The 140,511-nt window shown below is 39.6% G+C and overlaps 14 protein-coding genes and 3 long non-coding RNA genes across 28 annotated transcripts in view; 11 read left to right on the plus strand and 6 right to left on the minus strand.

Moving 5' to 3' along the window:
• Positions 1–1,899, minus strand: part of LOC133729580 (putative E3 ubiquitin-protein ligase RING1a) — a 5,861-nt gene extending 3,962 nt beyond the window's left edge. Inside the window, exons 1-3 of the mRNA XM_062157129.1 lie at positions 1,592–1,899; positions 1,373–1,433; positions 146–204 (exon numbers count right to left, since the gene is read on the minus strand). Coding sequence (XP_062013113.1) covers positions 146–204; positions 1,373–1,433; positions 1,592–1,688 — 217 coding nt within the window. The 5' untranslated portion in view covers positions 1,689–1,899. The remainder of the gene's footprint in view (positions 1–145; positions 205–1,372; positions 1,434–1,591) is intronic.
• Positions 1,900–3,438: 1,539 nt separating this feature from the next.
• LOC133729581 (glyoxysomal processing protease, glyoxysomal) lies at positions 3,439–8,261 on the plus strand. Its single transcript, XM_062157130.1, has 14 exons — positions 3,439–3,588; positions 3,674–3,720; positions 3,817–3,994; positions 4,093–4,140; positions 4,270–4,329; positions 4,812–4,952; positions 5,222–5,314; positions 5,453–5,556; positions 5,695–5,780; positions 5,862–5,956; positions 6,046–6,754; positions 7,037–7,235; positions 7,583–7,674; positions 7,812–8,261. The coding sequence occupies exons 1-14, from the start codon at positions 3,523–3,525 to the stop codon at positions 8,072–8,074; spliced, it is 2,181 nt and encodes a 726-aa protein (XP_062013114.1). The 5' UTR covers positions 3,439–3,522; the 3' UTR covers positions 8,075–8,261.
• A 597-nt stretch (positions 8,262–8,858) lies between these two features.
• LOC133729582 (mitochondrial arginine transporter BAC1) lies at positions 8,859–11,352 on the plus strand. 2 transcript variants are annotated; one of them, XM_062157131.1, is made up of 8 exons: positions 8,859–9,059; positions 9,418–9,507; positions 9,669–9,770; positions 9,961–10,065; positions 10,141–10,239; positions 10,314–10,502; positions 10,606–10,704; positions 10,813–11,352. In XM_062157131.1, the coding sequence occupies exons 1-8, from the start codon at positions 8,967–8,969 to the stop codon at positions 10,945–10,947; spliced, it is 912 nt and encodes a 303-aa protein (XP_062013115.1). In that variant the 5' UTR covers positions 8,859–8,966; the 3' UTR covers positions 10,948–11,352. The 2 variants fall into 2 exon arrangements, with proteins under 2 accessions (XP_062013115.1, XP_062013116.1); XM_062157132.1 differs by lacking the exon at positions 8,859–9,059 and having other exon boundaries at positions 9,639–9,770.
• Positions 11,353–11,822: 470 nt separating this feature from the next.
• Positions 11,823–13,413, minus strand: LOC133729583 (squamosa promoter-binding-like protein 3). The gene is made up of 2 exons (XM_062157133.1): positions 12,972–13,413; positions 11,823–12,154 (listed from the first exon to the last, which is right to left on the minus strand). The coding sequence occupies exons 1-2, from the start codon at positions 13,334–13,336 to the stop codon at positions 12,049–12,051; spliced, it is 471 nt and encodes a 156-aa protein (XP_062013117.1). The 5' UTR covers positions 13,337–13,413; the 3' UTR covers positions 11,823–12,048.
• Positions 13,414–25,116: 11,703 nt separating this feature from the next.
• Positions 25,117–27,443, plus strand: LOC133729584 (dof zinc finger protein DOF1.4). The gene is made up of 2 exons (XM_062157134.1): positions 25,117–25,582; positions 25,787–27,443. The coding sequence occupies exons 1-2, from the start codon at positions 25,523–25,525 to the stop codon at positions 26,768–26,770; spliced, it is 1,044 nt and encodes a 347-aa protein (XP_062013118.1). The 5' UTR covers positions 25,117–25,522; the 3' UTR covers positions 26,771–27,443.
• Positions 27,444–37,146: 9,703 nt separating this feature from the next.
• Positions 37,147–39,760, minus strand: LOC133733295 (dof zinc finger protein DOF3.1-like). Its single transcript, XM_062160941.1, has one exon. The coding sequence runs from the start codon at positions 38,406–38,408 to the stop codon at positions 37,515–37,517; it is 894 nt and encodes a 297-aa protein (XP_062016925.1). The 5' UTR covers positions 38,409–39,760; the 3' UTR covers positions 37,147–37,514.
• A 3,876-nt stretch (positions 39,761–43,636) lies between these two features.
• LOC133734541 (late embryogenesis abundant protein At3g53040-like) lies at positions 43,637–44,916 on the minus strand. The gene is made up of 2 exons (XM_062162170.1): positions 44,730–44,916; positions 43,637–44,649 (listed from the first exon to the last, which is right to left on the minus strand). The coding sequence occupies exons 1-2, from the start codon at positions 44,865–44,867 to the stop codon at positions 43,816–43,818; spliced, it is 972 nt and encodes a 323-aa protein (XP_062018154.1). The 5' UTR covers positions 44,868–44,916; the 3' UTR covers positions 43,637–43,815.
• Positions 44,917–45,335: 419 nt separating this feature from the next.
• Positions 45,336–50,802, plus strand: LOC133729588 (B3 domain-containing transcription factor LEC2-like). Of its 4 annotated transcripts, XM_062157143.1 has the most exons (8): positions 45,336–45,583; positions 46,791–47,070; positions 47,831–48,863; positions 48,946–49,020; positions 49,138–49,238; positions 49,357–49,411; positions 49,511–49,539; positions 50,148–50,802. In XM_062157143.1, exons 3-7 carry the CDS (start codon positions 48,702–48,704, stop codon positions 49,520–49,522), a joined length of 405 nt encoding a protein of 134 aa, XP_062013127.1. In that variant the 5' UTR covers positions 45,336–45,583; positions 46,791–47,070; positions 47,831–48,701; the 3' UTR covers positions 49,523–49,539; positions 50,148–50,802. The 4 variants fall into 4 exon arrangements, with proteins under 4 accessions (XP_062013127.1, XP_062013124.1, XP_062013125.1 ...); XM_062157140.1 differs by having other exon boundaries at positions 49,511–50,802; XM_062157141.1 differs by having other exon boundaries at positions 45,336–47,070; positions 49,511–50,802.
• Positions 50,803–51,736: 934 nt separating this feature from the next.
• LOC133729586 (late embryogenesis abundant protein At3g53040-like) lies at positions 51,737–52,763 on the minus strand. The gene is made up of 2 exons (XM_062157138.1): positions 52,555–52,763; positions 51,737–52,458 (listed from the first exon to the last, which is right to left on the minus strand). Exons 1-2 carry the CDS (start codon positions 52,681–52,683, stop codon positions 51,979–51,981), a joined length of 609 nt encoding a protein of 202 aa, XP_062013122.1. The 5' UTR covers positions 52,684–52,763; the 3' UTR covers positions 51,737–51,978.
• A 5,557-nt stretch (positions 52,764–58,320) lies between these two features.
• LOC133729587 (uncharacterized) lies at positions 58,321–59,173 on the minus strand. The gene is made up of 2 exons (XM_062157139.1): positions 58,987–59,173; positions 58,321–58,896 (listed from the first exon to the last, which is right to left on the minus strand). The coding sequence occupies exons 1-2, from the start codon at positions 59,113–59,115 to the stop codon at positions 58,510–58,512; spliced, it is 516 nt and encodes a 171-aa protein (XP_062013123.1). The 5' UTR covers positions 59,116–59,173; the 3' UTR covers positions 58,321–58,509.
• An 874-nt stretch (positions 59,174–60,047) lies between these two features.
• Positions 60,048–66,171, plus strand: LOC133729585 (B3 domain-containing transcription factor LEC2-like). Of its 3 annotated transcripts, none has more exons than XM_062157135.1 (8): positions 60,048–60,244; positions 61,829–61,935; positions 62,651–63,833; positions 63,935–64,009; positions 64,189–64,289; positions 64,390–64,436; positions 64,546–64,619; positions 65,342–66,171. In XM_062157135.1, the coding sequence occupies exons 3-8, from the start codon at positions 63,459–63,461 to the stop codon at positions 65,930–65,932; spliced, it is 1,263 nt and encodes a 420-aa protein (XP_062013119.1). In that variant the 5' UTR covers positions 60,048–60,244; positions 61,829–61,935; positions 62,651–63,458; the 3' UTR covers positions 65,933–66,171. The 3 variants fall into 3 exon arrangements, with proteins under 3 accessions (XP_062013119.1, XP_062013121.1, XP_062013120.1); XM_062157137.1 differs by having other exon boundaries at positions 63,962–64,009; XM_062157136.1 differs by lacking the exon at positions 61,829–61,935.
• Positions 66,172–84,629: 18,458 nt separating this feature from the next.
• Positions 84,630–85,934, plus strand: LOC133733754 (uncharacterized). 3 transcript variants are annotated; one of them, XR_009857877.1, is made up of 4 exons: positions 84,630–84,740; positions 84,904–85,007; positions 85,219–85,280; positions 85,704–85,934. It is a non-coding gene; the product is annotated as an uncharacterized LOC133733754 (long non-coding RNA). The 3 variants fall into 3 exon arrangements; XR_009857876.1 differs by having other exon boundaries at positions 84,633–84,740; positions 84,876–85,007; XR_009857875.1 differs by lacking the exon at positions 84,630–84,740 and having other exon boundaries at positions 84,748–85,007.
• Positions 85,935–90,140: 4,206 nt separating this feature from the next.
• LOC133733956 (uncharacterized) lies at positions 90,141–93,113 on the plus strand. 3 transcript variants are annotated; one of them, XR_009857984.1, is made up of 4 exons: positions 90,141–90,244; positions 90,408–90,511; positions 90,723–90,784; positions 91,208–93,113. It is a non-coding gene; the product is annotated as an uncharacterized LOC133733956 (long non-coding RNA). The 3 variants fall into 3 exon arrangements; XR_009857983.1 differs by having other exon boundaries at positions 90,175–90,244; positions 90,380–90,511; XR_009857982.1 differs by lacking the exon at positions 90,141–90,244 and having other exon boundaries at positions 90,252–90,511.
• Positions 93,114–103,203: 10,090 nt separating this feature from the next.
• Positions 103,204–104,598, plus strand: LOC133731361 (putative F-box/FBD/LRR-repeat protein At4g03220). The gene has a single exon (XM_062158751.1). It carries the CDS (start codon positions 103,204–103,206, stop codon positions 104,596–104,598), a length of 1,395 nt encoding a protein of 464 aa, XP_062014735.1.
• Positions 104,599–128,819: 24,221 nt separating this feature from the next.
• On the plus strand, positions 128,820–133,494 carry LOC133729591 (uncharacterized). The gene is made up of 4 exons (XR_009856424.1): positions 128,820–130,220; positions 130,454–132,714; positions 132,831–132,901; positions 133,295–133,494. It is a non-coding gene; the product is annotated as an uncharacterized LOC133729591 (long non-coding RNA).
• A 140-nt stretch (positions 133,495–133,634) lies between these two features.
• Positions 133,635–136,714, plus strand: LOC133729590 (uncharacterized). Of its 2 annotated transcripts, XM_062157145.1 has the most exons (8): positions 133,635–133,691; positions 133,952–134,013; positions 134,105–134,147; positions 134,293–134,461; positions 134,564–134,781; positions 134,888–135,068; positions 135,681–136,062; positions 136,136–136,714. In XM_062157145.1, exons 4-8 carry the CDS (start codon positions 134,322–134,324, stop codon positions 136,352–136,354), a joined length of 1,140 nt encoding a protein of 379 aa, XP_062013129.1. In that variant the 5' UTR covers positions 133,635–133,691; positions 133,952–134,013; positions 134,105–134,147; positions 134,293–134,321; the 3' UTR covers positions 136,355–136,714. The 2 variants fall into 2 exon arrangements, with proteins under 2 accessions (XP_062013129.1, XP_062013128.1); XM_062157144.1 differs by lacking the exon at positions 133,635–133,691 and having other exon boundaries at positions 133,706–134,013.
• Positions 136,715–140,018: 3,304 nt separating this feature from the next.
• The window catches only part of LOC133729593 (small ribosomal subunit protein uS5c), a 3,786-nt gene continuing 3,293 nt past the window's right edge, over positions 140,019–140,511 (plus strand). The window contains exon 1 of the mRNA XM_062157146.1: positions 140,019–140,511. This exon is cut by the window's right edge and continues 284 nt beyond it. Coding sequence (XP_062013130.1) covers positions 140,113–140,511 — 399 coding nt within the window. The 5' untranslated portion in view covers positions 140,019–140,112.

Consider the following 140,511-nt stretch of genomic DNA (forward strand, 5'->3'; position numbering starts at 1 on the left):
GGCAGGATATCAATTTTTTTTTTCTTTTTCTTTTTTTTTTAAGAAGAAAAAAAATAAACTGAAACATAATAGATCAGAATACTTGCGAGCTTGATTTAGCATCCAAAACAGTTCAAATATTTAACCAATATCTTTGGAAGCATACCTAGACAGATAGGGCATTGCACTTCTTTCCGAATTTCTGACAGTCTTACTGCAACGTATCTGTGTATAAAGATCAAGGAAAAAAAAAATTTAGCATACAAAAGATTCAATGTTTGATAGGTTGATCTATGTGCAACTTCTCTCCTTTTTTTTTTTTTTTTTTTTTTTTTGCATGCTTAACAAATTTTTAAAATACTGATAAATTAAAAAAATGAAATAGATTTGATGTTCACATTTTCTGCACTAAGAGGATCTATAAGAACCTCTTTTAAATAGAATCTACCCGACCTTAAGATCAGAAAAAGGAAACAATTAATATCCAGTTCATAACATTGATTTCATTCTCAAGCCTACTTCCATGGAACTTTTCACATCATTGTACCATACTGTACATCCATACCACCCAAACCATAAGCTGTTGCGTTTTGCAAGCATGCATATCAATGCTATCATATCCAGAAAGGACTATAACAACGCATGCTGCTTTAGAAAGGACTATAACAACGCATGCTGCTTTGGTTAAATTAATCTCGCAAATTATACGAAAAGGAGTAAACCAGCAGAAATATATCGTGCAAAACGTGTAGTACTATAATGGTAACCCAGAACAGCTACAAAGCTAACAAGCTAAGTAGAACCAAATTGTAAATTCCATCTTTGTCCCCGATGATTGGCCCTTGTCACCGGACCACCGTCATTCCTCAAATCATCACCAGAATCAATTCTCGAGCTAAGAGCAACACTTCGTCCCACATTCCATGACAACGAAGCAGGTGACAATTTTCGCTGTAAACCACCACTTGCTTCAGCAACAAACGCAAACTCCTATCAATTTCTGGCCTGCTAAGTTTTCCGAAACTGCGAAAATGGGGACGCGTTGCTGAATAACCAGCCAGAGAAGGCAACATGCTTCGAACCTCGAACCAACCATGCACGCATGGCGAAATTGAGCCCCGAATCCAGTGGCCGGAGCAACAATCCCAAAACCCGACTCCACCACTACTCTTCTTCTTCCTCTTCCTAACGCGACAATCCCAGTCCACTGCTTCACTCACACGTCAAGCTCCGGTGAGCCACTGGCTCACACAGCCAAGCCAACCACGCAGATCGCGAAATCAAAACGCAGCGTTTCAAGCATCAAACACTTGATGCGCAACGACGAACGAACCAAAAAAAAGAAAGAAACGAAAGCCAAAACAGAAAGCAGCAAAAGAAATATGAAGCTTACTCGGGTTTCTGGTCGTCCTTCTCGTCCTCACTCGGCTCGGGGCTCCGGCTCCGATCGGACTCTGTAGGAAAAACAAAACGACGTCGCAGTGAGAGAGAATCAGAGAGTGAAGAAAACGAAGAGAGCGTGTGTGTGTGTGTTGAGTTGCTGTATGTGTGCGGCGGTGGTTGAGGGAAATTTGGTTCGGAGCGGGGGGTATTATAGTAAAATAGCACGTACCTTCTCCGTCCTGCGGCTCCTCAAGGCCGTTCTCGCGGTGGTTCTCCACAGGATCACCGTCCTCCGCGGCCTCGAAGCCACGCTTCTGTGCCGGCATTGCTCTCGAAATTCTGCCGCGAATGAGCGCCGCCCGCCGCGTGTACACGAGAGCTAAGGAGAGAGAAAGAGAGAGGAGAGAGAGAGAGTGAGGTGGAGGTGGTTGCGGTTGCGGTGGTGGTGGAGGTGGTCTGAGAGAAGAGGCGGAGGGGTAGAGAGAGGAAGAGAGACTCTCTCTATTTCTGAATGGAATTTTTATTTTTAAAAAGGAGGAAAATAAATATTGACTGGGTAATATTTATATATATATATAGGGGAGACAATTCACACTGTGGGGTCATTTTGGTAAATTCACCTAATAAATATGCTTTGCTTTGTGGTTTTTGGATTTTGCTTTTTATGAGTGTTTAGGATTTTTTGTTTGTTTAGTGATAGGGTTTCACGTTAATTAGAAAGATTAAGGGACTTTAATTCCCCAACTAACCCTGGATAATGTACGTGAGTCTACTTGCTCATTTCTTGAAATAATATCTCATTGACCATGTTGCACTTATCGTGCTTTATTTTTTTTTTACTGTGTGAAAAATTATTGACACGTAAGAATTTACTGTGAGTTGATAATCATTCGAATATTTGATATTTTTGAATGGATTAATATTTAAGTATGCTAGAAAGGAAAGTTGATTACTCGTTGAAAGTTATTGCGGGTCAATAGTCTTTCGTGTAAATGTTAAATGCATGAAACGGTGTTGACGATGTGAAAATGAGAAGAATAGAGTTAGTTGGTGTATTTGATTCGCTTTTTGAAAATTTGAATTCAATTTATGATGCGCAGTTTAACTTTTTATTTTAGATGAGATTTCATTCATAAAACCGAACCAGATGATAGAAATTAAAAGAGAGCATTTTACAGCTTCGTTAAAACCATTCCTATTGGAAGAGATTCAGGCAAAAGAAAGAGTACCGCCCATTAGGTTCTATTACCTTTAAACTTTTCACTAAGCAGACAACATCCCGAATTCAAATCCTTTAAAAAATATCTCATTACCCTTTGGTATTGCGTCTACCTTAATCAAAATATAGAAGAAAATCTAGAAATTTATTGCGTACAACCGCAAACAATGTAATGTGTCAAGTATGCACCAAAAGTGTCTAAAATTAAGGACGATGGATTCGCCAAATAACTTTCTATAAAACAAGGCCAATACAGAGTCTTCCGCTAATAGTTTGGTGTAAACCATAAAAAATATGAATAAATAATTGGCCAATGATGTAATACATGACGTTTATATATGCATTTGTGTCAATTTTGTTTGTATTTCTATAAATTTTATATCTTTAAATATTATTTTTTGAAATTTTAACATATCAATTAAACATGCCAAGTTAAACGTGTCGAGTTAAGTATGTAAATCTCTCAAAAAAAAAAAAAGTTAAGTATGTAAATTTTTTTAATTTTTTTTAAGAAGAAGTTAAGTATGTAAAATTAAACGTGTTATGCATATCATAAAACGCAATTCCTCTAATATAAAATACATGTTACAAATGATGGATGTTCATTTCACTTGGGTTTACCAATGTATTTAGCAAAGGTATAAGAGCATCAAGGGTTAATTCGTCAAATAGTGAAATATGGTAAGGCTTGCATGGGCTTCCAACCCCCCACTTAAATTAAATTAAGCTAAACTAATCCCAATTAGGTAAGAAAATAATCCAAAAAAGTACTACTTTTTTAACCAATGAGTAAAGTAACTTTTTCACTTTCCAGAGTGGTAAAATAGAATCATCTTCTTTGTTTTTTCTCATCTCCCTCAGACCTATATATACCTCTGAGACTGTAAATCGAACCCTGAGCTTCTTGGGAATCGCACCCTCAGAACAAGCACACCGTCGTCATGGGCTTACCGGAAATCGTCGGTTTTGCTCGGAATTTCGCCGTCATGGTCAGAGTCAAAGGCCCTGTAAGTAGTCGTCTTTACCCTTCTCTGAAAGTCTCAATCTTCAGACCTCAGCTGCTTACTGATCACGTAAACCCTTTTCAATTAGGACCCCAAAGGCCTCAAAATGCGAAACCATGCTTTCCACCAGTACAAGTAAGCCCTAATTCTCTGTTACCAATTAACTAACCTAACCCTAATTTTGTATTGACCCATGCTTTCGATGTCCATTTGTGTTTTGGGCTTGTGTAGCTCTGGGACGACGACTATATCAGCTTCCGGAATGTTATTGCCGGAAACCCTTTACGACGGTGAGGTCGCGAAGCAGCTATGCGGCGGCGGAAGTGACTGGTCACCGGCTCTGGTTGTGACTGTTGCTTCAGTTGTTGAGCCGTTTCTGTCTTTGCAACACAGAGAGAGCCTCGCCCAGGTTGAAATTGATGTGATATAGTTTGCTTGATTAGTTGTTTGATTATGGAATGGGGTTGGTTTTAATGAGGTTGGTTATGCTTGATTGGTAACTTGCAGGGCAGGCCTGAGTTGATTCCTGGGGTTGAGATTGATGTTATGGCAGAGGTATAGCTGTATAGTACAATACCCCTGCGGTGTTTAATTTGTTTGAGCTTTGAAATGAAGAGTTTTAGTGAGGTTAGTGTCTCGCGTTGGATGTTAGTGTTTGATTATATGAGGTGGTTTGATTGACAGGATGACATGTCGTTGGAGAAAGGACCTCCATGCTGGTTTGCAGCGCAGCTTTTAACCCTGGTAGGAAATTTGTTACCCAATTGTCGGGTTGGCTATTACTGAACATTAGAAACCATTTGAGTGTAGAGTATATAGAGAATAAGCTTCTATCAATAGCAACTCTAACTAATTGTATTTGTGCCTACTTGACTATAATTCATGTGTCTATCAGCACTTATTAGTCCATTTGCCTTTTGTTTTGTATGTTTTGTGCATATCCATGACCGTTAGTGGTCACCTATTGAGGGTCAATTAAACGATTACCTTATAATGGAAAAGTAGAACTTGTCATAATTATGTTCTTCAATTCACAACCACAACTTTATGACTGATATGAGATGATACTGCAGTCTCGCTGCCAATCCCAATAGTTGGTCATTGATAATATGAATAGCATCATTGATATAAGTCTCTCATCATTACCTGATAGTAGAATACAGTTCTTTGGTACACGATACATTACATATGGTTTCCAATGTTGATCAAACTAGTGCATCGTACAGATTGACGTTCCTGCATCTGCTTTTGCACTCCAATCTCTTATTGATGCTTCTATAAGCTCTCCAGAGCATGGATGGGAGGTCGGTTGGTCTTTAGCCTCACATTATAATCCTCAGCCAGTTATGGATGTTATTCAGACGCAGGTACTAGGTGTTTCTTTTTTGTAAATTCACTTAAAAGTTCACATCATGTGCATGTATATTTTGGAGATGACCTATGACTGGAAAGCAAGCAATTAAAAAGGCTATAAAAAAAGGTCACTAATGGAGCAGCTCTTATTTTTTGTGGTTGGTTTGGGGGAATTATGAAAGTTAACATGATAACTAGATCCTTTCAATATTTTCTTGTTATTTAAAGGAAATAATTGTTGATCTTTGGATTGTGAAAATAATCGTTTGTCTTGCATGACTAGGTAAATTTGGCAGTTAGAGAATTGAGGAACGCAAGTCTTACGGGAAAGTCAACTACAAGAATCGCAATTCTTGGAGTATCCTTGCTTTCTAAGGTAAATTTATGTTCTCACCCTTTGTTTTAGCATACAATCTTGTGATGATTCAGAACTCAAAGGTATTGAATTGTGAATCTTGAGTATCAATTGTTCTCTTAATAATATATCTGAGACTGATTGATAATTTCTTTTCAGGATGTGCCAAATATAACTATATCACCCTCCAATAAAAGGGGAGACTTTCTTGTAGCAGTGGGTTCTCCTTTTGGTATCCTGTCACCTGTACACTTCTTTAACAGGTAACTTATCTTCCTGTCTAAGTACATATTATGGCTACCTGTTTGGTTGATATTATCTATGCTTTCTTTCTGATTATGCCTGAAGTATAACTATAAAATCCTATTGATCCTCCAGCTAATACTGGCTTCCTATTTCAGCATATCAGTGGGGTCCATTGCCAACTGCTATCCTCCTAATTCATCTTATAGTCCATTGCTGATGGCAGACATACGGTGTCTTCCTGGTGCGAGCATTACTTCTAAGAGTTTCCATTGTTCTTTTCATGCCATTGGTCTCTGATTCCTATCAATTCTAATCCTATCAGGAGCGGAAGGTGGTCCAGTTTTGAGCGAGAATGCACAACTTATTGGTATGTTGATTAGACCATTGAGGCAGAAGACTAGCGGTGCTGAAGTTCAGGTAACTTGAGAACATTTCCTATTTGACATGGTATCCTCTTAATTTTTTCCAGTTAACTTGTCATCCAAAACTTTAGTCTTGGGTAACAGCTGGTAATTTCGTGGGAAGCCATTGCAACTGCTTGCAGTGACTTGCTGCAGAAGGAGCCCCATTATGCAGAAAAGGGGATTTATTATGACAAAGGAAACTTAAATGCTGTAGGGAAAGCATTTTTAGCAAACACCAACGGCTCAAATGGACCCATAACGCATATTCAGGAGCATCTTTCTACTAGTTGCTCCCCATCAGCTGTTGAGAAGGCAATAACTTCTGTTTGTCTTATAACCATAGATGATGGAGTATGGGCATCTGGTGTTTTCCTCAACAAGCAAGGCCTGATACTCACAAATGCTCACCTCTTAGAACCATGGAGATTTGGTAAAAGGACTGCAAGTGACGGATCCATTTCTGAGGCTCCTCCCCTCCTATCCGACAGATCTCTATCTCCAGAGCAAAAGATTCAAGGCTTTCTGCCTGGGCTTCACAAGAATGGAGATCCCTCAGTTGGGAATGAACATGGAGCATTGAACTCATCTTACAAAGGCCATAGAAATATACGTGTCCGCCTGGATCATATGGACCCTTGGGTTTGGTGTGACGCCAAAGTAGTCTATGTTTGTAAAGGACCTTTAGATGTTGCCTTGTTACAGCTCCAGTGCATCCCAGATCAGCTTTCCCCAGTTGTCATGGACTTTTCATCGCCATCTTTAGGATCAAAGGCATACGTTATTGGACATGGACTGTTTGGACCCAGATGTGGTAAGCCTCGCTCCTATGACCTTACATATATGTTACTGCAGAAAATTGAGTGATACAAGTGTAAATAGCATTACAGTATTGAAACTGAAAAAGGATTTTATGATGTCAGATGCATTGGCCTGTTAAATCTTTGATTAGATTTGATGCCCTTAAGCTATTTTTCTGACACTGCTGCATTAGCACTACTACAGATGCAATTTATTTCTAGAAGATGCATTGTATTATCTGTTTTTTTGGTAACTTCCTCATGTTTCATACTCTGTTTGGGTTCTATACCATCAGGCTTTTCCCCTTCAATTTGTTCTGGTGTGGTGGCAAAAGTTGTCAAAGCAAAGTTTCTACTCTCATATCAACCCAGTCAACCAGGAAATACTCGAGGGCACTCTCCTGTGATGCTTGAAACAACAGCAGCTGTCCATCCAGGTGGTAGTGGTGGTGCTGTTGTAAATTCAGATGGTCATATGATTGGGCTTGTTACAAGGTATGCCAAATATCTAAGTTTGTGAAGCCTCTTTATGATGGTGAACGGTGTCCATGTATTAAAGAAGTTATAACAAGAAAAGCTGCCATTCAATATTTTGATTTCACACTAGAACTGATATAAGTTTGTCATTGCTGTAGTCTAAAGTTTGTCCTACCCCCATGTTTGGTGTGATTCTGCTAATGTTTGGTGAAATCATGTTGTGCTGTCTAATGATATTGTTGATAAAACTGCTTTTTTGCATCATTTTATCATCAAATCAGATCTATAGTTTCTTCATTAAATTTATATTGCTTGCTCGTTACAGATAGAAGTTCCTTATTTAATGAGGCATGTTCTTGTTGCAGCAACGCTAGACATGGTGGAGGAACAGTTATACCACATCTGAACTTCAGCATTCCATGTGCAGCTCTCCTGCCAATTTTCAAGTTCTCAAAAGGTTATTTAGCTATCAGAGTTTGGTTAGCTTCAGTTAGTTTTTTATCTAAATGATTTTTTTCGTGAAGTCATACAAACAGACATCCTCTTTCCCATTGTATTAGTCCGATCTGACAACTTTGGTTTTTTCTCCAACAGACATGCAAGATCTTTCACATCTTCAGGTTCTCGACCAACCAAACAAACATCTTTCTTCTGTATGGGCGTTGATGCCGCATCTGTCTCCAAAGCCCCCTCCTTTGCCTCATATGCAACAGTCATTACCAAATGATCACAACAAAGAAGAGAAAGGTTCTCGCTTTGCAAAATTTTTAGCTGAAAGACGAGATGTGTTTTCAAAGCCAACGCAGCTTAACAGGGCTGGAAGACTATTGAACGACATTGTTCCTAGCAAGTTATGACTAACGAGCCCACTGCAATTTCCTAGAAATACCGAGATTATAGGTTTCATAGCTCTGCTTCAATGACTTCAGAAATTGGGTGAGAAATCCATAGTTAGCAGTAGAATTTGCTCTTCAGATTGAGTTCTGTAACTTTATATAAAAGCATTGTGCATAGGTGAAATAACTATATATGTTTTTTTTTTTTTTTTTTTTTTTTTTTAAACCCTTGAACATGGATAGCCAAGAATGTAACAAGTAAACATAAGATAGCTAAGACTGTCATTCTCAACCAACGAATCAAAATTACGAAACAAGTGTGTTCTCTTTGTAGAGGTGCGCTCTTCGATTAGCTTGACGTGAAAATCCACAGGCCTTCAACTCTTTCTTTTCTTCCAATAAGCACTTTTTCACAACCTGTGAAGTGTAAACACTAGCTCTTGTCTTGTAACAATGTAGCACACTACCAAAACTCAAAGACGCAGCCGAATGAGGTAAAGCTATGCCAAAATAATACGACATTGAGCAAGGCCTCAATCAAATTTCCGCACTAGACCTATGAGTCATGAGGATCGGCACTGTGTTGTGCATCCTTGTAACAATCCGGAACACTATGAAAACCCAAAGAAGCAGCGAAATGAGGTCAAGCTATGCCAAAATAACATGAGTATATGTCTATATGACATTGAAGTGATTGAACACATGATGGGAAAGTCAGTATATGCCAATAACATAGATGACAATAGAATAATTTAAAAAAAAAAAAAAAAATGGTAACATAACTCAACTTTACAAGGGCACCTTTGGGTTCCAATTTTGATCTGTGGTCTTTTGCTATTTCACCACTAGACTTCAGACTTCAGAGACCACCATGAAATTTGCCCAGTAATAACAGAATACTACTCAAACAAAGATGAGGGATAGCTCCGGCTACAAGGAATACGTGGCCGGCTTGCTCGCCGGCGTTGCCACTGTTGGCACCGGCCATCCCTTCGACACCGTCAAGGTAACAACTTTACTCTTCAATTTATTGAGCTTTCAGTGAGTTTTGAAAGATGGTGAAGTTTGCTTTCATGGGTTTGGTTCTTAATCTCATTTTCTGATGTGTAATTGATAAAGTTTAGTTCTTTCGAATCTGGGTAGTCGTAATTTTGATGTAAGAAGTGCTGGGTTGGTTTATATCAGCATGATTGTAGTAAAAAGTGAGCTTAATTTGCCTAAAGTGAGCATCTTTTTGTCATTTTCACGTTTTGATTGATGATATAAACGCTGATTAGATTGCTTTGTGAACTGAGAATGGTTGAAACTTGAAGAACTTGTACTGTGTGTAACATTGTGTTTTCATGTAATGCTTGCTTAATTAGGTGAAGATGCAAATGCACAACACTGTAGAACATGGGATTACATACCGGAACGGTTTGCATTGTACTGCAAGGATACTAAGGACTGAAGGGGTACGTATGGTCCTGAACTTTCTGTAGGAATCACAGCTTTATATCTCTAACATGACAATGTAGCCCCTCTTTTGGTTTTCGAAAGGGTGCCAATTGTTGGAGAATTTGAAAATCACATACATCTTTTTCAGGAGAGCTGACTAGAATTGAGTTCTTGACAGATTAAAGGACTTTACAGAGGGGCAACTTCATCTTTTATGGGGGTAGCTTTTGAGAGTTCGCTTCTTTTTGGCATGTATTCCCAGATGAAACAGTCGCTGCAGGTACAAATGAAAATGAAGTGCACAAAGCTTTTTTGGTTTTTGTTTGGTAATGATCTCTGTAATGACTTCATTTAGACACATGTTTGGGATGCAGTTACTTCAGTGATTATTCCCAATGTTTGTATAAATATATATTATTTGTTATATGGTTATAATGCAACAGTCTTCTTACTCTTAATGATACTTGAAGGGAAATGTGCAAAGTGCTGTGCCACAACCACAAATCATAATTCCATCTGCAGCTTTTGGTGGAGCAATGATCAGTTTTATACTATGCCCCTCGGAGCTGGTGAAGGTAAAAGGAATTGGATGGTTTCTAGATTGGAAAAGTTGTTTCTCCCTGTATGCTTATTACACCAACCTTTTCCAGTGTAGGATGCAAGTTCAAGGCACAGACTCTTTGATACCGATATCAAGTAGATATGCTGGCCCTCTTGATTGCGCCCTTAAAACTGTAAAAGAGGATGGGGTAAGAAAATACTGCACCTTGTTTTACAAACATAATTTGTGGTGATGCTTTTAGCTGATGTAAGTCCTTTTCAGGTTAGAGGAATTTTTCGCGGAGGTTTTACAACGTTTTTAAGAGAAGCTACTGGAAATGCAGTCTTTTTCACCGTTTATGAGTATGTCCGCTATCATATGCATTTACAACTGCAATCTGCTTCATCGGACCACAAGAACTTGATTGACGTGGGAGTTGGGATTGTTAGTGGTGGCCTTGGTGGTATAGCTGTATGCATCTTCACAATTTGGCAATCTTGTATAATACACATGTTTCACGTTCTTATTTCAGTAGTACTTTCAATTTGTGATTCTTTTGGTACCCTTCTTCCAGTTTTGGTCTGCTGTGTTGCCCTTGGATGTTGCGAAGACTATAATTCAGACATCTGCAGATAAGAACTCTACAAGAAATCCATTTCAAATCTTAAGCTCAGTAAGAACACCCTTTTTTTTTTCTTTTCCCTCTTTGGCTCTCCCCCTCCCCCTCCAATACTCGAGAGAGACTCGATTTACCTTTATTTTTATTTTTTTTGCTCTGCAGATATACAGAATGGCTGGATTGAAAGGATGCTATACAGGTCTGGGTCCTACAATAGTTAGGGCCTTTCCTGCTAATGCGGCGGCAATTGTCAGTTGGGAAATTGCCATAAAACTATTAGGCATCCAACGTGAATAAAGATACTGTTCTCTGCAATTACCACAAGCTTCTAACCTATTTTTCAATTCCTTATGTAATACAATTCAAGGTTCGGCATACAGACATGATCCAGAGAAAATTCTTCACTTGGCCAACGCAAGGAGTATTACCTTGTTTTCTTTAACGAGTGATCCAACATTTTTCTACAAGCAACCTTTGGAGAATAGCAGTGATTGTGAGTTTGCCTAATGTTCAGTTTAATTGTGCTTTATTATGAACCCGATTCCAAGAGTCTGAGATTGGATCTGCTCCTTGTTTGTGACATAATTGATGGTGCAAGATTCTGTACCAATTGGTTCAGACATTATTTCTGTAATTTCTATCCCTTTACCAATCATTGTAGTAGAGGTTTTTATAACAAAGTAGGCAAGTGATTGCTGCTGAGGGCTATGAATCCATTTTCTAATACTGCTGTTCCTCTGCCTCCCTTGGATCCATTACAAACTATGCCTTCTCTGTTTTCCCTTTTTGGTACGAACTAAAACCGCAAAAAGAAAAAATGAAAGAGGCTCCAAGGAGCCTAGCTTATTCCATGATCAACTTCATCCAGGCAAACAGTTTAAACAGTTCTGATACTTGGTGATCCACAACAGTTTAACCAGTCATGTCACCTACATGGTGAATCCACTCGTTAATTAGGTGAAAATTGAACTAGCCCCCTTTACCTCGGAATGCACGCTTTTCCCATGCCAGGTACTTGATATTCATTGACGCATTCATGCTGAACTTGGATGACGTACTACGTAGTTGGACAAAAAACAACTTCGATCACAATTTATTATGAGAAGTGACAGATGATGATTTTATGAAAACTAGCAATGAAGTGAAGGGAACGAGAATAGTCAAGTCATTAATTTCAGTGACAGCTACCAACGAAAGCAAGTTGGATTGGCTATTGCATGATTGTTTGATTACATTGCAGATGCAAATTTCCAGTACATACAATAATCGAGATCGAGGGCTGACAGAAGAGAGAGAGCAACTGGGCATGATGCTAAAACAGCTATGTATATAAATTCTTCCTCTTCAAGAATTATTATGCCTGCAATAATTCAATTCTATTCTTCTTGTCTGTGTTATTCAGTTGGAATAATCGGCGGAGCTTTTCCGGCGCCGTTCGTTGTGCCCAGCTAAACGTCTGCGACAACTCCTTTTGTTTTCATCGAACTCTGACAGGTTATGAAACCTGCATGCAAACATATAAATGCACCATTTCAAAGCCAATCATGAAGACATAAAAAAATATGTTAAACAACTTCTATCTTCATCTTGCAACTTTTTCTCCTTAGCTATCAATTAATCATATACTGGCTCACTGGCTGCGTGCTTATCTATAATTATGAACCTAACTTTGGCGTAATCATGGAAGTATAGATTATCATGAAAATGGGTTTCTTAGTGTGTCCCATCCTCAACGCCATTGAGAAAGTTTTCATACTACCTTTAGCTCACATCATCAACTCTATCTTTTGGCAACCATATGTTATTAATTAGCTAGTACTCGATCGATCAGGCATTGCTCGTGCACACCTTTAGTTGTGAAAAGACTTTAATTTAGGGGTTGGATTTATAGTAGAAATTTTGTGTTTTCAGTGTATATGAGCTTTCGACTGGAATTAACTAGCAAATAAAACGTTAAAGTGTATTTCCGAACTAAGAGTTTTCAAGAGAGGGAAAAACTCAATTAACATGCATTAATTTTTCGATCAAATAGAGTTTTGATTAAAGGGTACATTCAAAATTCGATTAGACAAGCATGAATCACATGAGAACTTAAGGATGATGATTGACAAAGAAAAATAAATGGTTTTTCTGGCTAAAATATACTTAAAATACAGATTTCAATCAAGCATTAATTTGACATAAACTCTTTAACAAGGGAAACCATCTGATAGCTAGATCTAGGACATGAATAGAGAATAGTTAAATCCACAAACCATGATAGAACTGGAAACAGACATGTAGAAACTTAGAGTTGTGAGATTAGGGTTTGCAAATTACACCTGCTACATTGCTGGCAAAACCGCTGTTGGAGACCACCGACGATCACCGCCGGAGCCTTGGAATGAAAATCGCAGACCTTGTGGCGGCGGTAGTATTGCTTTGCATCACTCAGGTCTGCATTACAACTCTGCGCTTGGCAAGACGGCCTTGTCGTCGTAGACCCCCCTGCACCGGATCCTTTCTTGCTTGGACTAGCAGAGCTAGTAGTACTATTCATCACCATCACTCTTTTTCTCCTGTCATCTTCTCCATGCAGTAGTACCGTACTCGCATGCTCTTCGTCCTCATCCTCTTCCTCTTCCTCTTCCTCCTCCTCAGTCTTGAAGTTCAAGCTCCTCTTTCCTTGAGCTTTGTTTGGTTCCATTTTTCAGTGAAAGAGAGGAGGAGGAGCAATAGATATGAGAGAGATGGAGTACAAGTCAAAGAAGAAGTAGACTTAAAGAAGAACCTTGAGATACAACAAGGTGAAAAGGAAGGAGAATTATGTGTGAGGACCACAAGTTCCATATGTTCCCTTGTCTTCATTAGGTTAGTAGTGAATGGTAGCTACAAGCTTAGCCTAGCCAGAACCCAAGAGTATTTGCTCCAACCACGTCATGTGTATGATGCGTACCCTGCTACAACACAATTACACAAATGACGACTACTACACCTTAAAAATTACCTGTCAACTATAAGTCTATAACCCAATATGTTTCTGCAGATGTTTACTAACCTAAAGAACACAATGTTGTTGCACAAGGTGTTACTCGGTTTATCGTTCGTGAGCAACCTCTTTCTTGAGTGACTCATGCATGCGGTCGCTAGTGATGTCTTCTATATATTTCTCAAAAAACATGGCTTGATTGTATCATCTTCTATCAAAAAATTACCAAACCAAGCATATAACAATTATACAACAATACAACACATATACAACAATATATTAGTCGATCTGATGCTAACTCATTAAAAAGCTCATCAAAACAAACAATGAAAAAAAAAATTGAAGGGCATGGAGGGAGAGAGAGAGTCTGAGACGAGTTGAGAGAAAGAGAGAGAGAAATCAGTGAGGAGGAGGGAGAGAGAGAGAGAGAGAGAGAGAGAGAGAGAGAGAGAGAGAGAGAGAGAGAGAGAGAGAGAGAGAGAGAGAGAGAGAGAGAGAGAGAGAGAGAGAGAGAGAGAGAGAGAGAGAGAGAGAGATGAGTGTAATTTATTAATTAAAATAAAGGTAATACTGTCAATGAATGTTAAATTGGATAAATGGAAGTAAAAACTTTTAGTGGAGTAAGTGGGCAATTTTTACTCAAAAATTGTGTAAATGGTCATTATCCCATAAAAAGGGGATAAAAATAGACAATTAACCGCTTAAAGTTAGTTCAAGTGGTGAGCGATGGTAGATAATTGAGTGAGCTAGAATTAGGCAATTAGGTATCAAGGGTTCAAACTTAGCAGTCTTGTATATATAGTACTCTGATATTTACTTTATAATTAACAAGGACTTTTAACATACACATAACCCATGTCCATCAATACATGCATGGTATACTATTGCACCATATGTCTTTTATTGGATTAAATTCTGCTTATTACCTTGTACTTTCAAGGGTTCATCAGTTCAGTCCTTGCACTTCTAATTTAATCAGAAAAACCTTGCACTCTCCAATTTCATCAAATCGATCCAATCCGTCACTATTCCGTCAATTTTCGCTATTAAAATGCTGACGTGGGACCTTCTCACAGGGAAAATTCCCAAACTACCCATCACTAAGCAGCCTGCCAATGCGTCAGTGTTGTGAATGCAGATGGATAGTTTGGAAATTTTTCCTGAAAATTGACGGAGTGGTGACGGATTGGATCGATTTGATGAAATTGGAGAGTGCAAGGACTTTTCTGATTAAATTAGAAGTGCAGGGACTGAACTGATGAACCCTTGAAAATACAGGGTAGTAAGCAGAATTTAGTCTTTTATCTAATTAATAGTCTTAGAGTGGGTTTCTGTCTAATCTAATCATGCAACATGGCAAATTAAATCATGCAGCCAGGCAAATTAATATGATGGATTAACGACCACATTGTACGTTCTACAAGATTTGACTTATCTATCACTTTGCTTGAATTGTAGAGTTTGTCTGGAAAAGAGATTTTTGCGGTATTGACATGTAATTCAATGATTCAAATCATTTATTGTTTCACTGTTTTTTTTAATTTTTTTTTATAAAAATTAGTCAAATCAAAATTCGTTAACCATTTGATCATAACCATATATTTTACATATATATCAACCTATGTAAAATAATTGATGTTTTTCTTCACTATTTAAATGACCATATAATTTTTTACTAAACTTGATTTGTTTGCATAAGAATATAACAATGAACCATTGTGATTATTGAACTACATTCTACAGTGACCCAAAAAAGAGAGTGTCAAAAATTACGTCTTCCCAGATCGGTATATTGACACGCTTGTATGTTGGGCACCATTCACTTGGTCACCTAGAAAACCTTTGGATCTAAAGCAAAAAAATTGAGAATAAAGCAACATAATCTTTAAGAAAAGAGGTGATCGACCAGGTGGAGGGATCTTTAGGGTTAGGGTTAAGTCTTTAACTATAAATAAGTACGTTACCAACTCCCAAGCTAGCAAGGATCAAGGATGGAGTTTGTTTAAGGGAGGCTTTTGATCGATCTTAAAAGAGTCAACCGCGATGATTCATTTTTCTTTCAAATGTATTATTGGAGAGCGAAAGCTTGTAACCTATAGCTATATGGTCCATGCTGAAGTAATAGTAGTAGTACTGATGTAACAAGCTAGAGAGGGCATGCCCTATCATGTTGTGACACACTTGTACTAATTTCTTGTAATGTCCTTTTGATTCGATCTCATATATATAAGCTTTAATTTGGCCCCCTTCCCTACTTTGTTTTCACGTTGCTACACGCTAGGATTATATCATTATATGGGTGTTAGCCAACTGGTTTGCATTTGCAACAAAAAATTGGAGTGACCAACTATAGCTACAGCTTGGACCACATTCACACACATTATCATTTACAAACATTGGTCCCAACTTGTACGAATGATGATATAGCTAGCATGAACTGGGGTGGGTTTCAGCTGAAGATTCAATTGGGAAATTAGTTTTACATTGATATGAAATTGTACGTAGTTCATCATTTTAGTGATACTTTGAAACAGGGCATGTAATCATTAGTACTATGTTCCTTAAACTAAAGAAAGTTAGATGGGAATTCTCTTATGCTGTAATCTTGACAAGGTAGACCTTAAGGATCAGTATTACTATTCGAACTAGTGCATCAAGCCTTTATTGTTTTTGGGTGATCATCTTTGAGGTAGCTAAAGCTAAAATTTGGGTTTAGTTTATCGTGGAAAAGAGGGCATTTTTTTGAGCAAATTGCCTAAAATGTGACATTATTCATTAATTAAAATTGATAAACCGGGAGACTTGGAGGTGCCAAGAAAATATCAAGAATCGACAAGGGAGAATTTGCGGTGGTAAAATCCATCCTTTAGTTGGCCTCTCTTCGATCTCTCAAATATATTGAGATTCTTGTAATCTCGCATGCGATCTCAGAACGAAGCTGGATGTCGAGGTATGACATACTAATCTGAAAGAACTCTTGATTCAACAGACAACAGCTTTTCCAGAAATTGATATGATTTAGGACATGCATACAGGCCCAATTTATCTATAAAAATATCAGGCTCTGATTCGGCCCAGCTAGCCCACTGTTTGTAATGAGTGAAACCAACAGAAATTGCTTATCCTGTGTATTAAAACTCTCTAGAATCTGTGTATCATATATAGTGTATTAGTGTCTGAATACTTTGCAAGTTACCCTGACGATTTGGTTTTCTAACATTGCCTTATATTATATGTTTTGGAAGAGGAAGAAACAAAGAACTCGTCCCTGTTGAGTATTTGAGCCCTTTCGCCGTAGAATGGGAAACAACCTTAGATCTGAGGAAGAATCATGGGCATGTAGCAAGTTGTAGTCAGAAATGGAAGCTGTGGCTTTCCTCAATCCTATAGATTTTGTTGGGCTTGATGGTTGGCTGGCTGGAACAGTCATGGATGCTATATAGGTCCTCTTCACCGCCAAGCTAGGGTTTCGCTTCTGTTCTGGTGAGCGAATCAGATAAAATGACTTTGCTCTAGTTCAAAGAGATTTTGTCTTGTGGCCATGGAGTGTGATATGATGATAACTTCCTACTTGCTTCTTCTTAACAAAACAATATCATGATTTTTTTTCTTTTTCACAAACAATTATTGTACCTAATTGGGTATTTTTGGGACCGCAACATGGGCTAGTCTAGTAGATTTGCAACTAATTACAAGGCTTGATTAATGGCTTTTCCTTAGATTGATTGGAGTTGAGTAAAGATAATGTTGTTTGACCATTACATAACCTAGCATGTCATGACTCGTGTTCGATGAAAAGAAGGTTAATCAATAGATCAATCACACCTAATGCCTTAGTTTTGGCACTTAAGCTTGATCATGATTACTTCTCATAAGTCACAACCATGTAATATATTACACACACACACACAGCCACTTACTTTAACAACGTATTAATCAAGTATCATAGATACGTACCCATCAATTGAGTAAAAGACCGGGGGTTGAGACTCGAGACTATGACACCTTCAAGTGGAATAGCACCACCCTCACTATCTTAATCAAATGTCACTAAAATTTTTGTCCATTTTCCATTTGGAACAAACAAAGTCAAGCCACTTCCCAATATACTACTTGTGGAGAGAGATAGGATATAGCCATGAAAAAGAACTGTGTTCGCAGTCCCAATGGATATTCTGAAATTTAGATATAGGCCAATTACCCAAACGCCATGTCCGTTTCTAATCACCCGCCAACTTATGTCTTTAGTATTGGCGGTTAGACTCCGGACCACTTATCCATCATCAGATGGGGGGTCTGACTCAAAATAATGTTTCCTCTACCGAAAATTGAAAAACATTTTGGCCCAGAGATTCAGAGAATTTGTACATCGGATCTTTAGAGAAGTGGTTGGATCAAATGCCCAAAATGTTGAAGTTACAACATAATTAGATTGTCCACTCATATCTACATTAAATATTCATAATCAAATTCATAAGAAATTCGATTTGTACGTAATCATAGAAAAGTACTGGGGATATTGGAGAAGATCAGAATTGGAGCAACGTAATCCTATCGATATAAGATTACCGTATGTAAATATGAAAGCATAATAGTTTATGATTTGCAGATCCCTTGATGATCATTTATATGCATATGCTCAATTATTTAGCTAGGCTAAAATCCCTCCCTCTCTGCTAGGGTTTCAGAGAACGCCTCCCATGGGTAGGCGATTCTGCACCTTCCTCCATCTCCGATGGAGTAAACTTCTGGCGCCTCCCTTGGTGTCGCAGACTTCGAGTACGGCCCATGCCGCCTCTTCCTTTATTCCTTTTTTCTCCAAGAAGCCGAGGTCCTTGACCCATTTTGAGGCGATGGATTTCTCTTCTACCCAGACTGCTTCACACTGGGGATTGGAATTGCTTTCGGTTCGGCGCACAGGATTGGTGGCTGCTAGTGGCTGGAAGGTTTGGGATCCAGGGACCCCAATGTCTTCGAGGTTAGGAGCGGCTCCAGCAGGTCTGCAGTCGGATCGAGCAGTTTTCCTTCATCATGGATGGCAGCAGGCATGGGGAACTATCTTCTGTCTGATCATCAGACGGGTTGGTGGCGCCGTCTTACTGAGATGGCAACGGGGAGAAATGACACCGGCTTCGTTCTTGCTCGGCCGTTTGTGTGCTCTAAGGTCTGTTACTTGGTCATGCGTCGTCGACATGATGGGTGGAGCAGGCGCAGCTACGGCATAAAGGACAGATTTTCCATCGATGGGTGCGTCAGTGACTGTAAGAGTAGCGACGGCGGGATGGATAAGAGCTCTGTTGGATTGGCTGCTAGGGTTTACTCTATTTGGGCTTGGGCCTTGATCTGTTTTTCAGATTTGGGTTTGGGCCTTTGTTGGTGGATTAGGGCAGTATTACTTGTCAAGTTTGTCTTGACAGACTTGATTTTGGATTTGGGCCAGATTTGGATCCGTATTTGGGACCTGAGTCGCATTCAATTCCGGATCTTGGATCCGAGACAGCTGCTCATATTGATCTGGTATTGGTTCTAGGGTTCTGGTTCTTAGGAGTTTGTTTGCTAATTTTCGAGTTTCTGACACCCTCGGTTACTTTCGAAGTCCTGGTGAGTGAATCACCTCTCCTAGGTGATCGTCTCATCGGTTACGGTTACGGTTACTATTATATTTACACTGCTCTCGTGACATATGCAGTGCAGCGATGTCGTCCGACATCAAGTCACATGGTTACTTTTCATTTTAGATGCGTCTGTGCATCTTGCTGTCTTTTATTGTTTTCCTACTTTATAGATGCATTTGTGCATCTTGTTATGCTTTATTGTTTTTTCTTTCGATGTTTTTGCATCGCTTCATGTACTTCTCAGTTTCATCTAATATAGTTTGTCGTCTTTCCATTCAAAAACAAATATGCATGCTCAATTGTATAAATTAGAATAATATGGGCAAGTATGACCTGTTGACAGCTTTGTAATAGCTAAAAGCCTAAAATGAGTGAATACCCGCCATTATGCTCTTAAACTACAAAGCATAATCATCAACAAATTTTATATTTTTTGTACCAAAAAAAAAAAACTAATTTTATATTTTTACAATATATGTGGAAGAAAACCGCGATCAACATCGCTCCCCTAATCCATGTCTATTATATATATACACGGTTTTGAGTCGACCAACATGTGATTTGTTGTCTGTCTCTAATTCTTTCCCAAATAAACTAGTATATATAATAAATGTGTTTAATTAGCTACGGCACACCCAATTAGATAGTATATTGTCTCTTATTAGTCCTAAACATTCTCAGTGGCCAAAACAAAAATCCCAAACATATATTCTCAAGCCCCCACAGGACCGGCGATACCGGAAACTTCCATGAGCAATAGTCCTCCCGAGTCCTGACCTTAATTAAAAATGAGGTATTGGATTCTCTAATCTCTACTTAAAAACTAATTAAAGACCATACATATAGATTTTCCATGCTACTCTATTTCCCACGTTGAATTCCACTTTTGATATATGTGACAACAACTGAAGCAAAAATAAAATGCGAGTAAAATTGTTTTGTCAAATCAAGTAGGCACTCAACAACGCGAGGGGTAAAAATCAAGCTGAATGAGATACGCATGCATTGCATGTATAAAAGCGACTGGTTATAATTAATTGATGGGTAAATTTGAAAATCAACGTCTTAATCCGAATAATTAGATCCCATAATCACCTACTTTTCTAAGGGGTGAGTAGATTGACTGGACCTTTGTGGCATTACACTATATACAGTCATACAGATCACATGTTCCATGAGTACAACTTATTAATTTGGCAATTCGCAACCAATCGATTAAGTGGAATGGAATTGTACGTGACTAGGTGATTAGGTCATATTCAGAATATATTATAATCCCACAATGTTTATGTTATAATAATCATGCATGTAAACTTTGCCTACCCCACACGAACCATAGGTCATATTTGTGTTCTTGTTTGTTAATGTACGTGGTTTGCTTGTTCCAGATGACCCAATCTAGCTAGCTTTCTGATATTTTTGAGTTGATCGAGCACGTAAAGAAGTCATCGATATATCACATTTTCCATTACATTACACCATTTTTGACATTATTATGAGTACAGCTGCAGGTACTACTACTAGTCCTGCTATGATGGGTAAGTCGAGCTAGGTCACCATATGGAATGTGCATTCCTATAGACTCCATTTGCAAGCTTCCTGCCGCATCGTTATCTATGATCTCTATGAATGATACAGTTCAACAAACAAAAACATATCCTGAAGAAGGTTAGCCAGATCATATTTATTTTTTAGTTTTGAAAATGAGGCAGATCGGGGCAAAACTAATCAAAAGAATAATATCCAAACTTGGTAACTATTGCATTTTGTGATACGTCCATTCAACGGGATAAAGATTACTCACTATAACATTCATCTATATACTTCTTCATATTTAGTGTTTTTGTTGGATCACTAGATTTGAGTTCATCTACATTCATATAAGAGAGACCCAACCTATTTATTCTTGTTTAATTGAGATTTCTCTTTTCTTGTTTAAGTAGAAATAAGGTATGAAGTCCATAAACCACCACATAGGTGATCGAGTTTGTAAGAGTCTCTAACTGTGGTTCCCCCACATCCGAGTTTGAATCCCACCGACGCTAATTGAAGTTAAATCTTAATCTATTCTTGGTGGCTGGCCAAGAGGAGGAAGCGTTCTGACAATATTTTCTGGTACGAATTAATGTATATGCTTAAAAAGCCTTTGAGGATATTGCGTGATCTCGATAAAAAAAAGTTTGGAGTCCATATAAAACAGATGTTGACCTAGTTGTTTATTCTTGTTTCCAATCTCTATTTCATAAAATGTATTTTGAGACTATATTATCGACCATGAAAACCTAGTTTTCTTGTTAAAAGTTTGGGAGGTCATTTCAGAGCAATTAGCGGATCAGTTAAGACGATGACAATCTGATTTACTCTTTTAGCTTAGTATGAGCATCGATCACTAACTATAATTGGAAAGTGTATTCAGCTACCCATGCATGATGCATGTAGGGTAAATACCAAATATATATACATGTTTTTTTTTTCTTTTTCGGAAGGTCTAATTAACTAAATATTAGGTCCTCCATCACTATAGTAGTGGCTTAGCTAAATGAAAATGATCAAGGTTAGGGCAATGTCAAATAGAGATAAAATCCAATTGGTTTGAAGTGGGTGGGAGATCTTTGTCTGCACATTGTATGCATGTATGGGGTGCAATTTCATGAGCTAGCAATATATGGTAATGGTGAGGCAAGGTAGGCTGTGATGGGCATATGAGTTGGCCTGGATCGATTTGGTGCTCTTATGGTCCCCGTTATATATATGCATGTAATCCAGAATGCCTTTCTTTTTCATGATTCATGACTGGTATTACTTACAGAGTTTGGCGCCTTTGCTTTCCAATTTCCTTTGGGGTAGCTTTAATGCGCGCGTTGGGTTTCTTTCATGTTTTGCCAAAATGGAATCTCTCCTTGTCCGATCCATGGAGGTGGTGGTGGTCACTGATCGTGCCTTCTTCATGATCAGTCAGAACTCATCAACGATACTGGTCTGGTCACTCACTAGGGTCTGGGGGTGACCAGTATGACCCACTTAGCCACCTCCACGTCGACTAATCCCTACTCTTTTCTCCTTGGCCAGACGTATTGATTTTGACTAATTTATCAAACCACTCTCTTCTAGTAGGACTCGATCTTCTCCCTTTAACAGTTTAACCCTTCCTCGACTACGTACAGTTTCAAAACCCCCTCCCCTAAAGGAAGAGGCTTGACGATGGATATCAAAATACACAATTTAAGGATAACTTTAATGTTTTTTTTTTCCCTTAGAGCAATAAGGTTCTTGACATACTTTGACAGATTTGAGGTGTTGCGGGAGCTCGTGCCATGCCAAAACACCATTTTTATTGAAATCTCCCACAAATCTTAGTATTTGTAAAACTTATTTTTTAAGAGCTTTTTTAGGTGACAGAGACCTCAAAAGTCTTGACTTGATTATTATTTAATAATTTTTCAATTTCCCGACTTTGGAAAACATTAAAAAAAAAATTGAGTCAAGATTTTTGAGTTTCATCAATTGCAGAATTGCTTCAACATCATGCTTCACTAATAGGAAGATTTTGGAGAGCATAAAAAAACATGAGATTTTGGCCCAAAAAAAATATGATATAATTTTAGGTGAAAATCATGATTTTAGACATTTTTTTTTTCTTTTTCTTTTTTAGCTGAAAGATTCGAAGATAGGGAAAAGATATTGGATAGGTTATGGGGTTGGAAAATCACTTCACATCTTTCTGCAGGCTTAGCTTCACTTACGTACATGAACATGAGCATCAGTAGTCTCACTTGTTTGCTTAGTTAGAGGATGAATGCTTATACATTTTGCTTCTATATAGAACTCTTTGTCATCCACCTCTATGCACAATTTATGTTTAATCTGTACGAGTTAAGACCATATTTTGTTGCGTTGCGGACTTGCAGTATAGGAGTAGGTGCATGATCTACAATTGACCTACATATTTGGGTGCCGACTGCGCAGTGCCCACCACCACTAATTTGGCTCTCCAAGTCCATCATGTACAGCTAACACCATCATAATTCAAACCCTTGTACAAAATTTAACAAACACCAAGATAGGAGATTCATAAGATAATGCCTTGTTCTGGATAAACATATATAATGTCGGGTTAGGTTCAAATTTGGCAAATTAGTCGCACATCATTCCCTCCCTAATCAGGCTTTAGGGTTTGTTATTAAAAAACTTAGCAAGTTGCTTACATATATAGTTCTAGATCTACCCCAACCTAGTAACATGCAATTGAAATCACTATATATTCTGTTAATTTCCCAGATCGATAACTTTATGCACCTGAGCATCTGTGTGAGAATATTTCTCTCAATCTGGCAAAGATGAATGAGCAACATGAGAAGTAATATTTTAATTTTTACCAAAGTATACGAAGGTGTAAGCTGAGGAATAATGATGGGTTGTAGGGAAGGAGGTGAAGATCCCTTGGGAGACTACAAAATCCATTTGTTCCCCCAACCATGCTTGCTTTACTACTACTTGCTTTAAATTTTCAAACCTCTAGCTTTTTCTCTTTAAGGACCTCATCGATGAGCTGCCCACCACATGCTTCTGTTCCAGTTCTACAGTCTCTCTCTCTCTCTAAGACTGTGTAACTGATTAACATAACGGTTTTTTGTTTTTCTTTTGTGTTTGTTTTTCGAAGTCTTAAACAGGTATTACTGGTTCTCTGCAATTTCTGGCTTTCTGCAAGAGAATAGCCCTCGAGAATAAAGCGTGGTGGTTTAGTCTTTGCTTTGCTGCATGCTTCTTTGTATTTTGAGTCTGAGATGTTGACCGCCACATGTTGTTGTTGCCCCGCGTCCCTCTTGCCTTTTTCTCTTCGAATTTTAACCATTCCCTTTCCCCCATTTCAAAATGAATAGTTCCCTCTGATATATGTTGTACCTTGTACAACCTCTCTAATTTGCTATGTCTTCAGTAATCCCTACTATTAATTAGCTGTCTCCACAAGTCATCTTATTACGACTTTATGATGTATTATTGAACAATTAATTACATCTAACCTAAAGTCCTCATCCATAAATAAGTAAATAATAAATTATGGATGTTTATATTTATATTGACTTTAAACTTATAATTAACTTGAATCGGATACGCTCTCACATATTTGCCGTCACAAAAAATGATTCACTAATATCATTAGTTAAATACATATTAAGTTAACCAAACTATTTTTACAATTTTTTTTTTTTTGACTTTGTCAAGGGGAACCCAAAGGTTTCTTAGGTCCAAGATAAACCTCTTCGGCGCATGTGAAATGCTCCAACTGTGCATTGCAGCACGGTGTCTGGCCACTTTGATAGCTTCGAGGTTCGAACCTAGGTTGGGGAGCACACCCAACTAGGCAAGAACCACTAGGCCACTTGCAATGGTTTATTTTCACAACTTTTAGAAGTAGACCAATGAATATATATACATAATAGATAGATTTCAAGAGAACATAGTAAATTGAAGAATTTTAGGTTTCACTCTTAAATATGGCTTTTACATATACACATACATGTATACATATTCCTCTATGTTTCTCTTCTTGACAAGATTATTAATCATTCTTCACACATATCAAATAATTACATGTGTGATTAATGTTGGATTATAATCAGACATTCATAACAAATGCAGAATTTGGATATATGACATGATATATGTGAGGCCGAGGACCACATACATGCCCCCATAGGTAACGTAACAATAATTTAATTTTGGTGGCACAGCCACACAACATGGTCAATAAACAACAAACAAGAGGAAGTGGGATTTGCTATTAAGCTTAGACTGCACCGATTATTGGGACTCTCCCTCTAGGGATTCCCTTCACTTATCTATTCATTCTCTATCTCTATGCAAATTGCAAAGGAATGTTTTATACGTAGAACACTGTGTAGTCTAATCTAATCTCCTAGTCTCGAATATTGTAAATGCTAAATTTGCTTGTTTAATTCTTTTTCTTTCTCGAACCTCCCAAAGATCCATCTCTATTGCCCACATTACCTCCCTGTCCGCTCTTGGATTTCGAATGTCGCCAATATATTCTTTCCCACAATTTTAAATCCAATTCGGTCCAGAACCCATCACGTGAATTTGGATTCAAAGCTATAATTAAGCTAATCACTAACTTATTATTATTAATCCAACCATCTCATATAATCACACCCCCACCTTCATTCACTCAGTTCAGAATTCTCTCATAGTCAAGCAAACAAAGACTCACGTCGCCACCTGCTCTTTGTCCTCTATCTGTTTGTTTCAAACGATATTCCCTTTGGAGAAAATGTTAATGGATCAACAGAAGATGGTACTCATCTCTTCAACTACTAACGATTGGCCACAGGTTCACTACCCTTCTCTCTCTCTCTCTCTCTCTCTCTCTCTGTTTCTCTCTCAAATTATTTGACAAAACATATATCACACATTTCTTTGTCGCTTAGCTTTTGGACGAGAATATTTATTCTGTGTTGTTATTTTTACCCTAGCACACCGCCTTAACTCTCTTTTTCCTTTCTTTCTTTTGCATTCCTTCTTCGATTCCAATTAGATCGACGACGATGATGATCAGAACCACAAGGGCGTGATGGGTTCGACAACGGCGGTAGGAGCTTCTAGATTGATGGAGAAACCGGGCCAAGAGCAACTTCAACAGCAGCAACAAGCCCTTAAATGTCCTCGATGTGATTCTTCCAACACCAAGTTCTGTTACTACAACAATTACAGCTTGTCTCAGCCCAGACACTTCTGCAAGGCCTGCAAGCGCTACTGGACCAGAGGCGGCACGCTTAGAAATGTTCCGGTCGGCGGTGGGTGTAGAAAGAACAAGCGCGTGAAAAGACCTAGCTCAAGCTCAGCCGTGGATAATGGAGCTTCTTCTTCTGCTTCTTCGGCTCCGAACAGTGGTAACTCAAACCCGAATCCCAACACACAACAAAACCATCCTCAGATCGACTTGGCCTCGAACTCGAATCATCATATGAATCCGCTGTTTTACGGGTTAGGTAGTAACCAACCTGATCACATGGGGATTAATCCGTTTACTACATCCGGGTTTGATCAGTTCAGTGCTCTCGGGTTAGGGTTTGGTGATCAAAGGTTTAATCCGGCGGCAACCAGCAAGCAAATCCAAGATCTTGTGGCCGCGAATTCGCTTCATTCTTCCAATCATTCCATTTTTAATTCCACATCTTATAGCACAGCTCCAACTATGGCCTCTGTTCTCGCTTCCAAGTTCATCAACGGTGGGTTTAAGGATGTCAGAGGGAATAATAATCAGTATTTCCAGAACTTGCTGCCGTTTGAGGATCTTCAGATAGCAGCAGCTGGCAACGGCGGCGGCGAGGCGGTGAAGGAAGTGAAAGTAGAAGATGGTGGACAAAGCAGGATGGGGTGGAGTACTAATCACCAGGCTAATACAGAGCAAATGGGACTCTCATCGGATCCTACTCTTTACTGGAGCTCGTCGAATCTCGGAGCGAATAATTGGCATGATCCGGCGAATCTTGGGTCGTCGGTCTCTTCTCTGATCTAATTTTTTTTTTTTTTGCCAGTTTGAATTAGTTTCCCTTCTTTGGTTGAAGTCATTTTGGTTCTCTTAGGATTTTAGGTTTTCTTAGTCGGTGTGGGTTTCAATTCAAAGCTCAAAAAAAGAAAAAAGGAAAAAAACAGAAAAAAGAAAAAGAACAAAGGAAATCAAGGGTGGGTGGATCGGAGTGATCATGTCAGCAGCAATTGAAGAATGGATCATCAGCCTCTTATTTTAGTAATGAAGGTTGATCAGATCGAAACACCGAAATTGCGCTGAGAGGAACCTCGGATCTTCTTCGTTTCTCTCTCATTTGCCTCAAGATCAAGTACTATCAAACTATCATCAGCGTCGTCTTCATGCAATAGTACTCGAGTAAGTTGGTGTTTATTTAAGGTCAATGTGTATATATATGCATGACATTGTTTCCTTCTCATGTATTTGTGATTAGGTTGGGGGGTGGTATAGACTTGGTGGTGGGTTTACTAGTTGTGGCTTGAAGAAACTAATAATTTTTTTATTTGTTTTTTTCTTCTTGGGGAGATGGTTTAGTGAGGAAAATGGGGGTTAATTGGATACAATGGTATAGAAGAGAAGGAGACTTTGTTCTTGCAAAGTGGTTAATATATGTGTGTTGCTTTTGTTCATCTATATTCATGTTGTTTAACTTTCTACTTAATGATCTATAGTTTTGATATCATTGATAATTAAGGAGCGGTGGTTTGGATTTGGGATATATAGAAGAATGCTAAACTTTTCTAACCATTCACATTGAAAGTTGAAAACTAAACATGTGTCTACGTCTAGAGGAATGCTGATATATATACACCGTTGTGATTGTGGCGAAAGTAATGTGAACCTCAAGAAAAGTGAGACATATATATTCTACTTTGTTTGAGTAGTCGCAATAAATAGTTTTCATTCCAATCGAAAAAAACCATAGTTTTCATTTTCCCCAGACAACTATATATACATATCAACCTATGGATTTGAAGGTACGTACGTTAGTTTGTGCTTGGATTATAGTAACTGTTTATATATTCTCTAGACAATGTGAGTGGAGATTCTTGGATAATAGTATTTGCTAGCTAGAAATTTCTGTGCATCTACTCATCTAGCATATCTCTGTCTTTTTGTGAGAGGGAGAGAGAAAAGGAGGAGACTGAGATAAGAGAGATTCTCTTAGACTTCATGCATGTCTTTATTAAGTTAATATTCATTACGGGAAATTACACTTGGTCACTCCGCTTTTCCTCCATGTATGGTATATACTATATATATCATCATATATAGTTCGTCTAGCTCGAGGTGTCATTAGTTGATATACCCTTCTGAATGAATATATGACTTCAAAAGACTGATGAGAACAAGATTAAGATGGAGGGTCATGCAGCTCGAGTAAACTTTAAACTGTGGCTGTGAATTGCCTAGCTAGGGTTTTTGGCTGATATGGTCTAGCCTTGTGTTATCTACTGCTTTCTGCATATATACACAAGTACTTTTAGAGAATTAAATCGATGTTAGAAATTTGCCTTAATCACCTTCATATACACTTCAACTTGTGACGAAGTTATGTATGCGTCTCTTCACTCTTCAGAATTGACAGGTCGGGAACTTTGGCTTTTCTTTGGGCGAGGAATATTATGAGGGCCGTTTACCCTTTTTAGCTCTAGCCAATTAAGCCTAGTATAATAGTATTACTAGTTTACTAATTACTACCCCATTCAGTCCGCTTTAAGTAATGTGGTTGATGAAAAATTGAAAAGTACTCATGCAATTGATTTCACTAGATTTATATAGTTGCGATTGAGAGGTTCATGACAAGTACGTATAAGACTAGTTAGGTATTTGATAAGAAACAATTATCTCTTAATTTGATTTATCACGTCCATCTAGCCCCAAATCATTTTCATTTTCCGACCACACAATTTCCAGCACAGCCGGTTTAGGTTCGTCTGCAGCCATCTTTGCTATTTATGGTGGGTGAATTTTGAATTTGACGACCATGCGGAGCGAATCAAAATCTACAAATCACGGGTTACATAGCGAAAAAGTAAGCAAAAATATGCAAGTAAGATTAGCAAGTGAATATGCACTATGAAACTAAAGAGGACATAAATTAATGAATGTCGGAAAAAGATCAAAGGAGCCTTAAATGATCTTCCAAAGAACGAGCCTAAACCATCCAAAGAAAAAATATACCTTTAGAAATAAAGAGTATGTTTTGCCAAAAGAAAAAAGAAATAAGGACTGTGTAGCTAGGGTTCTTGTTCATGCATGCATGTAGATAAATCATCACATAAAGACTACATTCCAGATATGAAAAGTATACACAGTTTGATTCGGAAGATGTATATCCTTTTCCGAATAGCATCCATACAAGGAAGGATCCAAGGAGGAGGCCTAAGTACCTCAGGAACAATAATGGTGGAGATCATCAGTGGCTTAATTACTGACTTATTTGCTGCAATCTGAACCTGAACCTGAACCTGAACAGATATATATATATATATATATATATATATATATATATATATATATATATATATATATATATATATATATGGAGGTCTAGTTCTGCATGAAGCCGAGCTGTGACTATAATTGGTGTCGGGAAAAGGGCTAGGGTTCTAATTAAGCTAGCAGCTGTGCTAGTAGCTAGAAAGCTAATTCCCAGAATGAGTGAATATATGGTCTACCTCTACGTACAAGAAATTATTGACACTACTACTAGATCTAGACAGGCCCCTTTTTATATATAGCGGAGGGGCTCTTCTGCAAAACAAATCCAGTGGGCTGCCGTGGGCTGCTGTTTATTTTAACTCTCACTTAATGTCCACTGTTCTTTACGTATTTCAATTATACATTATTCTCTTTCGCGGAGTAATAAGAATAAAAATTATACTGTATTTAATGTATTGATATCCTATGTTATGTTTCATGATATGACTCTTGAATAATAGTTTTTAAACACTTTTCGAACTGACAAAACTTAAAAATCACAACGCAAATTGTTTTTATGATTTTTCAAAGTCAGAAATCAGTAAAGTTTATAAAAAATAATTCGTTAGATTTTTGATATACCGTCAATTGGAACACTAATCATGCTCTATAAATGGTGATTTTATGATACATGTGAATTTCAAGAAAAAGTATTATAAAAAAAACTGTAGAGTTTGTTTTCATGATAAATTAGGTTTCTATGCTGAAACAATTAGCGGGTTCTCAGATTTGATCAAGTAAATGATTATTTTATATTTCATTATGATTCCTCATATATGTTGATGTTTCCCCTGTCAAGTAACAAATTGAAATATATGCAACAAATGTAGGAACCATACTCGTTATTTATATTTCTAGTCTTTTTTAGTTGAACAATATATGTTAATGTTTCCTCTGCTAAGTAAGAATTTGTCAAATATGCCACATAAGTGAGAACCATACTTGTTATACATCTCTATTTTCATTTTTAGTTGAATAATCATTAACTTCATATTTACATGTTTATCTATTATTATTTTATTTAAATTATATATCTACACGATACACTCAAATCTGGCTTTGCCTGGCTTTCGCCGCAATGTCGGTGCAGGTGTCCTGACGTTGGGATACCACTGCATGAGTGTGTGAGTTACTAACAGCTAACTACCTGATCAAAAAAAAAAATTGGATATATAAATATACTTGGAGCACTAAAATTATTTTGGTTATAAGAATAGAAGATAAAACCTGTCTATCATGGATTGATTATTAATAAAATCAATCCTATTAAAAAAAACAAAGAAGATAAAACATTTGTCAGCCATAAATGAAAGGAATTTAAAGTATGCTTCCTATGGGGGCAAATGTCAGTAATATGTCAAACCCTAGGGGAAAAATGTCTAATATATAATAACTTTGTTGTATTGCCAAACAAAAAAATTGCAGTGTTAATTTTAGTCCAAACTTGAAAGTATGCTCATTCTTCATTTTTGTTTTGTTTGATTTTTTTTCCTCACAAAGCTGGCTCTTTCATTTTGACCTCTGAATAGTTCCAACTTCAACCAACTTCACCACCATTGTTTTTTCAGCCTTGTGGTCAAACATTATAATAACACAAGATCATTGAAGATGAATTGATGAAATACTATGTCCACTTTATTGAAATAGACATAAAAATGGGATTGAAGTTCATTTAAATAAGCAAACTATTTTGTGAAATTAAGTTATAAAAGGATATATGAAGTTCAAACCAACATATACATGAACTATGAAAGAAACATAGAAGCTTCTTCAAGTAATCTTTAGAAATTAATATCCAGATTGGTTAATGTTCTTAATTCTGTACCAAATACATTATGAATTTGTAAACATTCAGTTAGGAGCCTTACGACAGCTACATGAATAAGCCAACTAGAACATAACGAGTAGACAATACTATAGCATAATAGCAAAATAGGTCCAGACATAATTGGACATGAGCAGTTGTGACTCGTGAGAGCTCTCAATTAATAATTACAATGGTGATGACCCTATCCCTTCAGACCAAAAAAAAAAAAAAAAGACTCTATCCCATGACTCACACAGTTCCCTCACACAAGCTACCACACCCCCTACACCACGCAATCTTCAGAAATAGGTCTTTCCCTTTGATTATGGCGTCAAACCTTCCCTCCAAAGCAAACCCTTTTTTCCTTTCTTTCTTGCGAGTCAACTCCATCTCACATTTGGTCCCCTTCACACTGAACAACAACCATAGTATTTTTCAAGTTTTACTGTACGAGTAAATTACAATGTTATTCTATTAACCTAAAAAGATAATAAAAGAAATAAGAGTCATTTCCATCCTGCGTGAACCCTGCTGGAGATTTATTTCATGTTGTGAAAATAATCCGCTAAATTCTCATTATCTTTCCCAAGTCAATAAACTTTGGGATTATTATGGAGAATATTGCTGTAGAATCAATTTTCATACCAAAATTACTCTTATTATTTTCATCGAATGGAGTGGGAATTGGTTCAACTCTTCATCAACTGGAGATTATAATTATTAATTCCACATTGAAAAAATGAAAAATTTGTCTATAAATTTATAAGAATTTAAGTTAATTTTATTCATTACTAATTAATTTAAGATGTCAAATTTAAATTACTTTATCAATTTAAATAGGTTATTAGGGTTATGACATAATGTACTGATAAATGATAGTTAAAGGCTAAGTGGGCAAGTCCACAAAACTCTGGAACATGCAAGCTGACCAAATGATGGTGCCCTGAGACCCACATCGATGGGATGTTAAATTGATGGGGAAGTCCACTTCGTCTGTGTCTTTTTTTTTTTTTTTGACGAAGTGGGTCTACCACTTCTGCATGCTTCGACATCAAATATAGAAATGATATAGAAGAAACAACCGGCTTCACCCATCAAAATCGTGTAAATGTAGTTGTGCTACTAAAGCTAGACACTGGATTGTTCCCTCATGGATCTGTAATTGTCACCAAAAGCTTTGAGCTTTGAGCTTTGAGCCTTGGAGAATTTGCAAAAGAATGGGGAAGGTTTCCCACAAACGTGCGACGACACAATGACTCATTATAGTTTGTCCTCAGACCTGAATCTGCCTCCAGCCACTTTTGGGGCAAGCTCCAAGCCTCCAACTTGAGCCAGAATCGATCAATACCTAAAGAAGTAAAAGATCGAACTGAATCGGATCTCTTGGGGCTCAAGCAACCAGAAATGTAGACCTCAGACATGGTAGTAATTTAGTATGGTGCTGTATATATATATATATATGTGATTCGAGGGGGATCCCGTTGAGTTCTTATATATATATAGGAGCAGTGGGGACTTGGATTTTTGAACCAATTTTCTAGTGTGTGCATTCGGGGCAGGCCAAGTCTTATGTATTGAGGGTATGACATAGGTAATTGTTTTTTAACGAACTTTTATTAAGCATCGAAAGAGTTCATATTATATGTTGTGCAAGCTTATAAAAATTAATTTTTTTTAAATGCCTAAAACTACAAACAAAAAATAGCAAGAATAATGTGAGGCGCACACGATTATGTGACTATTCAAGAATACACATTTAGTCTCAATCGTATCTTTATAGAAAAATATTCTAGATCTAGATTTGATTTTAATGAAATGTATTTGCATTTTTTTTATACACATCAATGTATCGTACTTTCTTGATATGGTCAAAATGCCTAAAAATACTAGCAAAAACAGAAAGAATAAACCACGGCGCACACAAATATGTGATTATCCAAGAATACGTACATAATAAAAAGATATGCATTTAGTCTCAATCTCGTCTTTATAGAAAAGAAATTCTCGATACAGATTTCGTTTTAATGGAATATCTTTACATAATTTTTTTATATACACCGATGGATCGTAAGCACAATGCACACAGATATGTGACTATCAAAGAATAGGCAGGTGTAGTAATAATAAAAGAATACACATTTAGTTTCGATCTTGCCTTTATAGAAAAAAAAAATCTGAATCCAGATGTGATTTAATTGAAATATCTTTACATATTTTTCAGGGAAAAAAATACAAACAGTACCCAACATATGACCCACTAATAACTTCAGCACCCAAGTTTTCAAAACTATCACTTTGGTACCCAGGTTATCTAGCCCGACCCAACTTTAGTACCTAAAACACTGTTGGCCATTACAGTGTTAGCCACCTGGCAAACTTTGAAGGGTATTATGGTCCCTTCACTGTTCATCTTCTTCTTCCTTACACTCTCTTCGTCTGATCAGGCATCACCCATCTTTCTCTCTTTTTTTTCTTTTCTTTGGGCTGGGTCTCAATTTTTTTTTTTTTTTCCACTCTTTCTCTCTTCTTCCCTTTTCTTTTCTCTCTTCTTCTTCCTTCGCCTGCTGGTAGATGGAGGGTGGGCAGGCGCGGGACGCGGCCCACAGGGCCTGGTGTGCTTAGGGTTTAGGCTGTGGGGCTTCGCAGCAGGGGTTTAGGCGGCGGCGGCGGCGGGGGGGGAGGGGGGGGCTAGGCTGGAGAGGAGGAGGCGCGGGGCTGCCGGGTAGAACGGCTTGATGTGCTGGACGACCCATTGCCGGGCCCCAGCTAGGTTCGTGAGGCCGGGGATCTCACCGTTGGGGATGGTGATGGTTAAGGAGATGCCGGAGTTGGCGAAGGCCTTGATGATCTCAGGGTTGACGTCGAAGATCTTGATGGCGTCTATGATGGTTTGGGTCTTGAGGAAGTTGGCGACCTCGGCAGGAGGAGGGAGGTTGTTGGCAAGGGTGCCGTAGTTGACGCCGATGGAGTACGCGGTGGTGGCGAGCTGAAAGAGGAGAAGGGAGAGGACGAGGTTGGTTGCTGCTGCCATGGTTTTGGTGGGGGGCTGGGCTGGAGAGGAGGAGGCGCGGGGCTGCTGGAAGAAATTTTTTTTTTTGGTCGTTGATAATGGTTAGAGAGAGAGAGAGAGCGAAGAAGAGGTAAAAAAAAAACAATATATATAAATAATGAAATAAATATGAAAAGACGAAATTACCCTTCAATATATGCCACCTGTCAGACGCCGTTACTGAGTTAACGGCTCCAGGTACTAAAGTTGGGTCGGGCTAGATAACCTGGGTACCAAAGTGATAGTTTTGAAAACTTGGGTACTGAAGTTATTAGTGGGCCATAGGTTAGGTACTATTTGTATTTTTTTCCCTATTTTTCATATACGTACATCAATATATCGTACTCTCTTTACCACATCATGATAAGAAAATATAGTTAATTTTTTTTTAATAATTTTATGTAAATAATAATTTTTTTTTTTTTTTAGAATAAGAGATCTTTATTGAACATAACCAAAGATTACATATCGGAATGACCGGTGGTGGACATGAACTCCTCACTCTCCTCCCTAAAAACCGAACCAGTTACGAGTCCGTCATCAAAAATGACTTCCATGAGCCAAAAGAGCCCATCCCCTAACCAACTATTTCGCCCAACCTCACAGGCTACAGATAATCCCGAGAATATCGATAACACCTCATAGACAACCGCCATAAAAACCAACGCCCTCTTCCACACTGCATCCCAATGAAGCCAGACCACGTGCAATGATCCCTTGTCAACATATTGACCATAAGATAAAACCGAAAATAAAACAACTCGTCCCTAGGAAAGACACCACCTCCATGGCACATCAATTTGACCCAACCCTCGCCCAACAGAGGAGGGACCAACTATTGACCAAAAGAAACTAGCCACCAACCTAACTGAAAACAAGACTCTAACCAACCTAACCAAAAACAAGACTCTAAACAAAAATAGAGAAACGCTGCCACAGTACTCCTCTTCCTTATCATCAGGTACCCGGCCGGCAGGCCACCACCTCAATTCCATGTCTTCGAAGTCGATGATACCATGCGGCAAGCCACACCAATTCTATCACCGAGAAATCGGTGAAAAAATTCCCGTACCTTGCCGCGCCCACTAGCTTGAGAGCCCAAATCCACCACAACTGCCGCCTCCGTCTAGCAACACATCGTAGAGTAGAAGTCAGTGCCATACGATCCATGGAGTACTGCTGCCATGATCTGGCCTCTAGCTCCTTCCTCCACGCCGATCGCCCACCATCAGTCTTCCACACCAACACCGCCGCCTGATAGAACTGAAGAGCCAGACTCAACCTGAACCAGCGAAACGACTCGTAGAGCAAGACCCCTGAAATCCCAAGATCCCGTCCGGCAACACCCGCTTCTCGTCGATGAGGCAGAGAGCCACGGTCAACGCAGGGGCGCTGCCGGACAGGCTGAATAATTCCTTTTACTCTCTCCAACCCTAGTTTTCCCCTGTTTTGTCGGATGTAAATAATAATTTCATATCTTCATAGGGTTCAAAAAAATTTAATTTAGAGTTTTATCTAAGTTCATGATGGTTTAATCTAATGGTATGAGTTTCTCATTTGTAAGTATGAGGTCATAAACTCGACTCACTATTTAGCTATTGTGTAATTTCAATTTGTATAACAACAACAACAACAATTGAAACATTTTGGAGAGAAACACTACGTACTTATTGGATTAATAGCCTATTGTGTTTTAGTTAATATACATAATTTGTTGCAAATCCAAACACTAGCTATCTCTAGTCGATATTCCATGTTTTATATAAGAAATGGACAAAATAAAAACCATTAAACAATTTCATTAATTATAACAACTGGTACCACGCTATTATTCATAATTATCTGGCACCACTATAACCTATATCTAACAGTAACAAGAGGTGGCAATTACAATCATAATAATGCACGCACCTAGGATCTTAGTGGTTGAAATTAACCAATTAAATCTTCAGTTCATAAAGTACGTATTCATTCCACATTTCCCCGCCTTACTTTTCTTAAAGAGGAACAACATGACATTGACCTATTAAAATGTAGTCCACAAATTTTGTTCATCAACAGCTTATTAAACAAGAACAAAATGGTTTGAATTAGAAATTGAAAGAAATCTGAGATAAAATGTTTTTTATCGTTTTTTTTTAGGCTTCTTGTTTGCGACAGAGATCTCTCTATGGCAGACCAAAGATTTGCTTAGCTTTACTCGCAAACCACAATCTATATCCACCATCACACACGTCCTCTCCACTATTAGATATAATTAACTGCTAATTAATATTAATTAATAAGTAGCAGATCTTCCTGAGTAGGATTCACCCTGTAAACGTTGTTTCAAATGGGTTCAGTACTTACAGGCATGCAGGCTTTTCTCTTCTTCTACCTTCCATTATCTAAATGTCTGTGTCTACAAGAGACTACCCCAGCAGCTATGCTGCTTTTTCAGCCATACTGGTAATAAAAATAGTAAAAGCCAATCACTGATAAAGCAAATCTGGAACTGTAAGTTTCAAGTGATAATGCATTAAAAGCATTTGAAACCCAGTCACACACCACATGCACAAAAATTACCTAACCCATAGGCTTCATCTACTGTATGTTCTATACAGTTAAGCTTCATCTAATAGGCCTGTGTGATTACTGAAAGAGAAGCTAACAACGGAGCTAGTTAGTACCACTGCGCGCTTTACTATTTGTGAAAAATAGAGTTTATTTATGTGGTTAGAGGAATGAGCTAATTGGCTTGCTCTTAAATTCTAAAAGATTATTGTAGCCTGTCTAATAATTAAGATTTTTTGAATGTCCTCTTATCGCATGATTGTCTCTAATAATTCAATTTTGGGAGTCGTTTCAGTCAATTAAAAAAAAAAAAAAAAATCTGCATGCATACAGTTCTTGATCTTGATCTACTTTAAAGTACAATGGCTCATCATAAACCCCTAGCTAATTAAGTAATTAACCCCAAGCAATTCACTTTGAGTTATTCAAATAATACAGATTAATTAGCTCATCAACGTACTTTTGATCATATATAAAACAAAAGGCTAATAACATATATGATACTTTGTTTTTTGCTTACAACATATGTGATAATTACGACCGCTATAATCTCTTTTCGGTTACAATCATCACTATACCGACATGACCAACTTCTCTATAGTCTATGACTCTATGCTTATTTGACCCAAAAAAATGACTCTATGCTTCATGAAGAAAACAAGACCCTTACTTTTACTTGATTATAACCACCTAGTAAAACCAATTTAGTACATAAACCCGATGAAACTGAACTGAGTTTCATCTCTTGTATACTAATTAAAGCGAACAAAAAAACAGACGACTAGTTGATTTGCGGTACTCTCTGGAGTTCTGAGGGAGCCATTGCATGCCGGAAAGTTTCACTGAGGAGGGCCGGCGGCAAAAGATCCGGCAATATCATCAGGCCACTGAGCTGAGTTCAGAGAAGGGCCTGCACCGCTGGTGGTGCTGGTGTTGTGCCCCATGGTGGTGCTCCACAGAGCGCTTTGACCAGCTGAGGCTGCAGCAGCAGAAGCAGAAACAGAAGCATGAGATTTGTTGAGGAAGCTCTCAGGCCAATCAGTCATAGAACCACTTGGCCTGGCTGGTTGAAGCAACAGGCCTCGATGATCCTCAGATGGGTACAGAGGTGGAGGCTCCATGTTGCCCTTAAAAAGCTGGGCTTGCATCTGACGTTGGCCATAGGAAGAGATGGCATTGAAGCCATGAAGCAGTCCCAAATTTGAAGCACCACCACCTGATCCCAATTGACCAGAACCCCCAAGATGGTTGAGGTTTTGAGCAAAGGGCATAGATGTCAAATACCCAGTACCACCAGGATAGTACTGGGAGCCAGCCAGAGAGTTCAGGGCAGCTGGCCCTGTTGACATCATCAATGGCCTCTGCTGCAACTGGTGGTGGTCTTGTGGCTGCGGCTGCGGCTGAAGCACCGAGCGAGAGGAGGTGGCTGATGATGACGAGGACATGGTCTTGGCACGCTTGCCTTTCCGGCAGCCCCCACCGACGGGGACGTTCCGGAGGGTCCCACCCTGGGTCCAGTACCTCCTGCACGCCTTGCAGAAGTAGCGGGGCTGGGACAGGCTGTAGTTGTTGTAGTAGCAGAACTTGGTGTTGAGGGACTCGCACCTTGGACACTTCTGAGGCTGCTGCTGCTGCTGCGGTTGCTGTTGTCCCTGTTGCTGCTGCTGCTGCTGGTTCACCTTCTGGTCTTGGTTGTTGTGCTGCTGCTGCTGCTGGTCTCGTTCTCCCTGCATACTTGCTTAATCCTCAAGCTCTTATCTAAAATTTGACTACAGAACAAGAGACCGAATTGAAGATGTGATGATGGTGGGTTGGATGCCTTAGCATGCAGGAGGTTATAAGGATGAGGGAACGGGAGCGTTTCTAGCTTATGCTCTACTCAACAGGCTCAACGTGTCTATCACTGGCCCTTGAGAATCTGTACTACAAAAACAACCAAACCCAGTATTGCAAAACCAAGGGCGATTACGATGATATGATCTTATTTCAAGAGTTCAAGACTAATCTTGTTCATATATGAACACTCTTCTCTTTATATGAAGGCTCTTCTCTTTCCCTTCCACCTACCCCACACCACCACAAGAAACCGAGGGGCCGTACGATCCAGTACTCATTAAGCCAGCATTAATAACCAAATAGAAACCAGAAAAGGATCAGTAAGGGTATAATATCTCCCTCAGAGATTAAGCAAAATCCAATTGGAGATACTTTCCAATCTATCCCTGTCAACAATAAGGTGTCAAGAGAGTGAGAGATCAGAATCCAATTGACCTTACTTTTTGACAGAAGGAATTGATCGAGCCGTGCATGGAACCCAGGAAGCAGAGAGATAAAAAGGCCGGTCTTTGTTTATCTGTGGGAGAGAATTTAACAAAACCAGAGATAATTATAGCGAGGTTAATAATTATGGCGTTCGGATATGGCTGTGTTTAATAAGGGTCATTCCCATCTGTCAAAACCCAGCTCATGAAAAACCTCCCAGTCCATTTCATAATTCAGACTTCACCAGATAGACCAAACAGTAGTCGAGGACTTGGCCGTGCTTTTGATTCAGAGCAAATATCAACACATGGGAAATGAGAGAGAGATAGATATAGAGGGGAAGAGATAGCCTAGCTATTGGATTCAGAGGGTGGGCCACGATGAATAAGAGAGGAGAGGCGGCGAGTCAGAGCTGAGCAGGCATGGCTATGTCGGTCGTCGTCTCTGGGGTTTTGTCCGTGTCAGACCTCAACACTATGCCTAGCTCTTTCTCTACAATGTTCAGAACTTCATATTCCTGAGTCTTCTTCTCACCGTCCTTTTTTTTTTTCTTTTCCCTCAGATGTGTGTTTCAGTTGGGTTTCGTTCTCTCGCTGACATCATTTAGTCCATTTCGCCACAGCATTAATTTGCTTAAAAGACAATACTGTCCCCATTCATCACAACATGGAAATGGTCACCTTTTGCAAGGTCTAACCCAATTCTGTTTCTGTATGTTCAAGTATTGTTCAAGTATTCGATGATTCAAAATTTCTTTGGGGGAAGATTTTCACGTGATTTGTTACCTATAATGCTATACATAATGAATATAATGGATAAAAGACGTATTTCTCACCTCTTAGATTCGGCGTATACTACCGTACACACTTGACTTAGTTATTTCACTCACTAACCACTGCAATATGCTTTTAGTAAGAAATCCACGCCATTTACAAAAACAAGTCAAAGTATTGTTGTATAGCGAAAACATTCGTGTATGGAAGAAGGATAAAACGTTACAATCATGATTATGCTATAACGTGTGACATCCTGATAGAATGTAGTGTGTCTGTTTTTATTGTTTTATGAAATTTTAGTAAATATGGTCATTATTGTTAATAAAAGGTATCATTTGTAAGTACAAAAAACTATTATTTACTTTTTTTATTTTATAATATAACTATATTTTTACCTCAATTTGATATCGTCTTTCATCTTTTATTATTTTTTTATTAAATAAACAATTTATATACAATAACTAGTCTATTGTGAGTTGAACTCACGATCTCTCACTTATAAAGGGGAGACTTATGTCACTAAACCAAATGATACTGGGCATATTCTTTTATTGTTGGTATTTTACTTTTATCATTATTATTATTTAGGTTTTTTTTTTTGAAAGGGTTATTATTATTTAGTTTTTAGACGATGGGGAAGTGGATGTGAAGTTTCACTCCTCAACATTTTCTTTTTGAAATAATTTCTTAATATTATATCATATGTTATAAGTTGGCTTGTTATGCCATGCATATGAAAATTATGCCCATATTTGAAAGAAATATCGTACAATATAGTAAAAGACCCATGTTTAGCAGAGAAACCAATTTTTGTCCAATCAGTTAACCAGTGTGAAAGTTATGTTATTCTCAAAAAAAATAAAAAATAATAATAATGTGAAAGTTATGTTGAATGTGGAAAGGTAAAGGGAATATTTAGGGCTAATCTTTATCTAACCAGATAGAGTTGAGAACTTGATCAGATACATGCCACAAATTACTACTTTTTAAGAGTGGCAATCTGGACAATTCAAGCTAGTGAAGTGGGTGATGACTGCTGTTAAGATTCTCACTCTCCATTTGCCAAGTCAAGCTTAACAAGATTGAAGTAGACTGTGTGAAAGGTCTGTACCCTACAAGATAATGTTTGACTAGCACGAGAGAGTCACGTGCTTGTAACCCACGTAAACGAAGAAGCGGAGTTGGCAGAGGTGGTGACGCTACCGTCTGTTTAGAGGTTACAACTGCTCCCTTTACACCTTCCTCTTTGTGGACAAATGCTAGCGTTTCTTGGTTAACCTGATCACTTCACGAGCCTCACACGCTATCTGTGGCATGAGATATCCTCTTAAATTACACCATAACAAGAATTAGATTATATTTTGTTCATCAGTAATTGTAGCTAAAAATACAGATATCATGCATCAGTGAAGAAGTTTTAGAAAACTTAAGCACAACTGTTTGGAAGTAGTTAAGTTGAAAACCCTAAAATTGTAAGATAAGAAGCCAAAACACCCGTAAGTTTACGAGTTCAAGTTGGTGACATACAAAATATATTACCTTATCGTTTTAGGATATCCATCTTAAATAAATGAACAATTAATTGATAGCTAAATTTATAAGCTATTGATTTTCCTTATTCACACTTAAGATTGTCAATTGTAACAATGGTAAACAAGAGTCTTTCCAGCAGAAGACTAAGGTTATGACTACTCAAAACAATGTCACAAAAGTGACAACTGTTCCTAGCAAACAGCAGTCAAAAACCTAATCTACACTACTCAAAAAATTATGAAAATTTACAGAAATGTACTAGACACACAGAATGTTGAGCACACAAAATTTGGGATTATTCGGAATTGATTTGCTATTCTAAACAAATACGAAAATATAAAGAACATAAGCTGAAAATAACAAAAACTGGTCTTGAGATGCGTTTTGAAATCAATGAAAATAAAGCTAGCTAGGGAAGATGCATCCATCCCCGACAATCACACACAATATAATTTATTCAATCTTGATTAAATTAATCTAGATGAAGATGCTCAGGTTGGCTCGGTACGCTTGAATACAACCTATTACACTTTCTTACTTTGTACCTTTGTACGCTAGGCAGGAAGTGCTCTACACCTAGACTATTCCCTAACATGCAATCTAAAGGTACGCTTATTAGATTTAACTAGAAGAGATCATTACGGTCTAAAAGAGTTTGAGACATCACTAGGCATCGCAAATAACTTAGCGCCTTGCTAAACCTAGGACTTTGTTTACTTGATAGTGAAAACTAACAATTGATTCTCTAGATGGTTTGAGGAGTCCAACTATTGACACAGGCATCACACAATCAAAGCGGTACAATCCTAACATGCATACTAAGCGTGCACTCAAAGCATACAAGCAAGCATTCATCAATAGAAAAGTAGTAAACAAAAGTCTCATCTTGAAATAAAAGAAAATAAAATCAAAAGTCAAATCATCTTGTAGTTCATGTCTAGGGGTTCAAGCAGCCCCCTAACTAATAAAAAACCTAGTTAAACATAGAAGAAACAAAACTAACTAAAGAAGGGGAGGAAGAGAGAGAGAGAGAGAGAGCTGCGGCAGATTGATCTCCTTTTTATATGCTTAGAGGTTGCATTCATCAATTTCTTGTTGTGTAGGAAATCCAAAACCTAAAAGCATTAGGGTTAGCATGCTTAGGTGGAGTTTTCCTATTGGTTCTTGAACTTGATGACTTATTCCAACCATTCACATCGTGCCATTTGTCCATATTAAGTTGGAATATGAAGCACAAACTCGTCCTCGGGCTTCTCGGTGTGATTTGGGCCTTGAAACATAAATTCCCGTCCAACCTCAGATTCACCCGCAGGCTGACCTTCTGGTACTAGATCGGCCTTAACTTCTTCTAGAAAAATGATATTGATGAGCCGTAAAAAGAATTAGAAACTGGACATCCGAGACTTTCCATCAATATAAAGATCATTCTCTGAATCATTGTGAGTTGGTCTCAGTGATTTGTCGAAGTTGACTGATCTGCACAGGCAGATTTGCTGATTTTGCCTTTCAATCCCTCTTTTACTTATTTTCTCCTTCTTTGCTCAAAGATACCTATAAAACAAATAAACAACGTAAATAACTAGAAAATACACTAAACTAACAAAGAAAGTATAGAGATTAACGTTATTAATATCGCATAATTATGCTCCTATCATTAATACACAATCTTTTCTTGAAGAGTCTAATTATTCAATTATCTCTAGTCACACAACATAAAGAGTTACTAACTTTATATTCAACCTACCCTACGAAAGATCGTGAAGAATAATTAGACGTACTTCAGTGTTGCAATTCCAACAATCCTCCGACCCCAATTAGTGATGCACCTACGAACAAAAATCCAAGTTTTAAAGGAACCTGAATTTACCTAATACAAATAAAATTCTGTTTCCTAACCCACATTAACAGCTCTACATGGCCATTCTTCACTAATCACATTAATTATTATACGCCCTAAAGTAAGGTCAGTGAATTGAAAGGCAACATAAAACTGCCACTATTCTGTTTGTAGGACTTCTGACCCTAGTCTGCAAGGTATATGGTACCTAGAGCTCAACTCTCCCTTCCCGACTATCCTTATAAGCCTCAACATGACACTATTTTTTTTTTTTTTTGAAATCGCCAGTACGGCCATTCTCAGGTCTTGATTGATGAAATCGATGAATAGAAAGAGGGAACATAAAGCTTAAACCCCATATTACAATACACCTCAAAAAGACCTCCTGAATAATAATAGGAGTCTCTACAACTACCATGTATTCGAAGTTTCGAACATGCATCAATTAGCAACAAAATAATATTGACTCCTATTATTATTTTGTTATATTCGAAGTTTGGATCGCCCAACCATTATATACACGCACAATCTCACACAGTCACAATGGCGCACATAAATATTTTCTTTTCCATAAAACTTGAGCAGTGTCGCAACATACAAATTCAAAAGAACGTAGGAAAGCAAAGCTTCCACCTCATGACGAACATCCTTGATTTATTAATTAATTACAACTATTGAAAACACAAATAGCCACAAAACAGTACGTTGCAAAACATGTTCATCTTGTCATGATCAGGTATCTTTCTTGTCACCGGCCTTCTTATAGGCGGTCCGCCGCCTAAGCTCCGACTCCGCCGACAGGTCCTCATCGGACCTATACCCAGCAGCCCGCCTCCGCTCAATGACATCCGCATCCATCACCTTCCCTCCGGTCACCGCCACATCTTCATCGGACGAAATACTCCCTTCGACAAGATCAACCACCACATCATCATCTGACGTGTCCTCCACAACCACTGCCACCTCCTCATCGGCCCCCACAACTGCCTCCTTGATTGCCTGCCCCGTCTCCTTAGTCGCCTCCCAAGCGCCCTTCACTGTATCCTTCACGGTCTCCGCAGCCTTATGTGTCCCTCCCTTCCCCTTATCCGCCACCGTCTGCGCCACACCCTCCGCCTTCTCAGTCGCCTCATAAACCGTGTCCTTGGCCTTCTCCTTAGCACTCCCCGCAGTCTTCGCCACCTTGTGAGTCCCCTCCTTAGCCTTCTCCGCCACAGTTCCAGCCATGTCTTTCGTCTTCTCCTTAGCATCATAAGCGTAGTCCTTTGCCTTCTCCTTGGCACTCTCCACTGTCTCTGAAGCCTTATACGTTCCCTCTTTGGTCTCCTCCTCCATGGTTTCCGCCGCACTCTTTGTCTTCTCCTTAGCTTCGTAGGCGTAATCCTTCGCTCTCTCTTTCATCTCCTCTGCTTCCCGCTTGGTTTTTTCTAGTCCTTCTTCCATGGTTTCTTTCGCGTGCTTGCTCAAGTCAGCAGAGCCGTACCCTCTTTCCTTGTCCCTCCAGTCCTTATCGGCATACGCCCGGTGAGAATTTGAATCCCTATTCTCCTCCGCCGCATTTCGACCCTGAAAAATCAACACAATGTCAGTATACATAAAATGGGGTTCAGACTTTAAACTTGAAGTAAGAATTTTCAAGTAGTTACCTCGGAGAATTTGGAGGCGGAGATGAAGCAGACCCTGGAGATTTTGAGAGAGGGTCTGAGAGAGAGTGAAACTTGGGATTGAGGAAACGACTTTGAGAGGTTGAAGATGAGATTCTTCGATAATGAAAGGCTCGCCATTGTTCTTGGTTACTGCACTCTGTTTTTTTCTTTCTGTTCTCTGTGTTTGTACTTTGGTTTATCTTCTTCTTCCTCACCGCTTTCTAGGGTTGCATTATAACGAGTCTAAGGATAGTAAGGTGGCAGTGTTAATGGCCGACACGCGTCTAGGTCAATTTGCTGGGCGCTTAGGAGGTTACACATGTTCTTTCACGTTCACGAAGTCAAAAAAGATAATTGAATCGTTTTGATCCGTATGATTCATGGACGGTGACTCAATTTTATGGGCCAGATAAAGCCCATGCAATTTACCAAATTGGAAGGCCATCTATTTGCTTGGACATTTAATCCATGTTGATGTACACCAATTTGCCATTATTAATAGGCCCAAACTCTGGTCAAGGACAGTCATGTCAGGGTCTTAAAGACTTCCCAAGGTTAAAAGACTAATTCCTCGATGCATATGAACGTTGCACAAAAGGATTTCCAACCACGACACTCAACCGTTAAGTGAGCAACTTGGAGTCCAAAGGTATGGATGGTGTGAGCAAGCAACTTGTTGACCCGGTATTTTAAGAAAGAACGTTGAACCGCTTGCTTCTTGCTTAGGAAGGAGCAAAAACTTTGATTCAAAATTGCTTAGAAGGTGAAGCTTTTGTCCAGTTGCACTGCTGCGACCGTTTCAGTTTCAGTCACGCAAAACCTCATATGGAACCATCACTACATTCCAAGTTCAGGTCAGTTACCATAAACCTCTCTCTTTTCCCCTCAGTTTTACTATTACCAGGCTTAATTATGTATCCCTATGTGCAAATGTGTCGATTCACAATTTCAAATTTTAAACCTAGATATTTAAATTGGGGAAAATGATTCCCAGCTCAACTGGGTTTCTTATGACTGCAGTTTCAGTAATACTTGGCTGTGACTACTGACTAGTATTCCAAAAATGAAAAATCTGTAGGCAATGGATTTAGAGAAGGAAGAAGGCAATTTAAACCATTAAAATTGTTTCTTTAACTTGGATTATAACATGATGCTTTGCTTTCTTTAACATTCATGAAAACTCTTGCAGTAACCTACCTATGTATCTATGTATTAGAATCACTACCTTGGTTACAGTAGAGGGAATTTATATCTGTGAAGTATTCCTTGCCATTGTGTTTGAGATGTTTGAGATTTTGGGTTATATATGAACTGAGTTTTCAGTTAAAGATTGATCCACTGTGATTAAAGATTACACTGTCAAATTTCCAAGAAAGATGACCAACAAAAGCAGGAGCAAGATATTTATAGGTGGTGAGTCTTGTACGTAATGAACTACATTGTCACTCATTGCAGGAGGAATACATATATTCTCATGAACTTTATAGCATATTTAGTTTTGCATCATGGACCATTTGTTTGCAACTTACTGCTTTATTATGAAAAAGAATTGCTAGTGAATTACAGAGCTACAGAAGTCTCATATCGATCTTGTTGCTTGTCAATAAGGATGATGTATGCGTTTTATGTTTTATTCTTTCCTGCTGTAGCGAACTACATTATAAGATCTAGCTAATCTCTGAATAATAGTCTAAAACCTAAGGAAATATTCCCTACTTTTAATTGACTGACTTGAATAAAACTCTGAAAACAAACTTGAATTACTTCTTTTACTACTAATTTCTGCTCTGCTATTTGACATAAAGGTCTTTAGTCTTCTCTCATGTTGTTGGCTCTGTTGTGTATTTAGCATAGGTGAAGTTACATGCCCAAATATTTTCCTTTATGAGAAAAATAAACTGAAGTTCATATTATCATCAACAACGATAAATATTTAGACTCAGGAATAAATTATTAGGAACCAAAATAGACAAAAATCATAAACTTAATTATCTACTCGATTACCCTATTTGTTCTTTCCGAGAATGGGTAGGTTTCACGTTTTAGAGGGGTGCGTTTCAGGTTTTAGAGGTCGAGTATAATCCTGCATGGACGACACGCCTGAGGCAGGTGTAATCACCTAGGCCAGCTAGCTGCATGCAGTTTGTCGAGATGCTCTTTACATCCTCTATATGACGCCTGGATTTCTCAAGGCATCTTCACAAATCATATTCAAGTTCTCTTCCTTGTTCTTCTTTTCTTTCTAGAGTTCGTATAAGCAATTGAAGTTTTCTGTTTGGTGATGAATGTAAGAGATTTTCATGCCATGGAGAATTTCTTTACTCATTCTGTGGTGAACTCTGTAAGTACTAAGAACCAGTACTGCATTCTAATCTTATAGCATTGTTTTTCCTTTCAAGTATCATGTGTGTTACTAATAAGAAACTCTGCTTGATTTGCTAACTGATATTATGATTCATGATCGATTTCTTTCTTCAATCAGCATACGTATGTAAATCATATATAAATGCCTCAAGTTATGAAGCCTTCTATTTGGATTTCTCCCACTTGTGTTTTGTGATGTCTTCATTACTTTCTTTGTTTAAATTATTACCTATAGAATCTGTCTGAAGTTGTGTTTTATTAATTTTTGGTAATATATCAGGATCTTGCTAAGAAAGGAAGATTATCAATTTATTAGAGTTTATATAGTTAAAGTTAGCCTTTGCGTCACCCTAATGATAAACTCAGTTTCTGTCATGCAAAACCAAGTCAAATTTTTGTTGAAGTAGCATAATTTCCATTCTATTTTGTCCAAAAGCAAAGATAGTCTTCCTGTAGTAGTCACATCTTAAACTTCGAAGGTTAATCATACATCACCACAATTTACCAGGGATTGACACTATTTTATGTTTTTGGTTTGTACACAATCTTAAGAATCAAGGCCACAGTAACAATAAAATGCAATTCCATCTGTGGTAGTATTCTGTTGGAAAATATGGCATGTTGATTTTGGCACATTAATTATAGATAAAATCCTGCATTTCTTGGTCTGGATTCAGATTTTTGAAACAGAACATGACTAAATTTCTGACCAAAGATCATTTCCCTTTTTTATGCAGGGTGGACTCAAAGGAGTCTTGGGTTCATGCTTTGTGGTTGAACAAATGAGAAGCAAGAAGCAAGACGTGGCTTCAAACCATGGAGTGCTTCAAGAAGGAAATGAAAGCACAGATTTCATTGAGTTCCTCAGGTTATGCTGCCCCTGTTTTTACTCACATTCCAAACATTAAAACAACGTTGTTTACTCACATCCCAAACATTATATAAACCAAAAATATCACCTTGCAACCTATTAAAACGACCACCAATGACGCCACCCCTTATAAAAAAAACTCTGATTATATATATAAAAAAAAAAACTAGAAAGGTCAAGGTTTGGTCATTTGCCATTTCTGGGGGAGGTTTTTGATTTGCAGTCGTGTTGCAAAGACAGGAACCCATCCCTGGAAATAGCAAACCACCCACCTTGACCACAATATATAAAATTTCAAGCCCTAAACGGCCAAACCTATTCTCTCCCTCTTGAATGGTATCTATTGGAACTCCCAGCTACCCCATTGCCTACTTAAACACACCCCATACACAAACCTAGACACCAAACCCAACCAGGCAGTAACAGCCAAACAGTGAGTGCAACTCTGTATCACCAACACCCAAGGCCCGACTTCTCTCCCTTCCTGTGGTTGATAATGGAGAATTCTCGCCCACCTTTCACTCCAACAACAACCACCACCAGCTCTTCTTCATTTTCAACTCTGGATAGTTCATCATCTTTGTCGGTACTATTATCCGGCGGTTCAGAACCCACCACCACACCCTTCCTGGCAGCAGCAGCCCTTTTTGCCATGGCGCATTCCAGTCTATCCCTCTCCAGTCCCAAGTCCGGCTGTCGATGCAAGTGTATCCAGGGCTGCGAGGGAGGAGAGAAGAATGGCACGCCAAAAAAGAAGACTTAATCTGAGCACAAGAAATGATGCTCATGCCGCATCTGCTTCTTCGAGAATGGGAGGAGAGAGGGATGCAACTGGTGCTGGTTCTGATGCGCAGAACAACGAACCAGACCTCTACTTGTTCTGCACGCCGGATAACAGGGTCAGTGGGTTTGTTTTCTCACTTTGTCTCTGAAATCTTATATTCTCTTACATTGTTTATGTTCTGACGTTTTGTTTGACAGAAACTGAGATTTTTGTTCAAAAAGGAGCTCAAGAAGAGTGATATTGGATCTTGGGGAAGGATTGTCCTTCCTAAGGTGATGCGCTTTTTAGTCTTTAGTCTAATTTTCTCTCTTAAAGATTATTCTCTTTATTAATTTTCTCTCTCCATGAAATCACTGATAGATTTCATTGTAACCTGTTCTCATTCACAGAAGGAGGCAGAAAAATACCTTCCCAGCCTCTCTGGCAAGGAAGGAATCGAGTTGATGATCAAGGATGCCCTCTCAAACCAAGAGTGGGGTTTGACAAACAAGTTGGCCACTTTTCTCTGCTTACGGATGATAATGTGATAGTTAACCATGTACTGATATATACATGGTAAAGAGTTTCAGTCAGTTTATTGAAGCCACTTTTCTCTGTTTGTTGAATAGACACAGGTACTGGACCAATAACAACAGCCGAATGTATGTTCTTGAACATATACAGGTAAAATGAAATTTCCTTTTGGGTATCTCTTTTTGCTAACATGGAAAAATGTTCAGTTCTTCACTGACTGGTATATAAATCGATTTTTCAATGTAACAGGAGACTTTGTAAGGCAAACTGGAGTGGAGGTGGGAGATAGCATTTATCTTTATAAAGATGAATGGATTTAGAATTTTGTTATAGATGAACACTTGAATTTGAAAATTGAATCAAGAAAGAAAGATAGAGTTTTGTTTCAGGAATTGCATGCATGCTGACAAAGTTTCTTGTCACCTTTTACATTTATGCTGACGTTCTTTGAATTAGAGTCAAGGGGGATTAATTAGAGTAAATGATGTACTGGTAACTTTGAATGTAAACCAAGTCTGCATGTTCCTTGCACCCCTCTTGGCCTCTTGTATCAGATAAAACATAAATGACAGCCCAAAGCATCTTCGTCTAAAGGCCAAAATGGGTGTTTAGGCATGACTTATGTGTACTGTGTAGAATTAAGTTTAAGTGGGCCACCATTCATATAATTAATAAGACAATAATATGCAGGGCAGTGATTTAATGAGATTTATTATGAGACTTGCATGCATTTACGGTTAAAACACATTAAATATGATAGCCATATATTTATCGAACTGTCAGTATTTGCTTTTGAATGTTCTTCATATCTTGCATAGGTGCTCTTAGTTTGCTGTATTCCTAACTATATTCTTTTTCTCTCTCTTCTTTTTGTGCGAGGAAACAGTACATCTCCATTTGAAAGGTTCCACGACCAGTACATGATGCCAAGCCCTGCTCGTACCAACAAAAAATCTATACCGAAGACAACAGTAGCAAGAGCAGTAGCTGCCTTCAAATGCTTCCACCACCGCCATTAACAACACCACCAAGACCACCAACGAAGACAACAGCATCGACCAAGAGAAGAATCCTAACCCCACGATCGGTAACAACAACAACATAACCCTTACCGAAGCAACAACAACAGTCATATATACCTACAACGAACCTCTAACTGAAGAAGATGAGAGTTCTTCAGCGGTGCTACTACAACAACAACACAAGGAATACATACTAGAAACAAACAACCTGGAGACATTGTTCGCGGATCATGCTTCTTCAAATAGACAAACTGAGGAAGCTAGTAACTCCAACAACGACGTCCCTAAACAACTAGAGACCTCGACTCAACCAGCCATGGCACAGAGCATAGTGACGATGGCGGAGGATAACTTCGACAACTGGTTCCTACGTCTAGAGATGCTCCCCGAAATCGATCATTTCGACTTTAATGAATTAATAAAGGACGACAACATGTAGTTGTACTGGAACTGGCAATGTAATGACATGATAAAGATAAGAACAATTTTTTTGCTTTCTAATTGGTGTTTCTTATAAAGGATCGATGTACATACATACATGCACATACATGTATTTCGGCTTTGTAGCCAGTTGGGCAACTTGGCTAACTGTCTCTTGTTTGTTCAAACTTGTCCCCATTCTTTGCCCAAAAAAAATATAAAAAATAAAATTAAAATGTATATATCTATACTATTATTAAGAGAAGAGGCTTTGTTAGCCAAAACTGAAAATTTTGACAGATTTAACCCTGAAAGATTAAAAAACTTTGACAATAAATTAAATTATAAGGGTAAATAGGACAATTATAAAATAGATTTTATTAAGAAAATTGAAAAGAAATTATCCCACAACCTCCACTTTTCTCTCCCACTATTTTCTCTCTGCAATAACAGATCTATTTTCTTTTGTAGATAACTTTTTTTTTTTTTTTTACAATTAAAATTTTTCTTACACATGCAGAGCATGTGATTGCAGACTAGTTATCTGTATTGTAACCTCAGGAATCAATATATAACACTAGCTTTCTCCATACATGCTCTGCATGCCGGCATATGTTATAGTTTTTTATTTATTTTTTATTTGAGAAAATAAAAAATTAAAAAAATTGAATAAAATAGTTATTGCAGAGAGAGATGGGAGAGAAAAGTGAGTTGTGGGATAATTTTTTTTTTTTTAAAAAGTCCTATTTTGTAATTGTCGTATTTACTCTTGTGATTTAATTTATTCTTAAAGTATTTTAATCTTTTAGGATTAATTCTGTCAAAATTTTGAATTTTGACTAACAAAATCTCTTCTCTTAATAATAGTATAGATAATAATGATATATCGTTAATAGAAAAATAGATGAAAATACCAAATGGTCAAATAGTTAAATAAAAAAGAACCGTTTGACATAATGATAAAACTTTTTAAATGTCAAACGGTTCTCTTTTATTCACTTGGTATCAAATTGTCCAAATAATAATACGTGGATTACCATAAAATTTATCCAAACTTATAATCAGTTAGTAAATAGTGGTAGTACATTTTTGTTTGTTTGTTATTAAGCGGCTGGCAGAGAGCTTGGAAAAATAAAAGTTGAACTAGAAATATCAAGGGAAAGCTTTTCAGACTATTGAGATTATCTTCCTGCCATACAAAATGTTAAGACGATTGCTTCAAGCTACAAATTCTACTACACCGCGCTTATGTATCCATGCATGCAAACATGTCAACTACAACTTCAAATTCTTCACCGCCTCCGCCGTCTTGCTCATCCCCTCGTTCACCTTATCTTTCACCGTCTCCGCCTCACTCTCCGCCGCATCGTAAGCCGTGTCCTTGGTACTCACTGTGGTGTCCACCACCTTGTTACTGTCCCCCTTGGCCTTCGCCGCTATAGTCTCCGCCGCGTCTTTTGTCTTCTCTGTTGCACCATCTGCATACTCCTTTACCTTCTCCTTGGTACTCTCCGCGGACTCCGCCACCTTGTCCGACCCCTCCTTGGCTTTCTCTCCTATAGTCGCCGCCGCACCTTTGACGTTCTCCACCGTGTCTTTGGCGTAATCGGTTGCTGCTCCCTTCAGTTCCTCGAAGCGTTGCTTTCCACTCTCGACATCGTCTTCCAGGGTTTGCTTTGCTTTAGTACTCCAGTCCTTGTGGTCATACGCCCAGCGAGAACTTGATTTCCTACTCTTCTCCGCCGCATTTCCAACCTGAAATTTTAAATAACGTCAATATAAATGAAATGGGGTATGTACATTGAAATTGAAGTGCAGGAAAGTAGTGGGTAATTTTAACCAAGTGATTACCTTGGAGAAGTTGGAGAAGGAGGTGAAGCAGACCCTGGAGGTTTTGAGAGAGCGACTGAGGGACTGTGAAGCCGGGGATTGAGGAAACGAGGACCTTGAGAGGTTGAAGATGACATTGCTGGCTGCCATTGTTGTTAATGCGCTGTGTGCTATCTGCTCTGTTACTGTTACTATCTTTCTTTCTTTGTATTTGTCTCTGAATGAGGAGATGGTTTACCTTCCTCATCACCCTTTGCATGTTATAAAGAGCTTAACGAGGGCAAGGTGGCAGTGGGATAGGGTTGACACGCGTCCTGGTCCAGTCCTGGAGAGTAAGTCTAAAAGAAAATTTGGAACGTTTTGATCCTCACAGCCTATGGTGTCGGCTAGATCATTTCCAATTTGGCATCTATTTGTGTGGGTATTAATCCATGTACAGGTATAGCCAATATCCATGTACAGGTATAACCGATAATCCATGTCGACTATCACGAAATCTACTAGCCTAGGGGAATCAGGAAAGGCCCAATGGGCCTAGCAACCGTACACCAATGGAGGGATTGTACATTGTCTTTTTATTTTTTATTTTTTTAATCTAGAATTACATTAATGAATACGGGTGTAACAAGTGTCAACTTAAGGACATTACTCACATTAGTGATAGGACAACACTATTTCCTTGTATTTTTTTTTTTTAAGAGGAAAACAGAATCAGGTTCCATTACAAATCGACAACGTCTCTCCGTTAAGTTAGAGGGATCCAAGAATCCCTCATATTACATCTCAAAGCCCAAATAAAATTATTCAAAGCAAAAAAACCAAACCAAAGAACCAAAACAAAAAACAAAAGCAAAAAAACCAAACCAAAGAACCAAAACAAAAAACAAAAGCAGAAAAAGAAAGAACGCAGACCCACACCATCCCAAACAGAACAGCTGACATGAAGCATCGATGCCTAAAACCATCTTGGTGTACATCTCTGCAAACTTCATAGCGAAGCTTCCGCCTAAGATAGTGTAGGGCTGCTACTCTAACCCTCTTGGGAGAGGGTGTTCACCTCTTGCTTCTCCATAGACTTGGGTTTATTTCGATGACCATGAGGACGACCTATTTTCTTCAGAACATTCCCAATAGCAATAATGGGGACCTCCACCAAGCCCTCACCGGTACCAAAGGACTCTGACAAATGCACCTCTGCCAAGCAAAGACACTTCCCAGACGCAAGAGAGTCTACTTCACAGGTCCTGCACACACCCAAAATCCATGTTGTCCCCCCATCAGAAAATAGCCTAGACACGACCCATGCAACAGCCCAGGCCCAATCAACTCCCCAGCAATCAACCCAGGCCCAGTCAACATCCGTGCTGTCAAACCAGCCCCGGTTAACCTTCCTTTGATCAACCCTAATTCGAAAGGAAGATTTCCCGTCAAAAAATATGGAGCCTCCAACCTAGTTTTTGCTGTCGCTGTCAACGAGGACCCAGCCCCAGCCCTAGCACCCAGCACAGGCACCGACGAAGCCTGGCATCTCCTCCACAAAATACGGCGCCCCTGACACCGGTGCAACGACGTCTCCACCCAGCTCCGAGCCGATAGTCCCCGACCCTGGAAGTACCAACGCCTTCTCCATTAAACCCCTGTCACACAGACCGCCGTTGTGCCCAAAGAAGCAGCACGCCAGGCAAATCCCGTGGCACTTTTCATAGCGAAGCTCCAACAACACCGTGACCTCCGACGAAAAATCAAAAGTCCACCGAGCCCAAACCCTCAGGCGAACATCATGGACCAACCGAATCCTCTGAATAGGCTCATTCCGACATAACGCCGACTGATCAGCCTGAACAAACTCGCCCAAAGCATTGCCAATTAGGGTTAGGGCGCGCTCATTGGGAATGGCAATCCACAGCCCTTTCACCGCCACCCAAAGCTCCGGAGAATGGAGAGAGACCACGTCCAGCGATCCCACCCTGTCGTAGTCCTCCAGTACCAGCATAGAGCTGCTATAAAACCAAGGCCCTCCCCGAAGGACACGGATCTTCTCATCCAGTTCCTTGAACTGAAAAACGAAAGCACTGCCCTCCTCCTCACGGATCAGAACCCGCTTCTTCAACAAACATACCCCTGAAATTAATAGCTGTCGAGAACGCCGGGATCACCACATGTCTCTTTGGAGCCATAACCCGGCCACACAGGTAAAAGAAGGGATCATGGACTGCATCTCCGCCCTCGATTAGGCTCACAACAACCTTCTCCAACAATGCAAGTGTAGACGCCGCCTCACCTGTCGCCATCTCAAAACAAATCTCGATCAATTTCTCAAGCTAGAGAAAACCCTAGCAGAGAGAAAGAGCCGACTTTTTGTTCAGCATCACTATTTCCTTGTACTTAAAATTATGGCATCGAGATGTATAAGAAAAAATTTCAGCTACTTGTGCCTTTTATTGGGAATGAGATTAAAAGTACAATAAAGAATTATTTGACAACAATAAAATAAAACTTCACTGATTGTCCTATGGTCATGATGAATTTAGGTGATTAAGTTCGATCATTTGTCCTCTTTTTTGAGAATGAGACTGAGAGGATAACAAAGAATCACTTAACTTCAAAGGTTCTTAAGATAAAACTTCCTATTGAAAATGGATCATGTGTTCGTGATGAAATTAGGTGATTAAGTTTAGAACCATACTAGCTAGCTAGTGTTGATAACTTTTTTTTTTTTTAGGGAAATGGAATCAGGTACCAATATATTACGACGTCACAGCGTCAAGCTAGAAGGTTTCAAGAAACCACTCATAGTACATGTACAAGCACAATACAGACTGCGCAAAACAGCCAGAAACTCCTAACCAAACTGCCCAACATAGCTAAATTATTACTAGCCAACAAATCAAAAACCTAAAGGAACTGCAGAAAAGAAAAGCAAATAAATAAAACTTCCCTAACCCTACCCTATCCAAAGATGGGACCACTGTCTTGAGCATCTTGACGCCTAAGACCCAAATGGTGTACGTTGCAACACAACAACACAGAGCACGGTAACATCCAGAAGACAAAAATAGGGCTAGAAGAAAAACTGTCTACCTCCCTAAAAGCCCAATCCAACCCAAACTAAGTGAAAAGGAAAAAGGAGACCTGAGCCAAAACAAGGCCCAGATCACTAGGCTGCAACCACAACCCAGTAAGGCAGAGGCCCAAACCCACTACCAAAATCCAACTTCCTTACACCAGCCGGACTAGACCGGCCTTCCCGGTCGTTCACCGTTCCCGCGGCCTCCATCTCTCCTCCACCATCATTGGGTCCTCCTAGAGTCGGCCGGAACGCCTACTTCAAAAACCGATCAACTGAGCTCGGGAACCACCACCACCCGCTCTCAAAGTTGCTCGAACTCGCACCTGCCGCTGTCACCACCGTGATCGGAGCCTCAACAGACTGAACCGCCGAGCCCTACACCGGAGCACCACCACGATCGACTTCTCAGACCCAGATTGGAACAAATCCGAAACCAATCCGCCGCTGACAAAGTTTGGAACTTCATTGAATATGTTCACAGTGAATTCAATCAAGTGATTAATTTAAAACAATACCATATATGTTTGATAGCATTGTGGTTATAACCTAACATAGCGCTAATACTCATAATAAGGTAATTTGAGCTAGCTTACAAGACTAATTTGATGATATATGGAGAGACCCAAATCCTTGGGCAAAATTATATTCATCCAATGTAGAATATATATAGTTCACATTCTCAACCCTTATTAAGTTACTAGTCTGGTCATTTTGCTCCAGTTAGTGTATTAAATACTTTGTTTAAATATTATTTATATATTTATTCAAGCAAATTATAATTTAATATACTGTAGTCACATATATATTCAAACTCATACCTGTGCTGGCTGTGCATTACAAAATTACCTCATAATTTTTAACTTATTTTTAAGCTCTTCATCGATCCATCACTTCTGCTAGAAAAATTTGCAAGTGAATGTTTTTAGTTCTTTGAAATTGATTTCATGATTGGTCAGCTTTATCAAAATAATTCCTTTTTTGTTAATGTTTTTTATTTTTTACTCGGTCACAATTTATTATTATTATTACTACTACTACTACTATCATCATCATCATCATCATCATCTTAGTTTTATTTTTGTATGATTGTCACTTGGTGTACCATATAACTACTCACCCCAGGAAAAATATGTTCAACCATCCTTGAATATAAATCCAATAGTGAAAAAAATTATTTTTAAGTTAAGTTGTTGTTTTTTTTTCAACCGTTGGATTTACACCAAGAGTGATTGAATATAGTTTCAGAGAGGATCCTCTCTGAAGCTGGAGTTGGCGCTTGTGGTTTCGTTTGGAGGCTCAATGATGGACACTGCGGTGCTGATTGCGACGACTTCAATTGCGTTGATAATAGGGGTTTTGGTGGTTCTGTGGTGGAGATTTGGGGTTGAGTTCTTCATTGCAGTGGTTTGATTCCTCGCCTCCAGTGATCTGGTTACCATTGAATTATTATGCATTGGCTTTGTTGTGGTTTTGGAGTTGGTTTGTTTCAAGATTGCAGGGCCCGTCATGTAGGATACCTGGCAGCACTATTGACAATAATCGATTCCCCAGATTGTAATGGACTCAAATGGGAATAATTTTTAAGCATATCATCGTGAAGGAGATACAGGGGGAGGGAATAATTTGGTGTTCCATATATATACCCATAGAAAGAGGATATGGGATGAACCATATATACATATGGTCTTTCATGGACTGTGTCTCTCTCTCTCTTCCCTCTTCCCTCTGTTCTTCTTTTACTTCACTCAGCACCGATGCATATGACAACTAATCAAGTAGGTATCAATGAAATTTGATATAGAATTAGTTTGATTTTATGAAAACAAAAGAGAAAGACCAAATTAATGGGTGTGGTTGATCCCTCGCAATGCTTGAAGAGAGGAAGAAACCCAGGTATTAGATAATGAAATTTTACAGGGAAGAAACCCCTCAGTGGAACACCCAACCCCATAAATTGAAACCATCAATTGAATCCCAACCAATCTCATTCCATCAATTCAATCACAACCTAGAAGAAAATTTAGCAACCACCAAAACCCATAAGGACGAGTCAAAAACTTAACACAGAGAGAGAGAGAGTATTATCTCCGTAGATATGCTATTACGACGGGCTTAAAGGCGACGACCATCTGGTGGAGCCGGTGGAGGGCGGCGGAGAAGGAGTCGCCGGTTTGGCCCAGGCGAGGTCGAAGTCAATGGAGAAGAACTTTCAGCGGGTGGTGGTGATGAGGACGGAGCCGGGGAGGATTGAAACTTGGCGTCGGCGAGGGCGGAGATGACGGGGAGGCTGAGGCGAAGAAAGAGATTCTCCAAGCACGATGTTGAGGAGAGTCGAGGTTTCTGGAAGAAGAGTATGGTGTATTGGATTTTGATGTCAAACACTACGTGGCAGTATGTAAATCATTAGATGTTTTTACACGTGTCATTACATAATTGAAAGTTTAGGAAGCTCAGGTGATTAGTTTGCTTAAGAAAGGATCCTCTCCCCTTTCTTTGATTAATAACTAATTAGGTGAACAACAGTGTGCAAGATATATATCTGAAAGCAAGATATATATCTGAAAGAGTTAATAACTAATTAGGTGAACACCAGTGTGCAAGATATATATCTGAAAGAGTTAACAACAGTGTTATATCTGAAAGAGTTGGTAGAAATTTGTAGGTAAAAATTTCTTTTCTTGGCATAAGTTTAGCTTAAACTCTCAAAGCTTTACGACTACTGAAATATCTTCTTTATCATTATTTCCACACAAAAAAATAAATAAAATATATGTTCAGAGGATTGCTTTAACTTAATTTGTAATTCTAGTATTAACCAAAAGCTTTAACTTTGCTTATTCAACTGTAAGCGCTAGCAGCTAAGCTTATGTATCCATATGTATAAATATGTCGATCACAAGTTCAAATTATATATTCTCTGCCGTCTCCTTGACCTTCTCACTGTAACTCTCCTTGACATTCTCACTGTCACTCTCCGTCGTCTCCGGCTCCGCCACCTTGTTAGTCCCCTCCTCCGCCTTGGCCGTTATAGTCTCCGCTGCCTCGTTTGTCTTCTCCTTTGCATCATCTGCATACTCCTTGGTCGTCTCTGATATAGTCTCCGATGCGCCTTTTACGTTCTCCATCGTTTCTTCCGCGTACTCCGTCGCTGCCCCCTTAATTTTCTCTAAGAGTGGCTTGTCATCTTCAACATCTTCTTCCCTGGTTGGCTTTGCTTTGGTACTCCAGTCCTTTCCGTCATACGCCCGGCGGGAACTTGAGTAGTCCTTATTCTTTTCCGCTGCATTTCGACCCTGAAATTTTGAGAGCTAGATGTCAATATAAAATGAAATGCATGTGGTACTTTCAACTTCAGCCGGAGTGGCTCTAACTAGAGTAATTACCTTGGAGAATTTGGAGGCGGAGGTGAAGCAAACCCTGGAGGTTTTGAGAGAGGGACTGAGAGAGTGTGAAGCCGGGTATTGAGTTAACGGCGACCTCGAGATGTTGAAGATGACATTGCTGGCTGCCATTGTTGCTACTGCTATGTTACTTCTCTGTAACTTTCTTTTGTTTCTCGAGCAGATATTTTTTCTTGTTCATCACCCTTTGCATGTTATAAAGAGTTTAACGAGGGCAAGGTGGCAGTGTGGTTGGTTGACACGCGTCCTGGTCTATTTCTGGAGAGTAAGTTAAAAAAGAAAATTGAAACGTTTTGATCCCCAGAGCCTATGGACATGTCGGCCACTCGGCCAGATTGTTTCCAATTTGGCATCTATTTGTGTGGGCATTAATCCATGTACAAGGATAACCAATTTGCCATTACTAATAAAGTTCACTTAAATTCTCAAAAAAAAAAAAAAAAAAAAAATACAGTTCACTTGGTCCAATTTCAACTGGCTTAGGCATAGCCCGGGGGTGTGAAAAGTCTCGAGGTCCAAGATGGAATTGGGCAAGCCCAAACTTTATCGATACGTAATTTCCGAACATATTTTAAGAATTAAGACTGAGTAAAAATTTAGGGCCCGTTCGGTATCATTTTGCGATACTGTATGACTCACACAATTTCTAAGAAAAATGAATTTGGATGCAAAAAGTGTGAACATCATCATGTTTTAACATAAATCGAGCCATATTCAAAGATGAGGCAAAAACCTAAATTGTTTGGAACATGAGATTCTCAAGGCTCATGTAAGATATTTACAGCAACTCATTTTGATACAAGGATTGAAATTTTTTTTTATCCTCATTAAATGAGATTTTAATTTGTGACCTCCACGTTATCCGTTATTCTACATAATTAACATGCCACAGCTCATTGACACCAAGAGGTGTGTTTTTTTTTTTTTTTGGGAAAAGTATTGGCACCAAGAGGTTGAGTTTGAAATCAACTCCTATTCAAAAGAGGTTCAGTTTGAAGACTGGACAAACACTCATTTTTATTTATATAAACTTTTATTTCTGGAGTACGTACAACGTATTGATTCTGTGAATGAAAGTTGTAACGCTTGCTTCTTGCCCAGGAAGGAGAGAAAGAAGTGTTTGATTCAAAATTGGTGTCACGTTTAGAAGAGGGTGGAGCTTTGTCCACTTGCACTGTCCCGACGGTTTCCTTCACGCTAAACCTCAAATGGCTGTGCCATCACTATCTTCCAAGTTCAGGTCAGTTTTATATGTTAAACTTCTCTCTTTGCTCCTTACAATTTTACTATTACCACGCTTCTGTATCCCTATGTGGAAAATTTTCAATTAGCATTTTCAACTTCTAATACCTAGATGTTCGATTTGGGGAAATTGAGTCCTAGCTCAACTCGGTTTATTATGGGAAGATCTGAGGAAAGTTGTGCCATGCAAAAGTGAAGCCGCTAAACTCTCTTTCAATTCAATATAGGGCATTGGACATCTATAATGACACACGAGTGTTCTTGTTGTTATTGAGTTAAAGAAGTGTTAGAGCACATGCTACTTCTGGTTTAAGACATATGAAGAGCAATAGTAGTTAGTTTCAAAAACTCTGTTAATTTGGATTTAGAGAAGGAAGAAGCCATTTTAAACCTTTAGAATTGTTTGTTTAACTTGGATTATAACTTGGTTGTTTGCTTTGTTAGCTCCATGAAAACTCTTGCGAGTAATCTACCTGTGTATATACCAGTATCGCTACATTGGTTACAATAAAGGGAACTTATATCAGGAAGTATTGACATTGTGTTATGTAGTCATGAATTATAAATGAACGGAGTTTTCAGTTAAGGGTTGATCGTTCAACTTCTAATGAAAATTTTCAAATGGTCATATAGCTATGAACAAAAATTTGTAGAGTTCTATACCATTCGAACAGTGTCAAATTTCCAAGATAAGATGACCAACAAAAGCTTTACAAAGCTCTGTAGAACACATATTGGTCTCTGCAGGATGAAATTTAATAGATGGTGAGTCTATGAACTACATTGTCATTCATTGTAGAAGGAATACATATCTAGTCATGAACTTTAAAGCATTTTTATTTCTGCAGTGATCATGGACCATTTGTTTGAAACTTACCAGTTCATCATGAAAAGTGAATTCTTATGAATCACATAACTACAGAAGTCTCATATCTCGTAGCTTGTATAATGAAAGATGGTGTCCGTTTTGTTCTGTATTCTTTCCTGCTCTACTGAAGTACATTATATGATCTGATCTCTGAAAAGTAGTATAAAACCTAAGGAAATTCCTACTGTTAATTGACAGACTTTAATACAAATCTAAAGACAAACTGGAGTTACTTCTTTTACTGCTAATTTATGTTCTGCTATTTGTCATAAACGTCTTTAGTCTGTCTCTACCTATGTTGTTAGCTCTGTTGAGTATTTTTAGCATAGGTGAAATTACATGCTCAGATGTTTGTCTTTATGACCGAAATTAAACTAATATTCATATTCATCAGCAGTGATAAATATCTAGAATCAGACATAAATCATGAAATTCATCTAAATTACCCCATTTGTCTTTCCCAAGGATGTGTGTACGTTTCACATTTTAGAGGTTAAGTGCATGGACGACACTCCTGAGGCAGGCGTGCGTTTTCTCGCTTTACAGGTTGAGTGCATGGGCGACACGCCTGAGGCAGGTGTAATCACCTAGGCCGGTAGTTGCATGCATTTTGTTGAGACTCCCTTTAAGCTTCTATATAACACCAGCTTATTCTCAAGGCATCTTCACATTTCACAGTTCAAGTTCTCTTCCTTGTTCTTCTTTTCTTTATAGAGTTCATAGAAGCAGTTGAAGCAGTTTTCTCTGTGGTGATGAATATAAGAGATATTCATTGAATTATTGGCATGGAGGAATTTCCTTTTAATTCTGTGGTGAACTCTGTAAGTGTACTAAGAACCAATACTGCATTATGATCTTATAGCGCTGTGTTTCCTTCACTAAAAGGATATTCTGCTTGATTTGTTAATCTTGACAGTGATATTATGATTTGTGATACATGATTTCTCATGCGCATGTGAATCGTGTATAAATGCACTTATTTGCTGTCTGGATTACCTTATTTGCTTGATTTGTTACCTGTAGATCCTGTCTAAAGTTGTGTTTTGTTACCTTTTGGCAAAATATCAAATTCTTGCTCTGAGAGGAAGATTATCAGTTTTATTAGAGTTTACAAGTTAAAGCCTGTATTCCCTTATTCACGGGAATGATAAAATCAATTTCTGTTATGCAATACTATGACAACGTTTTGTTGGAGATGAAGGCCTGATGAAGGTTTGAAGCTGTTAAGATGCCATGAGATTATGGATTTCTGTAGAATTCACCTTACAAAGTCTTCCCTACCTAAACATAATCATATCGTCTTAAACATATATCCAGTCTTTAGCTTAATTGGTGAAAAAAAGTTCGTAAGAAGTAAGAACGTACAACTAGACTTTTTTCCCCATCTGTATGCAAATTTTTTGTGTTTGGTTTATTCATATCTCAAGATTCAAGGCTACAGTATTAATGTATTTATGATTTTATGGTAGAATTCTCTTAATTAATTGGAACATGTTTTCTGACTGGAAAATGTTTCCATTGTCTTCATTGATGCAGGGTGGACTCAAAGGCGTTGTCTTCGATTCATGGTCTGTGGTTGAAGAAATGAAAAACAAGAATCAAGACATGGCTTCAAACAATGGAGTGCTTCAAATCAAGACGAAAATGAAAGCACAGATCTCATTGATGAGTTCATCAGGTTATGCTGCCCCTTTCTTTACTCACATTCCAAACATTAGACAACCTTGTTTATTCACATCCCAAACATTATATAAACCAAAAAAATGACCTATAAACTTATAAACCATAACTATATCAAGGTTAGACCAGCACTCAACCAGATATAAAAAACATGATTTTATAGAAAAGAAACTTAAGGAGGACTAGGTCTGGCCATTTGCCGTTTCTGGGGAGTCGTTGCACAGAGAGGAAATCATGCCTGGAAATAGCAAATTAACTACCCAACATATAATACCTCAAACCCTAAACCCAATCCCACCCCCTCCCACATTGCTCTTGTAATGCTTGCCTTTCAGAGAGAGAGAGAGAGTTTGAGTGAGAAAAGAGTTTAACCTGAAAAAAACCAGTCTTGTGCCACATTTCACTCCCTCTGCCTCACCGGAACTATTCATTGCTCTCTCTCTTTCCCATTCTATGCCAACAGTTGTTCTCTTCTGAATGGCACCACAGATTCCTAGAAAACGTCCAAAACCAAAACCCATCAGCCCCTCCCTGTACCTACTTAAACACACAGAAACCCAAAACCCAAAACATCACTACCAGAAACTAAGAGCAACTCTGTTATCACCAATACAACTCCCCAAGGACCAACTTCTCTGTCTCTCTTCTTTTCCATTGTTTGATAATGGAGAACTTCCGCCCACCTTTCACACCTTCAACAACTACTGCTAGCTCTTCTTCTCCATCTTCAACTCTGGAAAGTTCATCATCTCAGTTGTATCATGATCCAGTGGTTTGCTACCTACCACCACACCCACATTGGCAGCAACCACCATGTTTTTCATATCCTCCTCCCATGCGTCCCGATCCAGTCCCAAGTTCGGCTGCGTGGGAAACAAGGATGGCACGCCAAAGAAGAGGCAACATTCTGAGAACAAGAAAAGCTGCTCGTGCCGCGGCTGCTTCTTCAAGGTTGGCAGTAGGGAAGGATCCATCTAGTGCTGTTTCTGAAACGCCGAATGAACAATACATCTACTCATTCTGCACGCCGGATAACAAGGTCAGTGTTCTCGATTTATGTATGAATTGTTATATTTTCTTTCTGTTTTGTTTTTCTGTTTTGAAGTTTGTCTTTCTTAGTCATATATCTCTGTTGCACAGAAACTGAGAATGTTGTTCGAAAAACAGCTGAAGAATAGTGACGTTGGATCTTTGGGCCGGATTGTCCTTCCGAAGGTGATGAGCACCTTTTCTCCTTTAGTTTTCTTATTTTTTTTTCCTTTCTCTTTTCTAAGTTAAAGAGCGACCATTATTCTGGTTTCTAGAGCTTTGCACCAAAAAAAAAATTTGCTCTTTCTTAAGTCACTCATGAAGTCACTAATGTCATGTTGATCTGTTGTTTACCTCCTTCACAGAAAGAGGCTGAAAAATACCTTCCAAGCCTCTCCGACAAGGAAGGCATAGAGCTGAGAATCAGGGATGCTCTTTCAACCCAAGAATGGGGTTTGAAATACAAGTAAGTTGATGACAATGCTAAGTGAACCTCATCTATGGCAAACAGTTTTAATCAATTAATTAAACTGTTTCCGCTTGTTGATTTTGAATTTTTGACACAGATACTGGTCAAATAACAAAAGCCGAATGTATGTGCTTGAAAACACAGGTAATGAAATTTCCAATTGACTCTCTCGATCTCTCTCTCTCTGCGCGACGAACATGGAATGTATTCAGTTCTTCACTGACTAGTATATGTCCGTCTTTCGATGTAACAGGAGACTTTGTTAGGCAATCTGGAGTGGAGGTGGGAGATAGCATTCATCTTTACGAAGATGAATGCAAGAATATTGTGAGTTCTACTCTCCTTAGTTTTCTTCTTTGGATAAAGATGAGCATTTTGATTTTTGAAATTTGAATCAAGAAAGATGGATAGAGTTTGTTTAAGGCTGCATGCATGGTGACAAATTTGCATTACACCTTTTTCAATTATGCTGACAGTTAACTTTGTATTAGAGTGAGGCGAAATTAATTAGAGGAAATGATGTATTGGTAACATTGAATATACAGCTAGGACTCACGTTCCCCTTGCATCCTCTGAGAGTTTTAGAAACTGTTTTAATCCTTTCAAAAAAAAAAGAAACTGTTTTAATCATCAATGAGCCAGCAGTTCAGATAAAACCGGCTAAAGAATCTTTCATCCAAATAAGACTAAAACGGGTGTTTTAGCCTTTTAGGCATGACTTGTGTATAGATTTCAGTTTAAGCGGGCCACTCTTTCACAAAATTAACAAGAGAATACATAATACTATACAAATTTGTACTTGGGTGCGTCAATAATTTGAATGAGATTTATTATGAGACTCACATGCACCTACAGTTGAAAGTCACCCGCGTTCACTCAGACAGACTGTTTTAAGCATATCAATATGGAGCCATCTTTTTATGCCTATAATGGATTTTCCATGAATGCTTTGCAGGTTCTTTATATGCATGAATCCTGCATAATCTATTTGCTTCACTTAATCTGTATTCTTAACTAATTAAGCTCTTTCTTGTCATGCGAGGAAGCAGTACGTCTCCATCCACCGGCAGGCTCAAGTAAGACCAGTCCATGTTGTCAAGCCCTCCTCAACCTCATATCATCAACAAAACTATACCCATACCAACACCAACACCGCTAAAAGAGACAACACCAACACCAAAACCAAAACCAACACCACCATCGATCACACCAACAGCAAAACCCATGCCAACACAACAAGCATATACACGCCATACGCCTACAATGAAACCGGAACCGGTGAAGTTGAGACTTCTTCAGCGGTAGTATTACTACAACAACAACGCAATGAACAACTAATAGAAACAAACAACATGGTGACATTGTTTACGGATCCTGCTTCTTCATATAGACAAAGTGAAGAAGCTAGCAACACCAACAACGACGTCACTAGACAACAACAAACCTCTACTCAACCAGCTATGGCAGGGATATTCGGGTCCTCATCATCATCATCGTCCTCACCGAGTATAGTGAAGATGGCTGAGGATAACTTTGGCGACTGCTATGAAGGCCTTGGGACGCTCCCGGAAGTAGTCGATCGTTTTAATCATTCTCTTTTTGATTTTGACGACATAATAAGGGACGACAAGACGTTATAGTGGAGTGATGATAAGTGCCGTCTGTAATTACTAGGTTAATTATTTGTATTCAACTTACAGAAGGAAATAATTTGTTCTTGTAATCTACAATTCTACATTCTTTTCAAACTAGTGGGCAGTAGCAAGTTGGGAACTTGGCTAATCATTGCTGTCTGTAACGAGGGACATATATATGGAAGCTTGAGCTGTAATTAGAAGGATCGATGATAATGGCCAATTAGCCACTGAATGTTTTAATAAATTTTGGGCTTAATGACCGTAATACCCCCAATTTTTCTAAAATTTGTCAATTTACATATTTTCATTAACTTTCGTCAAGTTCCATATTAAGTGTTATCACGTGCCAAACATATGAGGGTAATTTGGCCTTTCTCGTTATTCATTTATTTTTATTTTTTTTAGAAAATTACACACAAGTGATCTTTTGAAACTTTAATTAGTGATAAGGCCACTTAATTGTACGTTTTTGTACACATAGAGCCACTTGCTTCCACAAATTAATTCATTCGTGACAATTTTACCCTCCCACTTTCTTTTCCATTAGTCTACGCCCTTACCCCTCTCTCTCTCTCTCTCTCTCTCCACGACCACAAATTTTCACACCTTTGGTCTCCGCCCCCGATTCCGGCGACCACAGGCACGACGCTCCCCCCTTCTAATTCGGGCGACCACCGCCTCCGATCTGGTGAGATTCCAATTGGTCTAAGCTTGCAAAACCTCGAAACGGCGCCGCCATGCCTGAAGACGACGACGAAGAAGCTCCAATCGGAGCTACCTCACTGAAGTCCAACTCAGATCTCTCCGATTCTCTACTCGCCTGTGGTTTCTCTGTGAACTCGACCTCGTGCTCGTACTTCGGCGTTGAGATTTCTTGCCGGGCCTCTCCCCCAAGCCCTACGAACCGACAAGTTGTTGCCGGCGACCTTCTTTTGCCTCACTGACTTGGCCTACCTGTGCCTGACCTGCGACTCGAAGATCCACGGTGCCAACAAGCTCGCGTCGCTCTACCAGTGCGTGTAGATGTTCAAGGTCTACGAGCAAGCTCCAGTCGTCGTCACTAACAAGGCCGACGTCGCCGTCCTCTAAATTTGGTGTTGGTGTGCTTCTGGATCTCATTCTTGGTGTAGATCCGAGCGCTGTCGGCGTTTCTCGGTGTTCTGCCATCGACGTTCCTAGCGTTCTCGTGCTCCCTTGCCTCGGCTTCGTTGTCTCCAAGTCTCGGATTCGCCTCGGCTCCGTCGTCTCCCAAGTAATTCGCATTTTCCATTTCGTTTGAATTTGAATTTATAGCTGCAAATTGTTTTGAAAACCTCGATTTTAATTGCCTAGTGAAAACTTTGAAGTAATTGTTTGTAGTATATTTGGATCGAACTTTTGTTTATGATCGATGAGTAGTATTCACTGCTATGGGTTCTTACAATCAAATCAAAAATGAAAAATGCATTTTGAGGTCTTGCAGCTTACAATGCATTCCCTGTTAGGCTCAGAGGAAGCAAAAAGATTGACATTCTGGCTATTGCCATTGTTATTGATTGATTGTTGTCTTATCTTATATGCTATTGCATGTATGTTAGTGTAATGCTAGCACTGTATCAGAATTTTGTATGAAACTTAGTTTTCTAGCATTTCTTGGTTGAGATTTGTGTTGCACTATCAACATGGACAATCAACATATGATTTTGTGCAATAAATTTCTTTGTCAGTAGCTTTTTATTACTGGTCAAGTAGCTTTGTACATGTGTCATAGTAGGTTTACGTACCTATATCAGTAGCTTTTTAGATTACTTGTTTTTGATTATCCAGTTAATAAAGAGTACCACATTTACAGTGCAACTGCACGCTGCTGATTTTAGTTTGCATTTCAAATATTAATATTTTGTTGTATCTTTGTTTTTGAATTCTTTCCCTTTGCATTTGCAGTGCTAGATTACGAAAATCATGTCAATTTGGGTAGTGAAGGCTCCATTGACCAAGAGATCATTCGGCCAACCAAGAAATATTGCAATGAAGTCTAGTGCTGAAGGTGGCAAAATAACGCCTAAGGTTAGCGTAGAGTGGTACAGCTTGACAAGAAGAAACATCAATGGTGGCCATTTGAAATATGACACTAGCATTACCACATTGATAGTAGCTTTCTACAACTATTGTAATAGATTTTCACAACTATAGTAGTGGCGTTTTACAACTACAAAAGTATCTTTTTTCCATTGCAATAGCTTTTTTATTTTAGCTGTATCATTTACATTTCCATAGCTTTGTTGGTCTCTGAGAATAGTTTTCTCAATATCTGGGAGTAGTTTTTGTTTTGCTTGTTTATTGCTTTTGGCGTTGTTGAGAGTAACTTTTGATGATGGTTAGAGTAGCTTTTGTTACTGGTGAGAGTAGTTTTCTGGTGTTGGTGACAGTAGTGTTTGTTGCTGGTGAGAGTAGCTTTTGGTGTTGATAACAGTAACTTTTGTTGGTAAGGATAGTAGCTTTTGATTTTGGAGAGCGTAGCTTGTGTTAGTGACAATAGTTTTTGTGACCTCGTTGGAAATCTCACCAGCGTAGCTTTTGTTTGTGATAGTAGCTTTTGTGACTGGTGATCGTAGCTTTTATGACATTGCCGGAAATCTCACCAGTGTAACTTTTGTTGCTAGTGACAGTAACTTTTATTGCTAGTGATAGTAGTTTTTGTGACCTCGCCGGAGGTTGCCGGAAATCTCATCAGAGTAGCTTTTGTTGCTTGCCACAGTAGCTTTTGGTGTTACTGACAGTAGGTTTTGTGGTCGCCGGAGTTCGTGAGAAGTTGTCGGAGACTCGCCGGAGTTGGCCGGAGACTCGCCGGAGTTGGCCGGAGACCTGCCGGAGAGGAGAGAGAGAATGATTGTTGAATTTTTACTCAAGTGGCATTTATGTAAATATATTAGTTTTTTATATCCAAAATATAATAGGCCTGGGCATAGTCAGGCCGGGTCGGTTTCAGGCCCAAACCGAAGTCGAACCGATCCAATCGGAAATCCCATTTATGACACCGAACACCATATTGTTGCAAGCTTGGGCCGAATTCCAGAATCGGGCCGGGTCGGTTTCGGTTTTGTTATGGGCCCAAATTTTCATTTTCAAGCCCAATGTGAACCTTGTTTTCTAGGCCTATTATAGTCAATCTTCAGCCCATAATGACTTTTTCAGTATATTTTCACTCTCAGTCTTTCACAAACGTGAAGAGAAGCATCACAAAATCCAAGCACTTGCAAAATCTAAGCATCACTAAGTCACTAACATTACTGCCATTACAAACATTATTCAAAATCCAAGCACTCAAACTTGCAAAATCTAAGCATGAATCGATGATAACCTAAAATTTCAACCATAACTCATAACATAATAACATCATAACTCAGCACATCTGCAAATGCAACAATCCTCATATTATGTTATCAATTTCCTTGAGTTCCTGGAGTTCCTTGAATTCCTTCCATCATCTGCAAAAAATATAGAACACAATTTTAGCCTCAGATGTTCTAAAAAGGCAGAAGAAACAATTTCTTTAACTATATTCAGTAAGCCAATAACAAATGAAACAAATCATGTTCATAATCTAAGCAAACAAATCAAAAATCAAGTTCATGACCTTAAATCCTTAATCCCAACAAAAACAAATCAAGTCAGAAACAAATCAAAAATCAAGTTCATAATCTGAGCAAACAACAATAAAAAACAAATCAAGTTCGTGACCTTAATTCATAATCTGAGCCCACAACAATCAAAAACAAAACCCACAAACACCAACAATCAACAATCGGTTGCAAAGTAGAAACTAAAGTTGTAAAACCCACAAACAACATCAGAAATCAAAGCAGAAAACTAGAAAACCCTAAATCTAAATTCCCAATTTGACTAATTTCATCACATACCGGAGCCCGGAGAGACGTCGGAGAAGAGGGAGACGTCGGAGATAGCTGAGAGAGACGTCAGAGATGGAGATGGCTGTGTGGGAATCAGAGATGGAGATGGTTGAGAGCCTGAGAGAGACGTCGGAATCGGAGATGGAGATGACTGAGAGAGACGTCGGCGGTCGGTGTTCGTTCGGAGAGTTGAGAGAAACTGAGACTCTGAGAGAGTGACTCGAGAGAAACTGAGAAAGTGAGATCTGAGATGACTGATGAGTGAGATCGGCTGTGTGGGTAAAGGGGGTGGGTATTAGGTTTTCATTTTCATTTAGATTCAGTGAGGTAAGGTGTACTGAAAGAAAAAATAAACCAATCAAATATTGACACATAATATAAATTATATAATTTTAATATATATTTTTCAAATCGGTCGGGTCGGTCTTAATACGGTCGGAAATGAGTTCAAAACCGATTCTGACCCGCATATAGTCGGTTTCGGTTCGGCAAAACTGAGTTTTTTCCTTCCTTAATTCGGTTCGGAAACCGAACCATATTTCTTGGTTCGAAACGGTCGGAAAACCGATTTTCATTCGGTTATGCCCAGGCCTAAAATATAACATCCTTTTTAATCTAGTGGCCTTATGAGAGAAAAAAATTAATTGGTGGCCTTATGACTAAAAAGACATTCAAAAATGCACTCTTATATGTAATTAACCCTTTTTTTTTTTCCTTTATCTTTTGATCTCTTACCTGCTAAAAATAAATTAAGAAAGTTGATAATAATTCAAAGTTAGGATGCAAAGCTTTCTTTTGCTCTTGAAGGAAGAAGTTGATTATCTTATTCTGGAAGTATCTTTTTCTTGAGATATGACAAACAAAATACAAGTTTATTTATTTATTTATTTATTTTTCATTTATAATTGTTCAATATATGCTGAAGTTGATGAGATGATATTGAGATGGCCTGATGACTTGTTTATGTAGTTAATTTCTTGTATGAGAGTTTGTTTGTGTTCCAACTCGGGCAATTGGGTTAATTCCCATCGATCCTGATCACATGGTCAGCAACTGACCATGTGATCAGGACTGTAATTCCCATATTGTATATGTAGTTGATGGAACATATGCAGTTTCTTGTGATTCTTTGTTTAATAATTTGATGTTATATTTGTCTGTTAAATTAATAAAAGGGCGTTATTAAAAATTATACTTTTATCTTTCATTCTTATGACTTTACCAATTAAATACTACAATAGAATGAAAAACTATCAATTCCAAAATTTATTTTTCAATATGTTCCAAATGCCCACATAAAAATATCAAAACCTATTCCATACACCGATATGGAGTGTGTGTGTGTGTGGTCTAGAGAGGAAAATAAATCTTCCGACTTTGACATTCCTGCCAACTTTGTCACACACACAATATATGTTATTAGTGGCATCGCGGGTTCGGAGGTGGGCTGGAGTTGATGGGATCGTGGAGGCATTGCTTGGCTCGGCGCGAACTGACCTAATATGGGTTGGATCCGATTGGAATTTTTCGATCTGCATCTGGGCTTTTGATTCCGGCATAGGGAAGGGAAAGTTTGGAGAGGGTGATGTTTTTCCACGGCGCGGCCCGGATGGAACAAGGTTGACCGCGATCCGGTGAGGGTGGATGTGCGTTGCAGCGGGTGGTCCGTCGGAGGTGGTGGGGTTGGGCCACGCTTACTTAGCAGCTTGTGATCTGTTTGCATTCTGGATTAATTGATGCTTGCGCTGGAGTTTTTATTTCTGTTTTTAATTTTACTTATTATAGTTGGTTAGTATTGTCTCGTCTTTGGCGAGTAATAAGTTCCTGCATGTATCTTGTAGGGCTAGTCGGGCTAAATGCCTGTGTATGCACTCTCAGTGCCTTGTCTGGCCTAGCGAGGCGACGATCCATTGTTAAATGGTCGCAACCTCCTAGTGGCAAAATGAAATAAAGTGTCGTCGGTTTTACTCTCTGGCAGCAACATTGTAGGAAAGCTATGCGTATAATTATGCTATGTTGTAATCAAGTTACATATCGAGTTATCTTTCCGTTATGTCACCGCTATGTCAAAGCAAATAGAGTAGCCAGTAGAGCACTCTTTACTAGTTTGTGCCTGGTTGAATACAGCTATTTAGTAGAGACTCTTGTTATTATTACAGGACGTTCTCTATATGCCTATTTTAATCAGGGGTAGTTTAGGCTCAATGTCCCCCTTTGTATTCGACAGTTTCATTAATCAAGGCGCTTGGTTTGCCGTGACTGGAGGCCCTTTTTACTAACGAGGCGCAATCTTTTATTTGACTCCTCAAACGTTTTCGGAAGCAGACATAACTCCTATTGGGATGACGAGAATGTGTGGATAAATATTTGCAGCTGTATAAAGGAAAAAAGGCCGGTTGACTTTTTCGAACTGGAACACACTGAATGATCACGTTCTTGATGAATGGATTCGTTTCGCAATTACAAAGGGAGTTGAAGAACTTCATCTTCTATATTTATGTTTTCCCTCATTGGTTACTTTCAGAACAAGTAACGTTGCAGGCTCAGCTGGTCCTCTAAGTTTAAACTCTTTGCCATGTATGGAGGCATTCTGCGACCTCCTCTGCGACCTCCTCCCAATTTTAAATGTTCAATCGGCTTACTATTCTTGTTCTTCGTTATGGTAGATCGTTGAAAGTTTTACGGCGCGCAGACCTCTCTTTTGTTTGTGCGTCCCTTGAAAGCTGGACCTTACATGGCTGCAGGGTTGGTTTACATCTGAGTAAAGCGGATGGTGATTCACATCGGAATATTGTTGCCGGTGATCGTCTAAATGATCTCAAAGTGTTGTATTGTGAGGGCATAACCAAAAATATAGATTTTTGCACAAAATCTTGCCTCCGTGGAATACATTTCATATAAAACGAGCACTGTTTCTGTCAAAACTCCACGCTTAATTATTAGCAAGAGTTTATTTGTCAGGCACGGTTTTTGATCCATTATTACCTCCCGGGCTTGAGACTCTTCATCTTCTTATCGACCCGGAAAAGCATACCAGCATCTGGAAATAATCTCAAGAAATTGAAGGTGGATATCTGCTAGAAATCATGGTGAAAGCGGAAGAGCAAAGAAAATGGCTATGGAGTTTGCAGAAACCCTAGAAATCTAGGTACAGAGATGAATGAGGAAGACGAAGTAGGTAGAGAGAAAAGCTACCAAACTTTTGATATTTTCGTTGAAACTGTTTTTACAATTGAGCTAAGCTAACAATTATGAGCTGATTAGTTCCTTTTATACTATTACAAGAATAACAAACTCTCTCTAAAAGATCAATTAGCACCAACTAATTGCTAGCTGTACTAACTAATTACTAACAGCACCATGAGATATCTGACACGTATCCTCCTCCAATCTATCACTACAACTAATTTCTCTCACTTGATCTTTGTCTGGATGAGTACCACGTGTGCATTCTGTTGATGAGGAGGCGTGTTGACTGAGATCAAATCCTGAGCCTTGAATTGGTTGACTGGATATTTGTTCTTGAACTGTGTATTCTGAATTTCTGATCCCTGATTGTGCTGACCTTGATGAGTTACATTCTTCACTTTATCAATATCTACTCCCTAGTTCAGAAATACAATGATGAGGATCTCCTTTGCCTTCTGGATTTTCTCAAGGCTGCACCCATTTTAGAAGAACTTGAAATAGGTCCAAGACTTATTACTTTCTCGACACTGATGAACGAGAGATAAAGAATCTTTCTGCATTCATACATGGCAACTTGAAAATATTTAATATGCGGAATTTTCATGGTACTTGGTCCGAAATAGAGTTTACCATTTGTATCCTAAAGTATACAACGAGGCTTACCATAATGGTTATTGAGCCATTTGCAGAATACTATTCCAATGATGTTGATGCAAAGATCAGCTACTCCGGCAGCAAGAATTATCTAGCAAGACCTAGGGCAGTTATCCAAGACAAAGTCAAGGAAGTAAAGACCAATGCTCGAATTATATTTTTACAATAGTACATTATTCGTGGTTTTAGTTCAAGAATGTATCTTACATCTCTATTATATATGTATGTGTTCTTCATATTTATTTTGTTTCATCAATCTATTATTTATATGTGCTCGGTGTTTTAATGTTTCAAAACTTTGCTGACAAAAATATTGTCAACAAGAGACTCTCTATTAATAATTTCACGATAGAGACTAGGGCTGGGCGTCCGGACCCGAAAAACCGAAGACCCGACCCGAACCGAGCCAAAAAGCCCGATTCGGTTCGGTTTTGATTTAGAAATTCTCGGTTTGGTTTAGGGCCCGACCTGAATATATTTTTTCGGTTCGGTCTCGGGCTTCACATATTTGGAGACCGAAAGCCCGATCCGGCCCGATTTTCCTCCATTTTGACGATCTCAGCCTCTGTCTCTCTCGACAACTTCTCAGCCCCCGTTTGTGGCTTCACCTGCAAATCCAGCATTGCATCCCTTTCTTTAAGCATCTTCTCTGTTCTCTCTTATCCAATCTAATCCTCTCTAGCTTCTTCCTCATCAGTTATCGCACTTAGCTCCTTAGCCAAAGAAGCATCCATCACCGTAGTTTTGAAACCATCTCAGCCAGTCAGCCCTTGTTCTTCCCCAATTTCTGAAAACCCAGCCCCATTATCAATGATTCAACCCAGACTTGTTAGCAATTTTGGCTGAAAGACTGAAACTCCTGACCTGTTAGCAACTCCAACTTTGGGTTCCGGCAGCGGCGGTACCCAATTGGCAGCAGAATAGTTAGATCTAGAGATCTGGGCACCTCTTCACCCAAGTCCTCGGGTCAACCCAGCCCAATCCTCACTCCTCCTAACTGAACCCCTCTTCACTCTCCCCTCCATCCAACGCGCCACCAACGAACTGCATAATGGGGATTGAGGAGGAAGAAAATATATATATATATATATATATATATATATATATATATATATATATATATATATATATATATATATTATATGAATAGAACTGCAGAAGAAGAAGAATAAGAACTTAAGAAGTGTCAAAGAAGACTAGAAAAGAAAGAGGGAGGAAGAAAAAAGAAGAAGAAGAATATATGAATAGAAGTATAGAACTGCAGAAGAAGAAGAAGAAAGTGTCGAGGAAGACCAGAAAGAAAGAGAGAGTAGAAACTAGAAAGTAAAAGGGCAGAGCCTTTTGTTTTGTTTTATTTCTACCGCTTAGGACAAATAAATATAAACGTCGAACATAATGTTCCTAAAGCGTCTCATACGCCAGTGGTTGGGAGCAAGGATTTGGTGCAAGAGGTCGGGGGTTCGAACCTCGCCTCTTATTGAATTTCTATATATTTTGCATATTGGGCCCGAAAAGCCCGAAGACCGAACCGGCCCGTTTGGGATCGGTTTCTGTTGGTTTTCATTTTTGAAAAAGCCCGAACCGATTGTTTCGGGCTTGGTCTCGGTTTTACCAAATTTCGGGCCCGACCCGACTCGAGTCTCTAGCACACTCTTCCTTTTAAAAATTTTGAGACATTATAGACGAATATTTCATTGACTCTTTTTTTTTTTTGGTTTTGAGAACTTTACCGACAAAAGTCCAAAGTTCATATGTACAACTTTTACTTGTTGGCACTTGGCACTAGTGTTTTTTTTTTTTTTTATGTCCAAATGTAGAGAGAAAGGATAAAAAAAATTTAAAAATCTTTTTGGTGTTAGTGTCATTAAAAGCCATTGTGAGTGAAACTAGGAGTCATCATAGCCGGGTTAGGGCAGGCCCTACCCTAAATTTTAGGGTTTAGGGTAGGGCTCGTCAACGGGCCGGGCCGGGCCTTACTATATTTTTAAATAATGGCGGGCCGGGCTTCATTGTAAATCGAAGGATCCAAGCCCGTCCATATAAAGCGGGCCTTGCGGGCTTTATTTATAATATATTTAAAGACACTAATTTTTTTATAAATCTATATTTATATATCATGCATTCCAAAGAGCAACCTCTATCAATTCAAAGAAAATGGGAAAAACGACCGTTGGATGTGATTATTACAATAAATTATGCGTGTGGTTAAAAATTTAGTCAATTTCACCATCATTTCGAACCCGATCAGATTGGTCAACCGTAGTTATTTGTATGTTTTCTTGGTTGACCAATGGCGTAACGACCGCAAAACGTGCTTATTTTTTTACATCACGTTTGTAAATATTTCATCGATGGATGTGCGTGGACATAAGATAAAAATTTCAATTTTAATTACAAATACGTTGGTCTATACCAATTTGCCTCCTAAAGTTGTATAACTTATGCATTGCATTTAAATTGTTGAGGTTCATTCTAAAGCAAACATGAAGTGAAAAATGAATTTGGAGAAACCAACCACTCGATGGAGAGATTGTAATGTTTTATGGTGGTTGTAAAAATTTTAGCCAATTTGGTTCTCGTTTCGAATTCGATCAACTAGGTCAAACTTAGTTATTCTTATAAACCTATATTTATATATCATACACTCTAAAGAGCAACCTCTATCAATTCAAAGAAAATGGAAAAACCAACCGTTGGATATGATTATTACAATAAATTATGAGTGTGGTAAAAAATTTAGCCAATTTCACCATCTTTTCGAATCCGATCGAATTGGTCAACCGTCGTCACTTGTATGTCTTCTTAGTTGACCGATGACATGATTACCGCGAAACGTGCTTATTTTTTCACATCACGTCTGTAAATATTCCATAGATGGATGTGTGTGAACATAAGATAAAAACTTCAATTTTAATTACAAAGACGTTGCCCTATACCAATTTGCCTCCTAAAGTTGTATAACTTATACATTGCATTTAAATTGTTGAGGTTCATTCTAAAGCAAACATGAAGTGGAAAATGAATTTGGAGAAACCAACCGCTCGATAGAGAGATTGTAATGTTTTATGGTGGTTGTAAAAATTTCAGCCAATTTAGTTCTCGTTTCGAATTCGATCAACTGGGTCAAACTTAGTTACTCTTATAAACCTATATTTATATATCATAAACTCTAAAGAGCAACCTCTATCAATTCAAAGAAAATGGAAAAACCAACCGTTGGATATGATTATTACAATAAATTATGAGTGTGGTAAAAAATTTAGCCTATTTCACCATAATTTCAAATCTGATCGAATTGGTCAACCGTCATCACTTGTATGTTTTCTAAGTTGACCGATTGCATGACGACCGCGAAACGTGCTTATTTTTTCACATCACGTCTGTAAATATTCCATAGATGGATGTGCGTGAACATAAGATAAAAAATTCAATTTTAATTACAAAGACGTTGGCCTATACCAATTTGCCTTTTAAAGTTGTATTGACTTATACATTGCATTTAAATTGTTGAGGTTCATTCTAAAACAACCATGAAATGGAAAATGAATTCGGAGAAACCAACCGTTCGATGGAGAGATTGTAATGTTTTATGGTGGTCGTAGAAAATCCAGCCAATTTGGTTCTCGTTTCGAATTTGATCAGGTGGGTCAAACTTAGTTACTCTTATAAACCTATATTTATATATGGATTAAATATTGTTTAGTCCTTGAGATTTTGACCATAAAACACTTCAGTCCCTGACCTTCTAATTTCACACGTTTAGTCCCTCAAAATTTCAAACCAATAGGTTCTTGCCGTCTAAAAGTTGTGGCAAAATGTCTATTATGCCCTCAGTTCTTTTTTTTAAAAAAATAAATCTATTCCTTTCTCTGAGGGCATAATAGACATTTCGCCGCAACTTTTAGACGGCAAGGACCTATTAGTCTGAAATTTTGAAGTACAGGGACTAAACGTGTGAAATTAGAAGGCCAGGGACTGAAGTGTTTTACGGTCAAAAGCTCAAGGACTAAACAGTATTTAGTCCTTTATATATCATACACTCCAAAGGGCAACCTCTATCAATTCAAATAAAATGGAAAAACCGACCGTTGGATGAGATTATTATAATAATTTATCAGTGTGGTAAAAAATTTAGCTAATTTCACCATATTTTCGAATCCGATCGAATTGGTCAACCGTAGTCATGACATATAGTAATATATATGCACATATTCTATATAGAAGTATGAGAACGTCTAATTTCACCATAAGCCAAATTACAACAAATTCACACTCACACAAAGAGACACACGCACACACACATATAATGATGATGTGGCACACTGAAGATTTCCAAATATATGTGCTGGGCCTTCTAGACATAAACTTGTAAAAGATGTTGCAGATTCCAGTCCAAGCTGAACTGCCTTCACTTAAATTGCCATAACTCCTTCTAGAAAAGTTGGATTCACAAACCGTAAAATTCTTCAGAAACTAGACACATGGGGATTTCCGTGCATATAGGGTACAACTCCTAATTCTATCCGAGAAGTTCCTAGTAATTCAGCAAAGTTCGGTTCTAGACATGAACTTGTAAACGATGTTGCAGATTCCCGTCCAAGCAGAATTGCCTTCACTTAAACTGCCATAACTCCTTCTAGAAAAGTCGGAATCGCAAACCGTAAAATTCCTCAGAAACTAGACACATGGGGCTTTCCGTGCATATAGGGTATAGCTCTTAATTCCATCCGAAAAGTTCCCAGTAATTCAGTGTAGTTGGGTGTTCTGCACAACAATTTCTGTGTTGCAGATTCTCGTTCAAGCTGAACTGCCTTCACTTAAATTGCCATAACTCCTTCTAGAAAAGTCTGAATTGCAAACCGTAAACTTCTTCAGAAGCTAGACACATGGGGCTTTCCGTGAATATAGGGTAGAGTTCCTAATTCCATCTGAGCAGTTCCCAGTAATTCAGCGAAGTTAGGTGTTCTGCACAACAGTTTCTGTGTTATTTATATAATATTTTTTGTTTGTGGGCTTTTACGAGCCTGGCCTAACGGGCTTTTACGGGCCGGGCCTAACGAGCTTTTGGCGGGCCTGGCCTATGGGCCGGGCCGGGTTTCAAACCCCTAAACCAAGCCTGGCCCTCTATCCACCGGGCCGGGTAGGGTCAAGCCGGGGTTTAAATATGCTAATCCTTACCTGCCCGAAAAGCCCGATCCGCTAGGGCCTAAAGGGCCGGGTCGGGCCGACCTTCCGAATAGGGCCGAAATGGGCCTTATTTTGTTTAACAAAAAAAGAAAATACATTTTTTTTTCTTCTCAAAATGTGGCTCAATGGTTATATAAGTAATACAAGACTCTTTGTTTTTTATTGATCATATTTAATATATATATATATATATATATATATATATATATTTATAGTAATTAACTTATAACATTTATTAATATTAGTTAAGGTGGGGAGGTCTCCATTTGCTGCAACATATATTGTGCTCGTCCGGCGGCGCCTCGACGTTTGGTTGGCCTCCGGCCTCCCCACCGTCATGGGGTTGCTGCCGGACGGGAGATCAATATCTAACACCCATGGGTTTTTGTCGGAGGGGTCGTGATTCCGGTTTGGTCAGTTTCGATCCGGCTGGGCTCGTGATGGAGGATCAGATCGTGCTGTTACCGGTCGGTAACCGGTGCTTGCGATGGGTCTCTTGGATCGCCGGCGCCGCCTGGAGTTTCAATCGACGGTGGTGTGGGGCTGTGAGAACCCAGAACGAGGACGAGGTTGTTCCATGATGATGCAGATCGACGGCATGGCTCGGGAAGACGATGGTCAGCGGCGTGGATCGCGTCTACTGGGGTCGGCGGTATGGATCGGCTGGAACACTGTCGGAAGGTGACGGACGACGAGGGAATGGAAGAAGATGGTGGATTGGGCCAGAATCAGGCTGCTGGGCCTGGAGCATGCCTCATTGGTGGACTACCCCTGTTGGGCCGCGAACTGTTGGGCTAGGGTTTTGCCCTAGTCCATTGCTATTTGGGCTAGGGTTTAGGCCCTTGGCCCAACCCTATGTTTTTAGCTTTTTTGTCTAATTACACTAAGTTCCCTTGTATTTGGAACCTAACAACCCTATGTGGTTGGGGCCTATATTCTATGTCTCCATTTTATCCATAGTTTATTGGCTCACTTTAAATCAGTGAGCGGTTAGTTCGAATATAGGTGGTCTATTTCTATGTATCACAGTAGTTTTGCTACAACTTCTTGATCTGTCTAGTTGAAGGCAGCAGAAGGATATGTAATGGCCATCTTGGCATGCGTCAATGAAATCCACATTCCCTTCAAAAAAAAAATATTAGTTAAGGTGGTTATATTCAATTAACTATCTCTCTAAATCTCTCAATATTAATTGTTGTGTAACAAAGAAAATAGAAACTAAAGAAAACAAAGCTTAAGAAATCAATTATAAAGAAAGAGATAAATTGCATATTATAGAAAAGGAAAATGAAAGATCCCAAAATATTATACAAAAAGCCTATACCAAATGATGTGGCATGTACCACATCATGATCTTAATCCTAATCATCTCCAGCATCTCTTCCTATTAAATTCTTTCTAATCTAAAATAAAAATCAACAATATGAATAAAAAAGACGACGATAACTCATAAACCCGAAATCCATTTCGAAACCCTAAAATCCTCACCCCAATAAGCCATGGCGTATGTAGATCACCCATTCTCGATTACCGATGTAGACATAATGATGGAGACCTCCTACACCGTCAACAACAAGCCTCCAATCAAGGAGATCAGTTTTGCAAGTAGACTGAGATAAATTTTTCATGGTGAGCTGCCAACGGGGTCTCTCAAGGAACTACGAAGTTTGAAAATAGAATGCTGCTCCTCATTGGAAGGGATTTTTGCTTTTGAAGATGATGAGGAGATGTTCAACTTCCAAAGTCTGACATAATTGACTCTCTTAACACTACCAAGCCAGATATATCTCTAACGGGTCGGAATGGCTACTAGAAGACATAAGCCCAGAACAATCTTACCATGCTTACAAAGAGAGAACCAGATGTTCCTCATATCCGGGTGGAATTCCGGGAAACAGTGTGATATTGTCTTTTCTCTCTGTTTCTCTCAAACCTTTTAATTGAAAACCTCATTATCTGTTATTCAAATATGCATATATAGTCTAATGGCACGTGAAAAGTTCACAACACTAGAAAAAATAACTTAAAATTTACTGATGACATTGCAGATATGGAGGGAGGAGATGAAACAGGTTTATCTTGGCAAGGCTATTATCCCCAGAGAAGTTGACAGAAGGTCCCAACGGATGTGCAACTTGATATCATACCGGAGTAGTAATTGTAGAGGTAAAATTCTTATCATTTGGATATTGTGTTTTCTATTTGCAAGTTGTGCAGACTTGAAATGAATTGTACTCTTCACTTCTTATAGGTCAGAAATTTTTTGCTCATGCCTATGTTATCATCGGATAGCCCATGCAAGCTGAGAATTGGCTTGCCAAAAGGCAAAGTCTAAGAATGAGATGGGGATATGTGTATGCTGCTGCATATCAAGACTGTCTCGGATAGATCGTCAAGAGAAAATGCCTCCCCTAGTCGTCAAGATAAATAAAAAAATTTAGGCTAATTCATATCGTTCGTGAGTATTACCATTTGTTCTATTAAATTAGGGTGTCATTTGGGAACCAATTCTCTTATTGTATCGCATTTTTTAGCTAATAGCTTATTAGATAGTTCATAAACTTTCATAGGATAGTTTTCTACTTGTTTTTCCCTCTGTATCTTGTGCCTTGCTTTTATTTTAATTTTGTCTTGTTGTCTTGCTTTTATGATTGCAGATTGTGTCCATTTAGCATCTTGGGAGAGGTTGCACCTCTACTTCTCTGTCGAGTGAAACTATGCCCAAAGTATCCTATAATATTTTTGAATCCCTATGAGATTCAACTTTTGTTAATCTTCTGGAAACTTTCTTGAATATGATTTCTTTTTGTAGCTATAAGATTCGACTTTGAGTTTCACCTTTTCCATGTTGGTATAAAAATATGGACGTTAAATTGCAGCTCCTGATGTTGCTGGTGGAAGTAACCATCCTAAGGCCTTGCTCCTTGAGATGGAAATGAGGTCAAACCTGAAACAGAATCACCGATTTGCTGCCAGTGGTGGGCATAATAGTCAAGGGATTATGGATATGGACTGGACATGGGTTTTGGGTATAGATAGTTACTCAGATGTTAGTGCCAATTGTATGTCAAATACAGTGATAGTCTCTTGCCCAAATGTAGAAATTCAATGAATGCTGATGTGTTTAATGTTGCTTCTTTCATATTAGATGCATGGGGACTAGTGCAAGTAGTGGTTTGTTGCCATTGACCATGTACATTATTGGGTTCCTTTTGCACTTTCTTTCTTGATTTTGGAAGCTATGCAACTTTCAATGTGTTAACGTTAGTGATCCGAGGGATCCCTAGTTAGCTTTAGAGAGAGAGAGAGAGAGTGACACAAGCGAAGTATAGTGGTTCACCTCCCGCCTTAGCGGGAGACTACGTCCACTTGAAAGCTTAACTAGTGTGTGTCGAGCCTTGCGGCCTAACAAGATTACAAAGTGTGTTGTAATGGGATGGATGTTTAAGTGGGAGGAGGCATTCCTTTTATAGGTGAAGGAGTGCTCTTCCTTTACATTTTCTTAGATGTGGGACAAGAACCCACTATTCTAGTATAGAAATGCATATTGTGGAGGCAACTTGGCAAGGCCGGAAAGGTGGCTTCCCGGCGACGGATTTGCGACTTTCGGATACCGTAGCGTAGCTTGAACATAGGGCTACAAGATGCAAGTAGTGGTTGGGCCTCACCATGGCTTGTGGGTGTCCCAAAGAGGGTGTTAATTATGCTTGGTGAGATAGCAAACTAGTCATGCTAGTAGGTATCTACAAGTCCCCGAAGTCCCCAAGTAAGAGGAGCTTATTGGTTGGGGAGTTATACACATGATGTCACCAAGCATAAGTAACCGGGCGGTACGGAGCCCCTACAAGTCCCCGAACTCCGTAAGCAAGAAGGGACTCGTTAACCTGCACAACAAAGACAAAAAACAGGCATACGTAGAATGCTCGTTGCATTGGGCAACAAATGTGAGTTGTATGGATATGCGTTGGCATATATGAACGTATGGGGTGCGTGATACATGTTGATGCATATACGCGAATGGTGCCGAGTACGATCGATTATGACGTACAAACTCGAGAACGCGTATGGTCGTGTGAGCGTATGGATTGCATATGATAAATGTAAGTTGCATGAGCGGTGCGAAGGTAAGCGTTTGTAATTCGTGAATGATGAATACGTGAACGCTTGTGTCTGTTTGGTTTTCGGTCGTATTAATGGAACGCAAAAAGAATTTGATTTGTCGCGGTCGGTAAACGACAAATGGTAGAAAAATTCAATGTTCCATTAACGTGTGGTGTCTCGAGTAGACATGAGCGTAAAGCTCGAGGATTGCCGGGAAGGCATGAGCGGAAAGCTCGTGAGCGGGAAACTCGGGGTTGCCGGGAAGGCATGAGCGGGGAGCTCGTGGGTTGCCGGGAAGGCATGAGCGGGAAGCTCAAGGGTTGCCGGGAAGGCATGAGCGGGAAGCTCAAGGGTTGCCGGGAAGGCATGAGCGGAAGCTCGGGGTGCCGCGAAGGCATGAGCGGTAAGCTCGTGAGCGGAAGCTCGGGGTGCCGGGAAGGCATGAGCGGGAAGCTCGGGGTGCCGGGAAGGCATGAGCGGGAAGCTCGGGGTGCCGGGAAGGCATGAGCGGAAAGCTCGTGGGTTGCCGGGAAGGCATGAGCGGGAAGCTCCAGGGTTGCCGGGAAGGCATGAGCGGGAAGCTCAAGGGTTGCCGGGAAGGCATGAGCGGGAAGCTCAAGGGTTGCCGGGAAGGCATGAGCGGAAGCTCGGGGTGCCGCGAAGGCATGAGCGGTAAGCTCGTGAGCGGGAAGCTCGGGGTGCCAGGAAGGCATGAGCGGGAAGCTCGGGGTGCCGGGAAGGCATGAGCGGAAGCTCGGGGTGCCGCGAAGGCATAAGCGGTAAGCTCGTGAGCGGAAGCTCGTGGTTCCGGGAAGGCATGAGCGGTAAGCTCGGGGTGCCGCGAAGGCATGAGCGGTAAGCTCGTGAGCGGGAAGCTCGGGGTGCCAGGAAGGCATGAGCGGGAAGCTCGGGGTGCCGGGAAGGCATGAGCGGAAGCTCGGGGTGCCGCGAAGGCATGAGCGGTAAGCTCGTGAGCGGAAGCTCGTGGTTCCGGGAAGGCATGAGCGGTAAGCTCGGGGTGCCGCGAAGGCATGAGCGGTAAGCTCGGGGTGCCGCGAAGGCATGAGCGGTAAGCTCGTGAGCGGAAGCTCGTGGTGCCGAGAATGCATGAGCGGGAAGCTCAAGGGTTACCGGGAAGGCATGAGCGGGAAGCTCGTGGGTTGCCGGGAAGGCATGAGCGGGAAGCTCAAGGGTTGCCGGGAAGGCATGAGCGGGAAGCTCAAGGGTTGCCGGGAAGGCATGAGCGGAAGCTCGAGGTGCCGGGAAGGCATGAGCGGAAGCTCGGGGTGCCGCGAAGGCATGAGCGGTAAGCTTGTGAGCGGAAGCTCGTGGTGCCGGGAAGGCATGAGCGGGAAGCTCGGGGTGTTACGTCCCGTATCTTAAAGTACCAGTTTACTAGTTATTTGCCCGGTAAACGGCAATTACTTCCACTTTTACTGTCGTTTCGGTACTTTTAGTGGCCCTAAAAGTTGACTTTTAGTTCGGGTCAAAATTTGAGAAATTTTTTTTCATGAAAATTGTAGAGGACGTTAAACCGAACGCGTGCATATGTGGTACGTATAAATTGGAGTTTGTATGCCAAAGTTATGAGTATTTTTGTGTGAGGGGTATTTTGGTCATTTCATCACACCTTAATTATAAGGGGCTGATCAACCCCATTTCCAGCCATTCTCCCCATCCTTCACGACAGAAACCAGAAAGAAAAAAGAGAGAGAGAGAGAGAGAGAGAGAAAGAAAGAAAGAAAGAGATCTTCCGGTGCGGATTCCGGCAATTTCCGGCGGCAAAAATGGTATCAATCTCTTCCTTACCTCATGGGTTTTCTTTTGAGTATAATATTGCATAGATTTATTGGAGGATTTTTGAGATTGAAATCCGGCCACTATTCACAAATTGGGGTTTACTGTTTTCTTAATTGTTGAGGTAGTTCTTGTTGTTTTCTGGCTTGGTGGTAGTTGAAAGAAGTGTTAAGGATGTTGAGATGAAGCCGCTGTCAAAATTTGGTGACCATCGGAGGAGTTGGCCGACGAGTGAACAGTGCCGCCGAGTGAACAGTGCGGTGGGTGAACAGTGACTTAATATATGTTTTTAGCTAGTTTGATCACATAAATGATGAAGAGTTTTTATTTGTGATTTTGGTGAAATTTGGAAGGAATCCAATGAGAATTGAAGGCTTTGGACATAGAGGAGTGGATCTAAATTCAATTCCTATTTATCGTAAATTTAATTTCCATCCAATATTCATTCGTTTGCGGATTTTAATTTCTCAGGGTGACGTATCAAATTACTACTGGGTGAAGGAGCTCTTATGCGTGGTTGCCTAAATAGTACTGTGAGTGGTAGTCGAGGTTATTAGTTCTCCTCCTCGCACAATCTATGTGTGAGTGGCAGTCGAGGGTAGGTAGAGCCTGAGAGGCTCCATTCCCGTATGGTGAACTCTCTTCCCCGTATCCTTTTATTGTTGTTCTTGACTGGCGGGGCTAGTCCGATTTCCGTTTAACCAGCGGGGCTGGTCCTATTTCTTGAGCATCGGAATTTATATTCTTCTTCATGGTTATTTGTGACTAGCCCCATTTCTTGAGAGGAGCTTCTCGTGGCTTGTTTTCATAATTTTTGCATGCATCGAAAGTTTTTTTTAATGAAATAATTGTGGGAAAGTATACACTCTTCTGTTTTTTACAATTAATTATTTTTGTCCACTCACACTAACGTTTTTATGTACTTTCCCCTGGGCCCTTCGGTTTCAAATGCCCAGTTTGCAGGCTAGATTAGTTGAGGTCGGGCGTACATGGAGTCGAGGCATAGCCAACAGCATTGCTTCCGCGTACTCATTCTATTTCTGTTTTATGTGATACCTAATAGATTAATATTGCTCTGATAAGCTGTGGGATTAATATTGTTTTTGGGTTGAGACTGTTATTTGAGAAATTGAAGTTGTGATTTGGGGAGCAGGTGGCTCCAGGAGTATAAGGTTGGTTTGTTTGAAGTACTTTGTGTCTTTCAACAGGTTTTGGGTAGTCCATTTTAGGGGAAGTTCTGCCAAATTTTTTGGTAGAATTTCTTCTAAGGTGGGCCCCGCAGGGCCACTTCGGATTTCAGGGGGAAATTCGGGGCGGGTCCTGTCAGTTGGTATCAGAGCATTAGGTTGTTAGATTCTGTAGACTTGTTTCTGTCCTGTTACCGTATATGCTTGATGTTACTCAGTACCTCCCGAGTGATGGCCCGACTGCAGCGGTTCCCCATCATATACTCTTCGGTGCTGAAGTATTCATCAAGTGTGTACGGTACATGTCTAATTGGTTCTTTCTTTAGATGTTATGCCTCTTGTACGCCGACCTCCTAGAAATGTCGTTATGTAGCGGAGTGTTCATATGTTTTGCACATTTCCCTGATGATGGTAGAGTAAGACTACTCTACAGATTCGAGTTGTGCTGTGAAATATGATTCGAGGAAATGTTGTGGGTATTTCTTCCTCAATGCCAACAAGTTTGTTGGGGCATGGTTTGAGGTGCGAGACCGGAATTTGATTTTGTGCTTGATTGTTTGAGATGAGTGTCCATTGTTTTGGGCTGTCTCTGAGTATTATAATTGATTCAGAATCTGGATTGTTGTTGGAATTGGAATTAGTAATAATGATGGTTATGACTTTGAATCGAGTTTGGGGAATGTGTTACTTGACACGATCGACCCTGTAAGTGGCATGTGGAATATTACGGGAATTCGATGGAGATTCTTTGTGAATCTCATTGTTGGAAATCATTTATAGAGAATCTAGATTGAAATGTATCCCAACTGGACACCTTATGTCGGCGTTATGTACGCATCACCCTTTGGTAGACAACAGGGAAAATTGAAGAAATATTCTGGGTTGTTATGGCTAGATGCTGTGTTTTCAAGTGGCTATGGTCACTGATGTTGATAAGTGGGAAGTGATAACAGTAAATGAGAATTGTAAGTAGGATGAGATTTTTAGAAATTGTCATTTTGAGTCGTACCCTAACCAGGGTGTAAGGGTATAGTTTTGCTCGGAATAAAAGAATTGATTTCAGATACCACAACTTATAGTTTTGTCTTTCTGAGTCTTAGATGATAACGAGTAGGGAGATTAACAAGAGTGGGCTTTTGCAGTTTATATGTACTTGAAGTTCGAGAATCGGAAGAATGCTTAAGGTTTTATAATAGAGTTGCGACTTTGGTCGGTAAATAATTTGGAGAGTTGGAATCAACTCTTCGTATATGATATTATGCAAATGGGTGTCCTTGGTTATCCGCTTTTGAGTGAAACAGTTACACATAAGATTGGGGAATAGCGGTAATGGCTTTGTTGGGTGTCCATAGAAGTTCGAACGGAATTACTAGGTGATACGGAATCTGATTCGAGTTTTGAATCACGTAGCCTTGAAGGTTGAATTGTGATAGGCTCTTGGTGGAAGTTTTGCCTGACGGATGGGTTGTGATATGATGTTAGTGGTTGGTGGAATAATTTTAAGGAAATAAGTTTTCAGTTGGCTCCGGAAATATTTTAAGTCAAGGCTTGACCAGGACTCTTGTTATTTTGGGTGGAAGGTATTGTAGCCTGTTTTTAAGTGACGTACTTCAGTGATCATTACTTTGAGGAAATTGGATCATTATTGTGGTGGGACCACGTTCGGATCCGGATATTGTTTGGTGTGATACAAAATGTTGGACGGGTGTCCTTTGATTTATGTTAAGGATTGTCCAGGAAAGATCTTGTGAATTGTGCTAGCTACCTCGGGGAATTGGTTATTGCTTGAATTGAATACATGTAATGGATTTTCTTTGAAGGAATTGAGCGAGTTTTGCCACCCTGGTGGCCCTCAATTGGAAATGTATCGGAAGTTGTTGGTACGAACAAAATCCGGTCACCACTTGTCTAACGGTATGACGACTTGAACAGGAAGTAGGAGTTGAGTTGGAATTAATTGATTGGGTTTATGTTCTATCAAGGTTTTAATAGATATTTAAGTACTAATTGTTGAGACACTATGGTTGAGTTATGTTATTGGATAAATTCTTAGTGAGGGGATTTGGAAAAGTTTTTGGTACAATTTTGGTTAGCACAGGAAAGTTATAGGGATCCTTGTTGTAGCTGAAATCTTATAAGTTAAGTGTCGATCGCGGAGCGGATTTGCGGCTATTTTATCCTCTTTTCGGTAAGGACAATCGTCGCTTATTAGTATTGGCCTTAAGTTAAATAAGAAGTGTTGGCTATATTCTAGTACTTGCAAGTTCAACGTTGTTTGACATGACTGATTTCAAGTGTTGAATTTCTTTTCTAGTTGGTCAACTTTGGATCAGATTTGGAGTAATTTCTAGTGTTGTTGGTTACATCATAGTCCATTAGAGGATTTGACACATACAGAGTTTAGAACTTTTCTATAATGTCGTACCTGTAATAGAATTGTCAGGTGGTGATGTCGGACAGATGGTTGGAAATGTTCTACTTGGGGTTGGTGGAGCAGTTGGGAAAGAGAGTTTTCCTAGTTATCTAAGGAAGCTATTTTATTTAAGTTTGATCAGAATTCCAGTCAAGTATCTAATAATACGGATAGTAGTGTTTTCGGTGGTGAGAATTACATTGGCATATGAAGTAGAATTATCATTTGTGGCATTGGAGGCCAGCGAGAACGACGTGGATTCAACTAGAGGTTAGACCTATGACTATTAAAGAAGTGTAGCATCAGCTAAGAACAGTTTTAGTGTGATGCATCTCCTCCTGGATTTGAGTCTTTGGGCTGGAGTGGAGTGAGTAGTTACGGTTCTTGCTTTGTACCGGGTTTCGAACGACGTGGTACTCGTTGCGTACCATTAAATAAACACTAACATGTAAGGAATTTTAGCAGTTTTGATTAGAGACGTTGGTAATTAGTAGATTCCTTGAAACACATTTGATCTAAAAGAGTTTTCCACTACATTACAATTATAGAAAGTTTTCGAGGGATTACGCTAGTTAGCCAGTTTGAGATATTAAGTGTGGCCAGCAGGGTAACTATCAAATGAGTTTTCCTTGTTGACTTGGAATGTCATTTCAAGGCGTGATCAATGTTCCTGTTAGTTATCAGAGTAGCGCAGAGGAAGTGTAGTGGCCCCATAACCTATATGATTAAGAACTTATGGGTTTGTTTGGGACTACCCTTTGTTATGCTTGACAACTGTGAGACCTTTACGTGAATGACAGTCGATCATAAATCTAAGCACAAACAGACAAAAGGAAGTGCGGTCTTGTGGTTGCTAAGGAAACTGCTTTTTACGGACTTGTGGGTTATCAGTGAGTATCTTGTGGTGTTTTATTAGCGGTTGGACTTTTTCATAAATCCGTGTACGAATTGAAATTGTATTAAGTGTGGGTTGATGTATTATCACAATATGGTTGATGAACGGGGTGGATCTTCACCATGCAACTTATATGAAGGGTCATGAATACTTCTATTCCAACTGAATGACTTGTGATATCAATACCTTGTGCTATCTGAGCTATAAACATGTTGTGATTTGCTTGAGTAGTTGGGATGGTTGGAGACTCTATGGATTGTTAAAGTAGTGACTTGAGGTTGTAAAAGAAAATTTAACTCACAGAAGAGACGACAAGTATTGTGATCCTGGCAGCATCGAATGAGGATTGTTCCTTTTAAGGGTTGATCTCTTTATTCAATCGGCCAACTCTTGGATCATTTTTTTTGAAACTAAGTTCTACATGTTTTGAGCAATTTGGCATATTTTTATGTGTCTTACCTTACCCACTGTTGTGAGATCGGTGTATTATCTTTCTTCGTAATGTGTACTTTGGGTTGGTGTGTAATCTTCTGCGGTATGAAATTTCGAGGACGAAATTTTTATAAGGAGGGGAGATTGTTACGTCCCGTATCTTAAAGTACCAGTTTACTAGTTATTTGCCCGGTAAACGGCAATTACTTTCACTTTTACTGTCGTTTCGGTACTTTTAGTGGCCCTAAAAGTTGACTTTTAGTTCGGGTCAAAATTTGAGAAATTTTTTTTCATGAAAATTGTAGAGGACGTTAAACCGAACGCGTGCATATGTGGTACGTATAAATTGGAGTTTGTATGCCAAAGTTATGAGTATTTTTGTGTGAGGGGTATTTTGGTCATTTCATCACACCTTAATTATAAGGGGCTGATCAACCCCATTTCCAGCCATTCTCCCCATCCTTCACGACAGAAACCAGAAAGAAAAAAGAGAGAGAGAGAGAGAGAGAGAAAGAAAGAAAGAAAGAGATCTTCCGGTGCGGATTCCGGCAATTTCCGGCGGCAAAAATGGTATCAATCTCTTCCTTACCTCATGGGTTTTCTTTTGAGTATAATATTGCATAGATTTATTGGAGGATTTTTGAGATTGAAATCCGGCCACTATTCACAAATTGGGGTTTACTGTTTTCTTAATTGTTGAGGTAGTTCTTGTTGTTTTCTGGCTTGGTGGTAGTTGAAAGAAGTGTTAAGGATGTTGAGATGAAGCCGCTGTCAAAATTTGGTGACCATCGGAGGAGTTGGCCGACGAGTGAACAGTGCCGCCGAGTGAACAGTGCGGTGGGTGAACAGTGACTTAATATATGTTTTTAGCTAGTTTGATCACATAAATGATGAAGAGTTTTTATTTGTGATTTTGGTGAAATTTGGAAGGAATCCAATGAGAATTGAAGGCTTTGGACATAGAGGAGTGGATCTAAATTCAATTCCTATTTATCGTAAATTTAATTTCCATCCAATATTCATTCGTTTGCGGATTTTAATTTCTCAGGGTGACGTATCAAATTACTACTGGGTGAAGGAGCTCTTATGCGTGGTTGCCTAAATAGTACTGTGAGTGGTAGTCGAGGTTATTAGTTCTCCTCCTCGCACAATCTATGTGTGAGTGGCAGTCGAGGGTAGGTAGAGCCTGAGAGGCTCCATTCCCGTATGGTGAACTCTCTTCCCCGTATCCTTTTATTGTTGTTCTTGACTGGCGGGGCTAGTCCGATTTCCGTTTAACCAGCGGGGCTGGTCCTATTTCTTGAGCATCGGAATTTATATTCTTCTTCATGGTTATTTGTGACTAGCCCCATTTCTTGAGAGGAGCTTCTCGTGGCTTGTTTTCATAATTTTTGCATGCATCGAAAGTTTTTTTAATGAAATAATTGTGGGAAAGTATACACTCTTCTGTTTTTTTACAATTAATTATTTTTGTCCACTCACACTAACGTTTTTATGTACTTTCCCCTGGGCCCTTCGGTTTCAAATGCCCAGTTTGCAGGCTAGATTAGTTGAGGTCGGGCGTACATGGAGTCGAGGTATAGCCAACAGCATTGCTTCCGCGTACTCATTCTATTTCTGTTTTATGTGATACCTAATAGATTAATATTGCTCTGATAAGCTGTGGGATTAATATTGTTTTTGGGTTGAGACTGTTATTTGAGAAATTGAAGTTGTGATTTGGGGAGCAGGTGGCTCCAGGAGTATAAGGTTGGTTTGTTTGAAGTACTTTGTGTCTTTCAACAGGTTTTGGGTAGTCCATTTTAGGGGAAGTTCTGCCAAATTTTTTGGTAGAATTTCTTCTAAGGTGGGCCCCGCAGGGCCACTTCGGATTTCAGGGGGAAATTCGGGGCGGGTCCTGTCACGGGGTGCCGGGAAGGCATGAGCGGGAAGCTCGAGGTGCCGGGAAGGCATGAGCGGAAAGCTCGTGGGTTGCCGGGAAGGCATGAGCGGGAAGCTCAAGGGTGCCGCGAAGGCATGAGCGGTAAGCTCGTGAGCGGAAGCTCGTGGTGTCGGGAAGGCATGAACGGGAAGCTCAAGGGTGCCGTGAAGGCATGAGCGGTAAGCTCGTGAGCGGAAGCTCGTGGTGCCGGGAAGGCATGAGCGGTAAGCTCGTGGTGCCTGGAAGGCGTGAGCGGTGAGCTTGTGTGCGGAAGCTCGTGGTGCCGGGAAGGCGTGAGTGGTGAGCTCGTGAGCGAAAGCTCATGGTGCCGGGAAAGCGTGACCGGTGAGCTCGGCGGTGCCGGGAATGCACGAGGGCGAAAAGCTCGGCGGTGCCGTTGAGGCACGAGCGCGAAAAGTTCGGCGGTGCCGCTGAGGCACAAGCGTGAAAGCTCGGCGGTTGCCGCTGAGGCGAGAGCGTGAAAGCTCGGCGGCGCATTAACGGGTAGCTCGAGGTGATGCCCTGAGGCATGAGCGTGACCGTTGCTAATTATGCTGGGCTGTATGTACAAGTCCCCGAAGTCCCCAGTCAAGGAGGGTGTTCTTGCGGGTTGATACCAAAGCGTAGCTTTGTGCCGTATATCAAGCATAATTAGTGCGAGTGCGTTGTCCATCTAGAATTGGTTGGAGCGAACGCTTTTGCCCTTTCGGGTGGGCCCCTGCCAGGCCCTGCGAGGAGTCCCCCACTCCTGGCTATAGACCTCCGGATGGTCGGAAAATTGTTTGATGAGGGGAGCTGCGTGGAGCAGAGGGTGTTGGGTAGCGAGCCCAATCTTTGGCACCTAAGTGTCGGGGTTAACTGCAGGATCATTGTCATTATGAGGCGTTGCCTTACCGCTTGGCGGTTGAATGAAAAATGATTAACACATAGAGCAAGTAATAATATTTTGTTTGAGTGTCCCATGTTTATTTAATTGAGTTGCAATTAAAAATATAAGCATGGCATATGTGTATAGCATGTACTTGTAGTAAAGTTGCTAATAACATTTTTGCATTTTTGTAGATATGCTAAAGGATCATTGAGATCGGTATGTGAAGCATGGCATATCTAGTATGTGAGATCTAGAAAGTGTTGCCAAATCTATGAAATGTTGTAGGCATGCTAAAAAGTTATGGAAGCATGTAAAGATATATCAAGTGTGATATTCTATAAGCATGCTTAGAAGTAGTAAAAGCATGTGATTGGAATGACATTAGCTCAATTTGAAATAGCGTAAAAGATAAGATATAGTTACTTATCTTGTGCCGATTTGGAGGCTAGCGGAGTTATCCGAGCATGACGCTCCATTGCTCCGGCAAAGTACCTTAGTCGAAAGGTGATGATTTTGCTAATTGGAAATGTGATCGGTGATTATATCTCCTTAACATAAGATAGATAATTAGCATATAAATTTGTAAAATTATTAAAATGCTTGTAAAATGTATTTATCGGATAACCAAGTGAATTATGACTATGATATGAATACGGAGCCAAGTCGTTGCTTGTGCAGCAAAGTAATTGAGGCATGCCAATTTTGATAATGATGGAGGCAAGTCAATTAAGCACCAATTAAATGTGTAAACAAGAGTTTGCAATGAGCAATATATATATGTGTATATAAGTTGGTGCCCATAAACTATCTGGTCAAAAGCATGAGCCCTTGTCAGGTTTTTAATTGTGAAAAACCAAATGTGCAGATAACAAGTTTATGTGGTTGTCAAAAACTAAATGTAAGCATGAGGCCCACAAGCATGGCTGCATAGTGTGAATACAATTGAATATGCGTTTGTCATGGTCTCATGCATAACGGATGGCATGGGCTTATAATATGTATACCTGTGCATGTGTATGGATGCATCATAAGCTAACGATTTTCAATGCATGGCACATGTATGTAAGGCTTGTGGTGTTTTAGATGTCCAGGTGTGTTGAGTATAGTAAGCCAGCCAAGTTTTGCAATTAAGGAAAATATATAAAATATAGATGCTTGGTCATGCTTGAGACACATATCACATATGCCTGCGCCCCCGAAGTGCTAAAAGCATGTTTGAACTTTTAATTTAATGAGTTTTGATAACTTATCAATTGCAGAGCCGGCGTTCAGAGCTAGAACAAACACGCTAGCTTGGCGGACCAGCTCCTTGACGGACCGATCCTTGAAGAAGAAGTGTTGAGCATGACGTCAATTGAGGAGTTTGACGGTTTGGTGATGGGTGTACAGAGTAATTTTCAACTCTGGGTGCTTTGGAAGGTTGAAGCCCCGCCGGGAAGATTAAAGCTCCGGTGCATGTTAGCCTGGCAGTTGGCGGAAACTCCGCGCTCAGCGGAGACTCGACGGAATTGGAGTTTAGCGGAGCTTTGAGCTCAGCGGAAGCTTTTGGCTAGCGGAGCGGAGCTATCCGGCAGTGAACTTGCAGCGGAGCTCGACGGTGAAGTTCGGCGTTGAACTTCCAGCGGTGCAGCTCGGCGGTGAAGTTCCGGCGGTGCAGCTCGGCGGTGAAGTTCCGGCGGTGCAGCTCGGCGGTGTACAGACCGGCGGTGTCCGCTTGGCTGAGGAAGCCCAGCGGCGATGGTTGGTGAAGGAGCAGTTTGGCTAGCGGAAGTTTTGCTCGACGGAGGCCTGGCTAGCGGAAGAGTTCAGCGGTGACTTGCCAGCGGAGGTGCTGTGCCGCTAGAGGTGCCTTGCGTCTAGAGTGGGTCAGCGGCGGAGCGAAGGCGCTGGGCAACGAGTTGGGCGGAGGGAAGATTGGCGCGCAGCAGTGTAGCGGAGCATCCCCGGCGGAGCTGCAACGAAGCCTTGTAGAGCGTGACGAGTTCGCTGGGCGGGGCAGTGGAGCACTAGGCGGAGGAGCTCCGGAGCGCTGGGCGGAGCGGTTGGGGGTCGGGCGGAGGGATGTGCAGCGGCGTCGACCGGAGAAGTTGCAGCGGAGAAGAAGATCTGGCGGAAGTGGCTGGGTGCCCAGAGCAAATCTCTGGGTGTCCAGAGAAGTTTTCCGCCATTTTTTTTTTTGAAGTTCAGCGTTGACCATACGTTGACCGGATCCTATGGGCGTTGACCGGACCCTATGGGCGTTGACTGACCCCGCCGGGCGTTGACCGGCCCCAATTTGATGTTGAATGAGCGTTGACTCGACACTTTCGGGTCGAAGTTCGTGGTAGGTGACGAAGCCTTTTTGTTGGCTTCCCACAGACGGCGCCAATGTTAACGTTAGTGATCCGAGGGATCCCTAGTTAGCTTTAGAGAGAGAGAGAGAGAGTGACACAAGCGAAGTATAGTGGTTCACCTCCCGCCTTAGCGGGAGACTACGTCCACTTGAAAGCTTAACTAGTGTGTGTCGAGCCTTGCGGCCTAACAAGATTACAAAGTGTGTTGTAATGGGATGGATGTTTAAGTGGGAGGAGGCATTCCTTTTATAGGTGAAGGAGTGCTCTTCCTTTACATTTTCTTAGATGTGGGACAAGAACCCACTATTCTAGTATAGAAATGCATATTGTGGAGGCAACTTGGCAAGGCCGGAAAGGTGGCTTCCCGGCGACGGATTTGCGACTTTCGGATACCGTAGCGTAGCTTGAACATAGGGCTACAAGATGCAAGTAGTGGTTGGGCCTCACCATGGCTTGTGGGTGTCCCAAAGAGGGTGTTAATTATGTTTGGTGAGATAGCAAACTAGTCATGCTAGTAGGTATCTACACAATGAGAAACAAACAGAATATAGAGTGAACACTTTCATTAGAGGTAGACAACAACTTGGGTATAACACTTCCACACCAAGTTTGTGTACCAATTTTTATTCATCAAAAATTTCATTCGTTTAGTAATGATGCTTGATTTGCAGCATTCGTAAAGCATATCACGGTTATCACCTGTTTGTGTAAAGCGTCTATTGCAATCATGCAAGGCAAAGGGATTGACAAAAGAAGTTGGCATGAACATTATTAAAAAAAAAAAATAGAATGGTGCTGAAGGCGTCTAAGTTAGATACTAGATAGCATCCCACACATAAATCATAAATGCAATTGGAACAAAATTTCTAACACTTAGGAGCCAAGTCCAATGAACTTCATCATTCACAAAGCTTAACTGCAAAATCTCTAGCACTTTTCATGTAATGAATCACTGTCAAGATCCACAATTTTTGTTTCTGTTGCACAAACCTTGAAGATCAGTCTTCTAATTAGGTTAGGTTAATCTCATCACTTTTTTTATTCAGATAAGGAAGTTATTTTATTATTATGATGATTTTTATTATTATTTTTAGGCTAATTTGAAAATGAAAATAATTAGATAATGTTGAAAATTGTTTAATTGAAGGTGATGACGTGGTAGATGCCACCTAGGACGCCACATAATTTGGTATTGTTTAATTTGGTATTAGAAACATAATTAAAAAATAGAAAATTATTAGGACTTATTCGGGCGGGCTAAAAGGGCTGGCTTGGCTTGGCCCTAACGAGCTCAAATGGGCCTGGCCGGGCTTCATTTTCATGGCCCATACCCTACCCTATTTTAGAAGGGGTCGGGCCAGCCCACCTTAATGTAAGGGCCATGTCGAGTGGGGTTTGGGCGGGCTTAGGGCCGAAGGGCCAAATGATGACCCCTAAGTGAAACTTAAAAACGATTCATTTGGAGGGAGAGTACGTTTTCAGAACAAGGTGGGGTTTTTGTCCGGTTGACATCTTGCATAAAGTATTAACTTATTTTAATCTGTATTCTTAACTGATGTTAGCCAAATAGCCACCCTCAAGTATAAGGGTACAAGTAATAATATAGGGATTTAAGAAAGGTTGTCGAACCCACGAGGATTGGATTCCTTTCACTAGCTAGGGTGTTAACATAAGGAGAGGTAGAATATGTAAATGTACAATCACAAACCTAAATTCACAAGAAATCTAGGCTCATGGTGAGTATGTGCATTGTGGTGGTAGTGAGATTGTTTGTTGGATAGAGTGGTGAACCAAATTAAATTAAATGCTCAAATGTAAACTAAACTAGTAATATAATGGATGAAGTTAGGGGTTGGATTGTCTACCACTAACCTCCCTTGCAAGTATTGAAGTTCAAATACAAGTGATGCTATTCTAATTTCCCAATTACCCTCTTTGCATCCGGATAAGACTACGAAGGCTTAAACTCCTTTAATGTTATCAATTTCAATAGGATAAGTCTAGAATTAACTACCTAAGAACAATTCATATTACCGGTTTAAGTCTCAATTCATTGTTCCTAGATGCATAAAGCTTTGAGTTTAGATAATCATGCAAGCAAACCAATCCTAGATCTAGGTGATTTTAACTCACAACCTTCATATGCACATAGAGGATGCTATCATGCTATCAATGCTCAAGGTTAACTACTCCCTAAACATTTTTTTTCATGAGATGACAAACACAACACATTCAAAGTAGTTACGTTTGAATGAATGCATTCACTTCTTGAATTAGCTTATGAAGATGAAAATCACAAATAACATCAAATGTAAATTAAAACATCAATTCATACAAGTTTGGCTAGGGCTGAAATCACAAATAACATCAAATGTAAATTAAAACATCAATTCATACAAGTTTGGCATACAAATTGGCATCAAATCTATAAAGCAAATCAAGGTAAATTAAAGAGTTAAGGGAAGAAAGAACTAGTTGAAGCTTGACAAATCAATGGGTAGCTTCTCCTTCATTTTTCTCCTTCAATGCTCCTTGAATCCTCCTTGATGGTGGAATGGATGGATAATGAACTTCTTGATGGTGATGATGAATGGAATGGTGATGAAGATATGATACTTCTTTGGCTAACTTTGAGTGGTAGTGATGGAGTAGTAGTGGTGGTGATGAAGTTTATGGTGGTGGAAGATGGTAGTTGTGGTGGTGATGATGGAGGAGATGGAGTAGATTGGGTATTGTGGGTTTGGATTGTGGGAGGTGGATATGGAGGTTTTGTGAAGGAGATGAAGAGAGAAGGAAGATGTTATGGATTCAGGAATTGGTGATTGAGAGTGAGAGGAGAATGTGTTTATATAGGGAAGAAAAAGAAGAGTGAAATGATGAGAGGAAGAAAAATAATGAAAGTGGAGTATGGAAGTGGTTTGTAAAATATGGAAAAGATGGAGTAATGATGAAATGAAAGCAAAACATGAAGGTGCAGAAATATGGAAGTGATGATGATAAATTAAAGAGAATGGAGTAGAAAAATATATCCAAGGAAAAAGAGAAAAGCATCTAGTTTTCTTTATGTGGGTGGGAAACATGAACATGATGAATGTTGAGCTGGTTTTAGGTCACTTTCTGCCCCTTTATTCCTTCAATTAATTCTCCACCAAGAATTTAGAATGGGCCTCCGATTTCTTCATATCAAATGTTCATCTATGAGTGTAGATCATCCTGGTAAAATTTTAGAGTTAAATTCACTGTGGTTGGCCCGTAAATGCTTCTGAAATACGTACAGGTCAGGTTTTCCAGTTTTCGTCTTTCAGAAAATTGGACTGACTGTTTGAAGGTTTTCCACTCAAAACTAGCTCTGGCACTCTTCATAAAAAATTATCCTTGGGATATCTAGGATGAAACTGGAAAGTTTCAACTCATTCGGAGTTCGTTTGGTCAAGCGGCTACCCCTCCTTTCTTGTCTAGCTCACTTTCTCCTAGTCGGAGTAAGAAAATGTGCCCGTAAATGCTTCTGAAATACGTACAGGTCAGGTTTTCCCGTTTTCGTCTTTCAGAAAATTGGACTGACTGTTTGAAGGTTTTCCACTCAAAACTAGCTCTGGCACTCTTCATAAAAAATTATCCTTGGGATGTCTAGGATGAAACTGGAAAGTTTCAACTCATTCGGAGTTCGTTTGGTCAAGCGGCTACCCCTCCTATCTTGTCTAGCTCACTTTCTCCTAGCCGGAGTAAGAAAATGTGCTAAGGTTGACTTTTTAGTGCATTTTCATTCTTCTCCATCATTTCCTAGCATGATAAGGAAAACATAATAAATATATATAAATAAACACAAAGGTTAAGCAAAAGTACAAGATTAGGGAAATAATGAAATTGGATTAGTCAACATTAAATTTGGACTTTAGAACAAGTAATTTCCATGTTTTAGGGCACAAATATGTATATGAATTATGATCCAACAACTGACTAAGCTTCCTTCTTTTCATTTCCAAAAAAGCTACTACACTGTTTCCAAAGACGATGCTAGCAATTGCTGTAGCAGCCACACGGACGCTGTCACCGCCTTGGTTGTTGAAAACGCTGAGACCAACACCGTCAATAACGCTAGCATCACCAACAAAGACAACTTCAACAACCAAGAGAAGAACGCTAACCCCACCATCGAGTCATCGACCACACCAACAGCAAAACCCATGTCAAAGCCACAAGCACATACATGCCATACAAAGAATTGAAGCCCGCACCGAAAACCAAAGTTCTTTAGTGGTACTACTGCAACCACACAAGGAACAACCAGTAGAAAAAAACATGGTGACATTGTTCACGTACGGAACATGCTTCTTCATATAGACAAAGCGAGGAAGCTAGTAATAATTCCAACGATGACGTCACTGGCCAATTCGGAACCTCTAGCACTCAACTAGCTAGCTACAACAGGATATCTGGGGCCTCCTCATCGTCGTCGTCCTCACGGTCTATTGTGAAGCTAGCAGACGGACTATTGTGAAGCTAGCAGACGATAACTTCGACAATTGCTATGATATTTCTATGAAGGCCTAGGAAGACGTACTCCCGGAAGTTGATCATAATAGAGGAGGAGAAGACTGTCAAGTTTTTGATGAAGATGGTGAAAGGTAGAAAACGAAGAAGAAGAAGTAAGAAAACGAAGAAAGCTTTTGATATTGCTCTGATCTGTTTTTGTTACAAAGGCTATCTGCTTAACAACTAATACTGATAATACTAATCCTATTTATACTGTACTGTTGACCTTGCTTATGTTGAGAGTTGACTTTGACCATCAGTAATTGACTTATACTCTTAACATCCCCTCTCAAACTAGTGTTGGGATCCCCAAGTGCTAGGTTGCAACAAAGAATGTGTTTTCAACCAGGAAGAATGAGAGGAAGTGATTGCCACAAATTCGTAGACTCACAAGTTTGCCTACAATTCATTAGATTTCTGTCCAGAGTGGAAGGATGTAGCCAAGTTCCTGGTGTCCGCAAAACTGCAATTTTCTTGAGGAGAGTTTGCTGCAATTGAGGGCGACTAGGAGCTGATAATAAATATGTAGGTGTAATTGGCAGAGACTTGACAACTTGTGATTGAGAAGCATTGTTAGTTGGCTAAGTAGCAATAGAGAGTGGTTTTGGTTGAGTGCAAATAGAAGCAGACAAAGCTTTAGGTGCTACACAAGTTGGTGGTTGAATACCATAGTGGTGCTTGCGGACATCTACTGCATTTACAGCTACCATTTCATCATCATTATCAGCATTTCTTCTTTCAAAAATACCTAATGCACATTCATCACGTTGCTTCTGCATGTCAACTAGCCAAACTTCATGAGCAGATGCATTGTCAGTGCAGGCAACCATTGCAGAGTTCCCATTTTGATTATTGACTCTGTACCTGCAAGTTTTTGTAGTATGACCTGATTTCTTGCAAATCTGACATTCAACAATAGAGTTAGAGGTTTCATGTTGTTGCTGTGGGTTTCTCTGATAGCATTTATAAGCACCATGTCCAGGCTTCTCACAGACTTGACAAATCATTGGACCCCCATACACTTGATTTGTACAGAATATAGGCTTTGAATTGTTGCTCCTGTTATTGTTGCCTGCATTTCTTGAGTCGTTGCTATTGGGAAACTGAGGATAATTGTTTTGAGCTGTATCATTCGAGTAGCTCACATGTTGCATGTTGCCATCATTAGAAGAGAAGTTGCCATTGAAAGTTCCTGTGTTTTGTTGCTGTGTTGGAGTACTATGCATGACATAAGGTCCCTGATATCCAATCCCAACAGCATTAAATTGCAGCATAGTTCCATTGTTTGCCTGAAAAGTAGTGAAATTCGGCTGTGAAAATCCATTAGGCTGATGTAGTAAAATACCAGTTGGTTGAAAACCATTGTTTTGCTGAGAGCCACAGTTTTGCTTAATGAAGCCATTATTAGGTTGAGAAAAACTTCCATTGCCATTTTGTAGGACACAACAATTGCTCAAGAAGGCATTAGAGTATGCACTGTGATATCTTAGACACAGTAGGTGAACAAGTATAGCCTTGTGGTAATGTCATACTATTTTGGGAAACCATAGCAGTTAGAGAGGATAAAGACAATGCTATGTTCTATAACTCAATCTCAAATTCAGCAGAAAGCAATAGAGACCTGACTTCTTCCATAGTTATAGAATTCTTGCTTCTGATAATTTGCCTTGTATGAGCATATTCACTAGGAAGACCGGCTAAGATCAATGTTTTGATATCCTCATCTGACATACTAATACCAATAACAGTTAACTGATTTTTGAGATGTTTAAACCGCAACAGATTTTTGTCTATAAAATCTAATCTTTTTCTAATTGCTTGCAAATTAGATTTCAACTGCATAATATGGAACTCATAAACAGTTGCATATCATTGTTTAAGGGTGAGCCATAACTCCATCGATGTCTGACATCCAATAACTAGAGTAAGTGCATTAGCAGAGAGCGAAGTAGCGATCAAAGTGTTTTAGCCCAAAGGTATTTTTGGCAATATCCTTTTAGAGGATTCAACATAGCAGGCCGATACCTGCGGCCCAAAAATAAGTCTACTTGGGTTTAGGTTATAGCTTCGCCCATTGCGGAGTCCATAAGGAAAACGAGCCCTTATAGGATTCGAGTAGCAAAAACCAGTTAGGAATCTTCAATCAATAATCATTCTATAGCAAGGAACCGTCGAAACCCTAGTTATAAATACAAGTTTCAAGGACAGAAAAACACACAACTCTTCAATCAACTAATCGCACAGATTATCAAAGCCTCCCCGGAGCAACCTTCAACCTAGTTGAAACTAGTGAAGCAAAGGTAACACCCTCGCAACCCAGCGAAGCTAAAGTCACGCTTTAGCAAAACTCGTGCTTTCTCATACTTCCCGGTGATTGCTCTGCTTAGTCTACAACACGAAGTATCGACTCGGTGACACAAAAGATCACACCACAAGTCCTTATCCGTAAGGCAAGAAGTCCTTTTCTGAAAGGCAGAGAAAAGAACCTGGTGACGAGGTTAGTGCTCTCCTCGTCCACAGCGTTTGATTAAAAAGTCAGGTCAAGGGACGCCCTGACGACTACACCGCACTGTGTTGGCACGCTCGCGCATTCAAAAGAGACTGTTTGCACGCCAGACTGGTTTTGGAGCCAACCACAAAGAAATCACAAAACTATCTTGTTGCAGCCTCTTTTCATAAGCTTCAGTGTTATCAACAGAGGGAGAATCATAATCGGCCCTATGAAATTGTGGAGGGCATGGATAAGAACCATCTACAAACTTGAGCTATCCATGACCACGAAGGTAGTGCTGCATCATAAAATGCCAAGTGGGGTAATTTGTATCATCAAGATGAACTGAGACTGGATTACAAAGTTGATTTAAGGTTGCCATTTCAGATCTTTGAAGAGAAACAGATCTAATTTCTTGAAAGAACCTCAGAGTATTGAAGAGGAACAAAATTCTGAATCTTGAAGAATTATGCCTATAAATTTGTGATACATAAAACTTGAATCTTCAGGAACAATTGCTACGGGATGAACCATAATCGAAGATGAACTTGCTACGAACTCAAAATTTGATGAAGAACAACTATGAACATATATCAAACTTGTGATTTTGGCTTGTAATTGTACATCAAACTGAAAAACTTGACTCTTGATTTTGATGAACACGATCTCTATCTTGGTAATCAGAAAATAACAATGAAATATTCGAAGTAACCTTGGTGACTGATAATTGTACAGAAAAGATGAAGAGGAGCAATTTATTGGGTTCTTGATCTAGTAATTTGGGAATTTCTGTTGGTAATTAAACAAAAAGGAAAAAATTGCAGCAGAAAGAAGCAAGATGAACACTGGTCAGGCCACCATGAGCTTTGATACCATGTTAAGTTTTTGATGAAGATGGTGAAAGGTAGAAAACGAAGAAATTAAGCTTCTAATATTGCTCTGTTTTTGTTACAAAGGCTATCTGCTTAACAACTAGCTATGTGCTTAACAACTAATAATGATAATACTAATCCTATTTATACTGTACTGTTGACCTTGCTTCTGTTGACAGTTGACTTTGACCATCAGCAATTGATTTATACTCTTAACAAAGACGTGGTAGGGGTGGACTGTAGTTACTGTTTACTTGGTTGATTACCTAATACAGGTTTCAAAGATTATATTTCCTAGTCATACACACCGATATTATTACTCTCTCTCTCTCTCTCTCTCTCTCTCTCTCTCTCTCTCTCTCTCTATATATATATATATATATATAAAAGTCGCTTAAAAGCTTCTACCGGAGTTGAACCATAGGGTTTCTCGAATCTTTTTTTTTTTTCCTTCTTGGGCATCATGGTATCAATTGGCTTCTTCTCACGTTTTGGAAAATTTTTAGGTATGGTATCTCGCTTGCAGAGAAGAAAATTAAGAAGTACTCGAAAGAGAAAACAAACGAGGAAGAGAAGATGTCGAATTGCCGATCTGCCGGATTGCATTCTGGAATACATACTTTCATTGATACCTCTAAAAGACGCAGTAGAAACTAGCCTGGTTTGCCGTGATTGGAGGCCCTTTTTACTAAAACGGCGCAATCTGGTATTTGACTTCGAGGGGTATGTTAGGAGGCCGCCACAGTTTGAAAAACGTGTGGATACATATTTGCAGCTGTATAAAGGTGACAAGGTCGACTCTTTCACAGTGGAATTCACTGATCCAGAAGGTGGCGACGTCCTTGATCGATGGATCCGTTTCGCAATTACAAAGGGAGTTGAAGAACTTCATCTTCGACATCACGTTTTTGATTATGTTTTCCCTCACTGGTTACTTTCTGAACAAGTAAACGCAGGCTCAAGAGTTAATCTAAAAGTTCTGTCAATATGTAGCATTGATGGTATTTTACGACCTCCTCCTGATTTTAACGGATTCAATCAGCTAAAGACTCTTCATCTAATTCATGCTATCATCGATCCAAGTTTTACGTCAAATCTCTTTTCTGTCTTTGCGTCCCTCGAAAGCTTGACCTTATATCGCTGCAGCCTTGGTCGATATCTTGCTAATACTAGAACTGATCTGAATATTGTTGCCGGTGATCGTCTAACTGAACTGAGAGTCATGGATTGCGGCCCAGCCAAAATCAAAATTTCTGCACAAAATCTTGCCTCCTTGGAATATATTAATAATCATTGGACCTCTCTTTCTATCAAAACTCCGCGTTTAGCAAGAATTTATTTGCCAGACACTGTTCACGATCCATTGTTACCTCATGTTCTAACACAATTTGCGACGTGTTCTGAGCTCGAGTCTCTTTGTCTGCGGATGTACCCGGAAACCCTAATCAATTTCAGCATGCCAGCTTTTGGAAATTTGAGGAAATTGAAGGTGGATATCTGCATCCAATATGGTCGTCCATACAATGATGACAATCTTCTTCGCTTTCTGGATTTTCTCAAGGCTGCACCCGTTTTGGAAGAGCTTGTAACAGCTTTGATTGACCTCAAGTTTACTGACACTACTGATGAACGAGAGATAAGGAATGTTTCTGGATTTACACATGATAACTTGAAATTAGTTAAGATGAAGAGTTTCCACGGTCACTGGTCCGAAATAGAGTTTGCGATTTGTATTCTCAAGTACACAACAAATCTCAAGATAATGGAAATTGGGCCTTTCGCAAGAAGCGTTTCTGGTGACTACTTTCGAGAGAAGGTGAATTATCCAGAACGACCTAGGGCAATTATGAAAGAAAAAATCAAGGAAGTAAAGACCGATGCTCAAATTATATTTCTGCCATAATATAAATGGTTTTATTTCCAGAATGCAAATTTTAGTTAGGCCAATTTCTTAAATGTAGGTATTTATGTGTTTCATGTTGATTTCGTTATCAATCAATTATCAGCTGAATATTGAAAGATTGGTTTTGATAGATTTTGATGCTGCAATTTCTCTAACAATATATTGCTTTCCCAACAAAAGTTGTATACCTTGCTCACGTAGTTGTATTTCAGAGAATAGATATGAGTACCTCATATGAGACACTTGACATTAATTCCAAAATCCAGTAATGAAGTTAGGATTTTTTTGGTTCTGGCTGGTCTAGTTGTTTAAACAACAGAAATTGACACACTTACGGTCCTAGCATTTAATTCAAGCCTTTAAAATTAGATCCGTAGGCATATGATCACCACAAAATCTTTAGCCACTAGGTGACCAAGCCTTTTTGTTAATTGTAAATGTTCTAGTTTCTGAGAGTTCATAAGGTTTGGAAGGAGGCGACAGTTGCGAATAAGAGTTTACAAAACGGGTTTTAGAGATTGATCTCAATGTGAATTTCAGAATCTATAAATCTATGATAATACTTTAGGAAAAATTCACATAACAACTCAACCCATATTTTTTTTTTTTTTTGAAAGGGGGCTGGTGCGGCTGCCCTCAAGCCTTGATTAATGAAATTGCCCTCAACCCATATTTAACTTGCAGTAATATATTCCTCCCGTGCTCTGCCTTAGTAGATCTAAAACCATCCTCCCCCTTCTCTCTTGTCGAGATCTAGATCCAATCGGATCTTGATCTCCGGCTTGAGAGTCGGGGGAGCACTCTCTTGTTCGGGCTTCTAGTCCCAGTTCCTTTGTTGTTTTGTTTGCATCTTATTTTTCCCTTCCCACCTCTTCTCCGGCTAGTGGCGGTTCTGGAGGGGATGATGGCTCAGGCTACTGGAGTGGCTTTTAGGCAGGGATGCGGCCCGGGGTTGGTGGATCGGTGCTCGATGCGGGTTCTGGCATCTCCACTGGTTCTGGGATCGGGGAGGTGGACGGGAGCTAGTTCTCATGGCAAGGTCGATACGGGGGTGACTCTGTTCCTTTCTTCCGGGTTCCAGGGTGGTCGGCGATGTGGTGCGGTGGTGGTGCGGCGCTGGGCTACGGCACAGTGATGTGGGGCTATGGCGCAGCGGCGTGGTGTCGGCGGCGTGCGCTGCCAACCGGTTTGGTGTGCCACAGCGCCTAGGAAAGTGTGGTGGTTAGGCCGAGCATCTGTTTATGGGCCTTGCCAGTGGTTTGTTCTTCCTAGTTGTTCTATATTTAGTAATTTCTTTGTGCTCGTTGTTTTATTGTTAATAAGTCTATATCCTCTTGAATGGAATTGGTCACTATGGATTCCAGATTTGCTTCGTTCTACACCACCCCTAAACGATCTAACGCCCGTTGGCGGTTTATTCGTTCCCCATTTGCGTGTGGCTCGATTGCTTCGGCAAACACACACTGCTAGGTTACTCGGTGTTTCTTGGGCGTTCTTGAGCCCTATGTGTGTCCCAACCGGTGTTGAAAGAGGCAAGATGGTGCTATGGCGGCTATTTCTCTTCCAGCTAGGATATGGAATCGGCGGCAGTAGGGTTCTGAGAAGGGAGATGTCTTCCTCTTGGGGCCTGATAGCTATTTATGTAGGGTTTTCTTATTTCAATGTTTGCTAGGCCTGTGTGCCTCATTTGCTGGGCCTGTGTGCCTCCTTATCTGGGGTCTTATGTACCTCTTGTATTTTGTTATCTGGGGCCTTTTGTGCCTCTTTATCTGGGGTCTTATGTACCTCTTGTATTTTGCTTGATCCTTTGGATCTTCTAATACAATCATTGACCAAAAAAAAAAAAAACTTGCAGTAATGACTTTCGGCGTTCAGCGTCATCCCAGCAGTGCTTGTCGCTATCACAAAGGTGCGAGCCGAACCCAGCGACGCGAGTCTTCTAGTTGTCATCCTCACTTGCAACGTGATTCATCCCAGCGGCGTTCTCGTTTCAATTTCAAAGGCGTATTTGTCATTCATAGCAGTGACAATTATCGTTTTCTTGGTGGTTCTTAGTCATTCCCAGCAGAGGAGTCGGTGGTTGAAGTCCAACCTCATTGTTGATCACAGCAGCGGTGTTTTAGGCTCATCAGACATCGGCTTGCAGATTCTGTTGCCAGCGATGTACTGCTGGGGATGAAGACCTCCCTAAGAGGTGATGGTGCTTATGCGCTACTTCTCCTTCTCTCGTTGGGCTCTTGGGCTTTGCTTTAGAAATGGGTTACAAGGAGATTGTGGGGTATTTGACCATTTGCTAGCTGAGTCTATATGGAGGGTGTCTTGACACCCTCATCCATTACTTAACAGCTTGGTAATTGGGGGCAGAGGTCCCTCCATCATCCGTGCCTAACACTAGAAGTATGGTATTTTACTACTTGCATCTTAGTTTCTCTAGTTGTACACCAATTGAGGTCTATAGGCGAATAAGTCACTGTTCAAAGGGAGGCAGGTAGTGAGGATTTGTTTTCTTTGTTTTAGGCTCAATAATGGAGCGTATGTGTTAACAGTGAGGGTCACCTATCTTTTGTTTGGCGGCTTGTGCCATTTATGATTTTGGTATAAGACAACAACTGATATATGTGCCTTCTAGCCATGGATAAGTAATGAAATTTTCTATTCTTCCAAAAAAAACTTGCAATAATGACTTAGAACTTAATTTCAGGTGATAATATTGAGTTGTGGAACGTGGGTATCCATACCAAAAGTCACACTACAATAAGAATGATCTTTTACGACACACAATGTATACGTCGTAAAACACAATTCTACGATACAAATGTGCGCATCATAAAAGACCACATCGTAAATAAATTTTCATTACAATACGATATTGTGCGCCGTAAAAAAACATATTTTGTGCACCACAAACATGTCAAGAAGTGCGCCGTAAAAGGGTTGCATATTTAGAACATGCAAGTCATGCACGCCGTGAATGAGATTTTACAAAACATAAAAATAAAAAATAAAAATCCATAATTTACCATTTTAGTTCATGTCTGTATAATAGTTCTATAGAATCAAACCATGCTTGCTAAATTCATTTGTGACTTCTAGCTGGCCCAGATCAAGTTGAATGAAAGATTCGATTTCGAATCACAACTGGAATATTGAAATTATATAGAAATTATTGGTTAACTGAGAACAATTCCAACACCTTTTCATATGTTTCAAAGTGCTCCAACTGGGATAACTTCTCAAATATATACCCGGTACTGGTAGTCACTATTTCCTGAATCTGCAAAACCAATCAAAAGAATCTATTATCAAATGGACAAAATACGGGAAGGTCCACTAAGGAGTTTCTATTAACAAAGAAAATTATGCATTTCTCAAAATAGAAAGCCCAATATGAAGATATATATAATCTCTATAGTAGACTGATTTCTCATTACAGCTGAAACTAACAACGGAAGTTTCCCACTTTGACTATCCTTTGAGGATGGAAGCATGCATGCACCATATTAAGTTTCAAAATGCCTGGTTAATTAATAGTATAAACACCATCATAAGACTCGTGGCTTGTTTGGTAACACACTTCATACAGAACAAATTAAAACTATACATCTTTTGTGTACACTAGCTAGCTGGTAAACAAACCCGCGGGATAAAAATAATTAAATTGTCTGCAAATGAAATGAAGGACATGCGAAATAAAGATGATCGAAATAAAGTTAAGGATTAATTTCAGTTTACCCCCTTGAGGTTTGGGGGTGTCATCATTTCACCCCCTAAACTCTCAATTTCACTTTTTTACCCCCTGAACTTTCCAATTTCAATCAACCGTGTCCAATTTCTCCTATTCCGTCCAAATTGGACGTTAACTCTGACCTTTGAGGGCTAAAATGGTCATTTCAAGATAAAATAAATAATAAATAATAAATAATAAAAAAAATTCCTTTTTTTTTTTTTTCTGTTTTTTCTATTTTTTTTTTTTCTGTTTCTTAGTTTTTTTTTTTGTTTTTTTTTTATTTTGTCTTCAGCCTATACACCACAAGTTATAATAGGTTTATAAAAACAAAAAAATACTCTAGGTGGTTGAAAGCTGCTCGCTGGTCTACGATATTTGTGATATATTTCTGATAAAGTGAAGAATTTTATGATATATCCCCAATAAAATGAAGAAATATCTGTAAAAAAATAATTTTACACTTTATCTGTAAATAAATATCTGTAAAAAATAATTTTACACAGATATTTCTTCACTTTATTGGAGATATACAGATATTTACAGATAAAGTGTAAAATCATTTTTTACAGATATTTCTTCACTTTATTGGGGATATATCCTAAAATTCTTCACTTTATTGGAGATATATCCTAAAATTCTTCACTTTATCGGAGATATATCACAAATATCGTAGACCAGCGAGCGGCTTTCAACCACCTAGAGTATTTTTTTTGTTTTTATAAACCTATTATAACTTGTGGTGTATAGGTTGAAGACAAAATTTAAAAAAAAAAAAAAAAAAAATAGAAAAATGAAAAAACAGAAAAAAAAAAAAAAAAAAAAAAAAGGAATTTATTTATTTTTTTTTTTTGTCTTGAAATGACCATTTTAGCCCTCAAAGGTCAAAGTTAACGTCCAATTTGGACGGAATAGGAGAAATTGGACACGGCTGATTGAAATTGGAAAGTTCAGGGGGTAAAAAAGTGAAATTGAGAGTTTGGGGGGGTGAAATGATGACACCCCTAAACCTCAGGGGGGTAAACTGAAATTAATCCTAAAGTTAATTTACATTGTATCAACATGCACAAACCATTATCACATCAAAAGACAATTGTTGTCATTGCCATGTAAGGAAAAAAAAAAGTATTTCCATGGCTTCATATATCTTCAATTTACATTGTTCGAAAGTACGTGTACAAACCATTGTTTCATCAAAAAATGGTTGGTATGGTTTCAGCATAGATTGCCTTGTAGGAAGCAAAATGATATCTTCATGGCTTGCTTGGTCTTCTATTTACATCGCTGAAAAAATGGTCCTTGGATTTTTAATCCTACTTCGCATGGGACGGATTTGTTTTTAATGTGCCTTTGTCATCGTCATGTGTACTGGTATTTGAAAGCATTGAAAAATAATACTGTTGGTTAGAATGAAAACGGAAGAAAAAGGAAAGAGCATGTACAGAGAAAACAAATCGTAAGTTAATCACTTCATTCATGTACAGTTTTGGAAATGAATAGCAAGTCGATAAGCTAAATGAAATTGAGCATATGTAAAACATCACCCGAACTGACGTTCGATGACAACTATACCTTAAAAGTTGGAGGATTTAAAAAGGGAAATAAATTGTTGGTTACCTAGCCTCTTTTGTCTCTTGTTCGGCTCTGATTTGAAAAGTTCCTTTTGGATTGGTTGAATGCTAATATTTGAGGATGCTTTATGATCTGGTGTGGTGGTTGATACACACTGTTTTGAAGTTTGCACTAAATAATAGGCGTCAAGAACAGCTTCCAAAAATCCAATTGATCAGGCATTGTTGACCGCAAAGACACAAAGTATTACCTTCCTGCTTCATTGACTTTGTGGATATATATGTGTTATAACTTCCAGTCTTCCAGATGAGACATCCAATGAAGTGACTCCAGAATCTACTAAAAATCCCACTGCATTCGAAGATGCTACTGAACTTTCATTTTGAACACCACGATTCAGTAGCTCAGGCTAGTACATGCAATTTCAAGTTCTTGAAGTAGATGATTCCTGATAATCCACTGCTACAGGGCTAGGGGAATTACTCTTTAACTGTTTTAATGACCAAATTCATATTAGTGTTTAAAGTCTTCCCTAATATATAGTCTAATACAATAAAGCACACCAATATTCACAAAAGCTGCAATACTATACATTGATCATAACTTGTAGAATCATACAAAGAAAATAATAAAATCAAGAACCGAGATTATATAAGGAACACCTAGATAGAAAAACAGATTTATAAAAAAAGAGATTGATTCTTTGAAAAGAACAATAGCTAATGAACAACTGAGAAATAGAGTCCAAGGAATTACCATGGAGTCCAGGAAATGGTGATCATGTATATATTGCAAATCCCCACTTTCTTGATTCCCAATCTTGATGATCTCATATTGGATACTGCAATCCAGTACTCGTATTGCCTAAAATCAAAAGGGTGTGCACTCAAAGTCTCAAATAAAATAATAGATACAAAATGGGTTCAAATTAAAGTAGTACTTTCCATTGAGTATTCACTTTTCAGTAAAAGTACATTTTAAGGTTAAAGCTAAAGTGGCAAAATTTTCGACATGAAATGTACACATCACTAACCTACTAAAGGAAATCTAGCATTACTACACAAAAAATGCATAATCAGAGCACTAAACACACTCAAGTTTCAAAAAGCTTCTATCGAGTCACCGACTACAACACTTCAATATTTTTACCAACACATATTCAACCAATTGAATCATTCTGATTAAGTATCATATTTCACATTCGGCCGGAATTTGATCTAGTTAGGTATATGAATCTCAAAAGATCTAATCTTTGAAGAGAAAAAGATCACTTAACTTGAGTTGTGCATGGCAAAAAAGCACCCGAACTAATTTACTATATACTAAAGATGGGTTACTGTTCCTAAGCACTGTTTCTAGGCACTGTTCCTAAGCGCTATTGAAGTGACGCTTTTGCCCTTAGTTTTTTTATGTCAAATGCGCTGTTGTGCGTTGTTATTCGATAGCGGCTATTGTGAGTAGGAGTGTGCAAGACATAGTACAAACCGGCCAAAACCGACCGATAAATATGGTTTGGTTAAGGTTTTTTAACTTTAAAAATTAAAAATCGGTTCAATACCGAACCAAACCATTTATGAATTGGGTTGGTTTGGTTTCTCTTGTACTTAAACCGCGAAACTCGAACCGACCGGTATGTTTGAAATATAAGAGAAATTTTTTTTTATAATATATATATACACATAATAAAGGGTCCTTGACCCAAAGCCCCAAAATGAGCAAAAGTTATCTCACTTACCCCAGCAACAAATTTTTATTCCTCCTTACCCAATTTAACGTAGAAAGACAATGTTACCCTCAAACAAATTAATAAACTCCACATATGCCTGGGATCTCTCTCTCCCCCCCCCCTTATCTCCTCCGATCTAAAACACCCCCTCTCTCTCTCTCTCTCTCCACCTCCAGCCGGCGTTGATTCGCTCCAAACTCCACCTCCGGCAGCCGTCGATCCTCTCTCTCTCTCTCTCTCTCCACCTCCGGCCGGCGTCGATTCGCTCCCCGATCTCCAACTCCGGCGCGGTTTGACCTCTAGCTCACATTCCGGTGCAGCTCGCCGGTGAGCTCAGCCACGTCCAACCGCCGTCGCGCTGACAAGGACGACTAGACGACGTCGTCGATGGGCCTCTGGACGCCTCGCCGACGATGAAATTGAAACGGAGGACTCCATGGCTGATGCAGAGCCGCCGGCGATTGGCAACGAGGAATTCCGGTGGCAGAGAGTGGAGCTGATATATTAATACTGCAGGAAGCGAAGAAGGTTGAAATTGAAACAAGGCTAGTTAGTACTACTTTGGGCAGTTTTGGGCTTCAATTCCAGATTGGAACAGTAGGAGGACTGGTAAGGATTTGGAATATCAGGTGTGTTTCTGTGCTGGATTCAGTTGTGGGGGTGGTTCCGGTATGTATAAAAATCACAGTTCTGGAAGTTAATGGCTGGTGGCTTTCAGAAATGTAGAATGCTTACGGGGAGAGAGAAAGAGAACATCTTTCTTGGAAGAATTGACATGCCTATCTGTTTTGTGTGGTCCCAGATGGTGCATTGGTGACTTTATGTAGTGCAATTTGTTTTTGAAAAATCGAAAGGGGAGATTTACTGAAAGCATGAAGGACTTGCAACAACTAGTATTAGAGAATCTTTGACTAGTCTTATCAGATAATCTTCCAGCTTTTTCTCATTTTCTTTTTATTTTTCCTTAATTATCTATTGTATGGACTTGCAACAACTAGTATTAGAGAATCTTTGAAGATTGGAGCCTACTCATCCTGCATATAGTCCATACCTTGACTTGTTTTTTTATGATTGAGCTGCAACCCTCTTGCTTTTTTTATTTTTTTACTTTTTTGGTAAAATAGGGGGCAGAAGGTCGAAAAGGAAAGAAAAAAAAAGGAAAAAACAAGTTTTATTGAGGGACAATAGACGTCTATTGGGGGACAATAGACGTCTATTGCGGGGCAATAGATATTTTAAATTAATGTAATCTCCTCTTTTTTTTCTTTAATTAAAGTTATATTTGTGTAATTTTGGAAAAATTAGTTCTCATTTCGGTAATCAAAACGTCTATTGGGGGGCAATAGACGTTTTAAAATTGATATAATTTCTTCGTTTTTTTCTTTAATCAAAGTTTTATCTGTCAAATTTTAGGAAGATTAGTTCCTATTTCGGCTACCGAAAGTTCTATTGGGGGGCAATAGACGTCTATTGGGGGGCAATACATGGCTGATAGTCGTCTATTGGGGGGCAATAGACGTCTATTAGGGGGCAATAGACTATCGGGGCAATAGACGTCTATTGGGGGGCAATAGGAGGCAATAAAGGTCTATTGGGGGGCAATAGATGTCTATTGGGGGCCAAAAAACCTTTCCGGTGAGATTTTCAACAAATTCCGGTGACCGGAATCCGGCGGCCGGTGATCGGAATCCGGCGAAAGTTGGCCGGAATCCGGCGGCCGGTGACCGGAATCCGGCGACCGGTGACGGGCTCCGGCGAAGTCTCCTATGGTTTCTCTCTCTTCTATTTTCTCTCTCTCTCTAAGTAAATAAGGGGTGAGGGGTAAAATGGTATTAAAAAAAAATTAAAAACAAAAAAAAAATCTTAATGGGGTATTAGGGAAGACTCCCTTAGAGTGTATTGGGTAAGAGAGAATTAAAAAAACTCAATGGGGTTAGTGGGAAAAAAATCCCTAGAAATGGGGTAAATGGACAAAAACCCTAATAAATATATATTCATTTGTCCAGTTTGTTCTAAGTAAGTTCTAACTCTCCAGTTATAACTTTATTCTCAAATGATATACTATCATATTGAATTCAAGGCCCAAAGGCCTAAAACCTTAGTATATAATCACTACAATTTTTTTGATCCTTTCATATCACATCTCTGATCTCTCAATCTCTCATTCTTTGGTCTTTAATACTATCATATTAAGCTAGTATTGATGACTAAGTCATTAAATAAGTGAATCACTTTGAATCTAATTTAGGTTTTAGTTTTAGACTATATGTTTTAGATTTTAATTATTGAATTTTAAATTTAGATCATTCAACATAATTTTTTTTTTATCTAAATTTAAAATTCAATAATTAAAATCCAAAACATATAGTCAAAAACTAAAATCTAAATTAGATTCAAAGTGATTCACTTATTTAACGACTTAGCCATCAGTACTTGCTTAATATGATGGTATTCAAGATCAAAGAATGAGAGATTGAGAGATCAGAGATGTGAAGTGATGTGAGAGGATCAAAAAAATTGTAGCGATTATATACTAAGGTTTTAGGCCTTTGGGCCTTAAATTCAATATGGTAGTATATCATTTGAGAATAAAGTTATAACTGGAGATTTAAAACTTACTTAGAACAAACCGGACAAATGAATATATATTTATTATGTGTATCTATAAAAAAAAACTTTTTCTTTTATATTTCAAACATACCGGTCGATTTGGGTTCTGCGGTTTAAGCACAAGAGAAACCAAACCAACCCAGTTCACAAATGGTTTGGTTCGGTATTGAACCGATTTTCAATTTTTAAAGTTAAAAAACCTTAACCAAACCATATTTATCGGTCGGTCGGTTTGGCTGGTTTGTACCATGTTTTGCACACTACCCCTACCCCCTAAAACAAATAAATCTTAAAGAAGATATATAGTGTTTAAGGAAAACTGAAATTGGGAGAGAATTGAGTCATGCTTTCATTGATAATAGGGACATCTTTATATAGAGGATTACAAGCATAGAGATAGAGTTGTACATGGAAACATAATCGTACAATGATTGGATATCTACGAATATCTCCGAGAACATCTCTAATATAAACCATATTATAACTAGAGCAACTAACCTAGAGTTTGGGCCAGACACATATTATGGATTTACTTGAACACTCCCCCTTGTGTCGCCCAAACATGGTGCTCTTCTCGTTGCCTAATTAAAAAACCTTGTCGAGTAACAAAAACCCTGTGAAACAAAAATAACCTTGGTCGAAGGGGAAAAAGAACACAACACACCCTTCACGTTTCGAGACTATACATGTAGACATCTCCCTCTGATGTCTGCATCTCCCCGTGATGACTACGGTCATGACAGTTCGGATAACTTTCGCAAACGATGCAACTAATATGTTTCTCGAAAGTGGAGTTTAGGCAATGACTTAGTGAGCAACTCTGCCACACTGTCCTCAGATCGAACCTAGTTCACTTCGATCTTGAGGAGAGTCTGTTGTTGCTGATTATGCAAGGTGTTGTCACTTTTAATGTAGCATTGCTTCAATTGTTTAAAATAAGCAGCATTATCCTTAAAAATGCTTATAGGCTCATATGTGATAGACTTCAAACCACAATTGCTTCGAACATGCGTAATTATTGATCTAAGCCATATACATTCACGAACCACTTCTTGAAGAGCAATCATCTATGCACGGTTCGAAGATATAGCGACAAGGGTCTGTTCTGTAGATCTCCAACATATCGCAGTCTTACCCATGGTGAACACTTAACCAGTTTTGAGAATGACCTTTTGTGTGGGTTAGAGAGATACCTAGTATTAGCAAAACCTTCCAAAACACTATTGTCGTTTTGGGATGGGGAGAGGGGACGCAGGCCAGTGTTGGCGGCGTTCCTGGTATGTGATGGGTCACACTGGGCGGCGTTCCTGGTATGTGATGGGTCTAAATCCATCATCTCTCTGTAGGGATAAAGCATACCCATATCAGTCGTACATCTCTAGTATCGAAAGATATATTTTACACCAATCTAACGGCGTTGCGTTGGCATAGAGCTATATCTAGTGTCACGCCCCGAATTTTGAATAATCAATTCAAATCCGAAACATGAATAATAACAAATTACAACTAACATCCTGAATTTTTTTCTCACAAACAACCACACTTCACAACTCTCAAATTTACAATAACCCAAATCCTCAAGTTATTTATTACAGCACACTCCCACCAAATCAAATTGTAAGGCTCAAATGAGCTTAACTCGCCTCACTATTACAATTGCTGTAAAACTATAACCATTGCTCTAACCGCACGATCACCGTCCTGGTTCTCCTGTCCTGTAGGATTACCCGCTACACAATTTGAATAGTGTACCGGGAGTTGCAACAACACAAAACCCGGTAAGCTTTTTACAGCCAGTATGAGTAAACAAGAAAGAACTGTTGATTTATTAAATTACAATTCAAGTAAAATTCAACAGTATTACGTCTGCAAAGAGACATCAACCCACTCATGGAAACCACAAGGAATACATTTTCACAATCCTCAAATCACAATACACCACACTGGTCCTGTAAACACCCAACCCACATAACACCACTCTGGTCCATCCCAATAACACGTTAGAGCTCTAACTGCCTCGTTACCTCTGACACCTTGGCCTAGGGTCAAGCAACGGCAAAATACTTCGGTTAACACTATAACCGTCGCGCTTTGGACATCCCCGTCCTCAGCACCATATACTTCGGTTAATAATAAACCGTCGCACTTTGGACATCCCCGTCCTCGGTACACAACTTCGGTTAATAATAAACCGTCGCACTTTGGACATCCCCGTCCTCAGTACACAAACACTCCGGTTATCCATAACCGTCAAACTTCGGACACCTCGTCCTCAGAATCCTACATTCTCCAACTCTATACATACTCCAATGTAAATCATGAATATTAACAAGAACTCATCAATCATGATCATCACATATAAATATGATAAGTCAAATTTCAATTCATAGTATTTTAATCATCCCAAATTCCACACTCTTCAATGTCACACCATTCCACATATAATCACGTAAATATATATATACATAATCACCCACTCAGGAATGACCACTAATACCAACTATAGTTCACACAAGAAAATCGTGAAATTCATTTTGTATAATAAAAATCATTTTACTTACCCATGGACCGTAATTGATCAAGTCCATATGATTTTAAAACAAATATTTATTTCATAAATATTTTCACGCAATTACGACAAAATAAGGTAATTAAATTTATTCGGTTCGTAATATGAACCACGTGAGGTTTACTCACCTCTAAATTCCCGCTGCGTCTTCTTAACAGCTCAAAAACAACGATCCGAAATCGTTCACCAATCAATCCATCAACCACCTAGTCCAACACGATCTTAACTCAGAAATCATTCATAGACCACACATATACAGAAATCCAACGGTCGGATTCTAATTTAACGATGATCCAACGGTCAGATCAAATTTATATGATGATCCAACGGTCGGATCCTCACGGATCGCCCTTAGGATCATCCTCCAAAATTATCACGAAGATCCAACGGTCAGATCTTCCTGAATCGCCCTTACTAACATCTCCACAAAATTATATGAAAATCCGACGGTCGGATTCTCACGAATCGCCTTCCGAATCACTATTTCTCAAATATACGAAGATCCAACGGTCAGATCTTCGCCCGTGACCTCACAAAGTCACCGGGACAGTCATACGATCAACATATTAAAATTTGAAGTAAAACCGATGGTCTGATCTTCGTAGATCGTAAACCGAAGATAAAACGTAAAAACCGTAAATAGTAACGTAAAAACGTAAATCCACTATTTACCAACTTTTTCTAACATAACCTTGTAATATATCAAAACGCTCGTATGGATGCATAGATCATCGCCCAGATAATGAAAACTCGAAATATGGTCTGATGCGCCGCCACAAGCGGTGGTCAGTGGGCGGTCAACGCGGCGGTCAACGCCGGTCAACCACCTCAGATGGCAAAGTGACCAACTACAAACTGGTTCAAAATGAAAGGGTGGTCGACTTCCATACCTGGAGCTAAGTCTGGTTTGGCCTAGATCGTCCTAGATCAAGCTTGGAAGTCGGATTAATCCTGTGCGTCCGATCAGATTTCAGATTAAATCAGGGACGTCGAAAAAGTCAAACCATGATCTAGCGTTCTATACACAAAATCGTGATGAAAGGCTTACATGGGGATGATCAGCATGAGGAGGAGATCACAAAAATGGGAACGATCGGCCCATGCAACGCCGGAAAAGTGGTTTTCCGGCCGGGTCCGAATCAAGAGTCTGGGTGGCTTCGATCCAGCTTTTGGAGCAGCGTCTGGGCGAAGCGATGGGAGGGGACTGCTGGGCGTGGAGCGGCGATCACGGAGGAGTCCGGGTCCGGGGCTGGAGGAGGCCGGAGGGGAGAGAACCAGCCGGGTCGGGTCGAACACGACCCGCCGGGTCTGAGGGTTTCGATCGAGAGAGAGAGAGAGAATCCGGGGGACTATTCCGCAAAAACAGAAAAGTTTCGTCCTTAATGAAAAAAGTCAACATTTTTTTGATATTTATAGAAAATTCCCAATTTTCAAATATTCATAACTTATTCATACGAACTCCGAATATTGCGTTCCACATATGCACGAGATCGTATCGACGAGCTCTACAACTTTCATGAAGAAAGTTTTCCCAAATTCTGTACGTATAAGAAGTCACTTTTCAAGACCCCCTAAATAACGTTCGTTTTCGAAATAAAATCGTTCGAACTAATTCCACAACTCCTTCAAGCTTCGTATTCGTGCCCACGCCTACGAAATCATTTCCAAAATGTCATCGGACATTAATTTGAATTTTTCGGGTATTACAATCTACCCTCCTTAAAGAAATTTCGTCCCGAAATTTAAGCGTAAGTCAATTCCTCTTGATTAAGGTTGACCTAACCATCGAATCTCCATCCTTCCCAAAACTGTAGTAATCCACAAAGCCACAGCCATTCGTATAAAAATACATTCCTATGGCCACTAAATCCTTTCATCACGATGTAAATTCACAAAACTAGAATTCACAAATGAAATCCTCATTCCCACTTAAGTCATCAACATGACATTCCTTCACCGCATCATTTCTCAAAATTACAACACAACAATTGCTTCAAGCAACCCACACTCAAATCACCACGTGGCATTGCACATATTGTTGTTTTCACACTGATCGTCATCCTGTACTGGCATACAACCACAATAAACACTCCCACAAAGCGTTTCGCTACTCAATTAGCATCACTCAAAACAAATCATTCTCAAAAGCACGCCAATAAAACATGTCACCCAGTGATGATGACTTGGGCTTGCTCAATCCTTGGGCTAAGCATTAAGGCTGGCCAATTGGGCCGAAGAAATCGAACCATCCACATTTAAACCGGCCCGAACCAATTTGGGTTTAACATTTGGGCCTACCATTCGGGCCGAACAATTGGGCTTACTATTTGGGCCTACCAATCGGGCCGAACAATTGGGCTTACTATTTGGGCCTACCAATCGGGCCGAACAATTGGGCTTACTATTTCCAGCTCGGCTACGGTATGAAATTGTACATACCGTATATACGTATGTATACTGTACAGACCGTATATACGTATGCATACTGTACAACTGTATATACGTATGCATACCGTACAGGCCGTATATACGTATGTATACCGTACATACCGTATATACGTCCGTATAACAAGTATATACGAGATCCAAAAATATTTGTAAGAGGTAAGGTTCGAACTCCCGACCTCGAACACGAAGGTTTTGCTCCCAACCACTGAAGCAAGAGCTGCCTTCATTAATATATGCTCACGTGTTATATTTATTATGTCATGAGCGACATAAATAAAAATAAACGAGAGGCAAGGTTCGAACCTCTGACCTCTTGTACAAGAGCCTTGCTCTTCAACCACTAGAGCACCAGCTGCTCTCGTTACTATCCATGCAACTTCTTTTATTTATTCTATCATAAGCGATAGAATAACAACAAACTGTCGGTACACTCCACGTGCCACGACACGTCTCTTCCGTGATTTACGGAAAGCAAATCACTTTCGGCTAAAGCTGTCTGCCACAGCGTCTCGAGGTTCGGCCTGTCCCCTTACACGCTCTCCACGCGCCAACAACTTTTCCGGGTTTTCGGATGACTTTAATCCAACGCGTAGATTGAATCTCAGAGATCGTCCATCCAACGGTGGAGATCTGCTCACCTCGTTCTATAAATAGGTGCATCCTGGAGAAAAACTGTTCACACCAAAGAAAAGAAATTTTTCCCAGCCATTCTCTCTCAAACTCTGCAGCCTTCCTCTCGAAACTCAAATCCTTTCTTCATCAATTTCAATCCTTCTCTTCTGATCTTCTCTCCCATCTAGTTGATTCAATCCCATCTTTCCTCTGAACTTTCAGATCTTCAATCTTTTCCTCCAAATCTTCAATCCTTTTTTCTCAGATCTTTTCTTCCATTTGAAGATTCGATCTCATCTTTCCTCTGAGAATCTCAGATCTCCAATCACCAGTTCAACAACTCCAATCCTTCTAACAAAATCTCCCTCAAACACTAAACCATGTATTCCTCGATATTCACATCCTCTCACCTCATGACTCAAGAGCCACGAACTCTGCAACTAATGGAGCTCCAAACCCCGCAACAAATGGAACCACAACAACAGCAACCAACAGAGGAGGGAGGAAACACCCAAGCAGCTGGAAGTAGTGCCAACATGGATTTCTGGCGAAGCCGTACCAGATGGATTCCTACTCCAGAACAAATAAGAATCCTCAAGGATCTTTACTACGTCAAGGGATTTAAGTGCCCATCTACAGAGCACATTCACGAGATCTGCCTCCAGCTGAACCAGTATGGACATGTTGAGGGTAAGAACATTTACTTTTGGTTCCAGAACGTCAGGGCTCGAGAGAAGCAGATGAATAGGTGTAATCAGGCTGCTCCAGTGCCCATGGGAACTAGTTCTCTTGGTACTGGTGGATCCATCGATCTCAATTTTGGGTCCACTGGTTCTACTGGTGCTGGTGGATCCATCGACATCAATTTTGGGCCGGCTGGTGGATCCATTGACATCAATTTTGGGTCCACTAGTTCTACTGATGATGGTAGATCCATTGATCTCAACTTTGGTTCCACCTATTCTACTGGTAATGAAGGATTTCTTGATTTAAATTTTGTTTCATATTCTTCCTCACACTTCAACACTAATACCAGTACAACTCTTTTGGCACAACAGGAGGACAAACATCCCTGCAACAACGAGGAGGAGATCACCAGGAGGTTCAAACTCTTCCTCTGTTCCCCGTGCACGGCGAGGACGTCTTTGGTAACCTGAAGGCTACTTCCGAGGAAGGTAGCGCTTTTGGTTACTATTCTGGTGGCTCAGGCGGTTACCACAGTGGCTCAAACGTTTCTCTTGAGCTCAGCCTCAATCCATCCGGAGCTGCTGACTAGGCTTAGTATAGCATAGTCCTCGTTTTTTTTTTTTTTTTTTTTTTTTTTTTGTAATGTAAAATCAATAAGATGGTGTGCATGTTTTCTTTTCTTTTTGTTTAACCAACAACAACACCAAGGATCGAACCTTGGTCACCCAATACTCTTTTCAAAACCATCGAGAACTCTGCTGCACACATCTTTCAAAATGATTTATCACAAACAATCATTCAAAACCTAGCAATCAATTAAGTCACACAGAGGTCAAGCTAGTATCCTCTGAGTCAAACCAAACACAATAATTTCGTCGCTAGAATTAGGGATTAATAAAGCTAAACACTTCCTGAGTTAGCTAGGAAAAACCCACATCTTTAGAGTTACACTTACAACTCTAAAAAAAATCTCGATCATTCCATCTATCAATTGCTTCAACAAGCAATATGTACCATCTTAGCATCCACTAATCGATACTGGTACAACACTCAGTATCTCACCCACGAATCACCTCACTGCTCATTTGGTGGTAAGTCAACATCTAGTGGTCAAAATTCTGTGATTATAGCACTTCACACTAACCACGTCATAATCCATAATCTGTCCTCACAACAGTATCTGGCCTCATAAATTAGTTATACAACCCTAGCACTCCTAGAGTTGAAAACAACGTTATTACCTAAGCTCATACATCAACACAATGTCTCTTCACAGTCAATCCTATCACGAGGTCATATCAATCTTTCCATAAGTCAACCATACACAAAATCCATCATAGTAACAACGAATTATGCATTACTACTCAACAATAGTCAGTGAAGCAGCACTCCACAATAATTTCCAATACCCTCCGCAGACCTCAAACCACACCCCGACATTTAGCTAATATATAGTAGCTATCCTAAACACCAAACAACTGAGCATGAATGAATGCTCCATTATAACACAATTCCATCACTAAGCAACCAATAACTGCTAAGTATTCTTCAACTCAAAACATCTGCATATCCAACTAATGGAAAGTATCACAACTACTAGTCAAATACTCGTAACGACTTTAGATACAAGCATTGGTCAAACACCATGACCCCAACAACCAACGACTACAATGCACATAAGGATACTGTTTTTCGTGGAAACCATCCTCAATAACTCCACCAGAGTTTAATCCAAAGGTTCCCATTCCTCCAAGGTTATAACTCAAAGAAGCTACACAAACTCCACCACTTCACTTACAAAGTCAACCTATGCCATGATCACTTAACATACTACCCTTATTAAAGGTAACATAAGTATCTCCCAAATTACATCACTACACTCGTACACCAATATAGTCTTGAGAATTCTGTCTCATAATCTCTCACACTCCTATCATCTTGAGTTGGTGAGATCAATTCTCTTTCACCATTTCAACCCAAGAATAACATCCATCACATCAACTACAGGTAGACTAGGCAACTCGACCTCTAATGCCTCCACCTCATCCTCAACTGTCTCCATAGAAAGATCCTGTCCCGACTTCAGACTCGACCTCTACCTCACCGACTCATCAGAGTTAAATCCAGAGGTTCCTATTCCTCGAAGATCACAACTCGCGGAAACTAAACTTATTCTAATACGAACTTAGTAGACAACTCTACCGTCCTACGGACTTACACGTTGTCTAGACCCCATACTAAGACATACCCAATGATTATACCAGTACCGAAGAGTATATGATGGGGATCCGCTGCAGACGGGCCATCACTCGGGAGGTACTGATTATCACCAAATATGTACCTTACGCTCTGATACCAAACTGTCACGCCCCGAATTTTGAATAATCAATTCAAATCCGAAACATGAATAATAACAAATTACAACTAACATCCTGAATTTTTTTCTCACAAACAACCACACTTCACAACTCTCAAATTTACAATAACCCAAATCCTCAAGTTATTTATTACAGCACACTCCCACCAAATCAAATTGTAAGGCTCAAATGAGCTTAACTCGCCTCACTATTACAATTGCTGTAAAACTATAACCATTGCTCTAACCGCACGATCACCGTCCTGGTTCTCCTGTCCTGTAGGATTACCCGCTACACAATTTGAATAGTGTACCGGGAGTTGCAACAACACAAAACCCGGTAAGCTTTTTACAGCCAGTATGAGTAAACAAGAAAGAACTGTTGATTTATTAAATTACAATTCAAGTAAAATTCAACAGTATTACGTCTGCAAAGAGACATCAACCCACTCATGGAAACCACAAGGAATACATTTTCACAATCCTCAAATCACAATACACCACACTGGTCCTGTAAACACCCAACCCACATAACACCACTCTGGTCCATCCCAATAACACGTTAGAGCTCTAACTGCCTCGTTACCTCTGACACCTTGGCCTAGGGTCAAGCAACGGCAAAATACTTCGGTTAACACTATAACCGTCGCGCTTTGGACATCCCCGTCCTCAGCACCATATACTTCGGTTAATAATAAACCGTCGCACTTTGGACATCCCCGTCCTCGGTACACAACTTCGGTTAATAATAAACCGTCGCACTTTGGACATCCCCGTCCTCAGTACACAAACACTCCGGTTATCCATAACCGTCAAACTTCGGACACCTCGTCCTCAGAATCCTACATTCTCCAACTCTATACATACTCCAATGTAAATCATGAATATTAACAAGAACTCATCAATCATGATCATCACATATAAATATGATAAGTCAAATTTCAATTCATAGTATTTTAATCATCCCAAATTCCACACTCTTCAATGTCACACCATTCCACATATAATCACGTAAATATATATATACATAATCACCCACTCAGGAATGACCACTAATACCAACTATAGTTCACACAAGAAAATCGTGAAATTCATTTTGTATAATAAAAATCATTTTACTTACCCATGGACCGTAATTGATCAAGTCCATATGATTTTAAAACAAATATTTATTTCATAAATATTTTCACGCAATTACGACAAAATAAGGTAATTAAATTTATTCGGTTCGTAATATGAACCACGTGAGGTTTACTCACCTCTAAATTCCCGCTGCGTCTTCTTAACAGCTCAAAAACAACGATCCGAAATCGTTCACCAATCAATCCATCAACCACCTAGTCCAACACGATCTTAACTCAGAAATCATTCATAGACCACACATATACAGAAATCCAACGGTCGGATTCTAATTTAACGATGATCCAACGGTCAGATCAAATTTATATGATGATCCAACGGTCGGATCCTCACGGATCGCCCTTAGGATCATCCTCCAAAATTATCACGAAGATCCAACGGTCAGATCTTCCTGAATCGCCCTTACTAACATCTCCACAAAATTATATGAAAATCCGACGGTCGGATTCTCACGAATCGCCTTCCGAATCACTATTTCTCAAATATACGAAGATCCAACGGTCAGATCTTCGCCCGTGACCTCACAAAGTCACCGGGACAGTCATACGATCAACATATTAAAATTTGAAGTAAAACCGATGGTCTGATCTTCGTAGATCGTAAACCGAAGATAAAACGTAAAAACCGTAAATAGTAACGTAAAAACGTAAATCCACTATTTACCAACTTTTTCTAACATAACCTTGTAATATATCAAAACGCTCGTATGGATGCATAGATCATCGCCCAGATAATGAAAACTCGAAATATGGTCTGATGCGCCGCCACAAGCGGTGGTCAGTGGGCGGTCAACGCGGCGGTCAACGCCGGTCAACCACCTCAGATGGCAAAGTGACCAACTACAAACTGGTTCAAAATGAAAGGGTGGTCGACTTCCATACCTGGAGTTAAGTCTGGTTTGGCCTAGATCGTCCTAGATCAAGCTTGGAAGTCGGATTAATCCTGTGCGTCCGATCAGATTTCAGATTAAATCAGGGACGTCGAAAAAGTCAAACCATGATCTAGCGTTCTATACACAAAATCGTGATGAAAGGCTTACATGGGGATGATCAGCATGAGGAGGAGATCACAAAAATGGGAACGATCGGCCCATGCAACGCCGGAAAAGTGGTTTTCCGGCCGGGTCCGAATCAAGAGTCTGGGTGGCTTCGATCCAGCTTTTGGAGCAGCGTCTGGGCGAAGCGATGGGAGGGGACTGCTGGGCGTGGAGCGGCGATCACGGAGGAGTCCGGGTCCGGGGCTGGAGGAGGCCGGAGGGGAGAGAACCAGCCGGGTCGGGTCGAACACGACCCGCCGGGTCTGAGGGTTTCGATCGAGAGAGAGAGAGAGAATCCGGGGGACTATTCCGCAAAAACAGAAAAGTTTCGTCCTTAATGAAAAAAGTCAACATTTTTTTGATATTTATAGAAAATTCCCAATTTTCAAATATTCATAACTTATTCATACGAACTCCGAATATTGCGTTCCACATATGCACGAGATCGTATCGACGAGCTCTACAACTTTCATGAAGAAAGTTTTCCCAAATTCTGTACGTATAAGAAGTCACTTTTCAAGACCCCCTAAATAACGTTCGTTTTCGAAATAAAATCGTTCGAACTAATTCCACAACTCCTTCAAGCTTCGTATTCGTGCCCACGCCTACGAAATCATTTCCAAAATGTCATCGGACATTAATTTGAATTTTTCGGGTATTACATCTAGCTAACAAGTTCACTACAGATGAGATATCCGGTCTTGTGTATTGAGCTAAGTACAATAATGCGCCTATTATACTCCAGCAGGGCACTTTTGCCTCTAGCACATCTTCGTCATCATCCTTCGGACGAAGAGGATCCTTTTTAGGATCAAGACTACAGACGATCATGGGGGTGCTTGAAGGCTTGACCTTGTCAAAACGCCTAAGCATCTATCAACACAATGCTTAAGTTCCAAACCGAGACATAATCGTGTTCTCCCAAGATCCTTCATCTCAAACTCGAATTTCAAGTGTTCAGCGGCTTCCCTTAACTCTCTAAGGGCTTCTAATGAAAATCATGTCCAACATGAACCGCGATAGAATCCAGAACTTGTCAAGAAAACATGCAAGCATATTGCAAACGCGCTCTGTGGTGTAGAGCCACTTGACTTGGGTAAATGAAGCCAGGAGCCTTCATGTATATTCCGTATATAGATCCCCATAAAGATACGTAGTGACTACATTTGTAAGGTGCATGTTCAGTTATTCGGAAACTACCAAACTGACAGGGTAGTGGAGTGCAATGACATCCATTATGAGAGAATATATCTCATCGTAGTCGATTCCAGGGTGTTTTGTTAGATGCCTTGCACCATAAGGCGAGATTTCCATCTCTTTTTCTCATCACGCTTTCTAACGAAGACCCATTAATCAATAGGTTTTATGTTAGGAGGTGTTAGCATCACTAGCTCGAAAACCATCCTCTTCGTTAGAGAATCCAACTTAACATGGATAGCTTCTTTCCATTTAGGCCAAATTTCTCTACGTTGGCATCCATTTATCAACAGAGCGTGGTTCGATATCATCGGACTCAACAAACTTATGCGCAATGAAATGCGCGAATACATCATCAATAGTGATGGAGTTTCTATCCCACGTCTCATGTACACTAGTGTAATTTTCATAGAGCTCAGGAATAGGTTCTGACATTGAGGCGTCCCCAAACGATAACCATAATCCGGAAGATTCTCATGAGACGGATTTTGAGTGTCGATGATCAAAGAATTGAATTGTATCAAAGTATCCTTCGAACCCACGGGCCTCCCACGCATCCTAGCTGGGGCCATGGCTTGTAACGCCAGAGTGCCGCTTTCTATGGCGTTGTCGCTATACCTACCTCCGTGTAGGGTGGCGCTACGTCCTTTCATAGGGACGTCCATCCTTGTAGGCATGTTCGCAGCAGATATGTGTAATCTTATCACTTTAGCGGTGATTGAGATGAGACATAGTGGGACAGACCACGACAATTCCTGTCGTTCCTGCTAAACATCCGTGTTCTTATCTCCCCCTAACGACAAGAAGACTGTCTCATCAAAGTGAAAATCCGTAAATCTAGCGGTAAGGAGATCGCCTAGCAAGGGCATGAAGTGGCAGACGATTGTTGGAGTCTCAAATCCAACGTAGTTGCTCATTCATCTATAATGACCCATCATCGAGCACTGTGGCAGCGCAATTGACACATAAATGGCAGACTCAAATATGCATAAGTACGAGACACTGGTACCCAGTCACTAGCTGTAACGCAGAGGTAGATTGAATGGCGGTGGGTCGTAGACGAATTAGCATAGCTGCATGCGATATTGCATCACCCCAAGTGGATATAAGGAGATTGGTACGCATTACTACTGTCCGGGCAACCATTGTAGTCGTTTCCGTGAGACCAATTGGGTGTGTTCATGGGAATATGATGTCCAACATCAGTCTCAATGCAATAACCATCGAAAGTCTTCGATGTAAACTCTCTAGCATTGTCAAGTCCAATTGACTGAATAGGATGATCTGGGGAGTGAGTCCGTTGTCATATGATATGTGCTAGGAGTGTAGTATAAACAGCATTTACAGGTGGACAATGGCACACCACGCGACTAGTGTGTTTGCGTGTCAACCAACATCATGAAATATTTAAACGTCCGCAAGTTGGTTGAATCAGTCCATAGAATCCCCACGGATTCTATGTAGGAACAGAATGAGTATGTTTATATCATTTGCATAGGACGGTCTGAGTCCTAATTTCCTTAAGGAACAAGTTTTGTAAAACGAGCGAGAGGCCTTAGAAGCAATGAATGAGAATTTTAGTTGGACCTGAGCGTCTGAACTTATTTGAAGCGAAGTTGGTGATTGCAGCATCACCATGATGGACGCCATTCATGGCGTCATGGATAGGGACTGTGCCAGCCCTAGGCTAGTGGTGGACGGCGGCGGTCACACTTAGTCCAGGAATCAACTCATTTTCAAAATATTATCCATTTTCGACTTTATTTCAATAACAATCCACTCGGTCAACCACAATATCTTCATTAACTCTGAACACTAAAACACATTTTGGCAATCCATCATGAATACTATAAAAGCACTTTTTATGACCAATTATCATATGGTATAACTTTCTTACCCATGTACAACAACTCGAGGGATTTAACTTTGATGGTTAGTTTTTCTAAACACTTAAAATGTTAGAGCATCTCCAACAGTAGAATTTATTTTTTAGTTAAATTTAGCTAAACTTGTGAAATATAGCTATTGATTTAACAATGTTGCTCCATCAATGATAGCTAAAGTTAAATATAGCTAAGCTATAGCTAGTCTGTTGGAGTTGAATTTTGCTTCAAAAATAGTTAAATATAGCTAAAAATTAAATTTAGCTACTCTGTTGGAGATGCTCTTAAATTTATAAATAAATTTTAATCAAGTCAACGTTAACTAGAAAATTTATTTATTTATTTTAAATTTTTTCTTTCCATTTCATTTTTATGTTACTAATTTCGTCGAAACAAGAACAATATCTAAGAAATTTTTGGTAACAAATTCAATTTATTATATTTTGTGAAAAAGAAAACAGCAAGAGAGGGAAAAAAAAAAAAGGCATAAGGGGATGGGGTGGCTCGAACCTAAGCTGCCCTTCCCTAATACCATGCGTCTTCAACCACTGCACCAATATTGTCTTATGTCCATTTATGCTGTGTATTTTTTATTTATATCAGCTTCTTCGACCTCCTCCATGAACCCCCTGTGGAATCATTGTCAATCTCCTCCATAAACCCATCAAATTTTAACTTTGAAGTCCATGTATTCTAATTTCTAAATCAAACACGAACTGGCTTCACTCTCGGCTCCGAGTCCTTGCACGGCGACGGGGAGATGACGAAGTGGGAGGGGTACAGATTTGTTGCCGGAATCGGATAGAATCTCGGCGGGGCCTGTGATGGTTTGGTCGGAGGAGAGGAGGAGATGGGAGATTTGATTTGTGCTAATTGCGAAACTGTTGATGAACAGATGAAGACTTAGAACTAGGTTAATTACCATGGAAGAGCTAAACTCTGATCAAGGAGGAGATGAGTTTGCCATTGATGGATAGTTACCCCTCCATCTGTTTCTACCTCTCAACCTCGGTCCCACTTCTTGTTTCACAAACTCACAGTAACGTTAACGACCAACTCACAATAACAGAAAATGGAAGGCCATGGTTGCTCCGGACCCACTCAGCCATAAATCAACGGTGAAGATGCCCATGTGGAAATCCACCCCGGGTGGATAGCAGAATTTTCCGTAAATTAATAGCGATGTCCGGGTGTTTATGATGCCTGGGGAGTCCCTAAAAGAGGAAGTGAGAGACCACTGATTGCATAACAGAATGGGCAGTCTATACATCGATTTGGCAAATCGCTTTTACTCTCTGCCCAATGTACTAGGTCACATGCTTGTGTCTAGTGTTTAGTTTAACCCTAAACTCTGTTTTTCACTAAACAAAAAATTTCTTTTTATTTTTGGTCTCTCTCTGCAGCACTTGATTTATTATTCTGACACATGCACACATGCAACATGCATAGAGTTATGACTCAACAAACCATTATATGCATGAATTGAATACTAGTTATGAAATATGCAAGACACATAGAGATTTGATAATTTTCTGAAATATTGGACTAATTTATAAATTAATTAGGTGAGGATTTAATGAATTAATTAATTTCTACCACGTCTCTTTTTGGTAATGGTAATATTATTTCAACCCCTACCTTGGATCCCCTATATTGCAGACCTTAGGGTTAAGATAGATGGAAGCCGCAAAACAACAAAGGAAGAAGAAGATGCAGATCGAGCTACCATGGTATGACCTCCGAAGGCAAAAACGTAGGCATGTGGTGAGGCCACGTAACCCTTCCTTGGCATGTATAAGATGATCGGAATCGAGAAAGAGAGAATGGCCTGCCGGCCGGCCTGGTTCTCGTTCAAGGCTATAGCTTCTTTCTGGATTTGCCGCGGTAGCTTGGATCGTGATCTAGAGTTTGGTTCTCTGATTTTGGGTTCAGTTTCCGAGATGAAGAATAAGAACAAGAGATGCAGGAGCGTCCGGGAAAGCTGAAGAGGAAGGGAGGGTGAGGCGTCGATGGCTGGCTTGCGAACAACATGTTTATATGATCCCCTTGCTGCTGAGAGAGGGTAAATTTTCTTGATCCTCAATTCTCAATTCAATGAAAGCAGATATATGTTCATATATAATTTTTTTCAGTGAACGCAGATATATCGTATTTGTTTATATATATATATATATATATATATATATATGATCCTCAATTCTCAATTCAACGAAAGCAGATATATATATATATATATATATATATATATATATATATATATATATATATATATATATTTTCTTCGTTCCTGGGAAGGTTCTCTTCGTTTCTGAGGACACTCCAGACAGACTGAGTTGTCGAAGCGAAGGACGTTCATCTCCCACCTTTAAAACAGGTTCTTCTCCCTTTTATCTATTTCTTTGTCTTTAATCATGTGTAGGCCGTTTTTGCTCGTGACTTTTCAGGACAGCATGTCTTGTTTTTACAGTCTAGTTTTGTTCCTTTCTTTTTCTTTTCTTATAATTATAGTGCTCAATCATGTCAACTCTAGCATATATGAGCATATATCTAGCATTCTAAGTTTAGCATCGACCAAAATCTTTATCAAACCCGAGATAAAACAATTGACATTATGATTTCTAGTACATGAAGAGAAATTTTGATAAATTACAAAAAAGAATTCAAAGAAGGACAACTTGCCCACAATCAATACACATAGTTGCCTCAATTCCATCTATAGATTTTAGCTTTACCTACCTAGACCTCCCCACGAATTCCATTGCATCTGAAGCCGGAAGAGAGTGAGAGAGGCCTACCACGATGAAGTCTAGAGTCCGATATGGGAGATGGGGGTGGGATAGAGATAACAGAAAAAAAGGGAACATGCATAGTTTCCCACCGAAAAGTGCATGAATTCAGATATTGACCAAATGTAACATTCGGTGTTGGGGGGGGGGGGGGGGGGGCGGAAGAGATTCCCACCGAAAAGTGCATGAATTCAGATATTGACCAAATGTAACATTCGGTGGAGGGAGGAAGGGAGGGAGGGTCCATAGTTTCTGACCGGAAAGTGCATGAATTCAGATATTGACCAAATGTAACATTAGGTAGCTTCCCATTGAAAATTAGCTCCATTTTCAACGGTCTCCAATTGAGAGTTATGCAATTGGAGATGGGAGACCAAAAGTGATGCAATAATTCAGTACTCTGCCATAAGTGGCGTGGTGGGTTAACCTAAGCTAAGTCATACATCTGCCTCACGTTTCAGGTTAGCATATTTGAAGGAAAATATGAATATAAAATTAATAAAATTCCCATGCAGAGGTTTAGAATGGCTCAGAGAGGCAACAAAAGTTGGAACCTTGATAAACCCTACTCTGGCCCAAAGTGGTGAAAACCATATATCTTTATGTGCATGATGATCTTCTGGATATAGTTTAGAGGTGTTAAATAGTGGACTCGATCCAATTTTAGTAGCATTCAGGGCTTCAGGCTTCGTGCCATGCTCGGGCCATCCCTTTTAGCTTTGTTTGAATCACTCTAGGAAACAGTACTAGGTCCAACCCTAGTGGCAGCTGAGCCAACATTTTGCCGGGCTAATGAACAGTTTGAGTTCAGGGCCAAACCTCTATTCCTCATTGGCTGGAGTCATCTTAGATTTTGATGCATCGATGTCATCTATAGATTTTGTAGCATTCCAGCCTATAGGTTCCCATTTTTGCATAGGGGTCTCTTTGTTTTTTTTTTTTTTTTTTTTTTGAAACTTTTAAAATCCAATTTCAGGGCCCTATAGAAAAGAAAAATAGTTTATCCCCATTCACTCAGATCCCGACGAAAGAAGAGATAGAAAGTTGAGTATAGTCAGCCTCGTCTTGTCAAACCACTAGATTTACATGGTAGAGGAGAAAGAGAGAAGGGATATACACAATTTCAGCATTGTCCTATTGAAAATTGTGCAAGAATGGAGCAAGGAGTGGCCGAATGTAACCATTGAAATTTCGTGTTATTTTCGGTGGAGTGCAACCAGAAGTTATACAATAATTTGTTGAGAGAATGGAAGTGGTAGAATAATTCGCCAATTCGGTTGCCTCCCACCTAAAATAGTTTTGCCGGAGGTGGCAGCGCTGGTGATAACAAAGGTGGATGATGTTGCTGGAAGTTTCGCATTTTTGATATCGAGGCAAATATGAATATCAAATGAGAAAATTTGGATACGGTACTAAGGAGAGCTAAATGAGCCAGATATGGCAAATAAGAAGTACCACCTTTTTTTTTCTTTTTTCTTTTTTTTGAGGAAAAGAAGAAGTACCACTTTTTTCTGTATGAAAAAAGAAAATTGAGGAACATAAAAATAATGAGAAAATGAGGGTACACAGCATTGCAAGCCCAAGCCCACTCTTGGACCCAAACCCAGTACCAGCACATGTATATATAGTAGCTTTGCTCTAGAAAACTTGGCCTATTCAGATTTAGCAGCCTCCCTTTCTCTCTCTCTCTCTCTCTCTCTCCCCCTCCCTCCCCCCTGCGAACGATGTCACCATTTTGCCCTAACTGTGACCGAGAACCTGAGTTTTGGGGTAAGTATCACTGAAATTTTTCATTATTACTCTGATGTGGAACTCCTCTGTGCTTGTAGAGTGATTTTTCTGCCATGAACTAAAACTATTTTTGAAATCATTTTTGCTACTTTTAGGTGCTGAAGTGAAATCCGGCGAGAAGTTGAAAGTGAAGCCAGATGACTGCGTGGTTTTGCATCTCACACAGGTATTGGTTTTGCATATTTTAGTGGATTCTTGAGTTTGATTGCTTGGTCACAGTTTGATATTTGTATTGGCTAATTTGTGTTGAAACATATTTTGGAGAATCGGGTCTCTGTATGTGTGTTTTGAGTGAGGATTGATCGGCTTTTTCCTTTATTGGCCATCTGAAGTTGTTTTGTATTTTTATTTTTTCATTACTGAGAGATTTTGACTGTTAGTGTTGCTGATTTAAGTTTGTGTTTCATACTAATTAAGAATTTTAGAGCCTTTTCCTGGTATTGATTTGGATAACATGATAGCTTGGAAAATATTTAATGTAGGTCTTCATCTTATTTTATATGTATAAGCCACATGACTATGCAAGATCAAAGGTGTCTAAAAGTTGCTTAATCTGCAGGCATGTGTGGGCTTAAATCAAAGATGTCATGGCGTCGTTTATGTGAGCATCGGGGAAGAGAGAAGAGTCTTGGGAAGTCTCTTGCCACCAAGAGTACCTCAATTTTCCTGCGATCTGGTCTTTGACCAAGAATTTCTGCTTTCACACAACTTGGAGATGGGAAGCGTCTTCTTTGCCGGTTATTCTTGCTTTAGTAAAAAATATCCTTTTACCACATTAAGTTTAACCTCATCAACATTTAGATTACAATTTATCAGTAACTACTGATTATAATTGTATTGTCTCTGGATTTTTCTGCTTAGTAACTGTTTCCTTGACCACAATTGCTGTGTTGTGTTCTGTCACTAAGCTTGAGGAAACAAAGCAAACTACAAGGAAGACCAAATCTTCTGATAAGGTATATCATTTCGTAGAGATTTAAGGGATCCTTTTTTATGTTGCGAGTATATTGGGGGGTGAAATTGGCACCCCTGTTTTTACAAACCACACCCTCGCTTCCTGTTCTCATGCACATGTGCATTGAAAAATACTCCTGAAAAATAGAAAAAAAACAAAAAAAAGAGGAAGGGTGTCTGTGGTTTCTAAAAGAGAGGATGCCAGTTTCACTCCCTTTATATTTCTTGCAATTTCCTGTAACTATATGTTGTGTCTTTGAAGAAAAGAGAGAACCTCGTGGGCAAGCAAGGCCAGCGACAAGGAAGACCAGATCTTATGTTAAGGTATATTACTATTTTTTGTAGAGATTAAGGACCATGTTTTGTGTTTTTTTTTGCAATTTTCTGTACTGATAACTCTGTTGTCTCTTTGAAGAATCCAATCATTGAGGAAAGTAGAGTACCTATTAACAAGGCTGGTATTACTCTCACACATTCTAAAGAGCATTAGAACTTGTTTAGATTTCTCTGGTGTTTATGTTTCTATTCTGCTGCGTGGATTCTGGTGGTATAAACTTGTAGAAAGTTCCAAAATTTGACCTTAGTACTGTTTTATTGTTTTAGACTTTGTTGTGCGCCCACTGGTGGTGACAATGGCAGAGAACATGAGTAAGGAGCTCGAATTCTATAGAACTATGTTTGAGGCTGAACCGATTGCTGGCCCCCAGATCGGGTCTGAAAGATCGTATGAGTTCAAGATTGGAGATAATTCATTATATGTTGTTGCTGCTTCGTGAGTATTTTGATATTTCATATATATTTTGTTTGGATTTTTCATTGGTTTAATAGATTTTGTGCTCTATCTAGTGCATGACCTTATCTTTGTCTCTGTCAGGTATATTGAGCAACTTGAGCCTCTTGGGCCTGCTCTTTGTGTGGAGACGGGAGATGTATCATCTTTTATTAAGAAAGCGGAAAGTGCTGGGTGGAAGTTGGATGTCCTTGAATATCTGCCCAATATCAGGCCAGATGATAAGTTGAGTGGCGCTAGAATGAGAACCAAATTCGGTCAGATCTGTTACATCTGTCAGACACCCCAAACAAGAAACAATGGTGAGTCGGGTCTCATCTAATATTCTGTCCTACTCGACTCTTTGTCTCTTTTGCTTGCATTAACTAGTAATTTTTTTTTGTTATTTTAATTTTAATTTTTCTTTAGTACAAAAAGAGCAGCAAACAAACATCAAGTCCATACGCCCTACAATGCTATTTTATGAAGATAAGTTTGCTGAGGCAATTGCAAATTATGAGGCTGTTTTCGGAAGGTCTCAGGGCTCTCTTTTTCCGTTGTTCCGGAGACGATCTACTTCTTTTTCGGACTGCCTCTATGCTGCAGCCAAGTGAGTATTTTTCTTCACCCTTGTATCTTCTTTGCTATTTGTTTGAAGTCATATCAAACAGCTCATGTGTCTTTGACATTGACTTGTAAAAGGTTACTGGTGTAATAATTAGTGACCTCATGAAATACTTATTAATTAAATGAACCAGATATGCTATTAGTCTCTAGATTTGGGTTATATAAGCCTTGTGTTCCTTTCTGTTATTGCTTCTAGAGTTCTAGCATGTTTGATTTTCTAATAGAAATTTGGCTCTCAATTTCTCAAAATAAAGCAAGCTGTGTTTCTATGCTCGAGAAACAAAGCAACAGTAACAAGGGATTTATCTCATTGGGTTTTCGTTGCTTTTCTCGCTGAATTTCTAAACTTTGAGTGTCTGGAAGTGGAGATGGTGTTTTTAGATAGGAATGATTAGGTTGAATTCTGTAAACAAATGGCATTTTTACTCATGTTTTCTCTTGAGCAAGTTTATGTGTATGATTTGACAAGCTTAGGTAAAAGCCAAGCAGCAGCACCACAAATTCTAGTAGAAAATCCATTTACAGTTGATTGAAATTGTTCCCATCACATCTTGTTCAAGTTATTCATCAAATCATTTTATTGTGTTTGGATCAGGGATAGGGGTTTTGGCAGTTCTACATGTCTCTGCATAGAGCCGGTGGACATTGTTAATTTCATGGAGTCGTTCTTTAATTTGAAGTCGTCCATAGATTTCTTCTATCTCCATGGTGAAGTGGTTCTACATGACTGGGGAAAGACAGTTGTGAGAATGATGTCTCCTAGGCGTCACACTCTTTATGTTTACAGCAGCAAGCCATCATTGACTGTGCTCTCATGTAACGTAAAGCATGGTGCTATACAGCCACTGATTCAGTTCCTTGGCTCAGTCAGTCAAGTAAAATGGGTCAGAATCCATGTAGATGAAATTCCTCGTTGCTTGTCCTTCCCTTACCCGGATTTGCTGATTATTGGTGATGAGAAGATACTTACTCTTGAGGTAATATATCGTTTATGGTTATTATTCTTGCTATATTTTGTTGCTAATGATGGTGTACTTTGTGCTATTACAGAGGATGGAAAAAAAATTGACTTCAAGGAATTCGGATACCAAGATACTGCAGGTTCATCGGCAACCGGTATCAGAAGACATGAAAAGATTGTTGAAGAGGCATGAAGCAGAATATGTAGGTCTGCCTTTGACAGTTGAGAATGTTGAACAAGTCTATTCGAGTTTTTCTGCTCCGAAATCAGACAAGTGGGACTATCTTCCTCACCTGGACTGGGCATGAACCAAAATATGTAGGTTTGCCTTTGACATTTGATAAAGTCGAACTAGTTTATTCTGAGTTTTTCTGCCCCAAAATCAGACAAGTGGGACTGTCTTCCTGACTTAAAATGGTGGGTGGAAGTTGAGATGGAGGCTGACGAAGTTTGGTTCTTTTTGTTTTGGCTGAACAAATACTGGTTTGGTTTTTGGTTGAACAATACTGGGTTTTTTTTTTTTTTTTTGGTTGAACAAATACGGGTTTGGTTCTAATTTTAGACTCATGCTTTCACATGAATATCAAATGCTTCTTAATCCAGTTTTTAAGTACTCAATGCGATGCACTTTGAATTTGTGAAGTTGATTTGATTCTCTCCTTTTTTAAGTTAAAAGAGCCAACACCATTCTGATTTGTCGAGTTTTGCACTGCAAAAGTACTTTTCTGTTGTAAGTTTAAGTCCGGATGTCTCAAAACTTCCCAGCCTCATCGACAAACAATGCATTGTGTGGATGGTCAAGACCAGACCCACCATAGCCGCCACTCCAAGCACGGCCATCACAACCCACCCTAAACCGGAAACCTGAACACCAAAACAAAGTACTCTCCATTGCTTCCGTCACCTTCTCACTCTGAAAGCCAGAGAGCCAGAAGAAGAAGAAGAAGTAGCAGAGCGGCTTTAGGGTTTAGGGATCAGATTAGTAGGTGTGTAGGTAGAGATTGATGTAAGCATAGGTGGTTTTGTGTTGGAAGGAAGAGAAGAAGAGGAGGAGCAATGGCATGCAACAGCACCGGTGAAGCCGCTGCAGCACAACTTCCCGCTTTTGTTCTTGAAATGGAGGAACAAGAACCACACCAACACCAACCACCTAATGTCGCCCCGTCTACGCGGAGCCCGAACCGTCTGACGATTGTGAGCCGCCACACCACCACGGCAATCGCGTTGGATCCGGCACAGGGAACCACCGTTTCTCGCTCACTTTCTGCTTGAAGCTTTCGAAGTCGCAGAATTTCGAGGAGGAGAGCGACAATGACGGTAAGGCTGGATCGATTGCGCTGATGGAAGCGGAGGTTGATCTGGAGGCCACAGCTTTCGGGGTTGGGCTTTTTTGTTGAGAGAGAGGGTACAATTTTAAATTTTTGGGGGTTGTTTTTTTATATATTTTATATAGTCTTTTTATTTGAAAATCTCCATTTTGCCCTTGCGGTCATGTTGTCACTGCCAAGTGAATTTGTGACATCATGTTCGGAGTCAAATTTGAAATTTAGACGCGGGTGATGAAATTAGAAGTACAGGGATCATCATGACTAAAAAAAAAAAAAAATTGGGAACCAAAGTGATTTTCGACCAAATTGAGGGAGTAAACTGAATTTAATCCTAAACTCTTTTGGGTAAAACAACTCAAACCCATTTTTGGCTTGCAATGTCTTACAAATTTAAATTTTTGGTGATAATATTGAGTCATGGAACTTAATGACCCGCAAGCCATTCCACGAAGATATTTTAATTCAAATAGTTTGATGACTTGTAGTCCTATGTATTTAAGGGGTAGTTTTGCAGGGAGCCATTTTAGTGAGGACCACTAAAATGAGGAATAGTTGAGGACGTTTTAATTTACGGTTTGGGAGATCAACTTTTCGATTACATCATGGCAAATCAACCGTTATAAATGTTCTTCAAAATTGCTAATGAGTAAAATACTAAACTAGATCAAATCAATGGACGAACCCAATCTATCAAACATGAACCATTCACGTTCATAGCTGATAAATCACGATAGGAATGCCTTAATGATTTTCAATTTGGTTGAAAAATTGCATAAATGATCTACACTAAATATCTAATGGTTGATTTGCAAAAATGTGATTGAAAAGTGAGTCTCACAAGAAAGTCTTCAACTAGTCCTTATTAGAAGAGTTCCCTAGTTCTATAACCGTCATATTTATTTTTTAGGGAAAATTTTACATACATTACCCCAAATAAAAGTCTTTTATCATTTTGATACATCAATTTGAAAAACTATCATATTGGTACCCCAACATTAAAACTCAAACCACTTTTAGTACTTGTCGTCTATAACGGCGCCAAACCTCTATTTCTCACAGGATAATTTCGTCTCTCCACATTTTAACTCAATTTTTTTTTTCAACTCAAAAACTAATTTCTTAACCTTCCATAGACCAACTTCGCATCGCTCTTCTTTCAGGAATTGCTTTGCCACTACAATCCATCGAAGTCTTGCAATAGACCCCCCATCTCTCTCTCTCTCTCTCTCTCTCCGTGACCCAGAACCCTTGGAACCTTTGCAACCATGGCGAGCACCAAAGTTCAAAGGATCATGACCCAACCCTTAACTTGATTTTCAGGTTCCTCTAGAGTACGTAAAGCTTGAATTCGTATTTGGCTCTTTGAACAGAAAGACATCAGGATTGAAGGCCGAATCATTGATTTTGATGAGTACATGAATTTGGTTCTAAATGATGCGGAAGAGGTGAGCATCAAGAAGAATACTAGAAAGACACTAGGAAGGATTCTTCTTAGAGCACGTTTACTTACTTGGAATGGGAGTGAATGATTACAGGGTAAAAACATTCATGCGTTTACTAACACATAAAGGAATCGGAATAATTCCGGGTAAAAGAATTCATGCGTTTACTAATACATTAAGGAATCGGAATGGATGTAGGTCCCACCTCCTTATCAGGAATCGATTCCTGAATACTCAGGAATTTGATTACAAAGGGGGGAGATATGGGTTTAGGAATCAATTTTCTTCTCTCATTCCACTTGTGTCCGATTCATGATTATTTTTCATTCCAAGTAAGTAAACGTGCCTTAAAGGAGATATAACATAACCCTCCGGCCAAAAAATAAAAATCCTCCCACCACCGAAACTTCAAGAACACCATACCAACCCTCCCCTCACCTATGTAATTGAAAGAAACTTCTCCATAATTCCATCAATTTTAACCCCGAAAAATTTAAATTATTCAATTCAATCCAAAATTGTAGCCCCTATTAATTTTTGGTTTGAAATTGATGTTCTACTTTCTGGGTTTTTGGTGGCATGGATGGGGTTAGAGAGAGAGTTTTGCGAGATCAGGAAATCAATTCAATTCAATCCAAAATTGTAGCCCCCATCAATTTTTGTTTCTTTGGTTGAAATTGTTGTTCTATTTTCTGGGTTTTTGGTGACATGGATGGGGAGAGAGAGAGAGAGGCCAGGAGGGGAAGAAGAGGAAAAAGCAAAAAGAAAAAAAACTTATTGCCAAAGAAAAAAGGAAAAAGAAAAAATGAGAAGATGAAAAGACAAAATTGCCCATGAAATAGTTTACGTGGTAATAGAGTTGACGCCGTCGTAGATGACAGGTACTAAAAGTGGTTCGAGAAAAATATTGTGGTACTAATATGGTAGTTTTTAAAATTAACGTACTAAAGTAATGAATGACTTTTATTTAGGATACCATTTGTAAAAAAATTTCTATCTTTCAAAAGTTGAAATTATAAAACTTAAAGCAGTATTTTCAACCCTCAAAGCTATAATTTATTATCGTAGGATTTACAAAACTGTATTATTTTGTGAGTTTGTAATAATGAAAATTTGTGACAAACGACTAGCCGTAGAATGGGCGACTAATAATTGCGTCATCATCATTGTCTTGTTAATGCACGATGACTCACCCATCCTCCAAGTTTCGATCGGCCTTTGGGATAAGCCTCTTCTTCTCTCTCGATATCCAAAACCCAATCCTTGTTCACTTTCACAAACCACTCCACCACCATCATGGCCATGACCACAGCCTCCTCAACTCTCTCTTCCTTCTCCTCCCTCTCCCTCCACACCTCTCCACGCCTCACTCTCCTCCCTTTCACCGCCACGAACACTTCCCTGACCAAACTCAAGTCTTCCATTTCTTTCTTCCTCTCTTCCTCTCCACGCCTCACCACCACTACATGCAATGCCGAACAACCCGAGATAGAGACCACCTTCTTCGACAACGACGACCCGGAGTACGAGGCCGTCTTCGAGCCGCCGGAGGCCCCGGAAGGCTTCGTCCCGCCGCCCTCCTTCGACGAGGGGTCGTTAGAGACGGAGGACGAAGTAGCCGCGGCTTACGAGGAGCTCTACGGCGCCGCCTACAGCGGCATGAGCGTTCTCGGGAACGACATCTATGTGATGGAC

This window comes from Rosa rugosa, chromosome 2, assembly GCF_958449725.1.
Source record: "Rosa rugosa chromosome 2, drRosRugo1.1, whole genome shotgun sequence".
Taxonomy (NCBI): domain Eukaryota; kingdom Viridiplantae; phylum Streptophyta; class Magnoliopsida; order Rosales; family Rosaceae; genus Rosa; species Rosa rugosa.

Coding starts and splice junctions, on each gene's coding strand:
- LOC133729581 (XM_062157130.1), top strand. CDS start 3,523: ATGGGCTTACCGGAAATCGTCGGTTTTGCTCGGAATTTCGCCGTCATG. Junction 3,589..3,673: donor TGGTCAGAGTCAAAGGCCCT/GTAAGTAGTCGT, acceptor CTTTTCAATTAG/GACCCCAAAGGCCTCAAAAT. Junction 4,330..4,811: donor CAGCGCAGCTTTTAACCCTG/GTAGGAAATTTG, acceptor TGCATCGTACAG/ATTGACGTTCCTGCATCTGC.
- LOC133729582 (XM_062157131.1), top strand. CDS start 8,967: ATGAGGGATAGCTCCGGCTACAAGGAATACGTGGCCGGCTTGCTCGCC. Junction 10,066..10,140: donor GCCCCTCGGAGCTGGTGAAG/GTAAAAGGAATT, acceptor AACCTTTTCCAG/TGTAGGATGCAAGTTCAAGG. Junction 10,240..10,313: donor AAACTGTAAAAGAGGATGGG/GTAAGAAAATAC, acceptor AGTCCTTTTCAG/GTTAGAGGAATTTTTCGCGG.
- LOC133729583 (XM_062157133.1), bottom strand. CDS start 13,336: ATGGAACCAAACAAAGCTCAAGGAAAGAGGAGCTTGAACTTCAAGACT. Junction 12,155..12,971: donor TTTTGCCAGCAATGTAGCAG/GTGTAATTTGCA, acceptor GTTTGCATGCAG/GTTTCATAACCTGTCAGAGT.
- LOC133729584 (XM_062157134.1), top strand. CDS start 25,523: ATGTTAATGGATCAACAGAAGATGGTACTCATCTCTTCAACTACTAAC. Junction 25,583..25,786: donor CTACTAACGATTGGCCACAG/GTTCACTACCCT, acceptor GATTCCAATTAG/ATCGACGACGATGATGATCA.
- LOC133733295 (XM_062160941.1), bottom strand. CDS start 38,408: ATGCAGGGAGAACGAGACCAGCAGCAGCAGCAGCACAACAACCAAGAC.
- LOC133734541 (XM_062162170.1), bottom strand. CDS start 44,867: ATGGCGAGCCTTTCATTATCGAAGAATCTCATCTTCAACCTCTCAAAG. Junction 44,650..44,729: donor CCGCCTCCAAATTCTCCGAG/GTAACTACTTGA, acceptor TTGATTTTTCAG/GGTCGAAATGCGGCGGAGGA.
- LOC133729588 (XM_062157141.1), top strand. CDS start 48,702: ATGGCACGCCAAAAAAGAAGACTTAATCTGAGCACAAGAAATGATGCT. Junction 48,864..48,945: donor TCTGCACGCCGGATAACAGG/GTCAGTGGGTTT, acceptor TTTGTTTGACAG/AAACTGAGATTTTTGTTCAA. Junction 49,239..49,356: donor GAGTGGGGTTTGACAAACAA/GTTGGCCACTTT, acceptor TTTGTTGAATAG/ACACAGGTACTGGACCAATA.
- LOC133729586 (XM_062157138.1), bottom strand. CDS start 52,683: ATGGCAGCCAGCAATGTCATCTTCAACCTCTCAAGGTCCTCGTTTCCT. Junction 52,459..52,554: donor CCTTCTCCAACTTCTCCAAG/GTAATCACTTGG, acceptor TTAAAATTTCAG/GTTGGAAATGCGGCGGAGAA.
- LOC133729587 (XM_062157139.1), bottom strand. CDS start 59,115: ATGGCAGCCAGCAATGTCATCTTCAACATCTCGAGGTCGCCGTTAACT. Junction 58,897..58,986: donor CCGCCTCCAAATTCTCCAAG/GTAATTACTCTA, acceptor TCAAAATTTCAG/GGTCGAAATGCAGCGGAAAA.
- LOC133729585 (XM_062157135.1), top strand. CDS start 63,459: ATGGAGAACTTCCGCCCACCTTTCACACCTTCAACAACTACTGCTAGC. Junction 63,834..63,934: donor TCTGCACGCCGGATAACAAG/GTCAGTGTTCTC, acceptor TCTGTTGCACAG/AAACTGAGAATGTTGTTCGA. Junction 64,290..64,389: donor GAATGGGGTTTGAAATACAA/GTAAGTTGATGA, acceptor TTTTTGACACAG/ATACTGGTCAAATAACAAAA.
- LOC133731361 (XM_062158751.1), top strand. CDS start 103,204: ATGGTATCTCGCTTGCAGAGAAGAAAATTAAGAAGTACTCGAAAGAGA.
- LOC133729590 (XM_062157144.1), top strand. CDS start 133,888: ATGCCAGTTTCACTCCCTTTATATTTCTTGCAATTTCCTGTAACTATA. Junction 134,148..134,292: donor AGTACCTATTAACAAGGCTG/GTATTACTCTCA, acceptor TTATTGTTTTAG/ACTTTGTTGTGCGCCCACTG. Junction 135,069..135,680: donor TGCCTCTATGCTGCAGCCAA/GTGAGTATTTTT, acceptor TGTTTGGATCAG/GGATAGGGGTTTTGGCAGTT.